The sequence below is a fragment of the Oculina patagonica genome, chromosome 14, assembly GCF_052425735.1.
Source record: "Oculina patagonica isolate OP01 chromosome 14, crgOcupat, whole genome shotgun sequence".
NCBI lineage: Eukaryota > Metazoa > Cnidaria > Anthozoa > Scleractinia > Oculinidae > Oculina > Oculina patagonica.
The window spans coordinates 13,433,366-13,577,544 of record NC_135771.1 but is presented as its reverse complement, the minus strand read 5'-3'; the positions used below and the strand labels follow the sequence as shown (position 1 = coordinate 13,577,544).

Sequence of the window (144,179 nt, the reverse complement as noted above, 5' to 3'; positions counted from 1 at the left end):
TTTATGGGGTTTGCAATTCACCAGGAAGTGGAACAAAAAATTAGTGATCGTTTTGCATAGAAGAAATAAAAAGGCTGTGAACAGTCTAGCGACTGGCCTGCGGTTATTACAAGCCAGTGTGCTCTTATTAAGTGACATGCATATAAGTGACCTGCATACTACAGCTTAGCCAGATATGAAAGGGATTCCAATAAACCCTCGTACCTTCAAAAAACAGCGACTACCTCCTCGACAACAAATCACATGTACGCCGCCATGACAGTTATTACACCGGAGCTCAGTCTCTGGAGTACGGCATCCACATTACCGCTGAATGCTGGAACGTCGGAGCGCAGGAGCACTTAACCTTTTCGATTTATAAAAGCAATGTTGAGAGAATTGCAACAGATTGCAGTACAGAAGTGAAGAAGAGTACAGGACTGAAATATTTTGTTCACGCAACAAATCAGGCCCTGGGGAGTGCTGAGATAGCTAGCAACATGACATTACCTGGGATGCTTGACGTAACATTTACCAGTTATAATAAGTGTGCAATTTCGCACCACTTAGGGTGTTTAACAGTATGTATAGCAGTTAAACTATATTTCGTGCGTTTTACAAACGTTTGATTAAACACTTTTTACAAGAAAAAACATCTACTTACTCAAATACGAAATTGATGAACAACCAAAGATTCATTTGTATCTGATGTACTAACCAGGCCAATCATGTGAAGGCTGCCGAGCTACGTCAGTAGGGAATTATTTGGGTCTAATCTCATTCATCTCACCACGTGTATTTACTCAAGATAAACAAGGATGAAATATCCATTTCATTTATTTATAAACCATATAAAAACCAAAAACATCACTTGAAAGATGTTTCTTTCTTTTATTATTACCAAATACCAAGTAAAACATCAATCCAGCATAAACAAAATCGAACAGACAAAATATAATTTAAATTACTGTGACGTGATTTCAAACGCTGTGCCGTGTAACATCAGATCAAGAGAAGTTTCATACAAAAAGCCAACTTATATAGCGGGTAACTATATTTTCCTTACGGAAAACAATCGTCGTTAATTAAAGGAATGAACGGTTTCTGCATTATTAACTTAATAGATGAAGTTAATATATGAAACACAATCAAGTTAAAGCTTATTAACCACGTTTATCTATCCTATCAAAATCGAACCAAACTACTAAATGCAACGTTTATGAATAAACTTTGACATCACTTTCTCGATTAATAAACCTCTTTCACTGTATTCAATGTCACCATATGAAATAAAAACTCAACCTTATATGTTGTTCCTAAACAATAACGTTTAAGTAACTAACAGTAGACTGATTCAACCAAACCCCAGACTACTACTTTTGACTCGTCACGCATTTCTCCTCCCAGAGAACCTTGGAGTGGAATGCTTAACGAGGCAAAAGAATGTCTACATATGAAGCTAACACAATAAAGAGCTTTAGATAGGCTTACAAGTACGACTTTTTAATCCTAGTGCTTATGCTTTCGAACTGAGCGGCAACAGGAAAAAGTGAGAGCTCTGCGAAGGCAACTGAATTAAAATTCGAACTTATTACTCGTACTTGTACTCGTTTTCCGATCTGAAGGTCTCTAATATTTTTCACCTTACCATACGTTTTTGTGTACAGTGCAAACACTGTGAACGAATTTCCTGTAATTTGTTTAAAATTTTATGCATTGTGGATTCAGTGCATATTTCTCATTTTCATGCATGCAGTGGTCGTGGAGTATATCCTGTGAATGGGTCATGTGATTTTGAGTTATGCCATACTTTAAAAATTGTTTAGTATACATTGGTATAAATTGGGATGTACAAGTCGAAATCACGACCCATTCAAATACGTGCAACGACCACACTGTGTGCAAAGTAAAAACGTGTACCGTATTCACAATGCACGAAATTTAAAAGACAGTATATTCACCGTGACGGCACTACACCACAACGAAAAGAACATCGAAAAAGAGAGTTATAACATTTATCTATAGAGCGAAAAGAGCTTTTATAAAATGTTCTCTTCAATTTAAATGGCACTAGCAGTCGCATGCAATTTATTCTAAGTTAGCCTAATATGAACTAAAGTTGTAATACCAGGAATGACCAACAACATCAGAAGTCAATCTCAGTTCGTAAAGTTTACTAACTTGTCACTGACAAGACGCCAAAAGAGGAAAAGACAAAAAACCAAAAACAAAAATAATGTGAAGAGGGTAAGTTGGCGTCCCTTAGTCTAACAACGTCTACAGTGACAGTCTAATCATTCTAAATTTGCGCATTACTATTCGAATTCGTTAGAGAAAGAAGATATAAATTAGAGATTCCAGTGAATCTAAAATAACCTTTCCTGTCAAAATCTTAACATGGGATTTAGTGGTAGCCTACATGTAATGACACGATCAATAAAAATTAAGCGTCAAAATATATAACTTCGTACCGTAAAGCAACAAGCCCTTTATCATACCAGTATTTATGGGAAAATTTTTTAAAATGAATGGCAGATATCGTTCCCCCTAAAAGTAACCTGCGATCAGGCTTTCTTTTTTTTCGCGGCGGAGGGAAGGCGAAAAAAGGAAAGCCTGATACAATTACTTGTGAAGTCGTCTGCCGCCCCCTAATTAAAGTATCTGTCAACGTCGTCTAGAATGTCGGCGATGCCATCAGATAAGCGTGATTAGCGCCTTCAAATTATATTTTTACTCTCACAAACGTGTGTTTGAATAACCCTTTTGAACGAGCTGATCGGATGGTTTTTAAAATTTGTTTTTTGCAAAGGCTGATTTTGTGTAAGGCTCAGGTTAGACATTTCAAGGTTGTAGTTTTCGTCACTGGCACGATCGTCTGGCGTCTTTGGTGGTGTGATGTAATAATCTTCGACACCATTGGTGATAGATCACGCTCTTGCCGAATTCCGTCGGAAGCACCGCCAAAACATCTTTTCTTTCACAAACTATTCGTCGAATACACTCCCATTGTTCGTCTTTAAATGTTTTGTGAACAAAACTCTTGAGAGATTTTCTAAAAGCTAGAAGAACTCGCTCTCTACCTCATTCCGCTCAACACCCGCCATGATAACAATCATCTACGCGTGATATTTTTGGACCGGAAATTAGACTTGAACTCAATTAGCCAATCAGGATAGAGTTTTAATGTTGCCTTTTGTTTTCTGACCAATCAGAAAAAAGTCCAGATTCTGGACTTTTTACAGACGACTCGACAAGTAATTGTATCAGGCGTTCATTTTTCCGTTGACCCCTCCGCAGCGAGAAAAATAACGCCTGATCGCAGGTTACCCTAAAAGGTGAGAAGAGGTGAAAAATAACTCCAGGAGGAAAACATAGAAGACATGCTCACTGGGAGCTACGTTTTGCCCCTGACTGTAAGAAAAAAAAATCCAATTTTTTACACACCGTAATACAGATATGATCAGTAAACCTAAAATCAACACCTAAAACAATCAAAAGAATAGCAAACACAACCTTTAGAGCTTTAAATTATAATAACATTTACGTCAGCAATGCTTTTATCATGTGATCATCATAATGTTGGACGATACATGCCGCACTGCTAAATTCCTCCTGACAAATCCAACAGGTGAGGCTTTCAACTTGCCTTGAATTTTCTTCAGTCAATGACAAAATCATTTTATCAGTCTGCTTGGTTTTCAAAGAGCTGTCTCTCGCGTGTCTTTCTTGATTTTTTGCAATTTGATGAGATGCTAAAGCACTTAATACAATGCTTGCATGTGAACGGCTTCACTCCTGTATGTGTTCGTTCATGTGTCTTGCAATTTGATGAGATGCTAAAGCACTTATTACAATGCTTGCATGTGAACGGCTTCACTCCTGTATGAGTTCGTTCATGTGTCTTGCAATTTGATGAGACGCTAAAGCACTTATTACAATGCTTGCATGAAAACGGCTTCTCTCCTGTATGTATTCTTTCGTGTTTCTTGCAATCTGATGACTGGCTAAAGCACTTATTACAATGCTTGCATGCATACGGCTTTACTCCTGTATGTGTTTGTTCATGTCTCTTGCAGTGTGCTGACTGGCTAAAGCACTTATTACAATGCTTGCATGCATACGGCTTCACTCCTGTATGTGTTCGTTCATGTTTCTTGCAATCTGATGACTGGATAAAGCACTCATTACAATGCTTGCATGAATACGGCTTCACTCCTGTATGTGTTCGTTCATGTTTCTTGCAATCTGATGACTGGATAAAGCACTTATTACAATGCTTGCATGCATACGGCTTCTCTCCTGTATGTGTTCGTTCATGTTCCTTGCAATTTAATGAACTGCTAAAGCACTTATTACAATGCTTGCATGCATACGGCTTCACTCTTGTATGTGTTCGTTCATGTTTCTTGCAATCTGATGACTGGATAAAGCACTTATTACAATGCTTGCATATATACGGCTTCACTCCTGTATGTGTTCGTTCATGTCTCTTGCAATCTGATGACTGGATAAAGCACTTATTACAATGCTTGCATATATACGGCTTCACTCCTGTATGTGTTCGTTCATGTCTCTTGCAATTTGATGAGATGCTAAAGCACTTATTGCAATAATTGCATGTATAAGGCTTCACTCCTGTATGTGTTCGTTCATGTTTCTTGCAATCTGATGAGTTGCTAAAGCACTTATTACAATGCTTGCATGCATAGGGCTTCATTTCACTGTGTGTTTGTTCATGTTGTTTGCAATGTGATGACTTCATAAAGCTCTTATTACAGTGCTTGCATGTATACGGCTTTACTCCTGTATGTGTTCGTTCATGTTTCTTGCAATTTGATGAATCGCTAAAGCACTTATTACAATGCTTGCATGCATAGGGCTTCATTCCACTGTGTGTTAGTTCATGTTGTTTGCAAGCTGATAAGTTGCAAAAGGACTGGCCACAATACTTGCACTCATGTACCATCTTTCCTGTCACTTCATGTCGAGTAACACTTCCTCCTTCGCTGACAGGCGCAATATACTTCACATTCGTACGAGGCATCTTGCTGCGAGCTCGGTGAACTTCGCTGTCAAGAGGGATGCTTCTGTGTATTCCTAAAGAAATAACAACGAATATTTGGCATCATGTTTGCTTTTACATGTAGGTGAATGTATCTGTTATTTTTGAAGATGGTTCTGATAGCTAGATGAAGACGAAGTGAGCTGCGAGACTTAAGAGACAGATATTTTTTCTGCAAATATTTCTTGTCTACAACAGGAATGGTTATTTATGCTTGTCATTCTGAAGGGTAAAATGCGATTTTTTTGCAGAATTACAGGTTCAAAGTACGACAAGCTGTATGATATCTACAATAACGTTTATGACAACTGTCATTCTCATTCATGTGTGACTGTTTTGGTGTTAACTTAAGTTCTTAACTAAAAGTTTGCCAGCATTAAGCTCTGAAACTGCTGAGCAATCTGTTCAAAGTTGACAAAAGATATAAATGTTCGAGGTTCTGGACATAGACCCTTTGCATAAATGGCGCCCAAATTTGAATAACAATACCATGTACATCCTTAGCCTCATGTGGGTGTTTTTAGACAAAGGATTTTTTACGTGAACGTGAGGCTTAGGACGTATCTGTATTGTTATTCAAATGCAGACGCCATTTATGCAAAGGGTCTATTGACTATGAAGTACGTTGCAACAAAAATTGCAAAAGCAGTAGGCTGTACATTATGGCTAATCCTATACCTTTGACGGCAGTTAACTTGCATTTTACTTTCGAACGTAGACTGTTGATCTCTGTGAAAATGATGCTTCATCAAATTCACATTCAATAAATGATAAAATGTTGCAGTTTCTCAAATCCCTTGTTTTCCCCAAGGAGTTTTCTAAAAGTATTCAGTAAAAATCACTGTACTTTGGGAATCCTAAATTGTAAGATTAATTACCAACATAATCCTAAATGCTTGTCATGATAATATAGTGTCACAATTCTCTCTTTGTGCTTATAAAGGTTTTCCTTACAAGCCAAAATCGTAACATTTTGAGATCCTGAGCAAGCAAGGGCAAGCTACCATCAAAATATTTGATTCATAGTTCCTTTCTGACATTATGTTTACATTTTACATTTAAGGTGGCCCGAACCTATTTATTTACGCGATGGTTGCATTTTTGAACCGCGCTTTTTTGCAGGAAAGAGTTCACCAATTTCTTCGAATTTTTGCGTCCTGAATGAAAAATGTTCGAATTTACGGAAAATGGCATTCGTTTTTCAGTCGGAATAAAATATTTTGAGATTTGAACATATTTTCAAAATCCAATTTTTACCAAAAATGTCCATAAATTTAAAACCTGACGACAGATTTCTCCTAAACTTAAGCAAATAAGCCTCAGAGCTCTCAAGTTTTGTATCAGGAAGTTTCATGACAATCCTGACCATACAACTCGCTGCACAAAATGCTGGTCAAATTTTATCTGAAAATGCTTCGCTAATTCATTCATGTCAACTGATGCACAAATAGCTTGACAGTGCAGCCGGTTTCCTGTCATTTGCAAGGATAATGATCCCCAAAACCTTATCAAAAAGAAAGTGGGCAATCAGAGAGCTACAGCAAACACAAGCATCGCAACAAGAAGTACAATTTTATGACGCTTGCAAGGTAAAATCAGATAATTTATATTCAGTTCCCCTATCTTGTATTCGTTCCTTTATTTGCGAAAAAAATCTTAGCATGGCAAAGAAGAACATCTACGAAAAGCCCTTACCAGTTTTCATCACAGTGGGTTCCTATTCTGGGAAGAAATAAAGCTGCCAAGTTCAGTACTTCTAACTATCCGCTTTTCGACTGCATCGAGAACCTTTGTGCTCAATAATATATTCATGATAGCTGACTTTGTTTTCGAATTCCTCACGGGCAGTTTGCCACTTGGGCATAGCGAGTGTTCAAATATGAAAATGGTTTTATTAAAATGATGTTTTAATGTTTCCCGAGACTTGTTATCCCCAAGTGGCAAACTGGCCGTAAGGAATGCGAAAACAAAGTCAGCTACCTTGAATATATTATCAGGCACAGGGTTTTCATTGCAGTCGAAAAGCGGATAGTGGGAAGAACTCAACTTGGCGGTTTTATTCCTCCTCAGAATGGGAACCCACTGGGACGAAAAATGGTAAGTGGTGTTCTTAGATGTTCTTTTTTGCTATGCTAAAATTTTTTCGAAAATAAATGAAGGAATACGTAATAGGTGAGATGCCGAATAGAAATTATTTAATTTTACCTTGCACGCATCTTAAAATTGTGCTTCTTGTTGCGCTGTCTGTATTTGCTGTAGACTTCTGATTACTCACTTTCTTTTTGATAAGGTTTTAGGGATCATTATCCTTGCAGGTTACCGATAGTTTGCCTTCACTGTTCCGCTATTTGTTCGTCAGTTGAAATGAACGCATTAACGAAGCATTTTAAGATAAAATTTTACCAGTATTTTGTGCAGCGAATTGCATGGTCAGGATTGTCATGAAACTTCCTGCTACAAAACTTAAGAGATCTGAGGCTTATTTGCTAAAGTTTAGAAGAAATCTGTCGTCGGGTTTTAAATTTATGGACATTTTTGCTGAAACAAGATTTTGAAAATATGTTCAAATCTCAAAAGTTTTTATTCCGACTGAAAATCAAATGCCATTTTCCGTAAATTCGAACATTTTTCATTCAGGACGCAAAAATTCAAAGAAATCGGTGAAATCTTTCCTGCCAAAAAGCGCAATTCAAAAATGCAACCATCGCGTAAATAAATAGGTTCGGGCCACCTTAACATAATGCAGCAGTCTACTCTGTGTTTGAGAACAGTACTTATCATATGACCCGTACGGACCCGCGCGCAAATTCCTTGGAAAACCATATGAAAAAAAGTCCCGTATGAGGGCCGTACGCCTCGCTCTAGCAGGGCCGGAAAAAGCCGTACGGCCCTACTAGAAAAGCGTACGGCCCCGCTACTGCTGCGAGATGCCGGAATTGCATGGAACCAGTTGATTCCACGGCTTTGAATTCAGATGAACGATAATTAAGATTTTTCTAAAAAGCAAGGAATGTCCAACATGTTTATTAAAACTTTACTATCTAGAAAGCGTTGTAGTTTGCAGGCGCAAAAATTTAAACAAAACGTGTTTAAAATTGGCAAATGATGAAGAAATACTCCTGACAACAACGATAAAATCGAAAAAAAGGCGTCAAAAAACAACATAATCGGACAAAGACGTATCCTGGTTTGAAGTCATGATAAACATTGAAGAAAAATGCAAATGCGAAGTAAAGTCAAATTCCTCTTTCTGCTGCGTAAATTTTCAAATCACAACAAACAAAATGCGAGTAATGCGAGTACATGCAATGCGAGTACATGTTTACGACTAACCTGATTATGACACAGTTTCCCGCTTGTTTTTACGAAGTATTTTAAGCACAATTGGGACATCAACTTTAATGTACAGGTCAACATCGTCGAGGAACTAAGAATTCAGGGACTAAGAAGCAACAGCAGACGTTCATGAATCCTACGATCCGTGGTAAACAAAACAACTTGAAGCCGAAGAGAAACGAAGCGAAGCAAAATCCTGAACTGCCAGTAATCCCTTTCCAAGTCTTCATGTAGTTTCATAGATTATCATCAAATGTTGTTTTTAACATCCAAAATCCTTCTTGGTGGAAAATTAATTAATCCTCTCGTTCAAACCAATTGTGAATTTCGGCTCAGAAGAAACGTCGCTAAAGTTGTTCAATCAGGATAAATTCAGTCTTCGCTGAGACGAGCACGACTAGCCGAAACGTCGTGCAAATTCTTTGTTGTAGTCCTTCATAAACGTTTCCTTTGAAATTTCTACTAACTGCAGTCATGTACGAGGAATTTAGTCGGCTTAAATCTTCTTGGAATGGAGCTAAAACTCAGAGATTTGGTTGACAATTTTAACAAAAGTTCAAAAACTTTGTACGCACATCGCAGTTCAAATGCACTTTAGTGGCTTCCCAAACAAATTACGAGCTACCATTGGCTTTTCAAAATGCGCGCGAAACGGGCCGCCGCGTCTGTATCCACGAAAGAAAAACAAAAAAAAAATCAGTGGTCATATGATAAAATGCTTATTGACTGAGTTAGGTCGGGCCGGACGGGAAAATATTTGGCTCTCGGTCAGGACGCACGGACCTCGCTGCGCTCGGTCCGTACGTCCTGACCTCGAGCCAAATATTTTCCCGTCCGGCCCTCCCACTCAGTCAATAAGTACATATTTCTCTGCACACGTTTTTAAGTTAACAATGTAACTCAACCTGACAGTCACTGGCTGGTAAAAGAGTCCCAGTGCATGAAATGTGTAAATCAAATCCAAAAGTGCCCATCCTCCTCAGCAGTGATTCACAACCAAAAAACTGCTAGATTGACAGCACTGGCCAACTTTTGAATCATTGATGGTCAGCAGTAATACCCTCATCGTGTAATAAGAAGTGAATTTCTGTTTCACTCTCCAGCATGCACAGGGGCGTAGTTAGCCTATAGACCCACGGACCTAGGCCTACAAATATCTCAGCATAATCATATTTTTAAAATGTACAATAGAAAAAATTCAAGCTGATAAACTTCATGATGAAACAGAAAGCAATTTTTCACGTATCTTAGTACTGTTTATCTCGCAACTCCCTTTCTACTGAAAGCAAGTACAATGTTTGGAGCCTTTTGGGTTAGCCAGGTGACAAGCAAACATACAACAGGATGTTCTGTTAAAGAAAGAACAAGCGAAAGTTGGCGCATTCCTTTTTATGATGTGTTAGAATTTAGGAGATCTCGAAATACACACAGAATCACCAAAACGACGGAAGGAGGAAGTATTTCTTAGAGTTTTGATCTCAAAACCTTCCCTGGTGCACCTGCCCTACCCCAACCCTCAAAAAGTGGTTGGCCAGGCCTACAACTGTTCTTGTTCAAGCTGGCTATGCCCCTGATGGAAATGGATTTCATACTGCTAAAGTTTCAGATATTACATGTACTTAACAGGAAATGGTTTTTCAATGGAATTTAATTTATATTCCACATGCCAGAACTGAGGTGAGTTTTTGACCAAGCCAAAATTTACACTTTGTCTAAATAAACCTCAGCCGGTCAAGACCTTCAAAACCCTTAATGACCAGCAAACCGACTTTGATTCTACTCAATCAAAACAACTAAGCCAGTTCAAACTATGATTCAAAAGTCCAAACAACAAATCAAAAGAACTTAGCCAGTCCAAACTATTTGCCCATTAAGAAGTGAAAAATGATATATAAGTGCTGCAGATCTCATATCCAATCCTTGATTTACACTGGGCATAAAATACAGAATCATATGCATGAGTTGTGACACTTGGACGTTCAGCGTGGAAAAGAGTACAGGGCATTAGCCATAAGTTCATGACACCACACTCCATTCAAACATTGCTGAAAGTTCTGCAATCCCGCTACTTCTGTGGTAAATTGCTTCCTCGAAAAATCATGGCATTACCCAAAACAATTTAAGCTGGCTTTGTTCACATGCTGAAAGAGGCTTTACCTGTTCTAGAATATTTCATTGGCATATAAACAAATCATACTTGACCTGTAGCGGGAATTTGCAGCATAGGACGATGCAAGATGAAAAGTTTCCAAAAGTTTGAAATGGGTCATTAGTTAACAACTGTTTAGCACCTCTACAACAACAACTTTATTAAAAAGACTTAGATAAATTGCCACATACCGGTAGATTGGATGATTTGGAAAAGTTTTTTTTTTACGCCAGTGTCACAGTGATTTTGGCATCCCCGTAATTTAGGCACCCTTGTCCCAAAATATGACTGCGGCAAGTGAAGCCAGCCACAATTTCACTCAAAAACAATTTTGCTTTATTACAAAGCTTTGTTTGTAAATTTAATTGTTCTTAGCAAACAATATTAACGTCTGCAAATATTCGCAAAGCAAAACAAACCCTTTGAGTCCGTGCAGTTCTTCTTCTTATTCTTGTAAGGGCAAGAACATTAAAGATTGTTGTTGTTTTTGTTGTTAATTGTTTGCAAGGTAGAAATGAAAGGATTTGGAGATATTCGCAACAGAGAGTACAATATCAACTATATTTGACGGGCAGACCATGCTAGCATTTATTTAGCCAGTCATCACCATCTGCGATTGGCTGGACTGTTTACACAGACTCTATTTTTTCGGATGTTTCTTTGATTGCTCGCATCACTCGCTGTTCTCTCACTTGAAGAAACACTCAGTACAAAATGCAAACTGCACAGCGGGTACAAAATGCAGACTACAATGTAGGTACAAAATACAAACTGCAGAATACAGACCAGGTACAAAATGCAGACTGAGAACAAAGACTGTTTTTTGTCTAATATGATAGCAGTATTTCATATGTTACCCACTGTTATGCAACCTCCTTTTAATGTCATCTTTTACAGAAATTTGCATTATTGGGGAATGTTCTTGGGCCATTTCATATGTTTTAAAAAAGTTTCAAGAATAATTTCGTTCTTAACATAATTTTTGTACCTCGTCTTCATTTTGTAACTGGTCTGCAGTCTGCAGTCTGCGGTCTGCATTTTGTTATGACCGGTTAAAAGTTATAGAGAGGCTGTGAACAGTCTAGCGACTGACCTGCGGTTATTTCAAGCCAGTGTGCTCTTATTCAGTGACATGCATATAGGTGACCTGCATTCTAAAGCTTAGCTAGATAAGAAAAGAGCATTCTAAAAGACTCCCTTACCTTTATAAAACAGCTTGAACGTCTTCGACAACAGATCACATGTACGCCGCCATGACAGTGATTACACTAGTGCCCAGTCTCTGAAGTACGGCATCCACATTACCGCTTAATGATGGAACGTCGGAGCGCAGGAACGCTGGAACACCTTCGAAGTGTATATCAGAAGTGCCCGACGATTCGCTTTTTTAAGGATTTTCCGGACTGTTCAGGCATCCTGTCTTTTCTGGTTTCAGTACTGACCAGTACTGGACCCGGGGTCCCGAGGTTGAGCGGGAATGCTTGTTACACTCTGTATACATGTTTAATATACAATCTTCGTTCACTGTCCAAAATCCACGCGCGCCATTGGTTAAAATCGATCACGTGATTTTCCTTTACCTGTCGTCAGCAAACTCCGACAGTGCAGTATTGACAATAATGCACAAAAATCGTGCATTATTGAAAATGTCTTCAGCTTCAAGGCTTGCAAAAGTGGAAGAAAAAGATATTCCTCAAATTATCAACGATTCAATACCAAAAAATACCCAGAAGAAAACAACCTGGAGTGTTTTCATTTTCAAAGGTAAACTAAAGCTGAATTTTTTGTGTGCGATTGACTTGCTGGCTTGCAATTGTAAAAGCGATCGGCTCACCTTGAACAAGCTTCTCGCTGACTGTATTTATGAACGACTTCAGCTAAAGAACAATTTAATGGACCATTTTGAGCTTTTTTTATTTTTCAGCTTATATTTTTGGATTTCTGTATTATTGATCTTTACAGCCTGCATGTATAATTATGTACTACTCAAATTCTTCTTTATATTATTATTCATTAAAAGTCTAGTTCAAAGTTCGGTGAATCGTGTTTTTCTTGCAGTGTACTCAGATTGTATATTAAAAGGGTTAGAGACTGTTAGTTCGTGTTTTGTTGACAAATACACGCACTTGCTGGCCGCACAAGGAACTCGAAATTTTCAATACTGCACTCGGCTACGCCTCGTGCAGTATTGAAAATTTCTCGTTCATTGTGCGGCCAGCGCGTGCGTGTATTTGTCAACAAAACACTCAAAACAGTCTCTAACCCATAAATAAAGAACGAGCATCTTTGAAACAAAACTATTGCTGTAAAAATTTCACAAAGACTTTACGTCCTATATACTAATGTACCTGCCGACCACAGCTCATAAAATCTGTCTATTGTGCTCATTTTCTACTCGATAAAATATTAATTTCTTCGATTGACTCCTTGCTTTTTCAGTCAAGCTAAACTACAGACACCAGGATGAAATCTGGCAGCTGAGTCAGTTAAGTGGCATTTCTCTTAAAGCGGTCCATCGCATTTCGGGTCGGAAAAACGTTTTCCCTCAAACTTTGCCCAGTGAACTATCTTAGGTTGTAAGTAAATGCAACGACTTCAGTTTTTGGAAATACGTTAAAATATATTTTTAGAGCTCTCAACAGTGAAGGCTTCAAAAGGCCTAATTTTGAGCTTGGCCAGTGTATCACCGCTAAATGTAATAACAACGCTAAATGTAATACCAACCGCAAATGTAATAAAAATTAACTCTAAATGTAATACTTACTGCAAATGTAATAAAAATCAACCCTAAATGTAATAAATTACCCCACCGTAAATGTAATACAATTCAACGCTAAATGTAATAAGCTGACCAACCGTAAATGTAATACAAGTTAACCTTAAATGTAATAATATCATCAGTGATATGATATCACTTCAATAGATTATCGGATTACACAATCACGGTCAATCCCCTTTACTAACTAAACCGTTAGTCGCAGATTACCCCCGGGGGTTACTACCATACAATACCTATACGGGTATTTGCCGCCCAACGGGGTCGTGATTTTGGAGCTCCTGAGTTAGAGCGGGGTATCCATTTTAGAGACGTTTCCTAAAACGGGGTACACTATTTTAAGAGGCTCCGACTGAGAATATGAAGAATCGTTGGACAGGCTGGGGAAATCGAAAATCTTGAAACTTTGCCTGAATAACACCTTTGGGGAACTATGTTCGAAAATATTATTCTCATCTTCTAGGAATTTATGGTTTTCGAGAAATTAAGAAAAAACGAAAATAACGGTTTTAGCTCATTAAATATGCAAAAAATATGCGTAAAAATGGCAAAGTTCTCGATATTCCTATAAGAGCAATTTTCATTGCTTTTAATCGAAATAAACTTAGAATAATAGCTTGACCTTTCTTCTTTCAGGCAACATAAACGTTTAATTTTTTTCGGTTATTTTGAGGTTTCCTTCGCCTTTTAAAATATTGCTTTATCAAGCACTTCGGGAAAGGGCAAAAATTGAGAAACTTTGGAGGCCGAAAAAGCACCTTGATATGTCCGATATCGAGTCAAAATAAACACTGTGCAAAAGCGCGATGTCTCTTCTGTTATAATATCAAATAAAAAATCTGGGTACTCAAGATTCACACAAATGAGAAACGAAAGTTTACGACCTCCTCGTGTCTAATTTGCATAAAGCTAATTTTTGAATTCGTCCTCCGCTAAGTAATCTGGTCCGCTAAATTAACATTTGGGAGCTATGATTTTCACAAAGAAAGCAAGTTTAAACTTTATTTGATTTTATTGACGTCTTATTCCTATCAACAGGTTATATAGACGCGAAGAAAGAAGAAAAAACAGTAAAATCATCGACTGAGGTCATTGCGTGACCTGCGTCACGTTATGAATTTTCTTGTCAACAATTGAATTAAAAAGATCGGAGGAAAGATTTGTTTGTTAGGACTCTTACATTTCAAATTTAAGATTAAGATAATAATATCATTTACTTACCTGAAATTGGGAATGATTTGTATATTTTATTTACTCGCGTAACTTACGTCAAAAATATAAATCGTGTAGTTATTATTAATTTGAAAGTTTACTTTTTACGAACATAAACGTACATAGTTATTAAAACTATGATGGACATATATTTCGCTGTTAGCTTCCGTTCAGTTCTCATTAATGGAAACTGTCATATGTCATATGTTCTTGGCATTCGTGCGCTACAAAAATCCCAAGGTATTGGATAGGTAAGCTTACATTAATTCAGTTAACTAAACATAGATGTGGTTCAAAGAAAAATATATATATTTTACCTTATCTGCACGGGCAACTGACAATTTTCCTTCGCTATCGATGCTTTCAGTATCTGTCAGACAAGATGTAACCAAATTTGAAGTGTGCTTTTGCATGGTAATTTACAAACTGGACAAATTCTGGATTTTCTGGGCTTGGACTCCAAGCCCCACCAACAAGAGAGGCACAACTGTTAAGGATCATTCTATTTTTAAATTTCAGCCGAATAATTTCGTGCTTTGTGTTAAATGTCCTGGCGCCGAGTTCTGTCGCTGTGTACGTGTTCGGTCTCTTTAAAGGGAATTATAAATTAATTTAATTTTGTGATGTGCATCTGAATGAATGAATGAATAGTTTTGCACGATCGAAACCTTTTATATAGTTGTTTTAAAACAAGATGAGAAACTTTTGGTATTTTTATTTCCATTATAAATGACAACTGAACGGAAACTAACAGCGATATATGTTCATAATATTTATGTACGTTTATGTTCATAACTGAAGTCAACTTCCAAATTAATAATACTACGCAAGTTATAGCTTTGACGTAAGTTAAAAATAAAAGATACAAATCATTCCCAATTTCAGGTAAGTGAATGATATTATTATCTCATTCTTTAATCTTAAATTTGAAATGCAAGAGTCCCAACAAACAAATCAAATTCAATTGTTGACAAGAAAATTCATAACGTGACGCAGGTCACGCAATGACCTCAGTCGATGATTTTACTGTTTTTGTTTCGTTTCCTCAGAAACGATACGGTATTATTTTGGCTTCGATGTGAACTATTTACACAGTGGGGGCTACTATCCAATCAGAAGAACGGTCGTAACCACAAAGTAAATACGTTTGACCGAAGGCAATTAATTTCGTAAAAACATGTTCTTCAAATATCGGAAAGATATTCCTCAGCATGATAAAAAAATATTGAGATTCGTTGCAAACAGAAATATCTGACGACTGCAATGGTTTTAAGTTTGATTAAAGCGATGTATTGTAAGAAAACTAGAGAAAGCTCTCGTAGCGTTTAATTGTTAAGTAAACATTCTAGCGATTTTCTGAAACGGAAGTAAATTTCCACCAATCAGTGTTTGCAAGCGTAAACAAAAACGGGATGACTTGCATTTGTCGTGTTTGCTGGCACGGTTGGCTGCTAACCAATCACAAGAACGGTCGTAACCACAAAGTAAATACGTATGACCGATGGCAATTAATTTCGTAAAAACAGTCATGTTCTTCAAATATCGGAAATATATTCCTATGCATGACCAAAAATTTTGAGATTCGTTGCAAACAGAAATATTTAACGACTGCAATGGTTTTAAGTTTGATTAAAGCGATGTATTGTAAGAAAACTAGAGAAAGCTCTCGTAGCGTTTAATATTATTCTGAAACGGAAGTAAATTTCCACCAACCAGTGTTTGCAAGCGCAAAGAAAAACGGGATGACTTGGCGTATCTCGTGTTTGCTCGCAGGGTAGAGCTTAAGTGCGCTACAAAGAGAAGTGCATATTTGCAGGTGACTTACAAAGTTAATTTCACTTCATGTAACAGAGGAATGTATAAATGTGGGAGATTGCCCTATTCTATTTGTACAGGAAAATTTCACGGCATCTTCGGCGTCACAAACAGCGCGAATACGCGGAAAATTGCGTGGGTTCTCGCGTGGATGTACCCGGAATTGCGTGATCAGTGTCACGTCGGCGTCGCAAAAACATTCGAGTCTGCACGGAAAGTTGAGAAGTTCTGTTCAAAGTTTAAATTGTGTATGGACAGTATCGTATAGCAAGGTGTGCAACTGCCGTTTCGAGCTAAATTCGTCTCCTTAGTTGATGTAACGCTCAACATTAACTACCGTTGCAACTGCTGGAGCAGATTTCTGAGATAAAATTAATGATACTGATAAACATTATTTTGGATTATTCAAAGCCATCGCGGTCTGATCGAAACTCCACAGTATCGCCAAAAATGCAAATCGTTATTATCAGTGTTACCAATGCAAGGCTGTTACACTGACAACAGAAGCAACTTGCCTGTGTCTTATTCTGTGGAGATAATTTTATATTTGCCGGGAGAGCGTGCAGCGCGGATCGAGCAAAATACAATCCTGGTATGACTATATATAACATATAACATAAAACTTTCTTTAAACTTGAATTTTGCTTAATTAAAAATCCTTGTTAAAAATCTGTGTATGGTAGCTTTTTACATTAATTTGCCCTGGTTGTTTACGTGTCTTTGTAAAGTGACAACAGGCATTTGATTTTGAAGAAATGGCTTCGAAACAGTGTGCTTATCTCTGTTCTTGTCGGCCAGGGTTTTGGTTTGTCTTGAATTTGGCATTTATTTGATTTGAGCATGTGATCAACTCAGAGAAGTATATACCTCAAGCTCTTTGTCAAAAGGTAATAATTTCATCTACGATTAAAGTGTTGTTTTGCATTTTATCAGAGATCAGTAGTCACAAAACACTTTATTTATGGAACTGATTTATTTTAGGATTGTTTGTTTCAAGAAATAAACCATTTAAATTAATTGCATTACTCTGATCTTGCATTTTACTCTTGTGATTTGATATTTCCCCACATTGATAGGAATATATTTAAATATTTTCTGTAAGTTATTTTTCCATTCATGTAACATTCAAAGTTATGCTATCAGGTGCCATTTTTAAGCAAAAAAGTGTTCTGCAGAAATAAAAAAAATCATTTTAATTTCCACTGGATGAGTAAAAACGATAAAGGCAAGCTCCCTTCACTTAACTTAATTTGGAGAGAAAGACACATGCTATTTCTATAAAGAGAAATATTTATGTTACTTGAACTCTTGAAAGCCAAACTGCAGCAGGACGTAGTTTATGTCTCCTTTACACAAAATGGACAGTAGGTGTTAAATGGGAATTTAAGTTACTACTGAATATGAAGTTCTTTTTTCATTCTTCACTCGTGCATAAATTCGGCAAATTCAACATACACTAGGACCTTCTCCGAATTAAAGTAAACCCCAAACCCACCTCTCCTTAAGTGTTACACTATTCTCACCCTTCCGCAATCTGGAAACGAAACACTATTTCTTGTTGAAATAGCTGCTTGTTGCTTCTTTCTTCGCGTCTATATAACCTGTTGATAGGAATAAGACGTCAACAAAATCAAATAAAGTTTAAACTTGCTTTCTTTGTGCAAATCATAGCTCCCAAATGTTAAGATTACTTAGCGGAGGACGAATTCAAAAATTAGCTTTATGCAAATTAGACACGAGGAGGTCGTAAACTTTCGTTTCTCATTTGTGTGAATCTTGAGTACCCAGATTTTTTATTTGATATTATAACAGAAGAGACATCGCGCTTTTGCACAGTGTTTATTTTGACTCGATATCGGACATATCAAGGTGCTTTTTCGGCCTCCAAAGTTTCTCAATTTTTGCCCTTTCCCGAAGTGCTTGATAAAGCAATATTTTAAAAGGCGAAGGAAACCTCAAAATAACCGGAAAAAAATAAAAGTTTATGTTGCCTGAAAGAAGAAAGGTCAAGCTATTATTCTAAGTTTATTTTGATTCAAAGCAATGAAAATTGCTCTTATAGGAATATCGAGAACTTTGCCATTTTTACGTATATTTTTTGCATATTTAATGAGCTAAAACCGTTATTTTCGTTTTTTCTTAATTTCTCGAAAACCATAAATTCCTAGAAGATGAGAATAATATTTTCGAACATAGTTCCCCAAAGGTGTTATTCAGGCAAAGTTTCAAGATTTTCGATTTCCCCAGCCTGTCCAACGATTCTTCATATTCTCAGTCGGAGCCTCTTAAACGCACGAAAGCAGCCATTTGAAATTATTCAATGAGAGATTGCTTTTAAAAGTACGATTAAAAACTATTGCACCCTGTGTTGCGCATCGTTAGCTTACGAACATGGTTCGGTGCGTTTTAGTTTACAACGGGGTATAAAAAGGCTGACTTAGTTACTATATCAAATTTAGGGCAAATTCTTTCTAAAACGGGTCCAAATTTAGAGCACATACATTTTTTTTTATCAGGATGCATGCGAAGGTTACCATAGCGTGCGGCAGTAGTAAGGGACGCTTACGACCGGACCTAACCAATCACAGCGCAGTATTTCTGCGCATGCGTAGAAGAGAAAATCACGTGACTAGGATGTGGATGACGTCCTAAGAGTGGGTCCCAGGGTGTCCGAGTGTGGGTTCCAGGCCCCGGCGGCCAAAAGCGTTCGCCCCAGGCCCCCAGCGGAAATTTGGGGTGGAAAAATCGGGCAAAGGGAAAAAAAGGTCACGTGACTCCGAGGCGAGGACGTCACAGCAGTCGACCCTACCCTGTGCGCGTGCGCGCGCCAGCTCAAAACCAACAACAACGACGCGGGTAGTATAACATCCTCCGGTAGTGTAACGGTTATCACTCCTACCACTAAAGTAGGCAATCGGGGTTCGACTCCTCGCTGGGGGCTTTTTTTTTCATGTTGTCTTTTTTTTATTTAAAATAGGTTTGCGTTCACTTAGAGGAAGATAAACAAGTGAGACAATGGTGAAGCCGTTTGTGTTTTTTTATTACTTGTAAACAACGAAAAGAATTAAAAGTGTGATATTTTTTAAAGTTTCAATTTTGTCTTGGCTTGCATGATGCGTTTAACAATGCGTTCAGTCTTGGTCTTTTTGCCCGGTAACTTGTCGATGGCCTTGATCATTTTGCGGTCTGCCTTCCACTTCTCTTCTAAAGAGCGAGCCTTTCCGTAGTCGATGTCGTGCTGTTTAGCCAAACGGTCCAGCCTGTTGATGCCGGGATCGCCTCGTTTCAATCGCTTTTCTAGTTTTGTTCCGGGTCCCATGTATTGATAACCAGGCCAGTGAAATTCTACTCCCGTCTTGGCCAACAGTTTTTGTATGTCGACTTTTCCTCCTGCCTGGGTCCATATTTTGCGGTTCAACCACTCCTTCCTGATCTTGGGAAGTCTCGTCTTTTTTCGCGTTGTTTTACGTTTCTTACTGGGCATGTCTGCGTCTGGTGCGTCGCCCTTCGGCCCAGTCTTCCCAACCTGGTAACGGTTTCAAGGTCTCTACTTCGGTCGGTCGCTTTCCTCTCGTAGTAGTAGTCTTATGGGTTAACATAGATCCTAAAACCTCGCTTTCATGTTGCATATATAACGAGGGATGACGTCATCCGAGTTGGACCGGAAGTGAAAAGACCGGAAGTAACCTAATTTGCATAAAATGCGCGAAAAGGGTATCGGCAGTAGCCAATCAGATTGCAGGATTATGGCAGTGAACCAATCACAGGTCCGGATATAGACCACGTGATCCCTTAGGGACCCACGTGACCAACCCCTCCTACGTCATCACTTAATGAATTCAAGATGGCGGCTTTACTTTTAATTTATTCAACATGGTGAGCCCGGATATGGGTCACGTGGTCCCTTAGGGACCCACGTGACCAAACCCTCCTACGTCATCACTTAATGTATTCAAGATGGCGGCTTTACTTTTAATTTATTCAACATGGTGAGCCCGGATATCGACCACGTGGTCCCTTAGGGACCCACGTGACCAAACCCTCCTACGTCATCACTTAATGTATTCAAGATGGCGGCTTTACTTTTAATTTATTCAACATGGTGAACCCAGATATCGACCACGTGGTCCCTTAGGGACCTACGTCATCAAAGCCCTCCGATATTCGATACTCGATACTCGATACTCGACATTCGATACTCGATACTCGATATTCGATACTCGATACTCGATATTCGATTTTCGATATTCGATATTCGATTTTCGATATTCGATATTCGCGATACACTCACACTTCATAGTGAGTTAGCAAGACCACCATCCATTATATATTGTCCACAAATTGCCATGTTTTTCAAAGAATTTGGGTCGGCGATTCTGAGAAAACGTAAAGCTATTTTTTTAAAAAAATCACGTGAGGGAGGGGGGATGGGGGTATCCCCTTTTCTCGGGTGTTCTGGGAACGAGTCGGCGATCGAATGCGATGTACACCATGTAAACGTTCAACCTGTTCTTTAATGTGTTCAAAGTTACAACATTAAAGTTTCAACATTTTCTTGGCTTGCATGATTCGTTTGACGATGCGTTCCGTCGTGGTTTTACTTCCAGGTAATTTGTTGATGGCTTTAATCATTTTCTCGTCGGCTTTCCACTTGTCCCTTAGATACCGGGTTTATATTTTGACGATCACCACCTCGGCCTGGATTTTGTATGTGAGACACGTTTAGGTTGAACGTGTCGTCCACTTGAAAAGTCTGATTACTGTTCAGCATGTCACTGATTTGTTTTAACAACTGTCTGGCAGCGACGGTGTTTTCTCTCCACTCTCCCACTGTCAGCCGTCTGGAATGAAAAGCATTTTGAATTCTGTTACTGTTGATGTTGATCAACAAGTGATCGTCATCTCCAACGGCTCCATCATCCAAGATATGTTGCTGCACGGCTCTCTGCAGGGCTCTGGCAATCTGTTGTACGAGTACGGGGCGCGGTCCTAGGGGCGCGGATTCTACTCCGGCGCCACCACCTGTCTGCACAAATCGTCCGGTAAAGTTTCTGATGTGGAGACCAAATCTCCTGACTCGCCGATCTACATGGGCTCTCAGTTGAAATTCAAAAGGAACATCCATCTTGAAACAAAGGAAACAAGGTAATGAATGTCCGTAATTTTCTGTTTTACTGTACAGCTCATTAGAATATTACACATCATATTAGCATATGAAAAACGGGTTACACGAATTCACTCTACTCTAATAACTAGTTACCTCTTCCTCGGAGTCTTCTTGACTTTGAATACCGCGCTGTTCACCACTTGTGCTTGCACCCTGCGATGACCAAAACATGTTATTAATAAAAAAACGCACGTGAATAAAAAGAGCTCGAGTTCTCGTCAACCATCTTCTTCTTCTATCTTATCCTCGAGGGCTAAGACTTCTCTCAGCACCTCTTCGTCACTTTCTAGCCTCTCATTGGCTTCCATCTTCTTCTTTGAGCGCTCAAGAGCAAACTATGTTTGCGAGTGAATAAATGAGCAAAGTAGCTCCTTTTATACAACTTTCCCATCCCAGAAGAACTGGGCTCTAGTATTCCCATTGGTCAATCGAGGTGACCTGATACAGAATGAACCAATGAGATCTCATGATCAATGTCACCCAAGGTGACGGGATTTTCCCCACAAGGGTAAAATCCCAAGCTGACGGGATTTTCCCCACAAGGGTAAAATTCCAAGCTGACGGGATTTTCCCACAAGGGTAAAATCCTGGGATTTCCCCCCAAGGGAAAAAAATCCCGACGCACGCGCGTGGAGAATCTTTCTCGAAATTCTAGGAACCCGCGTGTGTTCATTCTCGGAAAAGTACAGTAAAACGGACGAAGTTTTCTTGTCGGATTACAGCTCTTTTCAAGAAGGATATAAGCTTTAAGGTGAGCTAATGTCTCCATACTCTACTGTACAAGACGAAGAGCGTTTGATAAAATGTATTTACTGCGAAAAATAAATTTGGTTACGTTGTAAATTTTGACGAGTGGTTTGTTTTTGTTCGTGCGGCCATCATGAACCGTGCATAGTAAAGAAGAAAAAGGTTTTAGACCCGTTCATTTCGTTCAAGGTTACTTGGTCTAGTTGTGTTTATGGTCAAAAAAAAAAAAAGAAACCGAACTTTACGAATAAACAAGTCGTTTTTGGTGGACTGAATTATTCTTTTAAGCAAAATTGCTCGCGCAGTTGTCGTTGCATGTCTTTCGTAAACAACAACTTCATGCAAACGCCTTCATCTTTTCGCGGTCCCAAAATCGAAGGAACACCCCACTATGATTCAGAATAAAATTAAAAATCTAGCCACCTAGAAGTGAAGCTTTAACGTTACCTTTTTTTAAAAAACCTAAACAAATGTGTCACCGCCTCCGTTGTGATTTTACCGTTTGGAGAAAAATGTAATTTTAGCGAGCGGTTCATTTGGCCGTTGTTCAAATGCATTTGTCTCGAAGAAGAATTTTTTCGCAGCCCTTAAATCAAAAGGGACGTCCAACCATGAACGATATCAGTTCAGTGAAACTCAAAGCAAGCCATTGAGCCGAATCTTTCACATTTTTAGACTCTAACAAGTGTGTCAACGACTTTGTTGTGATTTTTCACCGGTCGCAAAAAAATATAATTTTAGCGTGCAGTTCATTTGGCCGTTGTTCAAATGCATTTTTCTCGAGGAAAAAATGTTTTTGCGGCCCTTAAATCAAAAGGGACGTCCAACCATGAACGATATCAGTTCAGTGAAACTCAAAGCAAGCCATTGAGCCGAATCTTTCACATTTTTAGACTCTAACAAGTGTGTCAACGACTTTGTTGTGATTTTTCACCGGTCGCAAAAAAATATAATTTTAGCGTGCAGTTCATTTGGCCGTTGTTCAAATGCATTTTTCTCGAGGAAAAAATGTTTTTGCGGCCCTTAAATCAAAGAGATGTCCAACCATGAATGGTATTAATTTAGTAAAACGCAAAGCAAGTCATTGAGCCGACTCTTTCGCATTTTTAGACTCTAAACAAGTGTGTCATCGAGTTTGTTGTGATTTTTCTTCGGTCGCTAAAAAATATAATTTTTCATTCGGCCGTTGTTCAAATGTTTTTTCTCGAAGAAAAATTTTTGTTTCGACCCTTATATCAAGGGGATGTCCAACCATGAAAGATATTATTTCGATGTAAGTTATTGAGCCGACTCTTTCGCAGTTTTTAGACTCTGAACACAAGTGTCATCGACTTTGTTGTGATTTTCACCGTTCGCGAAAAAATATAATTTAGCGTGCGGTATTTGTTGTTGTTGTTCAAATGCGTTTGTTTGTTTGTTTTTGCGGCCCTGAAATGAAAGGACAAAAATTAAACTAGCTTCTAAACCGAAGATGTTGACTCCCAACAATATGGCTGGTCGAAAAAAAAAACACTCAAGGGTGTAGAGGATTGTTGTTGTTGTTTAGGCGATTGAATCTATCGTTCAGTTTCGGCATGGAGCAATTCTTAAATTTATTTAACAACAAAAGTGTGATACCATAACCAGAAAGCATGACATTCGGTCATTGGACAATGTCCTTCGTATAGATGAAAACCGCAACTAGGTAAAGGTTCTATAATTGTCTCTTTCAACACGTCGTATTTCGGACATCCGTACAGTTCTAAATTCACGCTAGGAATGTTCAGTTTGTTCAACAAGTCTCTTTCTACGTGTCCTCCCTTGAAAGCCACCACGGTTCTCTCGGGGGTTTTGGTCTCCTCGTACAAATCCCACATCACCTCCTCCACCCTGTAATACTCGTAGGCCTTTTGCTTCCTTTCTGGGTTGATACGTCAGTCCGTGCACGTTGTATTTGACGTAAGACACGGTTTTTCTGTCTCTGGAAGATAAGTTGCACCACGACATTCTCATGTAGAAAGCATGGCGTCCGAACTTTTCTTGCCAAGTGTAATAACCCAACTCGCGTACTCGAAACGTCTTCTCCACAAAGTAACCTTCCAAGTCCAAGATCATGCACACCTTTTCCGGAGTCATGCCAGAGCCAACTGCACTCTGATGCTTGACGTAGAAAATATATGAAAATGTTTAACCTGTAAATCTCTTAAGCCAAATTAGGATATTGTTTCTGGGAAATGCATCTCAGATACAGTTGATTTCTCAGCATTTTCTCTTCATCCGAGTCGTACTTCACGCCAGCCAATTCCGGGGGAAGAATAATTTTCCCTTCTCCATCCACCCAAAACTTTTGCTCTTGACACTGTTTGACCAATGACTCGTCCAAGGGAAGATCACCAATCCAATCCTTGACCGGGGGTGGGTAGTGTTGTACTTTGAAGGCGGGTCTCCCATCCAGAATTCGTTGCGCCCTATCCACCACGTCTTGTCCTCTTCTGGGGTAACCGAAAGTGTCCCTGGAGTCCAGTCCACTGCTTCTCGAGTCCAGTCCACTGCTTCTCGAGTACACGGGGTCTTCGTTTCCTACATATTCCTTTCCTTCCAGCCAGGCTTTGATCTTGCCAAACGGAACACTGTCTGCCCATTGGAAGAACCGGCATTTCCCTTTTCTGCACTTGAGGTAGATCCTGTTCGGGTTGTTCTCTGATTTCGACATGCTCAGAATGAGACTCTCGTTGCAGTAACATTTCATCTTATCCATGTTCCAATAATAGTAAGCCGGTAATTGTTGATTGACCGCCACCACGTACTGGTCAATGTGGGCGCTACCGGTGCAAATGAAACAGATGGTGCCTTCGCTCGTGTGGGGGCAAAAGTAGAACTCCCATCCCCCGTCCGTCATTTTCTTGGTCAGCGGTTCTTTGTGTATGGGGCAAAGGGGATCTCCCTGCGCGTTATCAAAGGTCTGCTGCAGGAACTGGTCGGGGTCGAAAATTTCACCCTCCTCTAACACTTCCTCTTTCAACTCCATGTTCTTCTTTGTAGGATGTCTCTTTTTACGGGGGACTTTGGTTTTCTTGGGAGTCCCTCTCCTCTGTCGCTTTTTTTTGGGTTCTGCTACGTCCATGGTGCGTCAACTGAGGACTAACAGGAGACAAGACGGCGCTTTTATACTCTACTCTCGGATGACGTCAATACGCACGAACCAACCAGAGAGGTAACACGTGACCACTTCCGACCAACCGGCAATGACCCAGGTGACGTCATCCAACGTATAAAAAGACCTGCGCGTCGATTTGAAGGCTCAGTTGGAGCGATGGAAAGCACAGAGAGCGATTCCAGCCAAACTCAAACCCAACAAGTCAACGGTGTCTTTGTACAAGGAGATCCCAAGGACTGGGAACCATTGCCTTACTATAGGGATCTAAAAAGGGGCGATTATCAGTCGGACGAAGATTACCTATTGGAGCGCGCGAAACGTGGCATGGAAGCCGGCTACACGTTTATGCAGTGTCAAGAACATTGGATGTGCGATCTGGAGAGTGCATTACACAAAGGTTCGGCCGAAGCAAGCCAAGAGCAGTGACATGGGTACGAGAAAAAACTGGATGGACCTGGAACAACGACTCTTCTACACCAATTGTACAAAGCTAGAAAAAAAGATCCAGACCGACACGGGAATCACTGTGTTGTCGTTAGACTTTCCCACCACCACCATACCCGAAAACATTCCAAGGAGAGTCTATGTCTTCGAGGACATGGTGAAAGAGCGCGGGTGTGCCAAGAACCGCGTCACCGAAAGTGAATGGCTCAAAGAGAACCCTCACTGGAAGGGAGCCGTCCTAACGACCCTCAAAGACATTGGGCACGGTTATCTCTGGGATAGACATTGGAATGAATTTGTTTACGTGCCATTGCAGCGAGCCTTTTTCTTCGCGACGTCTCGCAAACCGCCGCCCATTGGCAATGGCGTCTCGTTCTGGTTGAACGCGAACGTCTGCGACTTTAACGACCGGAGTGGTTTAGACGATCTCATCGCCCCGTTGAGAGCGAGTGTAGCCCTAAGCCAGGCATTGTCTGCTTACTTGAAACAACCTATCACGGTCGACGCAAACACGTACGAAGAACTGTGCAACCAACTGGCAACTCAAGTAAAATTGCAACGCCTAGAAAGCAATCGCTGGCAAGAAATAGCGGATAGACTGTTAGACAGAGATCTCTGCAACCGTTGCGCCATGGATAAAGACGAAGCTTACCTGGGCGACGACTACCAAAAAGCCAAACTGTGGAGACCTAGAAGTTGTGAAACATGTACAAAATCTTTTGATAACATATTTATTGATGCAGGCTATTTAAATTGACGTTTTGAAATAAAAGTTCATTTGTCATGGATCTGTATGGAAAGTGGGAGTGGTTGAAAAGATTGTGCGAGAAAGCGTATGCTGAATTTGGGAGGGGTATAGATATACCGGAAGATACGAATGACTTCCCCTTGAGAGTGTTCGAAGCCACTCACATAGAACAAAACTATTTCAGATTGATACCGTTTATATTATGGTTGAGACATTTCAAGGATCCAGCCGAGCTGTTTGCTTCTATTTACAAACTTCATCCGACCACGATCGAAGAAGCAGCTCATAAATTACACGGCACTTATATGAGGGTGGTCAGAGCGTCGTCGACATGCCAAAGAAGCTGAAAAAGGACGAGAAGATACTTTCGGACTACCACGATCCCAGTCAACCGGGTAGCTTGGGTGGGATAGCAAGATTCGCCAAATCGCACAAGATATCCGTCGACACAGCCAAAAAAGTATTGGAGCGCGATTTGGGTTATACCCTTCACAAACCGCGCAGACGTCGTTTTGCCACGTTACCGGTCCTGGTGTTTAACGTCGACCAGCAGTGGGTAGCCGATTTAGTGGAAACGCAACCGTTGTCCAAATACAACAAGGGTCACAGATATCTACTCAACGTGATCGACGTCTTGTCTAAATATGCTTGGGTGGAACCCCTAAAAGACAAGACGGGAAAAACGGTGTCGGACGCCTTTGCCAAGATTTTGAAACGAGCCGATGGACGCAAACCTCAGAACCTACAGACCGACGACGGGAAAGAATTTTACAACAAGACGTTTGCCGCGTTGATGAAACGGGAAGGCATCCACCACTTTTCCACGGCCGGAGATACCAAAGCCAGCATCGTGGAACGCTTCAACCGCACTCTCAAGGAGCGCATGTACCGATACTTTACCGCCAAGAACACGCTGAGTTACCTACCTGTACTCCAGGCCTTGGTGAAAGGTTACAACGGATCCCACCATCGTAGCATCGGCACCAGCCCCGAGAAAGTGAATGCGAGCAACGAAGGAAAAGTGTGGGAACGCCTGTACGCGAAGAGGTTGTCGTCGCGTAAAAGAGAACGAAAAACCCCGCTAAAAGTAGGAGAACGCGTGAGATTGAACAAGAAATTTCGCACGTTCGAGAAAGGGTATTTACCCGGCTGGACCGAAGAAGTGTTTGTGATACGAGAGGTGCGTCGGGGACCACCCGTCACGACTTACAAGATCCAAGAGTTGGACGACACCCCCCTTCGCGGTACGTTTTACAAGGAAGATCTACAAAAAGTCGCAGTGTCCGACGACGATGTCTTCAGGGTGGACAAGATCGTCAAACGAAAAGGAAATAAAGTCTTGGTGCACTGGAAAGGCTGGCCAGACAAGTACGACAGCTGGATCGAGAAGACGGCTCTAAAAAAATCATGAGCCACGAGGAAGGATTTTACGTCACGTTACCCAGTCACAGCAGCGGAACCGAGTTTCCAGAGAATAGAGCAAACTCTTTCAAGGTGCGATTACCTCACCCGCTACGATTGGAAGGAACCGGTTGGAAAGTGGGATTGAGTAGCATTTCCGTGCCAGATGCCAGCATCGACTTAACTCGCTTTAAGTCGTTCAAGTTTCCTCTCTTGAGTGCTCAGTGGATGCTCAAGCGCAAAGACAACGAGGGTCGCGTGCAAAGCAAGTCGGTGACCACCGATCTGACGTTCCAGGACATTCTATATGACGACAACATCGTGGATGGCCTCAGTTTCATGAAAGCCCTGGTCTTCAAGTTCGATCAAGTCAAAGAATACAAGCGTATCGTGGGAGACTTGACCAAGTCGCCCGATAATGGAAAGGAGTGGGAATATACGTTCAAGTGGGAAGGTGAAGAACTAGTCCTCGACAACTCGAACTTGGACGTCTCGGAAGTGAAAACTGAAGGCGTCCCATATTACATGTCTTTCAACGAGGATTTGGCCTTTGACATGGGATGGGTAAAAAAGGACGAGAAAGAAAACGTGTTTCTCGGGCCGAACCTGAAGCCGGAATGCCACCACGCTACGATACCCGATCCCATAGACGTGGATGATTTTGGAGAGGGCAAGAAAAATTTCTGGGTTGTTGAGAATGGACAGCTTTTCTTGAGTTGCTATTGTAACTGGCGCTTTGTGAAACTCAACAGAGCCTTCCAAAAAGTGATTGGAGATGCATCGCGTACGCTTTTCGTTTACTCAGACGTGGGTGGTAGTTCCGTGGTGGGAAATCAAGTCACGGATCTGTTGCGGGAAATTCACTTCCAACGTGAAGGAAAAGGGATCAAGTACTTTGAACCTCTCCACATACAATATATTCCACTCCGCAACCAGATTGTGGACATTATTGAAACGCAAGTGAGCGAGACTACAGGTAAACTGGTGGATTTTGGCGAAGGCAACACGATCGTGACCTTACATATCAAGCGAACATGAGAGGCGGTGCCCTGACGCGTTTCACACCGGATCCTCCACCTCAAGAGGGGAACGGATTTTTGGCCGACATCGTGAGAGAGTCTCTCGGTGGAGCCGTGAGAGGATTTAAGAGTGGGCGCGGCGTCGCGGACCGCATTCGTAAAGCGGGTCAAGGAGCCAAGAGTGGTCCTAAACGAGTCGTGAAACGCAAACTGAAAAACGTCATAGAACGAAACGTCAAGAGAAAACTGAACGACATCTTTGGCGAAAAATGAATCCCGTTTACTCGCGATCGTCCAGACTGGTCCGATCCAAACGCGCCCCCGTCAGACAGCGGGGAGAAGGATTCTCACTGGCACTTTTGAACCAGGCCTTGTTGGGACAAAAGAGGCGACGACGAAAAGTACAAAAGGGCGGGTGGATAGGTCCCGAGGTCAGAAAGCCTCCTGGCTACGACTGGATACAGACCTTACGGAAGCGCAGTGGAAGAAGAAAGAGAAGACGATGACCGAAACCATCTCGAGCGCCTACCCGCAGTCGAGACGCGAGGCCAATCCTCGATTGGATCTATTCGCCGTACCACCGACAGACGTCAGCGTCTCGTCGTATCGGATGGTCCCCGTTCAGACCTACACCACAGGCATCAATCCGGTGGAGTTTCAGATCGACCCCCAAGAAGATTACATCGATCTCAGCCGTAGCTTTTTCGAGGTAGAATTGCAACTGAAGAAAGACAATGATGAGAACGTGGCAGCTGCCGACAAGCTGTGGCCCGTCAACAATCTAGCCCATTCTCTGTTCAAGCAAATCAGCGTGCGTCTCAACGGTACTCTCATCAGTCCCCAGACGGACACGTACCATTACAGAGCCTTCTTGGAAACGTTGCTGAATTACGACAGACGTGATGGAGAAACCATCTTGAAACCTCAAGGATGGTACAATCATATCGATTTCCCAGCCACGTGGACGGACAATAACACGAACACTGCAGCCAACGCTGGAGCTGGACACGCAGACTATGTAGCCCTGACCGCCAATCACAAGGAGGCTCTCAAGAACTCTAAAGCAGAACAAGCCAATTACACGGAAGGCAAGCGACACGTGTTGCGTTTCAAACCCCTCATCGAAGTGTTTCATCTGAGCAAGTTGTTGGTACCCAGAGTGCAGATAGGAATACAGATGTACTTCAATTCTCCCGACGTGTTCTTGAACGGAGTGGGTCTGGCAGGAAAGTTGACGGCCGAGGAAGTCAAAGTTCGAATGTACCTGTGTCAAGTGCGTCTCAATCCCACGACGTACAGGAGACTGATGGATGAGATGACCACCAAGAGTCAAGTGGTGAGTTACCCGACCGTGAGAAGCGAGATTCGGACCTTCAACATGCAGGGAGATCAACGACGGTACGAATGCACCAACTTGTTCCAAGGAAGAATTCCCAACCGCGTGATCGTGGGTATGGTACTGTCCACAGCCTTCACCGGGAACGTGGTCAACGATCCCTTCTGTTTTCAGAAGTTTGGAATGAGCAGCATAAAACAACTCGTGGGAGGAGAAGAGTATCCTTACGAGACGCTAGAGTTGGTCCACAACGATGGCACCAAAGATCTCAGAGGGTACCACCGTTTCTTGCAAGCCACCGGATGTCTGTGCAAGCAGCAAGGAAACATGGTGAGAGGTGACGATTGGGGACAAGGAAAGAATTGCACGTTGTTCGTGTTCGACAACGTGGCCAATGGATGCGTGGACAGTTACAGGATGAACCCCAAGCAAGCCGGAAATCTACTAATAGAGCTGAACTTTGGAGCCAACCCAGCTGTGAACTTGACCATCATCGTGTACGGAGAGTTTGAGAATCTCTTGGAGATAGACAAGAACAAAGCCGTGTTGTACGACGTGTACCAGCGTTAGTGATGGAAAAAGTGACTTTGAATAACGTGCAGTTGGATCAGTTGGCCAGACATCACCCTTGGTTGAAACCTTACTTTTACGGGACAGTGGCCTGCGATCGATTACCTCGCAAACCACTCAAGACGGAAGCCCGCGGGTACATCGTCAACACCGATCCTCACTACATGCGCGGTCGGCATTGGATCGCGCTGTGGACGAATGGAAACGTGTGCGAAGTGTTGGACAGTTACGCCTTACCCCTAGAAGTGTACCAGACGGCGCAACCGTTGCAAGATTGGTTGGACGCTCATTGGAAGTACGTGGAGCGCAACGGACAGAGTCTACAATCGTTGTACAGTCAGAGCTGCGGCGATTACGCGTTGATGTATCTCATCGATAGGGCCGAAGGACGTAGCATGAGTCAATTCGAAGCGAGATTCAAGAAACACGATTACGTGTACAATGATCATAAAGTTGGGCAAATGTTGAAGCAATTGATCTTAAAGGAAAGGTCGTGGCACAAAATTTGTAAGATGGAATACCATCAGGATTGTGAACCGTCTCTCTGCGGTGTAAGACACTTGTTGTTGTAAGATGACAAATAAAAAACGTGGAAATAAATAAGGTGTGTGTCGTCTGTCGCTCGGGAGATCGGGATTCGTTGCAGACTTTTTTTCTGCAACATGCTTATATCATTGCTCGTTTTTTGACGAATGTCATTTCGCCATGGAGCGCGGTGAAGCCTTTAGCTTTCGGATGCCCTCTAGCATTTTGATCGTGGGCCCCTCTAGCTGCGGAAAGACTTGTTTTACCGAGTCGGTACTTTTGAATCACTCAAAAGAGTTGTTTAGTACACCCCCTGAGACCATTCATTACTGTTTTGGGGCTTGGCAAGACGGTTTTGCGAACATGAAAAAGCGAGGCGTGAAATTTCACGAAGGGATTCCCGAAGAAGTAGATTTGACCAAATGGTTTCCCCGTGGAGGGGTGATGGTATTGGACGATCTGATGGAAGAAGGAGGAAACGACAAGAGAGTATTGGATCTGTTTACCAAACTTTCCCACCACAGGAACATCACCGTCCTGTACTTGTGTCAAGACATGTTTCCGCCGGGAAAATACGCCAAGAGCATTTCTCGAAATGCGCATTACATCGTGGCTTTCAAGAACCCTCGCGATCAATTGGGCATGAGGAATTTACTGTTACAAGCGTTTCCCTCCCGATGGCAAGATGTGATGGACGTCTACACCAAGACGACGGAAAGACCCTTTGGTTACATGGTATTGGATCTACACCCTGCCAGTGGCGACGACAGACGGATTTTTAGCCACCTCTTAAAAGGCGAGGGATACATGAGATGTTACAGATTCGTTCGAGATGTTCGTACGTAACGATCACGTGTGGCTCGCGTTCTTGGACCTGTGCGGTCGTCATTTCGAGCGTATGAGAGAAGAGGACATGGACTACGAGGCCATGCAAACCGTGCTACATTTGGCCGAAAAGCGACAGATGTGGAAATTCGTGAGAGAATATAACGAGACTTACTTCAGCGAATTGATCCAGACATTAGAAGAAAGAGCTAGAAAAACATGTCAAGACATTCGCCAGCAGGAGTAGGAACCAGTCCTAGTGCCATTCCGATCGTCAACGTCAACCGAGGTGGATTGGAACAGACATTGGATCGAATCGACCCCATAGTCCTAAGACGGTACTTGGATCAATTACCGTCTCCTGCAGTAGGTACGGGGACTTTGAGACCTTCTTCCTCGAGGTCCAACGTACCTGCAGGTCAAGGAACGCTAACGGGTGGTCCACACCGATTGAATCAAGACGACATGCAACGTCAATTGCAAATGCTGTTCAACGATCAACGTCAAGTGGCGGCTGGACGTCGCATCGCAGGCATCACCACGACAAACACCATCACTACGACCTATAAAGACGGGGGACGACCAACCGTTCGTCGTACCTCGACGAGAGTGAGCCATTAAAGATGACCTCCCTACTAAACGGGTCGAAGACGAACTTGGATCCAGACCTGTTACACAGATTGGACGGATTGTATTCCTTTTACCACAAAAAGTGGTGGTGTCATCGTCAAATGTTTTACCATTTTAAGTGGTGTCATGCTTCATTGAATGCTTTGGCTTTATTCATCGTGGCAGCGGGTGTCATTGCGGGTTCCCTTACAGAAAATAGTGTTATTGTGGCATGCCTAACTTCAGCTGGGACTGTCGTCAAGGGCTGGAACGATTTCAAGAAATATTCGTTCAAAGTGGACGTATGTCGTTTTGCCTACACCAGCTACGACAAGACGTTGATCGAATTGAGAACGTACGCGCGCGGTCTTCCGATGGACGAACTAGAAGGATTCTTGATCAAGATGCAAACTCTAGATGACACGATCACCGATTTCACGCCGCCCGTGGCCGACAAGTACGTGCAAGCGTACGAACGACAACACGATAAATCCGAAGGTACCCCCGTCTGAAGTGACAGTTATGGTAGGATGGGAAGAACGAAACGTAAGGCCAGAAGAAAGAGGCAGCGAGGTGGGGCTCTCGCGAGACGTAAACATCGTTTGGTGGACAAGATAGCCGAGGGGGCCAGCATGTTTCTCTCGGGTCCTTCACCCACATTCTTCACGTTGGGTGGTAAATTGGCCAGTCAAGGATTTAAAGGGATAATGGATAATGTAAATCATTATAGACGTAGACCGCGACGACGATAGGACCATGAGGAGAAAGAAACGTGTGACGCAAAGGCGGAGACGTGCTGGCAGGAGAAGAATAGGACAGAAGGGTGGTATTTTACCCTTAGCAGCCTTGATACCAGCTTTGATCGCGGGTGGAAAAGCAATCGCTTTGGGTGCTGCATCGGGTGCTGCAGGTTGGGGTGCAAAGAAAGCCTTGGATGCAGCCACTCGAAAGAAAAAGAGATAAAAACACTATAAGAGGATGGGGGCATTGGGCGTCACCGGTAGTTACAACAGACTGCATTCTGTGACAAGATGGTGCGAGGAAGAAAGATAGTAAGGAGAAGACGAAAACAACCTAAAAGAGGACCCGTGTGGAGAGGAGAGGGTTTATTGGACATACTCAAGTTTGCCGGCAAGTTGGGTTATAAATTGGGAAAGGACAAACGCTATAAGAGGATGGGGGCAAAGGGCGTCACCGGTAGTTACAACCGACGTCCAGCCCCGTGGGAAGTATGAATCGATTACGTCGACAGCGTCCGTTCTTGGAGAGCATTCTGAGAGAAGCCAATCGGTTCAAGCGAGAAGAGATGTTACAGCACGCCAACGCCGATCAGATCAACGCCGTGAGTGAGATGGTATTGAATTTGCTCAAGAACCGCATTCCGCTCAGTCCACCGATCACCGCCAAGCTGCGACGATATAAGAAGGTCTTGCGCGAACTGGGTAAGCGCAGAAACTCGTTGAAGAGAAGGCGAGAAGGTCTCCTGTCACAGAAGGGTAGCGGGTTTTGGAAAGGACTGCAACAGATCTACCAAGCATGTCTCTGCAAAACACCCTCCAGACAATGATGAAAATGTTACGCGAATCGGCGGACAGAGAAGCAGAGTGGGAAAAAAGAGCAGACCATTGGCACAAAGCCTACGCCCGCGTCAATCATGACTATTTGGCTTTAAAATACGACGCAGAGTGCGAAGATTGCATTCGAGAGAGGCAAGAGACTCCGGAAGGAAAGACCCTAGTACTGTGCAAGGAGTGTAGCGACAAGTGTACATCGAGAAGCGACTTGAAAAGGTGCATAGACAAGTTAGAAGAGGAAGTTCGTTACTGGCAAGGGTGTTACGAAAGCTTGTTAGAAGAATACTTCAAAGATGACCGAGGAAGTCGTGATGGTTCCCGCTAAAGACTTGAATCGTTTGGTGCAATATTACAAAGGCGAAATCACGGACAATGCATTGTTGAACAAAGCGGCTCGCATAGCAGCCGAAAGTCACTTGCTGTTAAAAGATAAATCCGTTCCCGACGGTATCGCCGTGGCACGAGTGAAACCTCTCGCTCGCGAACGGGCTCGTTTGACCAAACGGATACGTCAATTTCCCATGGGAGGAGTAACAGCCAGACGGCCGGGCGAAGAAGCGGAGGAGGAGGAGGAGGAGTTGGAGAATGTAGGTTTGGTGACGGGACCCGTGGAGACCATGTTGAAACAACTCATAAAAGGGAGTGCCAAGAAATCACCTCCCACAGTCACCCCGAAGGCGACAAAGAAAGCAAAAACGGCACCTGCGGGCAAACCGACATTGGCAGAAAGATTCAAGAGTTTAGAAGAGAAACTAAAGACGAGGAAAAAGCCAGCTGTGCGGAAAACGGAAGCCGAGAAACTGAAACCATTACCCGGTTGGGAAGATTGGGCCAAAGGCAAAAAGTTGAGACGAAAATTGGAGTATGACGAAGACCAAGAAGAAGAGGACTGAAAAAAAGACGACACGGCGACGACAACGCGGACGTGGGATCGACATTCAGAAGTGGCTCGGCAAGACTGGAATCGAATTTCACTGGCCCGGTTATCAGTACATGGGTCCCGGAACCAAATTGGCAAAGCGATTGAAACGCGGGGACCCGGGCATCAATCGATTGGACAAGATCGCCAAACAGCACGACATCGATTACAGTCACGCCAAGAATCTAAGGGACAAGTGGAAAGCCGACGAGAAAATGATTAAAGCCATCAACAAATTACCTGGAAGTAAAACCACGACGGAACGCATCGTCAAACGAATCATGCAAGCCAAGAAAATGTTGAAACTTTAATGTTGTAACTTTGAACACATTAAAGAACAGGTTGAACGTTTACATGGTGTACATCGCATTCGATCGCCGACTCGTTCCCAGAACACCCGAGAAAAGGGGATACCCCCATCCCCCCTCCCTCACGTGATTTTTTTAAAAAAATAGCTTTACGTTTTCTCAGAATCGCCGACCCAAATTCTTTGAAAAACATGGCAATTTGTGGACAATATATAATGGATGGTGGTCTTGCTAACTCACTATGAAGTGTGAGTGTATCGCGAATATCGAATATCGAAAATCGAATATCGAATATCGAAAATCGAATATCGAGTATCGAGTATCGAGTATCGAATATCGAGTATCGAGTATCGAATGTCGAGTATCGAGTATCGAGTATCGAATATCGGAGGGCTTTGATGACGTAGGTCCCTAAGGGACCACGTGGTCGATATCTGGGTTCACCATGTTGAATAAATTAAAAGTAAAGCCGCCATCTTGAATACATTAAGTGATGACGTAGGAGGGTTTGGTCACGTGGGTCCCTAAGGGACCACGTGGTCGATATCCGGGCTCACCATGTTGAATAAATTAAAAGTAAAGCCGCCATCTTGAATACATTAAGTGATGACGTAGGAGGGTTTGGTCACGTGGGTCCCTAAGGGACCACGTGACCCATATCCGGGCTCACCATGTTGAATAAATTAAAAGTAAAGCCGCCATCTTGAATTCATTAAGTGATGACGTAGGAGGGGTTGGTCACGTGGGTCCCTAAGGGATCACGTGGTCTATATCCGGACCTGTGATTGGTTCACTGCCATAATCCTGCAATCTGATTGGCTACTGCCGATACCCTTTTCGCGCATTTTATGCAAATTAGGTTACTTCCGGTCTTTTCACTTCCGGTCCAACTCGGATGACGTCATCCCTCGTTATATATGCAACATGAAAGCGAGGTTTTAGGATCTATGTTAACCCATAAGACTACTACTACGAGAGGAAAGCGACCGACCGAAGTAGAGACCTTGAAACCGTTACCAGGTTGGGAAGACTGGGCCGAAGGGCGACGCACCAGACGCAGACATGCCCAGTAAGAAACGTAAAACAACGCGAAAAAAGACGAGACTTCCCAAGATCAGGAAGGAGTGGTTGAACCGCAAAATATGGACCCAGGCAGGAGGAAAAGTCGACATACAAAAACTGTTGGCCAAGACGGGAGTAGAATTTCACTGGCCTGGTTATCAATACATGGGACCCGGAACAAAACTAGAAAAGCGATTGAAACGAGGCGATCCCGGCATCAACAGGCTGGACCGTTTGGCTAAACAGCACGACATCGACTACGGAAAGGCTCGCTCTTTAGAAGAGAAGTGGAAGGCAGACCGCAAAATGATCAAGGCCATCGACAAGTTACCGGGCAAAAAGACCAAGACTGAACGCATTGTTAAACGCATCATGCAAGCCAAGACAAAATTGAAACTTTAAAAAATATCACACTTTTAATTCTTTTCGTTGTTTACAAGTAATAAAAAAACACAAACGGCTTCACCATTGTCTCACTTGTTTATCTTCCTCTAAGTGAACGCAAACCTATTTTAAATAAAAAAAAGACAACATGAAAAAAAAAGCCCCCAGCGAGGAGTCGAACCCCGATTGCCTACTTTAGTGGTAGGAGTGATAACCGTTACACTACCGGAGGATGTTATACTACCCGCGTCGTTGTTGTTGGTTTTGAGCTGGCGCGCGCACGCGCACAGGGTAGGGTCGACTGCTGTGACGTCCTCGCCTCGGAGTCACGTGACCTTTTTTTCCCTTTGCCCGATTTTTCCACCCCAAATTTCCGCTGGGGGCCTGGGGCGAACGCTTTTGGCCGCCGGGGCCTGGAACCCACACTCGGACACCCTGGGACCCACTCTTATGACGTCATCCACATCCTAGTCACGTGATTTTCTCTTCTACGCATGCGCAGAAATACTGCGCTGTGATTGGTTAGGTCCGGTCGTAAGCGTCCCTTACTACTTGCGGCAGATTTAAAAAACACGTGGGAAAGCGAGTTGCCTCGTTTTTTTCAAGACCATAATTGACCTCCCTCAGTGGATAAATGCGTGGGTGAGACTTCTTTGTACTGGGATCGGCGGATGGTTCTACATTCGGAATATCATCTGAAAAAATGAATGGAGAAAATAAAGAGGACCTGAACTGTCATGAACGTTTATGTTACGGTTTGTTTTAAAAACTCTTGATAGACTGTTATTGTTGAAGGTTAAAGTTTTGAAAATTGCAGGTTTCTTACTGTTTTCTACGGACAAACAAGTTGAGTAATCGCACTAAATAGCAAGAATACGTTTTTCTATACGTTTATGTAATACGAATATATGATTATATATAATGATAATGATAATGTATTTATATAGCGCATTTTTCATATGTATATGTTCAAATGCGCTTTCACGTACTGTAATTTTACTACACAATTGTAAAGGCCAGACCACAACACCGGGAGCTTCGTGTCCTACTCTTTGCGAATAGTGTGTGGGTTCTTTAACGTCCCCTGTTAGAAGGCTGAAGATACAGGAGACGGAACCTACGGTTTATCGTCCTTTTCCGAGAAGACTAGAATGTCTAACCATTTGAATGAGTATCTCATATATAAATGAGTATCGTTGCTATTAAAGTTGTTTTATATAATCTGTACCATCTATATATTTTTATCTGTTTTATCATACTACCCTCTCACCAAAATCTTTTGAATGCATCCAGAAGGACTTCTAATAATAGCACACTGTGTAAACTTGGGGATCAATTATGGGATCGTTTGGGGGAGCTCGCGCGTTTATTTTCAACCTTGTGCGCCCCCAAACGATCCCACAACTGAGCGCACGCCTTCTCCCGCCCAGGCTTCCACTATTTTCGAAAGTGGGCTATGTAATGGCGCGATCCGCTGCAAAAAATGTCGGAAATGATGTTTGCAAATGCTTGACATCAGAAGGGCTATTTTCTTCGGAAATCTTAAGAAGTTCCCAGTTAAGCTTTGACCGAAACTACACAGAACCTCGGCAATGTTCACAAAAAATCACCGAGAATCAAGTGATGCCCAGTAACCGTAAGGGAGCTTTTAACACTATGTTATTACATTTAAGGTTAACTTGTATTACATTTACGGTTGGTCAGCTTATTACATTTAGCGTTGAATTGTATTACATTTACGGTGGGGTAAGTTATTACATTTAGGGTTGATTTTTATTACATTTGCGGTAAGTATTACATTTAGAGTTAATTTTTATTACATTTGCGGTTGGTATTACATTTAGTGTTGTTATTGCATTTAGCGGTGATACAGGCCAGAACGAGAAATTTCATAAGTTGACGAGCTCGCCGCTCAAAAACAACAAAACGCACCAAAATTTTTATTATTATTCCTACGTTAAGTGGTCCTTTAAAGGTTGGAAACGCATGTTAATTTTGATATATTTTGATTTACGGGTCCGTAAAAATTTAAACATCAGCAACCGCTAGATTGCTTTTTGTAAACATGCAAAAGTATGGAAGCATAGAAATATGAAAATACCTTGCACTTTTTATCCTCTTTTGCCACAGCGACTTCGAACATTTCGTGCTTATGCGAGTATTTCATACACATTATGCAAATGAGCTTACTTACTCGCATAAGCACGAAATATATGTTTGAAGTCGCTGTGGCAAAGGAAGATAAAAAGTGCAAGGTATTTTTATATTTCTATGCTTCCTAACATTTGTTTAGTAGGATTCAGTTGAAATTTAGAATAGTCTGGTCTGGACTCGTGAAATAAAGGCCAGCAAAGACACCATACTTTTGCATGTTTGCAAAAAGCGATCTAAGGGTTGCTGATATTTAAATTTTCACGGAATCGTAAATCAAAATATATCAAAATTAACATGCGTTTCCAACCTTTGAAGGACCAGTTAACGTAGGAATAATAATAATAATTTGGTGTGTTTGGTTGTTTTTGAGCGGCGAACTCGTCAACTTATGAAATTTCTCGTTCTGGCCAAGCTCAAAATTAGGCCTTTTGAAGTCTTCACTGTTGAGAGCTCTAAAAAATATATTTTAACGTATTTCCAAAAACTAAAGTCGTTGCATTTACTTACAACCTAAGATAGTTCACTGGGCAAAGTTTGAGGGAAAACTTTTTTCCGACCCGAAAACTAGCTCGACCGGAGAGCCTGTTCACAGGCTACTTACCAACTCAATACTCCTGTTTTAAACCTTTTCGATTTATAATAGCAATGTTGAAATGCAACAGATTGTAGCGCATAAAATGCAATTAAGTTATCTTTTGTAAACAATACTACTGGGCTTGTTTCATCGCTCTCTAGACTTTAATTGTGAAGTGAAGAAGAGTAAATTACTGAAATATTTTGTTTTCGCAACAAATCAGGCCCTGTGGAGTGCTGGGATATCTACAAACATGACATCGCCTGGGATGCTTGACGTAACATTTACCAGTTATAATAAGCAATTATTGGATGAGGCTGAGTATGATATTAAGAATTATGCAAATCGAGGAGGGATAACACCCTCCGAGATCTGCATAATTCTTCATATCATACGAAAGCCGAATTCAATAATTGTTTTATAAATCATTTAAAATGTTTCCAGAGCACCAAATGCAGAAAATGAATTTAATATGGTTTTCACAGAGCCGCAAAGTACACAAATACACAACAACGCTCGAAACTTCACAACTCGGTTACCTAGATTAAAATTCCCTGTCATTTATAATGTCGATATTTAGCAGTTGCTTGAAGTGTCAAGTGAAACCAATTCTGATGACACAAAGCGACTTTTCGAGTACTTCATCGTTCTTGCTAACTTCGACGTAGACGTAGAATTTTCGTAAAACTGCGCCAAGTCCTCCACTGTGGCTGGTTCAGCCACAAAATGGCTTGCAAAATCATATTAACAACGTATTTCTAAATTTAAACAGTTGAAGAATTTAAAGTAATGTTTGTTCCGCTTTTTTGTGAAGTTTGACGGCAATTGAAGTTTTTTTTAGACTTTGCCGGGACTTCGTTCTCGCAACTTATTTTGGGCATTCGATTGAAAGGAAAACCGCACTTTGACCCCGTTTTCCAATTTTCGTAATTTTATGAAAAATAAAAAAATCGCTGGAACTTTTAAATATGATTTTTACAAATGTCTTACCAAAGGGTATCTTTGGGCCAAATATGAGCGATTAGCCAAATGGGTCGCTGACGGAAAGATCTCGCTCCTTACAGTCGGCCGTTCTTAAGCTCTATATTCTAACCATTTTGCTTTATCAGAAAGCTTTGTCTTCATAAATTTAATCGTTCTTAGCAAACAGTATTGACGACTTCGCAAATATTCGAAAAGCTAAACAAACCGTTTGATTTAAGTCCGCGCAATTATTCTTAAAACCGAACCACGCGCCGAAATCCCTTATATTAACACGCACATGGTGCTTATCGCTAAACCTTTAATATTTCAAACATAAAAAGCGCATTGTAAGAACTTCCAATTTGCTCGGTGGATGAACATTTCAAATGCGAACATGATCAAGAAGGACTGTCACGCAATATAGCAACTCGATATGAATGCGATCGCCAGGCGTGAAAACTGACCTCTCGAGTCTGTGAACTTATCTCTTTTCTTTGTATTGTTATGAGAAAAAGGTTTTATTGCAGGTTAGGGTTAGTAAATACTGGGTTAACTAAATGACTTTTACCTTGTGATTTCGGTTTAGTCTATATAGGTATTCGAGCATAGACCCAAGGTTAGAACATTTACAAACAGCTACTAAAGGCACGAAGATGAAAAAAAAACTTTAAAACGTTGAAAACGTGGACAGGACAAGACATATAAGGAGAGTGATTTATTGGGGATACCGAAATCCCTACTGATATGGGTATCCCTTCCTACTATATTGTCTCCGATGAGTATAATGAGAATAAAACATAAAAAGCAGGTTACGTAGACGAAAGGCTTTCAAACGGGTAAAAAAGTGAGGACGAGGAATTTTGGGGGATACCGAAATCCCTAGTGATATCCGTATCCCATCCTAATATTTGTCTGTGGCGAGAATAGAAAAGTAACCAACACTAAAAATAAAAGGTGTGTTACCTAGACGAAAAGCGTTCTAACCGGTAGAAAAGGTCTGTACCTCAGAATACTCAAGGAGGGAATACCTATATCACAAAAGGGTATCGATAACTGACGTATTGGAAGGGGATACCCATATCACTAGGGATATAGATATCCCCCCCAAATTCTCTCTCCTTACCTTTTAATTTTTTAGCCCGTTTGAACGCTTTTCGTCTATTTAACCTACTTTTCATTTCTAGTATTGGTAAATTCTCTCTTCATCATACCCATCAGAGACATTATAGTAGGACGGGATACCCATATCACTTTCGGTATCCCCTGTTTCCCAATATATCTCTCTCTCCTGACGTTTTAATATGTCTTGTCCTTACCACGTTTTCAACGTTCGAGATTTTTTTCTTCATCTTTGTGCCTAAGCTGTTCGTTGTACTCTTGGGACGATGATCAAATACCTATAAATCACTAGGTGCAGGAGTAAAGGTCATTACGTTATCTCAATAAACTAACGTCTTGTTTGTTTGCACATACCTGTTTTATTTGTTACTTGTTAATAACGATACAAACAAAAGGGATTAGTTCACATGGAATAAATGAGCATTTAATAAAAAAAAAAACTTTGGTCTAAGGTTTTTAAAATCTTTGACAGCCTGGTGACCGCATACATATCGAGTTTCTATTGCGTGACAGTCCTTTGTCAGTTTCTTGATCAAGCATGTTCGCATGTGAAATTTTCATCTACCGAGCAAATTGGACTGCTCTTACAATCGCTTTTTTATGTTTGAAATATTAACCTGCCTTGAAAAGTTTATCGATAAGCATCATGTGCGTGTTAGTATAAGGGATTCCGGCGCGTGATTCGCCCGGGTGATTCGGCGTGAATCAAACCGAAAAACGGTTTGTTTTCCTTGGGGAATATTTGCAAAGACGCTAATATTGTTTGCTAAGAACGATTAAATTTATGAACAAAGCTTTGTGATAAAGCAAAATGGTTTTTGAGTGGAATTGGGGTTTGCTTCACTTGCCCCAGTCTGCTGTTAGTGATCTTGGCATCCCCTCAGGGGATGCCAAATTCACTAGACACACATGTAAATTAGGAGTTGTGGCACAAATTGTGACAACTCGCTCGGCTCGCCCGGGCTCGCCTCGCTCCTTGTCACAATTTGTGTCCACAACTCCTAATTTACATGTGTGTGCGGAACGCAAGACGCCTTTCTTACCCCTCTCGCGAAACGAGTTGCAAAAAAGGCGTTGGCGGCACCTCTAACGGCCCGCAGCAACAGAGAGCGCCACCTGTGTGCTAGATTTATTTTTCAATTGAACAAATATTTTTCTTAAGTATATGCAACAGATGGCTGCCGCAAGATATTCGTCAGAAGTTTTGCAAGCTATGATGGAAAAAAACCTCCGTGAATTTCAAAGAAACCCCCAAAGAAATTTGTCTTTTTCACTCGCCCACACCGATTTTAACGAATGGCTTAGAGTATGGAAAATGAACATACCCGAAACTGACACTAACAACAAAGATCTTTTAATTTTTGCAAAAAAACACAAAAAAAAGTTTTATGATCTTTTGGAAAGCGAAATTGATGACTTACGAAGCTTAAAAGCAAGCTTTGGACTTGAAGTTAAATTTTCGATACAAAGAGACGGAGTTACGCAACACATGAACCACTATTTCAGTGAAAGAGAACCGCACGTGTTTTCAAAAAACACCAAAGAAGAAATCGAAAAAGAGTTTGTCAGATTTATCGAAAAAGCAAAGGGAGAAATTGAGGCTTGGTCAGAGAAGGGCTCGGGGTGGAAAATTGAAAGAATAGAAATGGCGTATATCAATGTCGCGCGTTATCAGCCATTGAGAGGGGGGAGTTATCTGCCTTTACCACCAAAATTGGCAAACAAAAAAGCAGTTATTAACGTGCAAAACAGGGATAACGAATGTTTGAAATGGGCTTTGAGAGCTGCATTATTTCCGCCAAGAGATGGGAAAAATCCGCAAAGAACAAGCAGATACCCAGTTGACGACGGAATAAACTACAATGGAATCGATTTTCCAACGCCTCTAAAGCAGATTGACAGGCTTGAGGCGCAAAACAACAATCTTGCAATAAATGTGTTTGGATGGGAAGACGACTGTGTGATACCTCTCAGAACAAGCAAAAAAGAAAATAGCATTTCCCGTATAAACCTTATGTTAATTGAGTCAGGATTAATTCAGCACTACTGTTTTGTAAAAAGAGTATGCGCTCTGCTTTACGATCAGACTAAATCACACAACAAAAAACACTTTTGCATGATGTGCTTGACCGGTTTTACAAGAGCAGACTTGCTCGAAAAGCACGAAAAATATTGCAATGGAGTTAACGGCAGGCCAACAAGAATCGAAATGCCGGAAGAGGGGAAAAACACTATTTCTTTTAAAAACTACCACAAACAAATGAAAGCGCCTTTTGTAATTTACGCCGACTTTGAGGCATTGTTAAGAAAGATGCAAGGATGTAAACGCGAAACGGCCGAGGAGCGCCAGAAAAGAAAAGACCTTGGTGAAGAAGTGAAAGACATGAAGCCGAGTTACACAGACAAAACAGAACAGCACGAGGCATGCGGATTTGCTTACACAGTTGTAAGGAGTGATGGTGAACACGAAAAAACATTTGTGTACAGAGGACAAAACGCCGTTGAAGTATTTTTGAACTGTCTTTTAAGTGAAGAAAGAAAAATAAGATATGAATTGTCAAAGCCAAAACCTCTTGTGATGACGGCAAAAGACTGGGTAAACTTCAAAAATGCAACCAATTGCCACATTTGCGAAGAAACGCTAATGAAACAAAACTTTTTGGACTCTTTGCCAGTTTGGATTGGAAACAAAAAGGAGCTTAATTACTTTGGGCAGATGCACAAAAAATGTTATTACAGAAAGGAAAAAGAGGAAAAAAACCTGGATACCGAAACCCACTATAAGCTAAAAAAGCTTGAAAAAGAAACACACAAATTAGCAGCGAAAAACCAAAAAAACTGCTTAGCGTGCCACAAGCCGCTTATCCAGCCGAACTACAAGGATGTGGTAAAAGACCATTGCCACATAACAGGCAAGTTTCGAGGAGCCGCACACAACATTTGTAACTTTATGATGCGAATAGATCCGAAAAAGGTTCAAATACCAGTTGCATTTCACAACCTGAGGGGTTATGATGAACACCATTTAATGCAGGCAATGTCAAAGATTTCAAAAGAGGCACAGAAAGAGGTAAAATGTGTCGCAAACAACATGGAAAAATACATCACATTTTCACTGGGGGGTTTAAGGTTTATTGACAGCTTGAACTTTTTACCTGGGAAGCTTGAAAAACTTGTAGAAGAGATACCAAAGGAGTCATTAAATATAACAAAGGATAACTTAGAATTTGAAGAAAGCGAAGAATGTTTTGAACTTCTTTGCAAAAAGGGAATCTATCCTTACGAATACATGGACTCATGGGGAAGATTTAAAGAAACAAGTTTGCCAGAAAAAGAAAAGTTTTACAGCAAACTTAACGACGAGCACATAACAGATAAAGAGTATGAACATGCGCAAAAAGTGTGGAAAACCTTTGGCTGCCAGACCCTGGGCGACTACCACGATTTGTACGTTAAGACAGACGTGACCCTGTTAGCCGACGTCTTTGAAAGCTTCCGAAAACTCGGTCTTGAGAAGTACGGGTTGGATCCCGCGAATTATTACACGACGCCAGGCCTTTCTTGGGACGCACTCTTGAAAAAGACATGGGTGGAGCTTGAGTTACTTACAGACTATGAAATGCATCTTTTTGTCGAAAGGGGAATAAGAGGCGGAATTTCGATGGTAAGCAAGAGATATGCAAAGGCGAACAACCCTTATGTTGAGGGATTTGACCCGAGCCAGCCAAAAATATACATAACGTACCTCGATGCGAATAACCTTTACGGGTGGGCAATGAGCAAGCCGCTCCCAAAAAGTGGTTTCAGATGGAAAAAGGTTATGCCAACAGAAAAAGAAATAACGACAAAAAAAGAGTATGCAAAAGCTGGATGGATTTTAGAGGTGGACTTGGAATACCCGAAAGAGCTGCATGACGCCCACAACAGCTATCCATTAGCACCAGAGAAAAAGAAAATAAACAAAGAAATGTTTTCGCCTTACCAAAACAAAACAATAAAAAATCTTGATTTGCACCCGCCAGACACCGAAAAGCTTGTTTTAACTCTTGAAGACAAAACCAATTACGTCGTGCATTACCGAAACTTGCAGTTTTATCTAAAACAGGGAATGAAACTCAAAAAAGTGCACAGGGCCTTAGAGTTTGAACAAGAGGCGTGGATGGAGCCGTACATCCGGATGAACACAGAATTCCGAAAAGAAGCGAAAAGCGACTTTGAAAAGAACTTTTACAAGCTGATGAATAACTCAGTTTTTGGAAAAACAATGGAAAACCTGAGAAACCGTGTAGACATAAGAATAGTGCGCAGCGACGAAACAAAGAAAATAAGAAAATTAGTTGCAAGTCCATTGTATTCAAGACATGTAATGTTTTCAAACGATCTGGTTGGAATAGACATGCGAAAAAGTAAGCTTTTTCTTAATAAACCGGTCTACACAGGCATGACCATCCTTGACGTAAGCAAGTTATGTATGTACGATTTTTATTACAACCACCTGAAAAAAGAGTACGGGGAGCGTTGCGAGCTTTTGTATACAGACACAGACAGCCTTTTGCTTGAGATAGAAACAGAAGACGTTTACGCGGACATGGCAGAAAACATTGACAAGTACGACACAAGCGACTACCCGAAAGATCATTCGCTGTTTTCAACAAAAAACAAAAAGGTGTTGGGAAAAATGAAAGACGAATGCGCAGGAAAACTAATTTCAGAGTGTGTTTGTTTGAGGCCAAAAATGTATTCAATAATGACAGAAGACAAAAAAAATATAAAAAAAGCAAAGGGGGTAAAAGAGTGTGTGACAAAGAATAAGATAGATCATGAAAACTTCAAAGATACACTTTTTCAAAACAAGGAAAGCTTTCACGAAATGCACATGCTAAGAAGCTATGCCCACGAGATGTATTCAATAGTGGTAAACAAAAAATCGCTGTCGCCTTTTGACTCAAAGCGATGGATAGCGGATGATGGGATACATACAAATGCTTACGGGTATAAGTTTTGCGAAACAAAGCCTACATAAACATAACTTTTAGAGCTTTTCTGAGCCAAAGGGGCTCAAGCACTAAGTGCTTGGTGGTAACTGTGTATTTGGAGGAATAACAAGCAATTCTTCACGCACGAAGCCGCGCTTTGGACCATCGTGCAAGTAATAAAGCACTGGCTGATCAGGTTTAGTAACAGACCTTTCAATGCTGTAGACTTTTAATGACCAAATCGGATCTGTAGCCCTTTTTACGCCGCCTTCCAGCTCGCCAGGTTGGTAGAGGAAGCGCACATTAACGAGAGAGGGGAGTTTTTTTTCTTTCTTGCCAACAGGTCTTGTATATTTTGAGGACGGTTTTGACGAAACAGCCTTTTCTTTGATTGCAGCAGCAGGTTTCTTACCAGTAAGACTGGTTACTTCGTTGTTCAGAGCGGCAACAACTTCGGGTAGCCTTTTTACCCACGCTGTCGACCGCTGGCCAGATGGCAGGTTCATCTCGACACCGTACTGATAACCAAACAGGCGCCCTGCCAGTGTTTGATTAAAACGTTCAACAATAGCTTGATCTCTGTGAATGTTAACACGCCCGCGTCTAATATAGGTTTTGTGATTTTCCATTTCTTTGGTAACAGCTCCCATGAATTCGCGACCAGGGTCAACTTGCAGCATCTGTGGCCATTTTAGTGCACTTCGCCTGTAAATTGTCTGAAAACCTTTTGCAACCTCAGTTGAATCTTTGGAGGTCAAAGGCTCGGCCTCTTTGAATCGGCTGGCAACGTCAACAACAGTCAGAGCGTATTTGTAAACTTTTCGCCCTCGCGGCAGTTTGTCGTGTGGCAGAAAAAGAAGGTCCGCCTGGTGGACCGCGTTAGGAGAAGAAACATCGAATTTTGGGCGAGGAACGTATCGTGGTGCCGGAAGGTAGATCTGCCAAAGGGCCGAGATATGTCCAGAAATGCACGCAATGACGAAAATGACGAATTTGGCGAAATTTCGCCAAAGTCTAAGATTTGAGCGAACGAGCTCAAGAGGAGGGGTACCACGAAGGCGGCGAATTCGACGAAAACGACGAATTCGACGAAAATGACGAATTTGGCGAAATTTCGCCAAAGTCTAAGTTATAAGCGAACGAGCTCAAGAGGAGGGGTACCACGAAGGCGGCGAATTCGACGAAAACGACGAATTCGACGAAAATGACGAATTTGGCGAAATTTCGCCAAAGTCTAAGATTTGAGCGAACGAGTCTAAGATTTGAGCGAACGAGCTCAAGAGGAGGGGTACCACGAAGGCGGCGAATTCGACGAAAATGACGAATTTGGCGAAATTTCGCCAAAGTCTAAGATTTGAGCGAACGAGCTCAAGAGGAGGGGTACCACGAAGGCGGCGAATTCGACGAATTCGACGAAAATGACGAATTTGGCGAAATTCCGCCAAAGTCTAAGTTATGAGCGAACGAGCTCAAGAGGAGGGGTACCACGAAGGCGGCGAATTCGACGAAAACGACGAATTCGACGAAAATGACGAATTTGGCGAAATTTCGCCAAAGTCTAAGATTTGAGCGAATGAGCTCAAGAGGAGGGGTACCACGAAGGCGGCGAATTCGACGAAAATGACGAATTTGGCGAAATTTCGCCAAAGTCTAAGATTTGAGCGAACGAGCTCAAGAGGAGGGGTACCACGAAGGCGGCGAATTTGACGAAAACGACGAATTCGACGAAAATGACGAATTTGGCGAAATTTCGCCAAAGTCTAAGATTTGAGCGAACGAGCTCAAGAGGAGGGGTACCACGAAGGCGGCGAATTCGACGAAAACGACGAATTCGACGAAAATGACGAATTTGGCGAAATTTCGCCAAAGTCTAAGATTTGAGCGAACGAGCTCAAGAGGAGGGGTACCACGAAGGCGGCGAATTCGACGAAAATGACGAATTTGGCGAAATTTCGCCAAAGTCTAAGATTTGAGCGAACGAGCTCAAGAGGAGGGGTACCACGAAGGCGGCGAATTCGACGAAAACGACGAATTCGACGAAAATGACGAATTTGGCGAAATTTCGCCAAAGTCTAAGATTTGAGCGAACGAGCTCAAGAGGAGGGGTACCACGAAGGCGGCGAATTCGACGAAAACGACGAATTCGACGAAAATGACGAATTTGGCGAAATTTCGCCAAAGTCTAAGATATGAGAGAACGAGCTCGGGAGGAGGGGTACCACGAAAGCGGCAAATTCGACGAAAACGACGAATTCGACGAAAATGACGAATTTGACGAAATTTCGCCAAAGTCTAAGATATGAGCGAACGAGCTCGAGAGGAGGGGTACCACGAAAGCGGCGAATTCGACGAAAACGACGAATTCGACAAAAATGACGAATTTGGCGAAATTTCGCCAAAGTCTAAGATTTGAGCGAACGAGCTCAAGAGGAGGGGTACCACGAAGGCGGCGAATTCGACGAAAACGACGAAAATGACGAATTTGGCGAAATTTCGCCAAAGTCGAGAATTGAGTTTTGTATAAACAATGACATGATTATTAGCCAACAAGTTTATAGCATGAGTTGGCATGCAGTAAAACAATATAATAACGAAAAGGAAACTTACATGCCTAAGTGTTCTCATGGCTTTTGTCATTTCCATCTGCAGGTAACATAGTGTCTTGTAATGCTCTTGTTATTAATAATCTTATAATTGGAGGAGTAGAATCATTAAAGCCATCACTGCGGTCAATCCACTGACTGATGTCTAAAATATTTGCCATAGGTTGCTGATGTGAAATTATTAAAAGTGAGTCCATCACACATAGGTTTTATCACACTCCTGACTGTTGTGAATTGAGTACATGTACTCAATCTATATACAGGTTGCTCTTCAAGCTTTCTTTGTCCAACTGCGAAGAAATTTGCTGGCATATTAATACAGAATTTAGTCTTTTTTTAAGATGAAGAAATTCTGAATTCGCAACAGAGAAAGCAGTGAAAGCTCGAGTTTCCTCTAATGAGATGTAGTGCTACTTCCAGTTGCATTTCACGTTAATAGTTGTTTGAACTGCATGAAGCTCACATCAATTGTGTTACTGGGAAGAACGGGTATATGTGTTTCAATCTGTGTGAAAACCAAAAAGCTTGGAATGTGCCACACCAAGTCTTCACTTACTTGAGAAAACACGACAATGTTTTTAATCAACGCCGCCATCTTGGAGGCGAATACCTTACATGACATACCTACCCATGGCGTGGGGGAAACCGCTGTGTGAAACACATTGTAGTCTCAGATTGCTCAGACTACGATCTTTATAAACAGCGGATTTTTTCTATAACACAACATGCGTCATGTAAGCTTTCTAATTCCAAGATGGCGGCAAACCATCGCTTTCTTGGCGATTTCTGGTAGTGAAATGGCCCTGGACTTTACTGGATTCCTTCGTTCTACACGCCTTATTTTGGAAAGGTTAAAGGCAGTAAAACAAAAGGAAAAGGGTGATTCCTTCGTACAGTCAACTGCAGCCTTGTTACAATTCCATCACAAACACAATCTGGAATTCCATAGAGCTACATTATATCAATGATACTCAGCTCAGGACAGCAGGAAACGCTGCATGGATACGAAAGATACCTTGTACTTTCTTCTCCATGTTTACCTGATCATATTTGAAGAACGAGGCATACATACATGTACTCTTTTTAGCTGTTTACTTGTCCAATGTGTCAACATGGCAAGCCTGTGCAACTGGCATTCCTGATTTCGATAGAACTTCAGTATATCAATGTCTACTGAACTCAGTACAGCAGGAAATTATGCATGGATAGGAAAGATGCCTAAACCAAATGGGGTTAATTGTTTTCATTGGGACATAGATCTCATGAAGTTGGTAAGATTGCATAATTGAGTTGATTCTCATAAGTTTGCTGTTTGCAAATAGTATAACAGACCACAACAAAATTGTTGTTGCAATATTTTAACCTCTGTCATGTCTAAAGAACGAGGCATTCATGTATGTATGTACTTTTACAGTTGTTGATTTAAATAACATAACTTTGCTGGCTTGACGATATTATCGTCAAATTTGTCACTTTCGTCAATTTCGTTAAATGCGTCAGCACTGCATGAGTTGAGTTAAATGACATAACTTTGTTGGCTTGATGATAATTTCGTCAAATTTGTCACTTTCGCCAATGTCGTCAAATTTGTCAGCACTGCATGGGTTGAGTTAAATGACATAACTTTGCTGGCTTGACAAATTTGACGAAATTTCGTCATTTTTGTCAATTTCGTTATTTTCGTCAAATTCGTCAGCACTGCATGGGTTGAGTCAGAAGCTGGTTGAGTTAAATGACATAACTTTGCTGGCTTGACGAATTTGACGAAATTTCGTCAAATTCATCATATTCGCCAATTTCGTCAAACTCGTCAGCACTGCATGGGTTGAGTTAAATGACATAACTTTGCTGGCTTGACAAATTTGACGAAATTTCGTCAAATTCGTCATTTTCGCCAATTTCGTCAAATTCGTCAGCACTGCATGGGTTGAGTTAAATGACATAACTTTGTTGTCTTGACAAATTTGACGAAATTTCGTCAAATTCGTCATTTTTGTCAATTTCATCATTTTCGTCAAATTCGTCAGCACTGCATGGGTTGAGTTAAATGACATAACTTTGTTGTCTTGACAAATTTGACGAAATTTCGTCAAATTCGTCATTTTTGTCATTTTCGTCATTTTCGTCAAATTCGTCAGCACTGCATGGGTTGAGTCAGAAGCTGGTTGAGTTAAATGACATAACTTTGCTGGCTTGACGAATTTGACGAAATTTCGTCAAATTCGTCATTTTCGCCAATTTCGTCATTTTCGTCAAATTCGTCAGCACTGCATGAGTTGAGTTAAATGACATAACTTTGCTGGCTTGACGAATTTGACGAAATTTCGTCAAATTCGTCATTTTCGCCAATTTCGTCAATTTCGTCAGCACTGCATGGGTTGAGTTAAATGACATAACTTTGCTGTCTTGACGAATTTGACGAAATTTCGTCAAATTCGTCATTTTTGTCAATTTCGTCATTTTCGTCAACTTCGTCAGCACTGCATGGGTTGAGTTAAATGACAGAACTTTGCTGTCTTGATGAATTTGACGAAATTTCGTCAAATGGCGAATTTGGCAAAATTTCGCCAAATTCGTCATTTTCGTCATTGCGTGCATTTCTGGACATGAGTGAAAGGGCCTGCTTAACTAGCCACTTTTTTGCGGCATCTTCGGAAACCTTGGCAGCCTCGGCTAATTTTTTTATCGCTGCAATTCCCTTCCAGTAGCCCTGGGGGCTATAGTAGACTTTCGAGATCTTTGCATCCATGCGTATACAAGAAAAAAAAGAAACGTTTAAAGAAACCGAAAGGCAGCGTACCCAAGAGCAAGAGCGCCTGCGCCAACGAACATCAGTTCACCTTGTTTCTGCTGCTCGCTTGGCTGATAAAAATCAGAGAACTTGGGTTCTTTCGGAGGAATCATTTGTTTGTCAGGATGTGCCTGGTTGTAGAGTTTGAAAGCGTAGTCTGTGTTCGTAAAGTTCTGTTTCGCTTGCTGTTTGATCTCATTGTTGGTTTCGATCCAGTCGAGAAGCTTCGTGCGGTCGCGAGAGTACTTCGCGTAAGCTGCCTGGTAAGCCTCGAGAGCTTTGTCGTGTCTTTCTTTTTCTTTCAAAGCGGCGTCATCTCCGCCACCCAAAGCTCGAGCAAGATAGTTGCCGCCAATGAAAGCAGCAGCGTTCAAGATAGCTCCGCCAGCCATAATCGCTACGCTTGCCATTGTGTGTTTTTGTTCTTATATTATGATATTTTTTTTTAATTGGTGGGGAGAATTTTCTGGTCCTCGAGATACTGTTTAAGTGCAACGCTGCCAGCCATGACGGCTGTGAACTTTACATAGTTCATAAAACTGCTGCTTGGGTCGGATGTGAAGTTTTCTTTTACAACTTTTTTGGCAGCCCAGCCGATTCCGGCGGCAAGGCCAGTGAGAGTCGCGGCATCCATGAGTGTTTTTACGAGTTTGTTGTCAGACATGGTGTTTGTTATAAAATAAAAATAAATATTTAAATTGAAAAATAATTTTTTGAATTCTTTTAATTTCATCAAAGAGTTCTAATAAAAAAAAAGTTAATTGCTGAAGTCAGAAAGTAAAACAGAAATCACTTTCTTTAAAACTTTAGTTGGTCAAACACATCATGCAACATGGAATAAAAGATTTTTTTCATTTCAGCACACATCAAACTTCTTGCTTCTTCAATCTTCTCTTTTCTTTTTTCTTCATTTTCTATTTTTTCATACTCTTTTTCAAGTTTTATTAAATCCTCAAACTGCCTGTTTAAACTTTCCACAGTTTTTTCATCAATAGCAATAAAATTTTTTAATTCTTCTGGTTTCAGCTGGTTAAAAAAGGCTTTTGTCCCTTCCAAAGCAGCTGTTGCTCGTGCCTCATCTTTTTCGAAGAATTTCCCAAAGAACTCGCCACAGAGACCCAACAAAATAAAGTTTCCAAAATCCATTGGGTCAGGCATAGTGCATGTCTTCGTGTCGGTCATCGTGTTTGGTATACTTTAAAAAATCGAATGTTTAAATGAAAATTATTTAATAATTTTTTTAATCCATCGGACGGATTCCTCTTTTTGAGCCATTTTGGTTTGTTGGTTGCGGAATTCTAGAGCCCGTTTGGCGCGTGTCTGAAGAACGCGTTGCAACCCTTCCAATACTTTCTGCTGTAACTGGTGTGTCATCAGTTATAAGAGTTGGCGGAGCTTTAAATGTTGGACTTCTTTTTTCGTTTATAAAGGCTTTTATGTCTTCGCGTTTCACATAAGTTGTAACGATTGCAACGCCGATACCAAGCAAAGATATCCATTGATTTGTGGTGAGACCGCTTGATTGCGGCTGAGGCTCGGTCGGAGCTGGTTCCACGGGCGTGCCCGAAGGGCTCGAAGTTACACTTCGCTTAGCAGATGCAGATTTCTTTTCCTTTTCTTTTGCAATTATTGCAGCAGCCTCGACAGCAGCTTTTTTCTGTGCTTCACGAGCCTGTTTTGTTTTTTCAGCCGCGAGCTTGCCAGCAGCCACTCTCTTTGGATTTTTGGCAGGCTTTGTTGCTGGAGTTGTTGAAGTAACTTGTTTCTGTTCTTCTTGAGCGATCGGAGTTTGTGATTCACGTTGTTCGATCTCGGCCATTATTTAATGAGAAAAAAATAATATTTAAATGAAAAATGCTCAGCAAACTTTTTTGGTCAGCAATTTCTAAGCATTGTTCAGTAATTACTTAGCATTTTCTTAGCATTTCTCAGAAAAATCTTCAGTAGTTAGTGTTTCAGCGCCATGGCGCTGGGACTCAAGAGTCCCTTTGGCTTGCAACTTTGTCAATTCGTTTAAATCAATGTGCTTTGTTGTGATGAGCGCAGCATTTGCAACGGCAAGAAATCGGCCGCATTTCAAAGCCAGACCGCCTGCCAAAGTGGACAGCTCTTTACTGATAATGTAGTCGTTTTTGAGTTCCTTCTGATAATCATTGACGTCCTTGATATTTACGGCCATACCAACGACTTTACTAACAAGAAAAATAAAGCTGTCAATCAAGCTGTCGGTTGTTTTGGATCCAACGTATGCCTCATATCTCTTTAAGTACTTTTCAACTTCTTTATCTGTCAAGCGCTTCACCTGCTCGTGTGTCAGCTGCACACCGATTGCTTCTTTGGACTTGCCTGTTGAAACAAGGATTGCAAGCTGTTCACGCAAAGCAGGAATGTCAGGGCCTTGAATGAGTGCCATAGCGCTTTCTGTACTTTCTGGTTCAGCTCCTAGCAGTTCCATTACGGAAGCTAATTCTTGTTCACTTGCAGCGCCCTTGACGCTCTCGGGAGGAGAAGTTGCGAACGGGTCAGCCATTTATTACTCTAAAAAATATGTTCAATAAAAAAATTTTGTGCCGTAAGGGTGGCGATGAGAAATGACAAGATGCGAAAACTTATTTTTTTTCAGCTTTAAAATGATTTCTTTGTAATCCTCATGGGCAAGTTCGCCAGCGTAATCCTCAAAGATTGCCTTCGTGGTCTTGGCAGAGGGGGTGTAAAAGAAAACGATTGCCGCAACATTTTCGCGGAATGAGGATGTTATGCTTGTCAATTTTTGAGTTAACACCCATATGCTCAAGCCTGCGTGGCGAGCAGAGAAAGCAAGATTCACCAACTCCCCTGTTCTTCCTTTTACATCTTTCGAAGCAGCACAGTCGTCGAGGATGATAAGCGTGTTCGTACCCTCAAAAAGAAATCTTGAAAGCCTTAACCAAGATTCCACCTCGTGCTGCTCACAAATTAAAACAAAAAATCGAAGATCTTCCTCAGCAAAGCGATAATAAGTCTTGTTGTGCGCGAACGTCGGGCAGATGAGCACGATGTAGTCAAACTTGCCTCGGAAAGGGCCACAAAGCTGATTGACCACGTATCTTGTTTTTCCTGAGTTCGTTGGTCCCACAATGAGGGCGTTGAAGGGTATATTGGCAGGATCCATCTTCGTTCGTATATGTACCTAAGGTACACTTTTTCAAAGAAAAAATTTCCCCTTGCGGGGAAGTGTGTGCGATTTACGCACACATTATAAAAGCACAGATTCTAACTGCCTGCCAATTATATTCATTTGGGCGTCGCTGATTACGTAAATGTGGCAGTTCAAATTACCTGAGCCGCTTGCTTTCCTCTCTAGCTCAAGCTGGACACCGTCCTTTGTGTTCACAAGGCGCGTGCCGCTTCCGTGCATCGAGTGGTCAGCCATGGAACGCAGATCAATAAGAAGGCCAAACTTGTCTTCTGTGTAAAACTTTTGCATAGTCATGTGCTGCGTTTTATTTTTTTCTTTCATGTAGAATCTTTTAACTTCTCCCCAAATGTCCATTCCTTCGATGCCGTTGTTGTACAGCATGTTTGGCGAGCCGTTGACAGTGATGCTTACTTTTGTAAGGTCCGGGTTAATGTACTTTTCCGAGCTCCTTGCACCTTTGTTATATTGCTCAATAAATAGGAGCAAGATACCTTTCATGGACCTCCTCTGCGGGTTGACCCTTAGATTCAGACGAGTGTCGGAGCCTTTTGCAAAAGTCGTCACTTTATCACGCTGGATGTGGTCGTAAGCGAACTCTTTGCCGCCCGAATAAGCGCTGAACGCTTCATCTGCAATTTCCTCGCTTCTTATCATCTCGTACTCCAGCTGGATGTTTGTCAACTTGTATTTTAGTTTTGTTGTATCTGAGCCTCTGACCACATGTTCGGCTGCCGCGAGCTTCAGTTCGAACACAAGATCGTTGTATAGTGCCTGAGGATAAAATGCCCCATGGTCAGTTAAAATCTGGTGATCCAGGCGGATGCGGTATTTATTTCCATATATCTCATTCAGCTTTTTTTCTGCGTCCACACCTGAAGCTTTCTTATCGCCAGCATTTGAGCGAATTTTGTTAAGGTCCTCGCTCTGAATGCCCTCTGGCACCCTGTCGTCGCGCTCCTCCTGCGAAAGGAAAAAATCCTCAAATATTTTGTAGATGTCATAGCCAACCGTGTCCTGCACGACGGTGCCTTCGTACTTTACAACAAACTTGTCGACCAGAGCTCGGCTGACGTTGTCAACCAGAAAGTTGTTGGCATGGCCTCCGCTCAAGTCGATGTTGAAGCGCAGCGCCAGCGAGCCAGGCACAATGACCTCGTTTTCGTTCAGCTTGGGCACTGAAACATACAACGTTTCCTCTGGATTGGCTTCTGTGCGGTCAAAAGTGATTCGTTTTACCGCGCGCTCGGCTTTCAGTGCGCCGAGTATTTTCTCTGTGCGCCCCGGTCGAAGGTTTTCTTGAACAGCAGCCATCTCTCGATTGGTTTTATTGTTAAATTGAAAAGTTTAATTTGAAAATATATATATATAAATTAAGCGATGGCAACAGGTGGTGATGATTTTGGATTCGAGGACCCTGATTTGGACAAAGATCTTGACCACAACAGTGATAACGATGATGAAGAGGGACAAGAGGTCGACACAACCCGACCATTTCAGCCCGGGGAGGCATCCACACCCTACCATGGGGGTGAACAACATGAAATGCAAACGATGCAGCACGAACAGAGCGGGCTGCCAGATACATCCTACGACGAAACACCTTTTCTTGAAAGAACCCCTTCGATAAGTGATCTTCAAAAAGAAAGTTTTTTGCGGCAAAAACTTAAAAAAGCTGTAGACACGATAAAAGGCAAATTCCCCAAAGCAAATTTTGAAAAAATTAGAATTAGAAGAGGCACTGGGAAAAATGAGGGGAAAATTGTTGCTATAGGAACTAAAAAAGGCGAGTACAAGATTCTAAAAGATAATGAGTCAGGCTTCATGAAAAACTTTTTAGACAGCTTCAAAGATGAACTTGGGCCGTCAGCTGAAGATCTTATTGCTCAAGACAATGAGAGCATAAGATATGAACGCCAAAGATTAAGAGAAGCTGAAAGTCAACTACAACAGGCAGAAACAATTGCCATGCAGAAAGAAAAAGCCACCCAAGAAGTAGAAGATCTCAGAATAAGAATCGAGCGAACAAATGCCAAGATGGATCAACTTGGGTCAAATGTTGAAAATGAATCAGAATTGCGCAGACTTAATCAACTAAAAAAAAATCTTGAAAAGGATTTTGAAAACGCAAAAAAAGAAGTTTCTGCTCTTGAAAAACAAGCAAAGCAGAAGGCAAAAGAACAAACACGAGTCGGCCAACTAAGGGCAAGCCTCGCTGCCAAAGAGAGCGAAAGAAACACTTTGCAAGAAAGGCTCAACGACACAAGAGCTTTGGATGATCTTAAAGAGCAAGAAGATGAGCTCAAGCGCCAAAACGAGGAAGACAAAAAAATTATTGAGGATGAGAATGCCTCCCCCACTGACAAACAAGCCGCGGAAGAAAGAGTTGCGGAAAGAACCGAGGAACTTGGACGCTTGCAAACGCAGATTGCCGAAAGAGAAAGAGCGCTTCCACTTCGTGAGAGGATCAAAGAGATCTTCAAAAAACATGGCGTGACATTAACAGCAATACTTCTGGCTGCTGGTGTCACGATTGGTTCTGTTATTGGAGCCATTACAAACGCGTTGAAGGCCACCGGCAAAGCGTTGGGAAAAGGCCTAAGTGATATTGGCTCAAAGGTAGCATCAGCTCTGCCTGGTCTCATTGGCTCGATTGCGAAATTTCTTTTCAAAACCGCTGGTCAAGTAATTGGATTTCTTGCAGAGCACACCTGGCTGCTTATCCTTGCTGTGGTTGCTTTTCTTGTTGAAAAATACATCAAAAAGAGACGTTAACGCATAAGGGTGTAGATCAAAGCTGCTGCTCCAACCGCGCCAACAGCGACAGTTGCTTTGTTTATTTCGTGTGAATCATTGGCTACGGCCTTCGTAGCTTTAGCGCTTTGCGCGTTGCTAGCTGGTGTTTCAGCAGCGCTTGCGGCGGGTGCCTGATTTTTTTTTGCTGTGGCGCTCTTGTGTATAGGATTTGAAGGGTGGCTGTTTGGTGGGTTGATTTTTGATTTTCCTCCGGCCATCAGTTTAAGAGCTGCTTTTTTTGTAGCTTTATTAACCTCATCATTCACTCCTAATTTCATCCCAACAACAGCCTGCTTAAGCTGGTTATTGTAACCAACAACGCTTTCTGTGTTTATCACCATACGAGCGGGCATCAGCCAGGCACCTGGGCAGACTGCAAGGTTAAGCCGAACCTTAGCTTCGTCGATGGCTAGTTGGTATCTTTGGACCGACTTTGCCAGATCAGGTTGCCTTATAGCGTCTTCAACCAACACGAGGAACTCACTTTGCGCTTCCTTTGCACGGCCGCCTGTTCCAAGTATGCTACTTCGAACGTTCACCTGCGAACCGAGAATACAGTAGACAAAAGCCTCTATCGACTGGTTTACTCTCGACAAACCTGCCTGAGTAAGCCCTTCAGTGCCGTTAGGACAAAACCAGTCTGCCTGTGCATATGCAGCGTCGTCTGGCTCGATGTATTGAATCAAGTTACCTTTGCTTGCAGTTCCACCTTCATCCGAAAATTTATCGTAATCGGGGTATTTTGCTCCAGTTTTGTTTGGTCCAATGTTAGTAATCCAGATATAAACGTTACCAAGTCCGTGGTTTGCGCCTGTTGTGAAACGGAAATCGCTTGACGGGTCGACACCGAACTCAGCGCATATTCTTTTGTAAGAAGCCACGTCGTACTTGTTGTCGAACTGGCTAAAAGTGGGGTCGCCTGGCAAGGCGCTTACGCTCTGAATTCCCCCCATCTGAAACAATATTCGCCTTATCGTGAAATAAACGTGAAAAAGATAAAAATTACGCACAATCGGTGGCAAGCTAAGAGCTGAGTGCTCTTCATCGAAAATATCTCGACTTATACCGCAGCCTGTTGTCGCGCACCATACCGCAAAGTTAAGTTGCTGTGGCCAATAGCCCATATTTTGGCTAGCAAGCCACCTTTTTGACTCTTTTCCTGATGTATGCTTCAGTTTTGTTTTTTGAAAAATCTCTCTTAATTTCGTTATGAAATATTGGTCTGGTGTGACGTAGATGTTGATTTTGCTGTTAAATATTTTTTTCAAACTCGGTGCGGCTTCGTGAAATCCAACCGCGGGAATTGGCAAAGATGAGCCTTTTGCGCCGCTTGGTGACAGCTGTTGTGGAAAACCGCCTGAAATTTGATTCACCCCCAGTGCTTTTTTCATCTCTGGGCTCCAATATTTGCTGTCAGAGCCAAAAACATTTATCAAATGGCCTTGCCCTGCCTTGTAATAAATGTCTGCCGTTGCTGTGTGGTTGTACGCGAACTCAACCTGTGCAACAAATTTTGTTCGGTCAGCGTTTGGATATTTTGCAAGAAAAGGTTTCCATGCATTGTCTTTTGCCGCTTTAGAAATTGTAGTTGCTTCTGGGGTTTTCATCCACTTCATAAAACCTCTTGTTTTTGCATCCATGGTCCTCTTTTATATTAAACATTTTTTTTTTTTATTTAATATAAAAATGGTTGTGCTGACTGTCACCACAAAAGAAAATCCGAACACTGTTTATTTTGACAAGCCTATTCCAAAACCGAGCTATATCCGGCTTTTAAGTTGTTCTCTTTACAACAGCTGGAATAGTTTGGAAAAGGATGGAATAGTTTTTTATAAACAAGTGAACAAGGAAGAGAAGGCGCGTTATATACGGCAAGGAAACTTCTCACTCGATGACATTGGGAGTATTTTTGAAAAAGGATTTCCAGAGAAAAACATGTTTTCTGTAACAAAAGGCATTGCAGGCCGTTCATTGATAATAAAAGCAAAAGAGCCCAATTTAAAAACTTTTGGACTGAATGAAAGTCTTATTAAGTTCTTTAATTTGCCTGGGTTTGAGAATTACGCAAGTATTGAAAAGGAATTTTTTGAAACAATTGAGGTAAATAATGTTTCAAATCCTAAAAATTACTTCATCAACTGTGACCTTATCGACAAGCAACAAAGCTTGCTAAATGGTAAGCCATCAAGCCTTTTAGCGTTTTTTGACATACGTGGAAAACCGTATGAAAAAGTTTATTACCAAAATACACATTTTAACGTCTTGCGCGACGTTTCTTCTGAAGAAAATGTATCATCTCTGACTCTTTCGATTAGAGATGAGAATGGAAAGCCTTTCGATTTTAACGGCTCAAATCTTACATATGAGTTGGAATTGAATTAAATTAAATACAAAATTAACTTTTATGTATACGAGACCATGTCATCTGCTAATGTTCTCCCGAGTGCCCCTGCTTATGGTGACCGCGAAGAAACACAACTTTATCCAAGCCTCCCAACAAATGCCGAGAATTTTCGGCTGACTGAAATAAGTAAAATTGAAAAAGAAATATCCGCTGAAGCTGAGCATTACAGGCTTGTGTTAAAAAAATATAAAAAAGTCCGGAAAGTTATTCACTATTCCGTGGTCTGTCTTGGCGCCGTGACGGCAGCTCTGTCTTCTGGAGCTGTTGCGACTTCACTTACTGGTGTTGGAATTGTTATCGGCGTGCCTGTTGCCGCAGTAGCAGGTATATCTGGCGCAGCTTCCACTGGCCTGTCAGTTATCAACAAAAAGCTTGAACGTAAAGTTAATAAGCACTCAAGAATCCTCGCTCTGGCTGTTGCAAAACATGACTCGATAAACAGCTCTGTCTCACAAGCTCTGAATGATAATCTTGTTTCTGACAAAGAGTTTCAACTGATCTTACGAGAAATGCAGAAATATCGTCAACTTAAAGAGACTTTACGTTCAAGCTTTGCACACAAACAAACAAATTCACAGCCAGACATCGAAAAAATACGACAAGAGATCATGAAAGCAGAAAGACAAAAAATGAAAAAAAAACTTCTCGAAAGCACCACCGACATTTCGAAATAAAATTTCAGTCCAATAGAACATTTTTTCATTTAATGAAAGAATGATTGTCTGCGCTCATCTTGTTGTTTACTTTGTGATTGAATATTTCACGCCAGAGTGGCAAAAAAATATTCGAGTCATCACTAAAGAGGTTGTTGATTGTCTGAACAACATTTGAGGCTGTCGTTCCTTTTTCCACGATCCACGACCCACGATCCTTCTTTTCCAAAAGACCCAAGCCCCCTCGACCTGCACGTCACGCTCTGACTGCGACAAAATAATTTAGCGACCGCCAGCAAAAGATGGGCCGCACGTATTTATTTGTTTTGACCAAAAAATAGGTGTGAAGCAGGGGGTTATTTCACTTTTATTTATTTTTTTTTCTTGGGAGCCGTGAAACAATATTGTATCTATTAATATAAGCAATCAATAAACATTACAAGTGTGTTAAGTAAAAATAATTTTATTCAGTTGCTAAGTTAAATGTTTCTTGACAACGGCGGACATTCATGGCCACGGTAACTAAGGTAAATTGTTCGTTGACAACGGCGGACATCTCATGGCCGCGGTAACTAAGGTAAATTGTTCCTTGACAACGTCAGAATATTTTAAGCTTGTAAACTTGCAAGTTTTTGTCAATTCGGGTTACGCCGTAACTCATTGGCATTCCAATGTGATGACGTTTTTAAGGCCTGTGACTAAGATAATTTTGTCAATTCGGGTTACGCCGTAACCCATTTGGTATTCTAATGTGTTGACGTTTTAAGTGTCAATTCGGGTTACGCCGTAACCCATTTGGCGTGTGATGTTGCCTGTGACTAAGATAATTTTGGTCAAGTTTAGCAAACGCTAAAGTTGTATCATCCCATCGTTAGACATCTACAAATGATTTATGTCGATAAACTGAGTTAAAACTTCTTAATTTTTGATCTAGAAAGGTTTGATAAACGTCTTCAAGCATCCGATATACTTAACCTTGTGATCAAACTTCACGACCAAGCATCTGATTTTTGTCCGTAATTATTGCTTCGGCACGAATAGCTGATATGAAATATTAAAATCGTATCCTCGTTTGACGTTTCCAAATGATTTATGTCCGTAAGCTGTGTCTTTGCTTCTTTTTCAATGAAGGTTTGATAAACGTCTTTATACATCGGCCATACTTGCTTGTGTAATACAAAAAAGCTTATGTGAATAATATATAGTTATAATTTTAACGGTGATTGGTCACAAAAGACGTCATTACATCGGGAAATAACCTATTAACTAAAAATAGTAATGACGCCTGGTGAATAAACTTACCGTGATCTTATATTGTTCTTTTATGTTCTAGAAAGTTCTTAGCTCAATATTTCACGGTATATTTACATGTTAGTCAAATTAAATATTGTTGTTGAATAAATCATAGCTCTTAAAACACACATACAAAGAGTTTGATTTGTTTTCCGGCTAAAAATATTCAAAATGAAAAAAAAAAGAATTAGATTACGTCAAGGGGGTTTTCCACGCAATTGGCACAGGGTAAACAATGACTTCCTGTGTTACTCGATAATTTATGCACTCACCGGAGCGTGCAAGTTTTGTTTAGCTTGTTAAAACGTTTGCGACAACACTGCTGTCTAATTTTTTTAATTTTTCAATCAGCTCGTCTGTTAAAAAGATTGTTATTTGTTTTTCATTTTCTTTAGTTTTTTTGTATGTTGTAAACGCTTTTCCACAAGATCTTTTCAAGTTTTTCTTTACACTCAAGTTAATTTCTCCAGTTCTCCCTCTTCCCATCTTCTTTTACTCAATAAGAGCATTTGTTCAATAGGAATTATTTCTGGCACAGCAATTAAAGGTTGGTTGTAATTTAATACAATGGCGCCATACAACGATTGGTACACTGTCGGGTCCGGCGAATCTGCTTCAGGAAGTTAGGAATGTGAAAGCCACTCACATTTTCCTCCTTTTTTTTACCATTTCCACGCCTGCTTTCCCGATTTTTTTGTTAGTTTTAACCATGCTTTGCATAACGATTGCAGCTTTCTTTTTTCTTAAGTTTTCTGGGATTAAACGTCTTTTTTGCAACTCGTTTCGCGAGGGGGGTAAGAAAGGCGTCTTGCGTTCCGCGCACACATGTAAATTAGGAGTTGTGGACACAAATTGTGACAAGGAGCGAGGCGAGCCCGGGCGAGCCGAGCGAGTTGTCACAATTTGTGCCACAACTCCTAATTTACATGTGTGTACTAGGGATCTTGGTACGGGGGTGCCTAAATTTGGGGGATGCCAAGATCACTGCGACACCGCCATGACAGTGATACATTGGAGCCCAGTCTCCACAGTCCGGCAACTACAGTATCAGTAGAACGCCGAACGCCGGAAAGCCGGAGCACCAAAAAAATTAACATTTAGCTTATTTAACCCTTAATATGCTGAAATTATTCCCAAAAACGCATTTTTTTTAACCATTAATCGATTTTCTTGGCTCTACGGTCCAAAATTGCTCTAAATTTGCTAAAAATGCACGTTCTGACAATGCAGGAAGATTTTAATGAAATTTTTCATGTAAAAATGTACAATATTTTACTATGGCGCATTTTTTGCTGAACCGTTCCGATTTTTTTCCTTGCTCCTTTCCTTTTCGTTTTTTTTTCTGCTTTCTTATTCTCTCTATCTTTAACTCTGTGCACCCCTTGTACTGGCCTGGAAAGTTTTGATCTGAATCAATGGAAAACCCTGGAAAGGAGATCATGATGAAGTACGGGTATTTTGGCCTGTTTTAGCACCAATTTTACACCAAAAACTGATCACGTTTTTTTCGATTAGCTCTGTTGGAATGCAGTCAATATTAAAGATGGACAGTCCTGTGCAAAGATCTATCCAAGCTCTATAAGATGCAAATCACAAAAATCTGCTGACGTGTAAATTGGTGACGTCATAAGTGGCAGAATGGCCATTCCTCCAAATCCCGGAATAATGCGCGCTTAGCATGTTAAGGGTTAAGCCGTTCCTGAATGTTCAGAGGCTACGTGTGGATACAAAGCTTACTAATACTGGTTCGAACGTGCGTCAGAGTAGCAAAAAATTATTTTCGAAACATTACAGAAACATTCCCTTGCTTCCGATAAACACGATTTGCATTTACAACATGCTTCAACAGGGAGCCCATACAAGCGGCATGACTGTTTGAAATATAAAGAAATGTATGAGAATATCGAAAAGGTATTGTTCTCGTTAACTTATTTCGAGTGATCTATTTTTAAGCTCAAAATAAATGTAAACATACATCAGCCTGACGGCTCGTGATTTACAAGCTTTTCGAGTGTTCTCCCATCATCCCAAGTGGTTTTATTACGCCAGTAAAACCCAAGAAAGTGCGGTTTATTGCTTTAATGTATGAGAATATCAAAAGGGTCTTATTATCATGCTTTCTTGAAATTACTATAGAAAACGTTCGTCAAAAAAATAGAAAACTATTTTATCTTTCGTGATCAAATGTCTTATTCTCAACAAGTTCATCGGTTGACGAGGTAAACCAATCACAGCGGCTGAAAGAATAAAACACAGGTTCTGCTCCACAAGAAATTCACGGATCGACGCGACAAAAACGTATAAAAGTTCTCTTAAAGCTATAAAAGTCATAAAAAAAGGAAAGGAAAAAGGCAAACTGACACGGTACAAAATGTATTCAACGATTTAAAGTTCTTTGACGTGAAAATCAAGCAAATTGTGGCTGGAGTCATTCATCGTGAAAGTAAAAGACTGCACGAAAACTTTGCAAGTTCAGAAACTTCATAGACTGACAAAGGTATTGAGAGTAAAGGTAAGTTCTACAAACTCTGCTTTAGAATTTTGTTATTAATTAGAAATATAGAAACATTTACACAGTAACACGCCGCAAGTTGTTACTAAGTGCAGCTTGCAAAGCGGGAAAATCGAAACAATTTCGCTTAGTTCTTTAATTAAACCTTTTAATCCTTTTTAGCTTTCAATACCCTGTTGAATACCGTTATATTGTTGGGCGCATTTTTAAAGCGAAATTGTTTCGATTTTCCCGCTTTTGCAAGCTGCTCTGAGTAACAACTTGTGGCGTGTGACTGTGTAAATTTTTGCTCATAGAAAACTCGGTCTCATAGTCTAATTGTTAAATATCACGCGATAGAAAATACGCTTACTAAGTTTCATCGAGAATAAAATCGAAGCGCACGATGGAAAGGTGGAGTTGAATACCGACGAATAAACAACGGCTTTTCTGAATTTTGATTGGCTGTATTTTATATGGCATGGTGTAAAACACAATTGACGTAATTTTAAACACTGTGCAGCGTCACATCAGTTCAATGCTATTTTTACATTAAAAGGCAACTTATACAAACGGTCACGTACCAATTACTCAATTACATATAACCACTATATACAACAGTTGACTTTTGAAAAATCATCTTTTTTCATTACGGGAATGAACAAAACTGTTATGAAGAAATTAAAACAAAATAAGAAAAAAACTACCAATTATTATAAACACTTTAACTGTATAAAAGTATTGCATAGAAATAAAAATAATTCCTCGATATTCTTCACTCGCAATATGTATCCCCTCAATAATAACGTTTATTTACAAAACTAATACCGTACCTGTCCAATTTGCCTGATTCGCATAAGATCTTTACCCAATTCAATACCGATAACATAAGCTAATAACAAAGTATTTTCTACATTTGAAATTATCAGCGTACCGAATATGATTTCTACAAACTCAGCCAAGTGTAAACTACTGCGTGTACTGTTTATCTTATTTTTATTAACCAATCACTGACAAGTCGATAAGTACCGTGAAAAGAGACAAAAAACAAAAATATCGAAACAATGGACAAAGGCAAGTAACCACTTTTTCACGTTCGTCACTTTGAAAACGTCTACAGTTATTTCATTGTCTATAATATACGCATTCCTGTTCGTTTATAAGAGAAGATATACCTTATTATTAGAAATTAACGATACATGTTCAAAAATTCGCGTTAATTTTATTAATGTCAACTTGTTTACTGTAAGGATTTAACAAGAACTTTTCTTAACGCGTAAATTTTGTTCGCGTTGTTTAATTACTTCGTTATATTTCTATAATAAGGTTAATAATACCACTAAAGGAAGATGAGAGTCTGGAAAATTTGAAATAACCTATGCTCCCAAAATATCCACTGATGCCGGTTTCAGGAAGAAGCCTAGATATCTGTACAATTTGCTAAATACGGCGACGTCATGCTTAAACCGAGACAAAAAAAATCGTGTCGTAGAAAATAACATAATGACCAAGAAAAGTTTTGGCCGAAAATGTGTATATCTGTCCGTACGCAGAAGCATAGCAATATCAATCAATCAATCAATCAATAACAGGAAAGATATAAGACACCTTTGTTCTCCGCCAGGCACGTTCTGCACCTGATGTTAGCTATAAGAAGAGACTGTTTACTTCTGCCCCTTTAAAAATACACTTTTCTAACATTGCTAAGTGCGAACTATACTGTACATGTAGCTAACCTTACATGTAATAAGCACTTAAAACAATCAGATCATAAAAACGCTGGGTTTTTAGGCCAAAATAATTCCATTTACATAAGCATTGCTTTTCTCATGTGATCATCGTAGTGCTGGACAATACATGCCTGACTGCTAAATTCCTCCTGACAAATCCAACAGGTGAGGCTTTCAACTTGGCTTGAATTTTCTTGAGTGAAAGAAGACAACATTGGTGCTGTTTTTCCACAGTCGGTCGATGTTGGTTCCAGGTGTCTTTCTTGTTTAAGGCACTCACCATACTGCTCCCGTGGTGAAGACTTTTCAACTCGCGTGATTGCGTTGATTGATTAAAATACTTACCGCAATGCTTACATGTATATGGCTTTTCCCCTGTATGTGTTCGTTCATGTGCCCTGCGATTAGATGACTGGCTAAACCACTTATTACAATACTTGCACATGTACGGCTTCACTCCTGTATGTGTTCGTTCATGAGTCTTGCAAGTCGATGAATGGTAAAAACACTTGCTACAATGCTTGCATGTATACGGCTTTACTCCTGTATGTGTTCGTTCGTGTTCCAAACAATACGATGATCTGCTAAAGCACTTTTTACAATGCCTGCATGTATATGGCTTCACTCCTGAATGTGTTCGTTCATGTTTGTTGCAAGATGACAGTTGGGTAAAGCACTTATTGCAATGCGTGCATGTATATGGCTTCACCCCTGTATGTATTCGTTCGTGTGTCCTGCAGTTGGATAACTGACTAAAGCAGTTGTTACAATACTTGCATATATACGGCTTCACTCCTGTATGTGTTCGTTCATGTGTCCTGCAAGTTGATGATTGGTAAAAGCACTTATTGCAATGCTTGCATGTAAACGGCTTTTCTCCTAAATGTATTCTTTCATGTATCTTGTAACTCCATGAATGGCTAAAGCACTTATTACAATGCTTGCATATATACGGCTTTATTCCACTGTGTGTTCGTTCATGTCTCTTGCAGTGTGCTGACTGGCTAAAGCACTTATAACAATTCTTGCATGTGAACGGCTTCTCTCCTGAGTGTATTCTTTCATGCGTCTTGCAACTTGATGATGAGCTAAAGCACTTGTTACAATGTTTGCATGCATACCGCTTCATTCCACTGTGTGTTTGTTCATCGTGCTTGTTAACTGCCATCTGTTCTGTCACTTCATGTCGAGTAACTTTTCTTTCGTCGCTAACAGGCTCGTTACAGTTGACTCCTTTTCGAGGCATCTTGTTGCTACTGCATTGACGTCAGCTGTCAAGAGAGATGCTTCTGCGTATTCTAAGAAAACAACAATAGTAATTCGGTTTTGCCTTGTTCTTAGTACTGCGTCAACAATTTTACGTCAAATGTCAGGGCTCTAACTCCCGACTCCCCTTAGGAGTTTTGTTAGAAATCATTGGCTTAGTGAGAACTTTGTCGTGACGTCAATGAGTTAGCCAGCTGCAAGTGGTGAGTTTCTCGCCGTTTCGGGAGAAATCTCCCCAAGGACCCTGGTGCGGTTAACTTTGCATAGAACAAATTGACCTGTGCTTCCCTACGGTCGAGGGCTACTTTGGAGCGGTCCCTAAGCCAATGATTTCAAGTCCTGTGGACAAGATCACTCGTAACGGATTGCGACACACCAGAAATAAAAAGCTTGCGCTCGCAAAGGAGTGTTTTTCAGGCGGATAAGATAAACATTGCAATCCGAGGAGAACCAAATGGAAAGAAGAATTGTGAGGCAATTTTGGCGAACTTTAATCATTTTTGTGGAATTTATGGAGCTTCAAGCGTGAATGGTTGGCCGAGCAGGTCGCCAGCCTTTCGTTTCTCTTTAGTAGTATGCAGACATGGGAAAGTTTAAGGGCCCATTAAAGTATCTCGTTGCCAAGCTACGCGGTTGCCACGCAAGTGCAATTTTATTTCCGGTTTTCTCGCATTCGTGTCCGTGATTCAGCTTAATTTAGCGGCAAAATTTTACGCGAGTTTAGTTCACTTTCGGGTAGAATCATATTCCAATCACGGAAATTTGTCCTGCAGTAAAAGCAAACTGGGTAAATTGAAATAAAAAAAAGTTTGTCATACTAAATGATTGCAAAACATATACGAAGTCTGAAGCAAGTATCCGAAACCGCCGAAATATTTTTAAAAGTGGCCGCCGATGCATTTGAAAACATGCGAATGTGCGGCGCTACCGTATTTTCATCAGTTTCCCCTTCAACTCACTGAAGAAATCTGTGAAAGCTACTGGCAAAAATTGTCACTGTCACTAAAACTAAACGAAGCTCAGAAAAAAACAGCGATTCATTTCGTTCGCGAAACGAAGGTAAGATAATTTTTACGCAGTTACCGCAGAAATATAGGAATGAACTCGATTTATCTGCCCTAAATTGCTTGCAGAAACTGCCGATTATGATCCGTACAGCAGTCTAACCACATGAAAAATTCAGTAAGGTACAAAACTGCGAAAACTAAACTATATAAAGCACCTGTATAAAAACATTTCAGCTTACAAACGTTAACTATTTATTCAACCGAACTATTAATTGTAGCCTCCTTGACAAAACATGATTACGCCGTTTACGCTAATTCGCAAATTACAAGCCGAAAATAAAGAAACTCATACTAAACTCTTTTTAATACTTACGACCGCCTTTGTTTACATTTGTCATAGCCTCTACATGTTAGTTGAGCGACAGTAAACGTTCTTAAAGCTGTTCGAATACAAGCAAGAAGTAAAGTTTGCGGTGCCGAAAAATTATAGTTTTTGAAGCGTACGTGAGCGGGGGGAAAGCCAACTTAGTGCAGCAGTGTCAATTACCGTGATTTCAACCAATCATTCACCGTATAATTTTACTTCCGGTACGGACGAAAATGCGAGTTTTTCTAGGAAGGAAAAAAACGTACCTTCTGTCTTTTGCAGTAAATTGAAAGAAAATACTTTTTTCTTTAAACGTAAGCATGCGTTTTCGGAAAAACAAAACAATATTAAAGTTGTGTTCAAAAACGTGGTCAAAAGAACATATTTTCTTTACTTATTTTTCAAGTTTTTGTGCTAAAGGAAAATGCATGCTTACATTTTTTAAGATAAACGTACTGATGACATAATACTACAAACTATGAATGAGACCGTAAGTTTCTTGCGTAAAACTCAGTTTTTTGTTCTGGGTCACGTGACATAAGACGTGCACCGATGACGTCATCAACTGACTTGCAGTCGCACTCTAAAACTCCTGTCTAAATTTGGTTAAATAAAAGCAACGATAGATCAAGTTACAGCCAATTGAAATCTCCCTAGCAACGGCCCCAAAAGATACTGTAATGGGCCCTTAAATCGACTAAATGGCTTTAAAACGATTCAGAAAACTCAGAGACATCAAAATAAGTGCAGGGTAAGGTAAGCTGCTTTTATTTAAATCCTTTACTACAGGTTGAATTAGAGCAATTTTTGAACCATTTATAAACATTCTCTAAAATGGGTCAAAACGGAATGCAATATTATCACGGATCACAAACAAGATCTGGGCAGCCTGTGGTTTTATGTAGGAAAAAGAAATGAAGAAGTGAATCAAGGTGGGAGAACGAAACAGTTGAAGCAATGTTATGCTGGATTAGTTGGAGCTTTAAAGAAATTTCAAGAAGAGATTGAGTTTTAATTTGCTGAAGAAATAGGATTTGCAGGCGGGAGGTTTGGCTACAAAGCTTGCTGCTTACGATGAGACGTGGAAAATATTTGTAAAAAAATTGTAACAGAGTCGAAGCCCGAGGAGTTCAAATAATGTATGATGAGGAATTAGCAAAGAAAATGGAATTGGCTGGCGCCATTAAAAGACTTCGCGGCATGTCGGGGCGAGAGTCCATATTGGCGGGAGCCGAAGGACTGTGAAGCCACCTGAAACTGGAATGAAGGGTGACGGGACCCTGAGAACTACATTCAAATCTAGTAACACCATTGAGGCTCGAAGACACCAAATGGCTTTAAAGAACATTGAAAAGAAAACAGAAACTTAAGGAAAACTTAGCTGAACTAAACCATGCACAAGAGTTAATGGAAGCCGAAATGGAGATCCACCCAATGATATACGGGCTTTGGGGCTGGAAGGTGATGAAGGGAAGAAAGTAGAGCAGATGTAAAATTGCAAATGAAAGAATCTCCAACAAGATACAAGGCCAGTGCCAACTAGCCAGTTCCAGCTGTTCGGCTAGTTGGCAAACAAGCTGAACCAAATGTGCGAGACCCCATTGTAAGACATGCGATTACACCAACGCGAATTACACCAACGCGAATCCTGTTATCAACACACCTGGTGGATCGATCCATGTTCGCCAAAGATACACCTGCACCACAACGCATGCGGTATATATGATACAATGCCGCGCGTGCGCCAAGTGTTACATCGGGGAAACAGGCCGACGCCTGGCTGATAGATTCAGAGAGCATTTACGATCTATCGCTATACAAAGCGTGCTCCAGTGGCTGAACATTTTAATCTGCCAGGACATACCACAAACGACATGCTTGTGTCAGTGCTCCGTGCCGGACTTACTGAAACCATGGAAAGGAAGCGTTTTGAGGCAAAGCTGATTTTCCGGCACCAGACCCTGCGACCTCGTGGACTGAATGTGGACTTTAGCTTTATTTGATCTTCTCTAATGTTCACTCTAACAAGCGCGCGCGCTTGTGGCGTACGTTTTGATTTGTAAACTTTCAAATACTTTGATCAAGCGCACGTGCTGATTTCCGTTAGATGGCATTTCACATTTTCCACTGAAGAAGGGGCAGTAGCCCCGAAACGTATGGAAACATTATACTACCATCAAGCGCATTTTTCATTTTAATTATCGTTTTCAATTCACTAGTTATATGCGCTACACAGTCACACGAAATTTCTTTAGAGATTTCTATGTTACTAGTTGGCAAACAGCAGCACAAAGAACAGCAAGTAGAAAACATGGCGAGGGGCTTGGGGCGAGAGAGCGTATTTTTCCCGTGGCCGAGTGGTCCACTCACTCATGTCCAGAAATGCACGCAATGACGAAAATGACGAATTTGGCGAAATTTTGCCAAATTCGCCATTTGACGAAATTTCGTCAAATTCATCAAGACAGCAAAGTTCTGTCATTTAACTCAACCCATGCAGTGCTGACGAAGTTGACGAAAATGACGAAATTGGCAAAAATGACGAATTTGACGAAATTTCGTCAAATTCGTCAAGACAGCAAAGTTATGTCATTTAACTCAACCCATGCAGTGCTGACGAAATTGACGAAATTGGCGAAAATGACGAATTTGACGAAATTTCGTCAAATTCGTCAAGCCAGCAAAGTTATGTCATTTAACTCAACTCATGCAGTGCTGACGAATTTGACGAAAATGACGAAATTGGCGAAAATGACGAATTTGACGAAATTTCGTCAAATTCGTCAAGCCAGCAAAGTTATGTCATTTAACTCAACCAGCTTCTGACTCAACCCATGCAGTGCTGACGAATTTGACGAAAATGACGAAAATGACAAAAATGACGAATTTGACGAAATTTCGTCAAATTTGTCAAGACAACAAAGTTATGTCATTTAACTCAACCAGCTTCTGACTCAACCCATGCAGTGCTGACGAACTTGACGAAAATGATGAAAATGACAAAAATGACGAATTTGACGAAATTTCGTCAAATTTGTCAAGACAACAAAGTTATGTCATTTAACTCAACCCATGCAGTGCTGACGAATTTGACGAAAATGATGAAATTGACAAAAATGACGAATTTGACGAAATTTCGTCAAATTTGTCAAGCCAGCAAAGTTATGTCATTTAACTCAACCCATGCAGTGCTGACGAGTTTGACGAAATTGGCGAATATGATGAATTTGACGAAATTTCGTCAAATTCGTCAAGCCAGCAAAGTTATGTCATTTAACTCAACCAGCTTCTGACTCAACCCATGCAGTGCTGACGAATTTGACGAAAATAACGAAATTGACAAAAATGACGAAATTTCGTCAAATTTGTCAAGCCAGCAAAGTTATGTCATTTAACTCAACCCATGCAGTGCTGACAAATTTGACGACATTGGCGAAAGTGACAAATTTGACGAAATTATCATCAAGCCAACAAAGTTATGTCATTTAACTCAACTCATGCAGTGCTGACGCATTTAACGAAATTGACGAAAGTGACAAATTTGACGATAATATCGTCAAGCCAGCAAAGTTATGTTATTTAAATCAACAACTGTAAAAGTACATACATACATGAATGCCTCGTTCTTTAGACATGACAGAGGTTAAAATATTGCAACAACAATTTTGTTGTGGTCTGTTATACTATTTGCAAACAGCAAACTTATGAGAATCAACTCAATTATGCAATCTTACCAACTTCATGAGATCTATGTCCCAATGAAAACAATTAACCCCATTTGGTTTAGGCATCTTTCCTATCCATGCATAATTTCCTGCTGTACTGAGTTCAGTAGACATTGATATACTGAAGTTCTATCGAAATCAGGAATGCCAGTTGCACAGGCTTGCCATGTTGACACATTGGACAAGTAAACAGCTAAAAAGAGTACATGTATGTATGCCTCGTTCTTCAAATATGATCAGGTAAACATGGAGAAGAAAGTACAAGGTATCTTTCGTATCCATGCAGCGTTTCCTGCTGTCCTGAGCTGAGTATCATTGATATAATGTAGCTCTATGGAATTCCAGATTGTGTTTGTGATGGAATTGTAACAAGGCTGCAGTTGACTGTACGAAGGAATCACCCTTTTCCTTTTGTTTTACTGCCTTTAACCTTTCCAAAATAAGGCGTGTAGAACGAAGGAATCCAGTAAAGTCCAGGGCCATTTCACTACCAGAAATCGCCAAGAAAGCGATGGTTTGCCGCCATCTTGGAATTAGAAAGCTTACATGACGCATGTTGTGTTATAGAAAAAATCCGCTGTTTATAAAGATCGTAGTCTGAGCAATCTGAGACTACAATGTGTTTCACACAGCGGTTTCCCCCACGCCATGGGTAGGTATGTCATGTAAGGTATTCGCCTCCAAGATGGCGGCGTTGATTAAAAACATTGTCGTGTTTTCTCAAGTAAGTGAAGACTTGGTGTGGCACATTCCAAGCTTTTTGGTTTTCACACAGATTGAAACACATATACCCGTTCTTCCCAGTAACACAATTGATGTGAGCTTCATGCAGTTCAAACAACTATTAACGTGAAATGCAACTGGAAGTAGCACTACATCTCATTAGAGGAAACTCGAGCTTTCACTGCTTTCTCTGTTGCGAATTCAGAATTTCTTCATCTTAAAAAAAGACTAAATTCTGTATTAATATGCCAGCAAATTTCTTCGCAGTTGGACAAAGAAAGCTTGAAGAGCAACCTGTATATAGATTGAGTACATGTACTCAATTCACAACAGTCAGGAGTGTGATAAAACCTATGTGTGATGGACTCACTTTTAATAGTTTCACATCAACAACCTATGGCAAATATTTTAGACATCAGTCAGTGGATTGACCGCAGTGATGGCTTTAATGATTCTACTCCTCCAATTATAAGATTATTAATAACAAGAGCATTACAAGACACTATGTTACCTGCAGATGGAAATGACAAAAGCCATGAGAACACTTAGGCATGTAAGTTTCCTTTTCGTTATTATATTGTTTTACTGCATGCCAACTCATGCTATAAACTTGTTGGCTAATAATCATGTCATTGTTTATACAAAACTCAATTCTCGACTTTGGCGAAATTTCGCCAAATTCGTCATTTTCGTCGTTTTCGTCGAATTCGCCGCCTTCGTGGTACCCCTCCTCTTGAGCTCGTTCGCTCAAATCTTAGACTTTGGCGAAATTTCGCCAAATTCGTCATTTTCGTCGAATTCGTCGTTTTCGTCGAATTCGCCGCCTTCGTGGTACCCCTCCTCTTGAGCTCGTTCGCTCAAATCTTAGACTTTGGCGAAATTTCGCCAAATTCGTCATTTTCGTCGAATTCGTCGTTTTCGTCAAATTCGCCGCCTTCGTGGTACCCCTCCTCTTGAGCTCGTTCGCTCAAATCTTAGACTTTGGCGAAATTTCGCCAAATTCGTCATTTTCGTCGAATTCGCCGCCTTCGTGGTACCCCTCCTCTTGAGCTCATTCGCTCAAATCTTAGACTTTGGCGAAATTTCGCCAAATTCGTCATTTTCGTCGAATTCGTCGTTTTCGTCGAATTCGCCGCCTTCGTGGTACCCCTCCTCTTGAGCTCGTTCGCTCATAACTTAGACTTTGGCGGAATTTCGCCAAATTCGTCATTTTCGTCGAATTCGTCGAATTCGCCGCCTTCGTGGTACCCCTCCTCTTGAGCTCGTTCGCTCAAATCTTAGACTTTGGCGAAATTTCGCCAAATTCGTCATTTTCGTCGAATTCGCCGCCTTCGTGGTACCCCCTCCTCTTGAGCTCGTTCGCTCAAATCTTAGACTCGTTCGCTCAAATCTTAGACTTTGGCGAAATTTCGCCAAATTCGTCATTTTCGTCGAATTCGTCGTTTTCGTCGAATTCGCCGCCTTCGTGGTACCCCTCCTCTTGAGCTCGTTCGCTTATAACTTAGACTTTGGCGAAATTTCGCCAAATTCGTCATTTTCGTCGAATTCGTCGTTTTCGTCGAATTCGCCGCCTTCGTGGTACCCCTCCTCTTGAGCTCGTTCGCTCAAATCTTAGACTTTGGCGAAATTTCGCCAAATTCGTCATTTTCGTCATTGCGTGCATTTCTGGACATATCTCGTTTAGGGCGCTGATATTGTAATCCGGAGGTCCCCGGTTCAAGACCTGCCCTTGCCACTAGCTGGATTTGTTTCTCGGTTTTCCCGAGTTCAAATCCTCGACCACGCTTTGTATATAGCCAACTGGTCTGCCTCCTGCCAGTTGGGATTTTTAACCGTGTTATGTTCATTTAAAATGATTTGTTTCCTCTGTTCCAGTGGCATGCCTGTAAACTAGCTATCTCGTTGAGATATGAGGCTAAGTGCATGACCACTATAAACATATATTATCCTATTATCCTATCCTTATCCCCCACACCCATTCCCTTATTTTTCACTCACTGTTTATCGTGCTGCATCCCAACCAACCAAACGCCTGGAACACGCTAAGTGCCAGCCACCCGAGAATCTATGTTGAAATTACCATTTGCGAAGGGGAATGAGCAACCAGAAAAATCTCCACAATTGAACATGGGGTCAAATTTATCTTTAACAAGTTATGAACACCCCCAAATAGAATACATGCACTTTGATGGAAACCCGATTAACTATGTGTCGTTCATGCGCAATTTCGAAACTTGTTTAGATGCTACCGACAATTCTAGAAACCTACAGTTTCTAATTCAACATTTACGTGTCGTGATATCAGTAGATGGCAAAGTGAGCGGATACCAGTGTCAGTCAGTTGCATTCCGGGGTCCCATCAGAGACTTTGATTATTCCAAATGTTCTTAAAATCATACAGAAAGCAAAAAGATTGACTTCAAAAGCTTTCTTGCCGGTTAATTTTAACGTAAAATTTCATATCTTGTCGCTTGTGTGACTTTTCGCCGTGATACGTCACACATGCAGATGTCATTGAGAAAAGAGATAGGATTTATTTTTCTTTCAGAAAATACATTTATGCAAGTTCCCTAGTTTTCTTTCAACACCTTTCACTTGCAATAATGATAATTAGATTACCTTAAGGTTACTCTTTTTAGCGACTACTAATTTTAGCGATTTTTCAAAGCAACATTTAGCGACTATTTAATTAAGCGATTTTCCGAAAAATTTAAAAAGTTAGTGATATCGTGTAAACCAGTTTGTAATGAACGTATAGCTAAGATGGAAATAAATGTTCAGTTATAGAACAAACTCACTTGAAATTGCACGAGTATATGCATAGCCAGAAAGAACAAAGTTACCGGCATCTATTTTTAAAGTTGACTATGCTTAATTTTATTTCCCTTTAGGGTGGGAGGGGGGTATTTTAATTTGACGAGCATTAAATTTGACCAAGACAAATTTTAGCAAGTAGTAAATTTAGCGATTTTTGTCCAACTCGCTAAAATCAGTAGCCGCTAACAATAGTAACCTTAAGGTCTAAAAGTATGTTAATCTTTACCATTAGGGCAAAATAGTCTTCACATGTAACATCATTGTTGGTCCAACATAGGTTAATTATTCACCTAAATAGAGTTGTGCTGTTTTTAGAAGATTTTACAGTCTTAGAGCAGTTTTCAATTGAGTGTCGTAAAACCAAAACCAAAGTAATTACTCTGGCCAATCCCAAAAGACACAGACAATCCAGTGAACCAATCAAAACTCGTAGCAAATACATGTAGCTGGCACAAAGCGCGGGAAAACGTGCGCGAGCGAGTTACGATTGGTTTTGGTTTTACTCCTCATTGGCCGAGAAAGTGGCGCGATTTTTTAAACCAATCACTAAGCGTAGTGAACGCAAAACCAAAGCAAACGCAAATTACTTTCGACACTCAAGTGAAAACCGCTCTACTTTGCAATAATTTTGATCATGAATTTTCATTTTTAATTATTTAATTTTAAATTTTACCAACATACAGGTATTCCTTTCCCGTTCGTTCCCTCCCATCCCCTGAGTGTGGTTCTGGTTGCAAATTGACACATGACAAAATGTTTATAAATATAGTGATCATGGATGTACAATGGCATTTCTTACTTTATTTGAGACAATTCCTGGCTAATAGTAGGCTTCCGATCAGCTCTTGTGCTGGTGTTTCTTAAGTTTATTTTCTTCAAGCTCCCTATAAAAGCATAATATTAGAACTACAGAGCTGTTTAAAACTTTTACAGCTGTAGGTAAAATTATCAAGAAGGACATTTAAATTTTTAAAATTTTACGTGAATATCTACATAATTATTCTCTATTGCTGACAAATCTGGCTTATGGCTTCAGTAAACTGCAGTAGAATCCATTGTTTGTAAGATTGAGAAACATTTTAAATCAATTTTAAATTCATCATTAGATTTAGTTTCTTTTTTGGTAAAATGATAAGATAGGATTGTGCTTCTCTATATAAATATGAAAATTTTAAAACATCGGTTCTGGAGAGGCTATTAATCTATGGATAGTCAAATATATCTAGGATACCAGAGACGGGAGCTTTTATTTCCTTTGGGATGCCTGTTTAGACTATTTTGGTGCATCCAAAACAATTCATAGTCATCCAAAACAGTCATAAGCGAATCAGCTGCAGTGCTTATGGAGCACATTCACAACCAGGGAAGAAAATTGAAGTAACCAGCAAAGCAACCTTTGAAGCAATGATACCAAACAACCAAAGCTCTTGGTTGTTATTCATATTAGAGTCGCAGTTATTACAACTTTATAGTATATTTAATAAAGGCGGCTTTAGATGAATTATATGATCGTTTACAGTGATAATGAGGTCCAGATTTGCTGTGAAGGGTCAAAGTTGTTGAATGCAAGAGTTTGGAAAGTTTATCTGATCACTTATCTTACAATTCAAAGATGAGTAGGTCCATATTTGCGATAGTATGATGAAGTTTTACTTTTTTGAAGCAGCAAACAAATAATTTCTAAATTCAGCCAAGATTGAAATAAGTTGATTGATAAGAGCTCCCAATCAGCTTAATCCTGATCCAAGTGGCAACAACTGGATCAAAAGATATAAAACAATGACAGCTCAGATGGGACTCGGAGTTGCCAACACATGCCCATTCCTTCAATACCGAAGATAAATCATGCAGAAACCTGCCTTTGTGTAAAAAATGTTTCACTCATTCAAATCGAAATCGGTAGGTAGGTTGACCAACCAAATTTACTTTTATGGAACTAAGAGATACAAGAAACCTACCTGCGCTAGAGGTTGCCTATTTACTGAGCTGCATTTTCAGATTGGACTTGAGTTGCATATTTTTTTGTGTGGTATCTGAGTAGGATCTTTGAGTTCGATTTTTGGTTTGAATTTCGAGTAGTATATTCAAGTTAAATTTGTACTCACCAAGGATAAGTTAACCAAATTTTTAATGTGGGTAGACCATGGCCTGAAGACAAAAAAGGCTAAAACAGACTATTTTAAGCTTGTCACCCATCCAATTACTTCCCTTCCGAACAGGCCTTAACTAAGTCAGGGTTTCATTACACTCATAAAAGTCTTATGTTTTCAATAAAAACATAACTTCAAAAATAAGGGTTTTTATTCCCTTATAATATCCAATCTCTATAATAAAATAGAATTTACATAAATGCCTTTTCAAAAAAAAAACAATCCGAAAATGGGGTATTCTTTTTACTTACATGTACAATAATTGAATCTTTACAGTAAACACACAAAAAAATTAAATTCTACTTAAACAATTGAAGCAATGCCGAAATTAGATTCTCAATACACTTGTAAAAATCTTATCTTAAGGGCCTGTTTATATACATGGAGGTGCGGTACCACTGCAGGTGAGGTAACTCTCCTAGATAGGGTAACCCACCTGTCCATGTAATCTCTCATTTTAATCTTGATCATGTTAACATGGTAGGTAGGCTAACCCTCCCAGCCGGGTCCCGTTTTGCCATGTAAACGTTTCAAGGTGGGGTAACCCGCATACCTGGGGTCAATCTGAAAGTTTGCCAAATTCGAACCACACAAGATATGGCTGTCTTATGGCTACATACCCAGCGAGCTTTTTCTACAGCTTCAATATAGCTTCATCTACTTAGTGGATTGGAACGGCACTGCAAAAGATGCTCAAAGAATTAAAAGTGAAAGTGAAGCATCAAGCGTAGGTTTGAGCTAGTCTCGTGCTTCGACTATAAACAACAATGATTTCAACTACTTTGCCAAATCATCCAATCAGAAGAAAGCACAAGAGGGAAGTACTTCCCCATCAAATGTGTAAAAGATTACAAAACAAAATGTGACATGCGACTTCAATGGAATTTATCTCGAGGCCGACCTTGAACATATGTCATTGTATGGTCATCGATTGTCTCAACAACAAATTTGGCTCCTAAATTCAGTGACTGAGTACTGAAAGGAATAAGAGAAAAAAATATACGAAGCCATTTTGTTGTTTATGTGCTAGTCTCGTAAAAAGGTTACCCGGGATGGCGGGGTGGGTAAGATTGCATGTAAATGCAAGCTATTTTTCGACCACGGCTGGGCGGGTTACCCCACCTACCCAGGGTACCCACCTCCATGTAAACAGGCCCTTAGAAAAGAATCAAATCTAACACTTGGTTAACACTAAAATATAGAGCTCAGTTAGGCATGGCGCAAACTGCCAAGCCGATTGTAAGTCATGAGTAAGTTCATGACACCCTGCTCCATTTAAATATTGCTGAATACCATATTTATTGGATTTAGTGCCCTGGCGCTTATTAAATTTTTGGACCTTGAGAGTGGGCATTCATTACATTTACACCATTTTTTAGCAAGTAGTTAGTTTAACTTACAACAAAGCAATGAATAATGATAAAAGTTGAAGATATACCATTGCAAAACTCCAACTGTCCATTGAAAGTTTTTGTAAAACACTCGGTCTTCGTGGAAGTCTCTTAGCAGTACTTAATCGATTTTAATTGCAGTTTCACTAATAATCAACACTCCACATATGTATTCCATGAGTTTTTTCTATGAGGCCCCTAGGGGTGGGCGCTTATTCGAGGCTGGGCGCTTATTAACTTTTCCCACTTACAACGTGGGCGTTTATTCGAATTGGGCACTTATTCGAAGTTGAGCATTTAATCGAATAAATACGGTAATTTGTAATCCTGCTACTATACATCTTTGGTAAACTGTTTTACCTTGAAATTCAAAAGGCATTCCATTATTTTCAAGTTAGTTTTATTGTAAGCTTTTTTCAGAAGTAGGAAAGCTTCAAGCTGTTATAGGATATTTCTTTTTTGAAAAGCCTTGACACACTTGGTGATTTTATTCTCCGATCGCTGGCGATCAAATTCGCCGCGATCAGCGAATAAAATCGCCTAGTGTGTCGCCGGCTTAACAATAATTCTGGAATAATTATGGCTTGTGGCCAGTTGTCTACACGGGGAAATCTCAGCACATGACGATGTATGGAGGTGAAGAATTTCCGAACATTTCGAGGCTGGTCATTGGTTTAAAACTGCTTAGTGTTTCTAAGTCGAAAGGCCACAGTTTAGATTGGCTAAGTTCTTTTGATGCCGGTCATTTTGCCGCAGCGTAAAATTAATTTGGCCGGTCATCGACTCATCGTGTCAAGTGACTGAACTGCGGTTATTTCAAGCCATGCATTCTTTGTCGGTATGACGTAAATCAGTTTCCCTGTGTTTCAAATTTTAGCTAAATATGAAAAGAGCATTCTAATAGACTCCCTTACCTTTATAAAACAGCGATGACAAATCACATGTAGGCCGCCATGACAGTGATTACAATGGAGCCCAGTCTCCACAGTCCGGCAACGAAAGCTAAGGGGGATCGCCGGAATGCTGGAACACTCCAAAAAGGTATAAGGGAGTGGACTTCTCCTTTAACAACAACTGACCGACCGACCATTTTGAAAACTCCGCTCCATCGTTTATTCTTCACTCTATTCACTGAACCTCTCCTCAGGTGTTTTTCTCGTAATTATAAAGATAGTCAATTAAAACTTTAGGGTTAAGGTTTTTTAAGATGCTAGACAAACTGTAAAACTCAATCTCCATCGATTAAGACTAACTGTAAATAATTTAATTTGACGTGAATCAAAGAAATATATTTTTCTTGTAATCTCATTTAATCTACTCGTCAGCCTTGCAGTCCAAGCCTTGTAATTAATTTCTTCATCTGCATGCTCGTAGTTAGTCATACCGAACAGTTCCGATCCCTATTCCGACCATTTCCGATGAGCATTCGTTGTGGGTTCGTACTTGATTGTACTCCTGTGATATTTCATTGATTTCGCCTTGAATTGGCACCAATCCCACGCCTTTTAGTTTGTGTCAGGACACTGCATGTAAACGACGATTCTCGGCCCTTGCGTTAAAATATATACCACCACGTAGATCCAGCAAAAGCAGCAAGTTTGAGACTTGAAACGTACAGTTTGGGTCTTTTTTCGAAAACTGCCCAAATGTGGATTGATCTTAATTTTCTTTCCAGGTCCAAAATAATCGAATAAGAATTTGAAAGTGCTACATGAGCCACTGAAAACGACGATTTTTGGCCCTTGTGTTAAAATACCAACACGTATATTAAGATTATTTTCACCGCAGATCCAGCAAATCGGCCGGTTTGACACTAGAAATGTACAGTTTAGGTGTCATTAAAGATGTGAATATTGTTCATCGTGGTGTAAGATAGGTAATGAACGTTTATTCGTTTGTCTCACGATAGAATCGCTTTGAGATGTTGATCGCGACGTTTCGACTGCAATACTGCTAGTCTTCATCAGGCGATGAGGTCGATTGTTTACGCGTCGCTATTTATGCACGTTGGTTCGCTGTGATTGGTGCATTTCGATCCTCATTATTATTCCGACTAACAGTTGGTGTTCCCTCATAGGTCCGCTTTGTAGTTGAACGGCTGTTATGCTTTCTGATCGTAGGTATCCATGCTTCAGGAATTTCAATTCCGCTATCTCTATTGATGTTATTAGAATTAAGTCTTATTTGGATAGCCTCTTTGACCCTGCGTGTGTATCGGTGAGGGTCACGATCGATAAACTTGACTTGATTCCATAAAGGAATATGCCCCGTTTCGTTTGCGTGCTCCGAAACTGCGGAGTTTTGTGTATGAGCAAGCCTTATGTCTCTGTCGTGTTCTTTTATCCTGTCTTGCATCGCTCTCCCTGTTTCCCCTGTATATACTTTGCCGCATTCACATGGAATTTTGTATACAACACCTTTTTGTTTGCCTGGTTCTAGGGCGTCCTTCGGTCGTACTAAGTAAGACCGAAGAGTTGTGTCAGATTTAAAGACGGTGCGAACGCCTTGTTCTTGTAGGCAGCGGCGAAGAACCTCTGATACACCTTTAATATAGGGTAAAACCGCAGTAGATTTAAATTCCTGCGTGGGTTCGTTGTTGGCTGTTGGTCTTGTGGTCTTAGTAAGTTTTCGTATGAACGAAGACGGATAACCGTTTGAAACAAGTACCGACGATAAATGTTTCTTTTCCTTAGAGATAACTGATGGTTTTGTTATGAGGTGTTTGGCTCGGTCATATAGACACTTAACAATACCACGCTTCACTGACTGAGGATGGTGTGAGTCATAGGCTAAGTACTGATCAGTGTGTGTGGGCTTTCTATATACACTGGTAGTAAGAAGGCCGTTTGAGTCCCTTATAACTGACGTGTCGAGAAAGGGAATGCTGTTATCTTTCTCGGTTTCCATGGTAAAACGAATAGTGGGCTGTTGGCTATTAGGATGTTGTAAAAAGCCGTCGACTTTATATATATAGTTTATAGTTTTAGCGCTATATAAATTATAGTTTATAGTTTTAGCGCTATATAAATGTATAAATTATTATTATTATTTTTTATTATTAATTATTATTATTATGACTTGGTCTTGATCTAATATAGTAAAGGTGTCGTCTACATATCGTTTCCATATCTTAGGTTTGTAGATCGCACTTGCTATCGCACGCTCCTCAAAATCTTCCATGAAGATGTTGGCTATAACCGCGGAGACAGGGCTCCCCATAGCGGCTCCGTCCTTTTGTTCATAAATTGATCCATTGTATTGGAAATACGTGGATCGTAAAACTAAGTTTAAAAGGTCGGCAATTTGTGTAGGTGTTAGGTTTGTGCGGTCAGCAAGACCGGGATCGTTTTCTAGTTTGCGAAGTGCGGCCTTCACGGCGTCTTCGATTGGCACGTTCGTAAATAAAGATTCTACGTCAAATGATACCATGATTTCCTTTTCTTGTATTTTTACATGGTTGATGGTATTCACGAAATGAGTAGAGTTGGTAACTGCATACTCTGATTTGCCTGTCAGTGAGGACAGGATGTCAGCTAAATGAGCCGACAAATCATAAGCAAAGGTGTATATACACGATACAATAGGTCTCAATGGTATATTGAAACGAGAAACTGAATCCACAGCCGAGGGAATAACAGCCACCCTTACGGCAAACGAAGCCAGTGAGATACTTGAAAAGATCAGAGTTAATACCCAAAGAGTATTTAATGCCACCACCTAGATTAAAACTTATTTTCACTCCAGATCCAGCAAAGCTATAAGTTTGAGACTTGAAAAAGTACAGTTTGGGTAAATCCGCCATCACGTGGATTCATCCCCGAAGAAGAAAGAGCCACATTAGCCACTGAAAAGAGTCTCTTTTCTTACTGCGTAACGATCTTGTGGCGCCCACGGTCATTGAGCCTACGGATACGCCAAGCGCAACAGGATTCCTGCTAGTGCCTTGCTGGCATTCAGACGTTAAAATCTAATACAGGCTGGCTGTACAACGCATCTTTAATTTACTGGCTGGGTATTCTATCATCCTGGCTGTGAAGATTTTTAAAATGAAGTCCATCTGGCTGGCAGTGAAGAGCGGATTTTTTCCCCAGGAAAGTTAATTATTAACTGTAATTGACGTCGAAACACGTAATCAGTGATCGTGAAGTCAAATGTTAAATTTAATTTAATAATAATAATTTATACATTTATATAGCGCTAAAACTATAAATATTCTAAAGCACTGTTTACAATATGTAAACAGTATCGTAAAAGTATCGTTGGGTACTAATGATTTAGAAAAGGAATCACAAACAGTAAGCTATATCTTGAACACTGCCGTTGCGAGTCTCCTGAAGTCATAATCAATGAAATATTAATTTCCTACCCCTTACGCTGCTGTGAAACTTTGTTTCTTCTGTAATAAAATCACAAATCTTATACCTAGTACTATTACATTTGCGACAGGCCATGTTTTATATCTTATTTCTTGCAAACCTGCTTTGTAACTTGCAATATGTTGGATCAACGGTAAGCATGTTTACAACTGGGGAATGAACCACGTGAACAACGCAATGTCACAGGTCTTCAATGCTAGCCGTGATAGGAGATAGAGCTAGAATTCATTGTTTATTATTTTTTTAATTTCTTAGGCGAAGTTTAAAAATTTTTGTTTGAACATTTTAGCAAAGTTAAATTGATAAGTTCGATTCGAAGCTGTTCTAGGAGCTGCTACCACGTGTTTTTTCTATGTTATATTAGAGTGAAAGTCGCATTATTTTGTATAGAGATAATCTCTGTTGGCCAAATAGTTGTGCTTAAAGAATATCACATAGAAAAGTCTTTTTGATGATGTCTATATTGCCTAGAAAAAATCGTCAAACATCTTGAGAAAATTTAGCCAAACCTAAAAGTTATGATTTTAATTTGCATATTTGCATGAATTATGTATGTTTATTGGTTACCACGGAGATGGATATAAATTATTTGTTAATGTTTTGCATAAAAAAAATGTTCCGAATTTTATAAGCTCTCTAACCATATATAACATGTGTATTTTTCTATAAAGCATACTCCTTGAGAAAACTGAGCTTTTTGTTCTGTAGCCCTGTAGGTTGAAATATTCAGTCTGAAAAGGGTTAATAGCCATAAGTCAAAACTAAATCGCAATATAAACCTCTCAATTGAAGAACGTTCAAAGGATACCAGCATTTCTATAAGTAGGAGCAAACTACGGCTTATCCTTTTCCCTTTGACATCGACTATTTAGCATGTTAATTTTGAAAGTGAAGTGTAGATCTTTGCAAAAGTGACGTCTTGATTCATAAATTTCAGTTTCTTAAATCACTCGTTTACCCTTAGCAATACAGAAAAAGTTTTCAGAAACTCTTTTTTGCTTTTTAAGGTTTTCCTTGAAAGCCAAAATTATGAAATTATTGTGATTCTGAGCAAGGCAGGGAAAGCTATCAAAATGTTTTATTCATACTTTATTTTTGACATTATGTTTACATTTCACATTTCAAATGATGCAGCAATCCACTGTACTGTCGTGAATTGTAATAAACGTCGTAAATTGTAATACCTGTCGTAAATTGTAATAACAGTTGTCGTGATTTGTAATAGCTGTCGTAAATTGTAATAACAGTTGTCGTAAATTGTAATAATGCACCTATCGCAAATTGTAATAACATCTGTCGTAATTTATAATACGCCGAGCTGTCGTAAATTGTAATAGCGCATTGCCGTGATTTGTAATAACCAGTATTATCATATTTTATTTTGCCATTTAACTCTGGAAATCTGTTAATCTATTAACTGCAAGCATTTCACAGCGAAGGGAGTCAGTAAGAGGTTCCGGCATCTTTTTAAATAAAAATGTGCATTAGAGTGATTTCATTTAACCCGTGAAACACTATCTACCAGCAGTCAGTGCACAATAGTCAAAAATAAATGGAATAAGTACCTAATAGTATCAAAAAGTGTACAACTATTTCACTGGTTTAGTGAAATCACTCTATTTTGATCAAAGGGACTATGCCATAAATCTTAGCCAGAATTAGGTATCGGAAATGACCATCAAATTCGGTGAAATATAATAATAGCCCCTAAAACAGTAAAGGAACATTTCAATAACGCAGCAAATACAAAAGAAGGTACGGATGGCCATAAGTGATAAAGATTGAATCTGATTGCAATATGGGTTTTTGAAATATCATTGGGCTGAACAGTTTTCAAAGTTATTCTCGTTTGCTTGTAACTTTAAATTATAACGCCTGGGAGACAAATTTGGTTGCAATGCAAAGAAGCTATGGTTTTGTCATTTGGATGCATAGGAGTAATTGCTTTGCAAACATAAAAGTTTCATAGTAAGTATTTGGCAAAACTTAAAAAATAAACTTAACTCAGCTGCGACACAGTCCCTTTAAAGAAGGAAACAAACCAAAGGAAAATAGAAAAGGCAGTGACTTTACACTAGACAATCATTCAAAAAAGAAGATAATATTTGAAATAAGACCCATTATCCACCTTAAAAAATAAAGACCAATGACTTGTTAAGGACCGACTAGAGAAATCACAATGAAAACTCACTTTTCCCTTTATGTGCTTTGCTGCAAATTTGTTCCGGTGAGAAGATTAATAATGCTGGATAGCCCTCATGACGATATCAAGCAGTAAAATAAATTTATGCCACGCGCTCGTTAACTGTTATTCCTTATAGATAACGAAAATGAGATTTCTCAATGATTGATTTCCTAATTCTCATTTCAGGGCTGTAACTAGCAAGAGGCAAGACGAGGCACTTGCCTCGTCTAAATTTACCCAAAATTAGAAACAAAATATTTTTATCAAGAAATAACTCATGAAAAATGTCTCTGAAAGAGATTCATAGCTTCTAGATTTCAAATTTTTCTGTAGGGTATGCCCCACAAACCCACTTGCAAGATCTTGCCTCGTCTATGACAAAGGTCTGCTTACGGACCTGCATTTTATAGAATTATTACAAAACACGGCAATGTGCTATTACAATTTACGACAGCTCGGCGTATTACAAATTACGACAGCATGTTATTACAATTTGCGATAGGTGCATTATTACAATTTACGACAACTGTTCAGTATTACAATTTACGACAGCTATTACAAATCACGACAACTGTTATTACAATTCACGACAGTACAATCCACCCTGTGTTCGACAAAGCTGTGCACTGATAATAGATATCTACAGGCCCTTTTTTGATGAAGTCCGAACAAAGGAAAATCTACGGCATTCTTGCTATGAATTTCGTGGTATTTTATTTGTTAAAATCGGGTTTTTCGTTGTATAATTCGCCGCAAAGCATACTTTTCGCATGTCCGCATCTTTGTACTCATGAGGTTGTTGTTGTTTTGTAAATGACGTCAGGTTTTCCCAACATTCCTTTCACGTGCGACAAAAATGCTGATTTCGCAATCTTTATTTCGAGAACTTACTCGTTTTTGCCAAAAAAAAATGAAAATAAAATCATTTTTGCCTAGTCACAATGTGTCAGAATGAATCTGTTTTGGGTCATTCTTACAAAGCATTGACCAACGGTTTAATTTTAGTAACTTTCGATCGTTCTAGCATGAAATCGTCGGCTATAAAAGGAGGTCTATAGTTCGGATCAACAGTTCATAAAGTTTTATCAGAAGTTACAAGCAAGAAAAGAGAAGTGGAAAATATCAAGAGAAGAATTTCAAGACAGCATGTCGCTCGTTTTCAGATTTCCAACCTATCATCCAAGCAGGTAATTCTTTTATTTCTTGTGTAAATTAGAATTGCTGTTGTGGCATGTTCAGATCTGAAAAATTCTTTAAAATTTTAAATTTACTGAACGAAAAGTATTATGTACAGTTCTGTGTATTGTTTGTAAAAAAGATTTTAATGCCTAATCTTTTACTACACTGACCGAAAACTTTGCTTCACTGATTTTTTCTGGCATATTCAAGTCACTGTGAAATATTTATTAATTGTTTTTTCCTTCTCCTCCCATCGCAGTTACAACAACCAAGCACCCAGAGGCTATGACTTTTTTCAAGATCTATGGAGAGAGGTCGCTCTCACTAATGCTTACGAACAGCAAGTAGGAAACGATTACTGCCCACAAACTCATCAGGGATCAGTAAAGCTCGCCTCTTTGCTGCTGGGTCACTACAAACCAAAAGAAATCTCGGTCGAAGTTGATAGCGAAAACGTGACCTTACATGGCCTGCATCGAATTGACAGAGAAGATGGATTTGAAAAAAGCGAGTTCAAGAGGTTCATCAAACTCCCCCAATGTGTCGTTCCGACAAGTGTGACGTCACGCATTACCCAAGATGGCGGCGCTCTTGTAATCGAGGGAACGAAACGCGTGGAGGAGCAACCGAACAAAAGCAAATTCGAGGCCAAGTTAAATTTCAGAGGTTTCAACCAGAAGAGATCAAGCTTCAAATGCGCGGAAATGAGCTGACCATCACTGGAAGACACGTGACAGAAGGTCTGCGATCACGTGACTACAGTCGTCGTATTCTGCTGCCGAAAGACGCAGATCTCAGCTCAGTGACGTCACGCTTGTCAAAAGAAGGCCTGCTGACGATAGAAGCGTCACGTGATCCAGCTTTGTGGCAGCACAAGAGATCCGTTGAGGTCACCATGGAAACAGATGAAGCAGGCGAGGAACCAAAACAGACGAAAAGCGCTGATGCAGAAGAAACTGGAAACTAGTTACTGTTACAAAAGAAAATTAGATAATATTTGTACTTTTAATTAATTTTTTACCAGTTGTGTTGCTTTTGTCAAAATTAGTTTACTACGTCCAATGCAAAGTTGGTTTATAATACTTATAAGATGCGGTCACTCGGTTCTTTCCCATTGACAATGGAACGAACGAAGTTTATTATATAATTATTTTATCACATACCTTGAATTGTTATTTCAAGGTATATACTTATAAGATCTTATAAACATTATCATGGGATTTCCACATCAACTCCATCTGTGCCAAAGCAAGGCGTGTAATGGGATTGATTCGAAGAGCATTTGGATTTAAGTCTCCAGCGGCGGTTGAAGTGGCTTTTAAAACCCTAGTTAGACCATTACTGGAATACTGCTGTCCTGTGTGGAATCCTTACCTGGTCAGTCATGTCAAATCAATTGAAGCAATCCAACGAAGAGCGACAAAATTAATATGCGGATCAGAATTATCATATGAACAAAGACTTGATAAACTTAAGTGGCCTACACTGGAACTAAGAAGAAAGTTTCTTTCTTTGGTGCACGTGCAAGTGTATAAGATATAATATTCGGACCTTGTGACATCGACGCTGCTAAGTACTTTGACATAGTAGGCGAATCTCGTACTAGATCCAATCACAAGCTTAAATTAAGACCAAACTATGCTCGCACTAATTACTTTAAGTTTTCTTTTTTTAATAGATACATAAACGACTGGAACTCGTTGCCAAATGATGTCCTCGAGGCGCAATCATTAAGCTCATTTAAGAAAAAGCTGTTAAGCCATTTAATGTTTTAGCAATATGAACATATAACTTATCTTAGTATAATAAATTGTTATTAGCATTTTTAATTTTATTCATTAGTAAATTTACTTGTAAATTTTTAGCTTTATCTAGGATAACAGCTTTTACATGGGAATTCAGTTTTCCCCTGCTGTTATCCTCCCACTATTTTTTTATAGTATTATTATTATATATTTTATCTTTTTTTGTTGTAAATATTTTTTGTAATGTTGGGAAATCTTTAAAATAAAATAAAATAAAATAAAATAAAATAAGGTGTAGCAAATTTAAGGTTGAAATTATTGATCTTTGTAGCATTTTATCTTTTTTAGATGTTTAATGTCTTTTGATTGTAATAAATTACAAATAAGGTGAAAATGAATGTTTGATATTATAACTGTGTAATTTTCTTGTCTCTTTTGGTGCGGCTTTTAGCGATGACGATATTTTAATTTGTGACTTGTAATGTAGTAGAAACGGTACAATTGAGCACGAACGATGTCCAAACACAAGATTTTGTCCAAACACAATCTTTGTTTTAATATTAATGTTTCTAACATGAAAATTTAAAAATGGAAAGAAATTTATCCGCAAATAGGCAATTTGCTTCATGATGTCATTTGAGAACAACCCTAGAATCCTTCACTTTCTCGTACCTCATGCTAATTAGGACAATTATTTAAACCGCAGTGTAGTGTTAACATTAAAATAATAAAGGAAGAATGAAATGATCCTCTGGTTGTTCTAAAGCAAATGACGACATCGCCGTGCAAATGTTCTATTCAGTGAATTTGAATTGAGCGCTCATTAATTTAATTAGAGCAAGCGAAATATGTGTATGATATTATAACTGTGTTTTTATGGTCATTTTGGGCACGTCTTTTGAACATATTTTGGCAAGAAAAATTTTTTAGTTTGCTACTCACAATGTAAAAAAGACAGGACAATTAAAGGCGAACTATATGTTTAAACACAAGGTTTTGTTCCGAAAAATATTTGTACAAACAGGATTGTTTGTTATAAGAAAACTCATAACGAAAAAAGAAATAATAAGCCGTAAATACGGTGAATCGGAATGCAGCACTTTCAAAATTATTTAAAGAAAGTGAAATACATATGGCTGTCGAGATTTCTTTTCTTGAGTTCAAATGATTACACCGGTGTTACACCTGCTATCAAATTCATAAGAAAATATCGAAATACTGTACGACATTTAATACTGTCAGCGAAAGCCTGCCGGTATAAAACGTAAAAAAGCAAATCAAAACTCCCTGCTTATTGTTATCGAAGGCAATTATAAAACTGATACTTAATTACCAAAATGAAATGGAAGGATATATGAAATTAAAATAGCTGAGTCTAAACAATGTTCTAAATATAACAAAATAATACAAATACTAATAATTGCATTTCTCTGTTCAGTTTTAAATCGCACATAATTTGTTTCAAAGTACTGAAGTGCTGAAATCACCTGATCAAGTTTCCTTTCCTTTAATTTTACATAATATTTCCCTGTCGGTTTTGGTTTTGGTGCCTTGCGTGGTTTATTGCTGTTGCATTAGTTGCTGCAAATGTTCTAGTTATCTATCTACTTGATACACAACCATCATGACCACATACACCGTCATTTCATGATTTTCTTGGTTTTCAACACTCCTTGTCACATATGCAGGAAATAGCTCTCGTTTGTGCTCAGGGCGCCCAGACAAACTGTTTGGACCGTTTGGATAACTTTTCGATCAAATGATACGAGAAGATTTGCCAAGGCCTTCCTCTTTTCTGGTGTTTAGTTTGAAAGCTGTGCGATGGGATTATCAGTTTTGGTAACGAAAGTTTCCTTTCAACTGGACAAGTATCTCGCAGGTTATCCGATCTGTTAGCTTCAGTTGATCTGAAAATGAAAAATCAAACCAAAAACAACGAGTGTCCTGTGATGTAACGCAATGTAAGTAACTGAGTAGTGCCGTGTCATGTGCTGTATTAATAATAATAATAATAATAATAATAATAATAATAATAATTATAATAATAATAATAATAATAATAATAATAATAATAATAATTATAATAATAATAATAATAATAATAATAATAATAATAAAAGGGTACTTAAAAACGCATTTTACAGCCTGACGGAGTCTCAATGCTTTTTACAATTAATCAAATATTATCAAATATAAACGCTGTTAAAAAGAAAAGTTTTAAGTCTCGATTTAAAAGAGTCAACTGTGGAGCACTGTTTGACTAGAGTGGGCAAGTCATTCCATAGCTTTGGTGCAATCACTGAGAACGATCTGTCACCATAGGTAACCGTTTTAGTCTTAGGAATAGACAGTAAGTTTAAGCTACTTGATCGTAGTGAAGGTTCACTTGCCTGGATGGCAAAGGAAGCATGTCTTAATAGCCAAACTGTGAGATGCTATATTCATCACCTAGCACTATTTTCAAATTAATACCTGTAATTCTAAACTTGACTCATTGAATTATATTCATTTGATTCACAAAAACCTTACTCTCACATGCAGCAAAGGGAAAACAAACGCTGTTTCTGGTAAATCTTGTTGAAGTACGTTTTGGTTAAGGTTCACAATACGAATAGTCTCTTTCTTTTCTTAGTTTATTTTATGACGCGAGAAGAAAATGAAATGTGAGAAAAGTCGAGAGGCGAAGCCACAAGTAGGAAGAATCGCAGACGAACTAAACCCCGGTATAGCCCGAAGTGAGAGAACGGTTTTACCGTGATTTGCATAATTGAGAAATTTACGATCATGCCATAATATAGGGTCTAAGGAAAAGCAGTATCTTAACTACTTCTTAGATCTATCAAGTATTTGAATGGCATAGTACCGAATAGCATCAGTTAAAGTACTAATGGCTGTAACAGCTCGGCCATTTGCCCAAATGGTTTTTCTACATTTAAGGTTGATTGAAGCAGCTACTCAATCCGCGATCAGGCGGTCGACGTCACCATGAAAATACGGTATGGACAGAAAATACACCTCGAAATCCCAGCGCTTTTATCATAACCGATGCTTCTTTGTTGGATCGATGAGTTTTCTTACCTTAGATGTTCCCTGAACTGCGTCCAAAAGTTCCGAAAAAGATTCCCGGTGAAAGATCTTCGCTCGGTCATGGGTCATGATTTTTTGCGGTCCTTTTCAAGTAAAGCCGGGAAAACCAATAAGCAGCCAAGTTATTTTCAATTTTAGACACTCATTAGTATTATCTATAAATGGAGGTTACGATTCAGCGTTGCCGACAGGAGACTGGCATCTCTTTTTCCACAATAGCTGACTTTTATGTTCATAAAAACGCTCCTGCAGTAATGCGGACAAGGGAAATGATTGAGGTCCGTTAAAAAAGCTAATTTCGTATCTTGAACGTTACGTTTTAGTTTGCATTTCCTCAAACACGTTCCGCTAAAAAAGAGTAAACAGTTATTGTCGAGCAGGCGTCATGGTTCGCAGTTCCTCAAAGGAAGCAGCAGTCCTTCATGGAAAGAAAACAATCCAGATTAGGCGAGGGGCTGCAACACGGTGAGTAACGAATACATTTTCATTGGACATCAAGTGATATTTAAATCCTATTGAGGGTATATTTTCTACCTTTCAATTTGTTCGTGGTTAACTATTGTTGACATGAGACGAACAAAAAAAAATGAAATCTATGAGCATGTATGTAATTTCCAGAGCGTTATCCTCATAGATTTCAATATTGTTTTGTTCGTCTCATGTCAACAATAACTAACCATGAACACATAGGGTTTAAAAACTCAATTTATTAATGCGCTTACATTACTGTTTAAAAAAATAGGTTAGTTGAGTAATAGTTTTCTAAACACTAATAAATAAAATTACCGCATTACCGCAATTCAAGCATCCTCGGATACCCAGGGGCAGTTAGTGGGGGCGACGTGCAGCTTATCGGGACAACGGGATTTTCGGGCGAAAGTTTACAACATAGAGCGTAACAGCCCCTGGGCACTTTGTCTTACCGAACCAGTTCCAGAAGCGTTTGAACTCCTTCCTCCTGATTGGCCACAAAAATATTTTTGTGGCCAATCAGCGAGGTTGACCAGAAGAGCGACTCTGATGTCTTCTTACACGAAGTTGTTTTCCTCATAGACTCGTCGTTGTTGTTAAGCCCGTCCATCGGATGATACTACGTGGCCCGGGGGGGGGGGGCACTTCCTATAAATGGGCTAATGGGGATGTGCCGCTGGATGGGGTCGCATTTTCATGACTGGACTGACTATAATGGGGTCGCCTTTTCAAGCATTTTTTATAGGGTGACTAGAATGGGGTCACACTTTTCCGGGATTTTGAGAGTACGAAAATTCTGGCAAGTTGTTATTTATAAACGGAAAGATTTGCCGAAAAAAATGTTACCGTAATTGACAAACGGCTCCCAGAAAGTGACTAAGTTGGGGTCGTGAAAATTACATTTACCCAAAAGTGACTACGATGGGGTATATAATTGGCCATAGAATATGACTATAATGGGGTAGGGATTCTGAGAGGCCAGCGGCACATACCCAACAAAAATTGACCCAAGTACCCCCCCCGGGCTACGTGGGTCTCAGATAAAAAAGCAAAACAAAAACAAAACAACGAGGCCTGGGAATATGTTAAATGTAGCATAGCGCAAGGAAACCAAAAGTTTTTAAAGCTATACGCGAGCTCCTCTTGTTTATAAGTTTTGTTTTTGTTATTTAAATATCCAACAAATTAAACAAAAACCCTTTGTTTTAACTGTCAAGCTGGCAACAAAATAACAATAGGTGACGACAGCGATATCTTCGCTAACGCGTGGCCCGTGCAGCCGAAGTACCCATACCGTGGCAAATTCCAGAAGTCGGGCAACGACCGAGAAAAATAATAAGAATTGTTGTTTACTTAAATAACTATTAAAAAGCGCGCAACTAACAGTGTAGAACTGGCAGTCGTCTAAGGCTTATTTTTTTCTGAGACTCTCCATGTAATAGCATCCGATTGATGGGCAGAGCATCCACGACGAGTCTATGAGGAAAACAACTTCGTGTAAGAAGACATCAGAGTCTCCTGGCCGGTCCTCGTCTCTGATTGGCCACAAAAATATTTTTGTGGCCAATCAGGAGGAAGGAGTTCAAACGCTTCTGGAACTGGTTCGGTAAGACAAAGTGCCCAGGGGCTGTTACGCTCTATGTTGTAAACTTTCGCCCGAAAATCCCGTTGTCCCGATAAGCTGCCCGTCGCCCCCACTAACTGCCCTGGGTCTCCGAGGATGCAATTCAAGATAAAAATTACCGAAATACCGCACAATAAATTGGTCAACAACCCCCCCCCCCCCCCCCTCAAATTTAATTCAAAATGATCGAATTTCAAAGTTCGCGCCGCTTGTATGGACCCCCTTAGTGCATCATGGGAAAGCTACATGAGCTCTTATTCCCCGGGTGTTGTCAGCCATCTTAGATTCTTCAGACTTCGAGATAAACATTGAGCGATTTCTCTTTAATCGGTGGTTGAAACACGCGGAAGAAGGATCTTTATGTTTGTTAGTCATTACTGAAAAGTGTGCTGTACCATTGGTTTGGTTTTCGGGGCAAAATGCCGAAAACTGTTTGTGCGTGTGCCAAGCACAATGAATGGCATCACTCCGAGCCAAGCGATACGCGAGTAGCGTCCTATTACGAGTTGAAATTCTGCACTCCTGACCCCAAACATAAAAAACGGAATAGAAGGATTTGTATTGCTTGCCGAAGTCGCATAACTGTGGAGGAAAAATGCCCAAAATTAACAGCAGAGGTAGGCAAATTCTGAAAATTTAGGTCACACAAATGCAGCTATCAATGTTAAGGCCGAGGGGTGGTCGGGGGGGGGGGGGGGTCGGGCTAACCACGGGAATTTGATCATGAGGTCGGTCCCGAGGGTAGGGATTTTGATCGTACGTGATGGCCCCGGGGTAGGGATTTTGGTCCTATATGATGATCCCCTGCAACAAGGTTTGAAGGACATCTGACAACCTTTCATTACTCTCGGGTGGGGATTTTGAGCAATTATTTTGTCCTGGGGGTGGGGAATTTGACTTTTTTATGGAAAATGTCAAAATCCCCACCCCTTGCCCGACCCCCCCCCCCCTCCTCGGGCTTAACATTGATAGGTGCATAAGTAGGTGCAAAGATTTGAAGCAGTTCTACAATTCTGTGTTTTTTTTTTCGATCTATGGACAGCTTCTAGTTAGAAACAAGATATCTCTGTAAACTGAATTTGTTTTTCGTTTTACTTCACTTTAGAAAGAATCAGATGGACAAGGGGATTGTAATTTGGATAGTGAGCTTGCATCTTCACATGTTGAATTTGAAATCGGGTGTGACACAGAACCACAAATTTCAATGGTAAGCTGTTTATTTCCTTGATTAAGGTCACTCATGTCCCTTGTTGTTGGGTTGTAGTTCACATTAAAAGAGTAAATAGAGATTACTTCATGGAAAATGCCCGGGTACGATTTTTATTCACGAGTTGAGTAGTGTCACAAAACGAACGAGTGAGCGTAGCGAACGAGTGAGTTTTCTGATACGTATCAACGAGTGAAAAAAAATCGTACAAAGCATTTTCCATGCTGTAATATGTTTATTTCATAGGTACTGAGATTTTCTTTTCCGTGCTACTGAGTGGGAGACAAATTTATTTGCACAAATAAATGACACTGTAAAGCCATTCAAGTGCTCAACAACTGAGTAAATCAAAGATCTGCAGCATTCAACATTAATTTTTTTAGTTAAGTCAAATGTCTGTTAATAAAGGAAGCCATGCCAATAACAAAGTTAAGTCAAGAAGATAAATCACAATTTATTTCAGTTAATTTATTTTCCGTCGGTCGCAGACATTTTCGGCGGTACGGTTCTGACATCGCTGCAGTCTGATCCCGTTCTAGTGTTTGTTTGTCTTTCATTGAACTCCAAGTACTCGACTCCGCTTGCCGTTTTCAGTAGCTTACTCCTCAGCACATATCACGATGTTCTTGGCACCCACGGAGTCCGAAGTGAAGAGTTTTGTTTAGCCAGAGCGTGTTTAGAAGTGCCTCGGGACTACACATACCGAGCAAACCCTTCTCGCACAATATTTTCAACTCTTCGCTTGTCAAAGCTACCGACGCTTTCGGTATATTTCCTTTTTTCCTTGCTTTTTAGCTGCTTTTGTTTAGACTGTAGAACTTTCCTGGTTTTCTCAAACACCAAGTCGTTGATTATACGATTATACTTACAGAATAGCTCTTTTTCTTCAGGTGTCTTTCGAAGCTAGCCACTAAACTTCGAAGAGAAGTCGGCTCGTATTTATTTCCATCTTTGGTGCGGACGGCAATGAAGAATTGGCTGATGTATTCATTCAGCTCAACAGCCGAAATATCTTCTATTTTTCTGTCTTCGTTCTTCGTTATCAAAAATCTTTCAAGCAATTTTACATCTCGTTCAGTTTTTTGAGCGGTGTTTTTGTTTTCCTGTTCTAAAATGAATTCTTTAACTGAAGAAACAGAAGCAAACCTTCCCTCGGCCATTTTTCAAAGCGCGGGTTTTCTTGTCAGCAACGGCTGTGGGATGACGTTTCCTTCAATACGTTCATTCATCACCAGTGAAAATTCGTCGTTCGCATTGCTAATTGGACGAACGATTTTTTTTCACAATGAAATTTTGTTGTTCGTGCTCCTGATTGGCTAAGCTCTGAATCAGTATGATTTTTACTCCCTACGATTTTCATGAGTAAATCTCAGTACCTATGTAATAAATCTGTGTTACTGAATTTCTTTATCGTTTTACTTCACTTCAGGGAATATCAGATAGACAAGAGGAGTGTAATTTAGATATAAACGAGCATGCATCTTCACCTGCTGAAGTCGGCCCCGGGTGTGACACAGATACGCAAATTCAAATGGTAAGCTTTTTATTTCACTACTTAAGGTCGCTCATGTCCTTTCTTATTGGGTTGAAGATCACATAATTAAAGAGTAATTCTTTTCCATTTTATTTTGGAGGAAAAAGTAACCGTGTATCATCAAAGGTAAAATTTTCATAGCTGTTGAACTTTATCAACATGAAGCTTTTGAACATGAATTTTTATGTTTGCTTATGTATTTCCTGGTCCCCAAACTAACAGAAAATTCTGTGCAAAAGTCACATTTATTCATGTTAACAACTGTTTATAGAGTCAGTTCATGAAGTTCCATTATAAAAATTTATAATCTGGTATAAAATTAAATTAAAAAATAAATTAAAAATTAATCAAGCAGCGTTTACTGAAGGTAGGTTTCTTCTGTAAATTGAACAGATCAATATTCATAGGGTAAACTAAAGGCTTACATATCATATTTTGGTTTTCTTGAGCGATCTATTAATCAAGCTAAGTGGTAATATACTGTAAAATCTGCGAGGATGGAAGTTGATGCGATTTGGTTTACGAATTTGCGATCGCTCGGGAAGATGAAGATCACCTGTCATAAAAATACCTTCAGAGTTAACCATTCGAAGAAATTGTAGGTTTAAAATACGAAAACATACGCTTGATCGGCAAATATGTGTCCACTCGCGTAATGATTTTGTTTTTGAGTGAGCGATTTATCCTGATATCATAACTCGCTGTCGCTGATTGCGATCGCTCAGGCCCGATGAAAAAGAAAGTTACATGTAGAAGTTAACCGATCGCAAATGTAATATAGATTGATATCATGGAGTAATTTAAGCGATGGTATTTGAAATTAAGCATTAAATCTCAGTTTTTGTAATCACTGTATTAAATAAACAAAGGACTATTTAACGGAAGGTTGCGTGACCTTACAGTGCGTGACTCTAGAGCAGTCTCCGACAAAAGAAAGCAGGTAAAAGGTCTAACTCAAATATGCCTTTTGATATGATATTATTTTCTTAAATTTTATTATCTAGCATTTCTTGTTACTGCAGGCATCAACTGTCTTGCAGTCTAGGATTTATATTTAACAATTATTACTAAGCTGAAGGCGAAGTGATTATTCAATAATAATCACTGAGCCTGAGGCCAATATAGTATAATTTTCAGAGGTGAATACCAAGAAGTGCAAAATAAAAATAGAAAACGCAAAAAAAAAAAAAAAAAAACACAAAAAAACACAAGTGCCATCTTGGATTTGAGCCTTCACCGTCAGCAGTTGCTCCCAACCCACGTGCTTCAAAATGGCGTCTCGAAGCGTAGCAAAAGAGTTTCCCACTCCACTGAATGGTCTTAATATTTGTGGATCCGCTTTGACAAGGAAACAAAGAGCGAATGAAGAAGTTCATCATTGTTAAGGCATCTGAAGATTGATGTAGAACCCACATTTTAGCAATTTTCTTTTGTAAATGAATGCAAACACATGCCTGATCGATTGATACTTGTCTTGTATCCTGCTTCTGCTACGCGGTCGCCAGTTCGTGCTTTATTTGCGACTTGGTAGTCCACAAAATAAGCATTTTCAAAGAACACACTTTTGTTTTCTCCTCTGGAAATCCAAGACCTGGAACTCCCCAATGCCTTTGGAATTTCCAATCCTAAATATCCCCCTATGCCTTCGGAATTCCAGTTCAACGAACCCCCCTCGGATTTCCAAAAAGCCATCCGTGGTATGGTGCGGATATTTTCTGAAATGGCCCAATAAGTATTCATTAACTTTTGATACAGATCTCTACTGATTTGCATTACAATACTTTGCATTTAATTTATTGTTTTCATTTCACAAGTAGAATAAAATATTCGCGTCCGATCTGTATGGGCGTTTAAAATGGCTTGCCTATCGGCTCGCCATTGTAACTGCCCATACAGATCTCCCGCTCATATTTTATCTACTACTTATAATCCCCGGGAGACACATTTGGCTGCAATGAAGCTTTGGTTTTGTCATTTAGAATCGAGTCTATTTAATTTCTTTGCAAACATTAAGATGCATAGCAAGTATTTGGCCAAACTAAATAAAATAAACTTAACTCAGCTTTGACACAGTCCCTTTAATTCTTTAATTGAACTTGTAATTTACACTTAAGTTTAAGCAATACATGTAAAAGGGAACAAAAAAAATACTACGAAAAAGGAAGTTATCTGGTACCTTTGTTTAATCCTTGGTGACTTCTGAGGAATTGTGTGAAACCTCTTGAAATGACTCTAGAGCTCTGGTGGTGAAAACAAAAAATTATAATGTTTTGTAAGTCGATTTGGCTGAGTTTCTCATGGCCGCCTGCGATCTTCAAAACCACCATATTTACGATCAGTGACAATCAATTCTTACTAATGCCCTGAAAACCATCTCTTGAAAATATTTTCAGTACAAAAGCCTTTGTTGTAAATTTGCAGAATTCCCAATGTTTTAAATATCCAGGGAAAATTTCATTCAGCAAATGCCGCCATGTAGGTTCACTTGCCTGGATGGCAAAGGAAGCATGTCTTAGTAGCCAAACTTTGAGATGCTATATTCATCACCTAGCATGGTGAATATAGCGTCATAAACCAAGCTTCTTGACCAATCAGAATGTCCCATTCTTAAATTCACCTCTAAAAATTATACTCATGTTGAAATATTTGCTCTGTTTTTTTTTTTTACGGTTTATTATGCTCATTATTTTTTTGCAAGGGTGGCAAAATGTCCGTTGAATACCTTAATAAAGACATGGAGGAATTGAATGTAAGTATTTTCAAAATGAAAAAAGTGTCTTAATTAGCAAGGATGTCCAGAATGAATGTAAATATTTTATGCTTTATGCCAACTCTTTTATTAGTGAAAAACACGCCCAGAACATTTCTTTTTCAGACTGAGCTTATATTCTACCCCCCCCCCCCCCAATAGCGAAGCTGTAGCGGGTAAAATATAGTCAAAATGTGACTAGAACTTCCATAAACAACCACAACGTGCTTTTACTTTATTCGATCTGACACGTGATACCCGGGCGTTCCAAATATGGGCAGCACTAAAATTACGTCAACAGAAAACGGCTACATTCCCTCCTTACTAACAGGAACGAGGTGTACATGACAAAATTAACTCAAAGGCTAAGAACCTTACAACTAGAGTACAACAAGTCCAATGTTATGATCGCAGGCGAGATCTAAGCGAATTATAACTTCAAGTCAACAAATAAATGAACGACTGCTTCATCCATGTCTCTGACAGATAACAGTTCCTCGAGTGAATCTCGCACTGTAACGATTTGCTTGAACTCGATGCGTTCAAAGTCCGGGCTATAGTCAATTAAACGCTTATTTTTGTCCATAGGAACAGATTTCTTAGACAAGTCATGGTTGTATACTGGTTTCCACACGCGAGATTTAGCTAGTCTTGTGCGGCGCCCCGTTGGAGCATAGGTGTGCACGACAACCGAGTCTCGCACTTCATCAGTTTCCGCTATCTCTCCAACAAGGAGTCCTTGTCGAGCATTAAATCGTTCATAGGCGGCCTTGTCAAGGACCAGATTGTAGGCTCCTCCAGATGGGTCACCTTCAAGGGAGAGATATGGACAATGTGCTGTGAGACCACGCATTCTCCCGAGTTTAACTAGAAGTTGTCTCGATGCTGGGAAAACAGAGTACAAGTGCTTGCAGGCTTCGCTAACTGGAGCCTTGCCTATGGGTTCTAGATACCGAGCTAGTTCGAGTGAGATTCCTTCGTCTGCTTGTTCATTGCTCTTGGACAGGTACATGAGAAACTGGCCAGGTTTGTATTGTCTCTCTTTATCTTGATTTTGAGCCGGACGAGGAACACTCTCGGTAGATGATTCCCTCAGGTCATTTGGTTCTGCTTCAGGGATTGGTATCAGTTTCTCAACATTAGTAGGGGGCAGTTCTTCATTTGTTACGCTGTGCCTCAGACGATACAAGTCACTATTCTTGAGGCGTTTGGTGATAATGTACGGCCCAGCATATCTCCTGATGAGCTTTGTGGCTGATCCTTTCTCAACATTTGAAGGTGGTGGTTTCCTGACTAGGACTTCTTGTCCAACGGTAAATTCTCTTGGATTAGCAGATAGATCATAGTAGTCTCTTTGTCGTCTCCTCAAGTCTTTCTTGATGCTACAGAATAATTTATGAGCCTCTGTGATCCTCTGAACTAGGTACTTTGCATAGTCATTCTTGTCGATTGGCTGATTGGGGAGCTGAAGAGCGACTGTCTCTGGAGAGGTTGCATTGCGTCCGAACATGAGAAAGAATGGAGTTACGCCATCAGTGCCATCAATAGTGGAGGTGTTGTGTGAGTACACAGCAGGTTGTAAGTAGTTTTTCCACTGTTTCTGCCATTTGGAAGCAAATATGGCTAGGGCGGAGTTCAAGAAGCGATGAACACGTTCAGTTGAGCCATTAGCTCGGGGTCTGTAACTGGATGTAAACACTTGCTTAATGGAGAGCAGGTTTGAAACTTCCCGCAGGACAGCATTTAAGAATTCTCCTCCACGATCACTGAGAAGGGTGGATGGAAAGTCTAACTTAAGAAATACATTGTCAAATAGTGCCCTTGCAGCTGTAGTAGCACTTCGGTCTGGGGTTGGTATTGCTACCAGGAAATGAGAGAATGGACAAACGGCAGTGAGGATGTAACGGTTTCCATTGGTGGACTTAGGGAACGGTCCAACAAAGTCAATTCCAAGTACATTCATTGGCTTGTCGTAGAAACGTGGGTGCATAAGACCATGTTGCTGGTTAGCAGATTTGTGCTTTAGGCATTCTAGACACCTTGCAACCCAGCGTTTTGTTGCCTTTCCCATCCCTCTCCAATAAAAATCTTGAGCGAGGGCATGGTAGGTTGCGTCTCGACCTCTGTGCATTCCAATAGGAGAGTCATGGTATGCGCGCAGTAGTTTGGTTTTCAGATCTTTATTATTGGGGACAAAGATACGAAAGTGGCCTGGGTCATCAAGGAATTCATCTGAATACATAACTAGGCCGTCCAGGATGACACAATGGCGTGCCAGGTTGAGGATGCGAGTTTGGTCACGGGCCGACAGGTGGCGGAGAGCTGACTTGTTGCTGTCAGCTGACAGGTACTTATGAATGTCCTTTAAAGTTGGGTCTTGAAGTTGCAGATTGCCAAGCTCTTGTCTGTTGGATCGTAGGTGAACAAATGGTTCATCAGATTGACTGGTTGTGGAGGTATCAGCCATTGTAGTGGGGGAAGTGTTGTTTGTGTCTGCTGTTGCCAGGGTGAGGGCTAACTTCAAATTCGCTAGGATAGTCGGAGACAAAGTCACGTGTTGATATGGTGCTAGTCCTAATGCGCTTGCCAAGTAAACGGAGACAGCCAAGGGTGGCAATGTGTCAATGAAAGCAGTAGATACACAATCATCTTCTTGTTGGGGTTGCTGTGAAACTGGGTTACGCGACAAGGCATCGGGGACGACGTTGGTGTGACCAGGGCGATGGCACAATTCAAAGTCATATTCTGCCAGTAGAGATGCCCATCGAGCCAGCTTTGCCTTGTGTGGGGCAATAGAGCACAACCATTTCAAATTAGCATGGTCAGTTTCAATGACAAATTTGCGTCCCAAAAGGTATGGTCGCCATTGTTCAACTGCCCATTTGACAGCGTAAAGTTCTTGTTCACGAGTGTCCCATCTTTGTTGGGTGGGTGAGAAGGCTTGGCTTGCATACTGAAGTGGGCGCAAATGGTTTTGGTCATCTTCCTGCATGAGTACAGCACCAACACCTAGTTTGCTTGCATCGGTGTGTACGTGGAATGGCTTGGACCAATCTGGATAGTGTAACAAGACGTCAGGGCCAGTGATTGCCGCAATAAGGTCTTTGAATTCAGCTTCAACTTGGGCGGTTAGATGAAATTTTTTGTTCTTTTGAAGAAGTTGACGCAAATGGTAAGTCCGTTGAGCAAAGCGTGGGATGTGATGCCTGTAGAAGCCGACCATTCCAAGGAACTTCTGCACAGCGGACTGGGAATTAACCATGGGGAAATTAGTGATCGCTTGGATTTTCTTGGGGTCCGGAATACGACCATCAAGGGTGACAACATGACCGAGTACTTCAAGGTGAGTTGAGAAGAAAGTACATTTAGATGGTTTAAACTGCATGCCAACTTTGGTAGCGCGCTCGAATATGCGTCTGTAATGTTCGAGAGCGTCAACATGAGACATGCTTCGGACGATCAGATCATCAACATAAGGCATACAGAATCCATGTTGCTTGTCACTACTGCCTGTTACGTTTCCCATTAGGAAATCAGAAAATGTGGCTTGCATGAGCCTTTGGAAGGTAGCTCCGGCTGTCTTGAGACCAAAGGGCATGGAGATGAACTCGAATAATCCACAGTGAGTGACTACAGCTGTTTTTTCTCTATCTTCTTCTCGAACAGGTACTTGCCAATAACCATTAGCAAGGTCTAATTTGGCGAATGCTTTGCCTCCACCAAGCCAGTCCAGGATATCGATGACTTGAGGAAGGGGGAAACCATCACTCTTAGTGACTGAATTAAGCGCACGATAATCAACAACAAATCTGGGGGGTTGTGGTTTACCATGTAAGTCCTTTCGACGTACAAGTATCGCTGGAGCACCCCAAGGGGACTTTGAAGGGCGAATGATGTCTTGTCTTAGCATGTCATTGATTTGGTGACGCACTGCCTGGAGTTCAGGGGGTGACATCCTTTATGGTGGCTTGTAGCAAGGGGGGGCATTGCCAGTGTTAATGTGGTGTTCAGTTCCATGGATACGCCTTAGTGGTGCGCCAGGTAAGAGAAATGCATGTGGGTATGTTCGCAGCAAGGTGTCGAACTGATCAAGGACTGCGGGGTCAACATGACTGTACTCGTCAGAGTCTAGGCGCAGTTCGTGGCGCAGTTTATCATGATATTCCTCCGAAAATGGATCAAGTGTGAAGGTAGACTGAGGAGGTAGGTCTCGATCATCAGACTCGTCTGGCTGACTGAAAGGGTGAAGTAAACGAGAACTTTGGGTAAGACCAGCTTTAAACATTTCTTGACTGGCTTGCTTGGGACAATGCGGTTGCATTGGAACTCTCAGACTATTAGGCGTAGAAGTTTCCACAAGGGGAGGTGGGGTGTCATCAGAGTGACAGAAGAGTGAGTCAAAGGTGTCCAGTGATGAACAAAGGGCATCAGCTGTGTGTGTCAGGGCATTGTCAAAGTCGGTTTTGCTTTGAGCAGAACATGGTGACAGGTAACCAAAGCTTGATTGACCAATAGATGCTTTCTTCTTGGTACAATGCACAAGAACGTTCATGGCCCGAGAGGCCTGGAAGTCAGGAAGATCACGATCCAGGGTGTCAGTGGCAGAAGGGAAATCGAGGATGGACTGTGCTTCGGATGCGCTAAAGAGACCATCGAGAACTTTCACACCAGGTTCAAGTTCGTGACCTGATAGCCACAAGTCATTTCCTAACAATCCCATGGATGCAACACTTAAGGTAAGATACACTGTTACTAGGTTTAACCCACGATACACAGTGGTTCTGGTTGGTGCAGGATGGGCACTTGGTTTCCCAGTGAGAAGGCAGGTAACTGCAGCCTGAGGATTAGTTGATGTGGTTGCATTATCACATGAGACAGTAAAATTCATAGCTGGATGACGGAAAGTGACTGTTTTGTTACTGTGATCTGACAGGGCTTGAGTCGCAGCGAGGTGATTTTCACCGAATAGAAGTGGCCAAGACATATTTGGAACATGGATTGTTTCCTTGTTGGGAAGCCACGTAATAGGGACCTCTTGGACTGCTACGGCTGTTAGAGATGCACTTGTGTCAGCCATTTGTACTGGAATGGGCTTCTCAAGTTTCTTGTAGTTCAACTCAGGTCTTGCTGAATGAATGTGTTGTGCATGATCGAGGCTACACAGTGTGACTGAGCAACAAGAGTCGAGTGGGAGTTGTAGTTGTGTGCCAGCTGAAGTGACTTGACAAGACAAAATAGTGCGATTCAGGTTGACGGACAATTCGCTGGAAGAAGTTGGAAGAGTAGGCATCATGAACAGAGGTGGGGTTGGCCGGGAATGAGCAGCAGGAGTAGGCGGTGTGGTTGAGATGCTGGGTTCAGGGTGGGGTCCCTGTGGTGCTTGAAGATCACATGCATTAGCAACAGGTGGTGGTACATTATTGTGAACGAGTGCCTTGCAGCCTAGTTTGGAGCAAACGGTGCATTTATGTGCACGACCATATTTGCATGACTGATTCTGTAAGGTGCACGGTGACTGCTGATGTTTGTTCCACAAGCGACACACTTCATTACCACGCTGAGAATTGCCAGGAGGGGGTGTTTTCACTGTTTTGTCAGGGCAGCTGCTTTTGAAATGACCTGGAGAACGGCAGTTGTAGCAAAAAGGTTTTCTTCGGCGTTCATTGGGGACAGGAGGAGTTGGAGTGGTATTGAGGGCGCTGAGTGGGTCTTGCGGTGGTTTGTTGGTACCACTGTGACTTCCTCCAGGGCTAAAGGAACGCTCGATTCGCTTTGCAGCTTCGATGATTTCTGACAGATCTTTGTATTCCTCAGCTTTAAGCACTAAATGTTTCTGAATGTCGGTTTTCGTCTTCGAAATAAACTGTGACATGATGAACTGTGGCGAATTTGTTTCAACGGCTTCTCCGAGCTTGGATAATCGGTGTAAATTGTTCTTGAATCGATAAGCGAAGCAATCGATCGATTCTGTGGCTCGCTGCTTCATTGTGGAAAATTCTGACGCCAACCGACGGCGTTGAACTTCTGGCGGTTCCGCAAAGGATGTTTTTAAGGCTTGTTTCAAGCTATCGAGCTTCTGCTGAGCTGTGGTTTCTTCATGGAATTTTGACTTCTCCATGGATAAGACTGAATTTGGCCATTCGCCAATGCACGACTGTTGAAGAAGAGCGAGTTTTGTTTCCACTGGTAAATGGGCCGTTTGAACGTCAAATGTTTCCACAAATTCGTTTATGTCATCGTGACTGCTGTGGTCGTACCGAAATTGAGGTAGCTGTAGGGCAGGCATTCGGAGAGAAGTGTTCGAAGTTGAAGTCGCTGGACCAGCCGCAGGGGGTCCGCCGCCATGTGCGATTAATGCTTCGGTGAGCTGAGCGATCTGAGCATTGGTGGCTTTTTGTGCCTCGGCCTGTTGCTTTACGACCGCCGTAAGACCTGATACGATGCCTTGAAGCTCTTCTATTGTAGGCATTTCGGTTTTTGGATTCTCCACCAGATATGTAGCGGGTAAAATATAGTCAAAATGTGACTAGAACTTCCATAAACAACCACAACGTGCTTTTACTTTATTCGATCTGACACGTGATACCCGGGCGTTCCAAATATGGGCAGCACTAAAATTACGTCAACAGAAAACGGCTACAAAGCGCACTATTACTAAAAATAGATTTCGCCGCATGAGACCCCCCACGAGTCAGACAACAATTTGAGTTTGGGCAAAGGCTTTGTATGGAGGGGACGCATTCTTGACAAGAAAAAAAGGTGAGAAAGGTGCAATTTGAGGCTGAGATTCCCGAAAAGCTCGAAAAATGATAGATTCCAACATTTGTGCTTTCGGGTGCGTTTCTTTGGGAAAATCCAAAATTGGATCATTGATCTCAGATCACACGGATACTTTGCTCCAAAAGAAATGAAGAATCCGAAAAAGGAATTTTTGCCATGACAACCCCGTAAACACATTTAACACAGAACATAAAATATCAGCACAAATTTATTTTTCGTCGAATGTATCCTAGCTAAAATAATTTAAGCATACAAAATCTTTTACAAAAACCACACGTCGAAGTAGATCTTCTTTAGCGTTAAGCACAATGTGGCGAGAAAGCATCTGAGAGCGAAGAATGATTGCGAAATGATCAGTGCAAATTTCACTCGTGACAATTTCCGTAGGCACACAGAAGCTGTTCTAGAAAACCTGTATCCCGTTTAAAATGATACTACATACCTATCTGAAGCTACCGTTTCCTTTTATCGTGAAATATTTTTGTATTTTGATCGAAATAACCGCCTAAAACTTTCCGTATGGCAGTGTTTACAAAGAGCGAACCTGTATTTTCACAGCAAAGACCGCTGGGCCAAGGTACTTTTTTCGAATCCTTTCCCAAAGAAACGCACGGATCATGAATCCTAAAAATCTGGATTCAGATATGATCTGATGTATCCACACGAAGTGTGGATTCTTCAGATCATTGATCCAAGATTAATCCATTTTCGGATATAGGTAAAGAAACGCAAAATCCGTTTTTGGATCAAGAATCCGGATTTGGATTTTTCCCAAAGAAACGCACCCTTAGTTTGTGAAAAACAGATTCAAGGTATCCAAAAATGGCCCAAAATTGAATTTTTTAGTCGAAGATCCGGCAATGTCACCTTGATTCCCACTACAAACTTATTCAGGATGCCACTAAATTTAAGCGGCGGATAGCGAATTACTTTTGAAGTATAGAATTGCGAAGGATTCCACTTGTACGTTTGCTTCATTTAGGCCCCGGAAAGAACGTTGATTGTGAGAAATTCAGAGTTCTTCCCGAATTTGACGGCACTGATTGCCGGCCATCCGATCTGTTTCGACACAAGATATATAGAGGGTGAAAAGATTATGCTATTCAAACTCCTTTCTAATGGAATTGAAGGCGGCTTTGATTTTAATAAAGCTGTTATTTATCCCCATTACTATTACAAACTGCAGCTATAGCTTCCGAACTCGATCAGTCTATAGCATTTCTCATACAAATGAATGTTTTCTTTCAGCAAATCGGGCCTTTATAATCCATTCAATAACTGAGAGTAAAACATTACATTTATTGAATAATCGCTCTGTTTGACAAACCTTTTGTTTCAAACCGAGGTTTGAGCTTTCTATGTTGCACAGGTAAGGCTTTCTCTTGAATTCCGAGCCAATCTGGCCATAGTTTTGTGAAAGAATCGCTAAATATGCCTCCGAAGTGCCCGCCAGCCATACATTGCTCTTACAGAGAGCGGTTTGTTTGTCTGAATTTTGTCTGACTCACACTGGGGGTCAAATTCTGTGACGTCATTAGTGCGCTTCGCTATTGACCTGTCACTAATTAAGAGTTTCTTTTATCACTTTAGGCTGGTGAAGACAGACGCATGGATCTGCGCTCACGTGCTAAGGATGAAAAGAGTGAAGTTTCTGTAAGTTTTTTTAATGAACTTCATTTCAAACACATAACACTACATTACAACATTATTTACACTACTTTACACAACTTATGTTGTACATAAAGTTGTTGTCTGGTAAAAAAGTAAATTTGGGATACATGGTTTGCTTTGTCTGTTTAACAAGGCACCTTGTAATTGGCCTGTCACTAATTAAAAGTTATGTTTTCCCTTTAGGCTGGTGAACGCAGACGGATGAGTCTGCGCTCACATGCTAGTGAACTTGCAGAACAATATATTGAGGATGAAGAGAGTGTAAGTTAGCTTCAAATAAAACATGTTACTGCATTAACAGTGATTCTTTGTTCTTCAGTTTGATGAAAATGTTAATTTACATATTTTTTGTAGGGTCGCAGCAGCGAGGAAGAGTATGAGCCATCCGAATCTGAATCCGAATCAGACTCTTCAAGTATGGTCAGTATCGATTATAAATTTATGTTAAACTGTCTATTTGTGATAAATGGTACCCGGTTCTAACAAACAGTATGCGCCAGATAGATACCTACATTTTTTTGAATTTCTCAAAAGTATTTTCAGACAAGGTTGTGAGGCACAACCTGTCAGTGTTTGATGTCTGCAGTTTGACAGTAATTTAGTGCTATTTAAAGGTGCAATGAAATTGTTGGTATTCATTCTAGATCCACTTAGAGAGGCCTGGCCTTGCTATAGCGTACAGTATGGTGAAATATTTAAAAGTTGTTAAAAAATTGAAATGTGTAGTTCCATAGATTATCCATACCTCCCCCAACGAAGGGATTTTTTCCTGAGACCCCCCACCCCCTCTGGAAATTCCAATTAAGCTTCATAGATTTCCTAAACCTTTGACACCCCTCCCATGCCACCCCCAGGAATTTCCAATCCCTTCTGTGAGAGGGAGTATGGACATTTTCTGGAACTACACAATAGAAGTTTTCATGTTTGACTTGCTACTTAATGTTGATGAGATGAATCTTATTTGGATACCCTCTTTGACCATGCAGGTGTACCTGCGTGGTATCGTCTGAAAAGACATTCATGTTTTCTCTATTTACCCATCTTCTGTATTTATCCCCACCTCATTCCCCAGCCTAGTTTTATGGCTATATTAGAGTTCTCGCATCCCAAATTTTTGTAATGGTAGCCACAACCTTTTTTCACCGCATATTGACTAATAATTAACATATAGACATATAGTAGTCTAAAATAAGACGGGCTAATCATGATGATAAAGAAGTTTATGAAAATGGAGAAAGTGTTACTGTATGGCCAAAAAATTACACTACAGCTTATAAGCCCTCTCCTTTTTGGTTACTTAAATTACAAACCCCACTCAGAGACTAAAATAAGAAACTGTGTTGGTTTTCATATCAACATCTAGTCAGTACAAATTATCTAACACCAAATTTGCGACTAAAATAGGCTAGATTGGTAACCAAAGGAAATTCTGATTAAATGACATAAAAGGCCTCAATTAGTAACCCTACACAAATATAATCATAAAAACTCACCAATTTCATTTCACGCATTTGTATTTAAATTCATGTGCAGACATTAAAAGAATGCCAAAACATAAAAGGGACGAAATATAACTTGAATATGTGAAAATTTAATTCGTTTTGTATGAAAGAGCGACTTGTGTGACACTTAGGTTAGAGATACATGTAAGTGTTTATAAAAGAGAAAGGTACATTATTTACCAAGAAGAAACCATTAAAACTATTGCCAAACTAAATAGAAATAATTACAGCATAAAATAAATTTACTAAAATGCGCAATAAAGATTACTCAGAATAGAAATAAACTAAACGAGCTGAGTAGTTCCAAAAAAAATTAAATTGCTTAGGTTGTACATGACTAAAAAAGAAGATGACAGTAAACTAAGGCAGGTCATAAGTAATTAAGTACAATTAGCTTTCACTCAAATTTGAAATGTTATTTAAAGTATATCCTCAGGTTGAGGATTAGTAATTACTTAACATTTGAAAAGTCCAATTGAAATTTGTTTTTTGTTTGTTAGCTTTGCATTGGTCTTCAATGGTTGGGCCGTCTTCCTTGCTATAAAAGTTTTAAAAATAGAAAACTTAAGTCTTGAAAATTAATGAGTTGTTCAGCATAGGGTGCAGTGTCTTCTTTATATGATTTCTATATGGAATGCTTCTTTCCACATCCCCCTAAAACTTACTATTACACTGAGTAAACAGAAGACGTTTAAAAAGTAGGAATGTGTCACTCAAAGGCAAACTGACTCTTTTAAAAATAATAGTTATCTTACAAGAGGTAGCCAGTTATCTTACAAAAGGTAGCCAGCTCCTTTTTTCTTGAATAGTTAGTACCTCGTAAAACTTTGCAGGGAAAAAGGTTTACAAGGACATGGAAAATAAAAACTAACTGTATTATTAAATACTTCGCATTCTTATTATAGTTATTGCTTTCCTTTTGGAATGGTGCATACAAAACTATTTTTGTTGTAGTACAATGTATCTCAGTATACTTGATTCTTAATATTGCAAGAACAGTGCACTAGACATTTTTGTGACTTAATTAAATAACACTAACCTAAGTCAAGCAAAGGGCTGTTCATCTTTTACCACCCTCACTTGCCTGTATTCTCCATACAAACAAATTTCACAAGTTTCCAGTGTATTTAGACTAGAAAGTACAGTACCCCAAACTCCCAAAGTTACGGACATCAGCCAAGCATTTGTCATGAAATTAGAAACACCAACTAAGGACTTACATGTGTCTAATGAATGTTCCTGTTGTCGTTTCTTTAGGACAAATGCATAAGCAACAAAGTTCACCGTGCTACTCGACGTAAGGTGAAAAAAGATAAAGTGCATGACTGCAAGCATTGTGACCGGGTCTTCAGATACTTATTCCTTCTCAAGCGGCATGAACAAACACATACTGGAATAAAGCAGTACGCTTGCAAGTACTGCGATAAGCGCTTTAGCCTATCATCATATTGCAAAACGCATGAGCGACGACACACAGGAGAAAAGCCGTATGCATGCAAGCATTGTCAAAAGTGCTTTTTCGATTCAGGGACCTGTAAGCGACACGAACAAAGTCACAGTGGAATAAAACAGTACGGATGCAAGCACTGCAGTAAGCGCTTTACTCGATTAGCTTGTTGCAAGAAGCATGAACGAAAACATGCAGAAGTGAAGCCTTATCAATGCAAGCATTGTAATAAGTGCTTTATTCGTTCATCAAACTGCATGAAACACGAACGAACACATACAGTAGTGAAGTCTTATCAATGCAAGCATTGTAATAAGTGCTTTACTCATTCATCAAAGTGCATGAAACATGAACGAACACACACAAAGCCGTATCAATGCAAGTATTGTAATAAGTCCTTTAGTGAATTAGGAAATTGCAAATCACACGAACGAACACATACAGGAGAAAAGCCGTATAAATGCAGGCATTGCAATAAGTGCTTTAGCCTGCAACACTCATGCAAGGCACATGAACGAACACATACTGGAGAGAAGCCGTATACTTGCAACCATTGTAAAAAGCCCTTTGCGGATGCATCAGCTTGCAAGATACATGAACGAACACATACAGGAGAGAAGCCGTATACGTGTAGTCATTGCAAAAAGCGCTTTATCACCTCATCAGGTTGCAAGAATCACGAACGAAGACATACCGGAGAGAAGCCTTATGCATGCAAGCATTGTGGCAAGTGCTTTACCGCTTCTGGAGAGCGCAAGAAGCATGAGCGAATACATACAGGAGAGAGGCCGTATGCATGCAAGCTTTGTAATAGACGTTTTGTCCAATCACATCACTGCAAGGCCCATGAAAAGCGACACGCGCGAGAAAAGTCTTTTAAACGAAAGAAAAATGGTAAACGAGAAAGACACCTTAAGGAACCAACATCATCTGGCAACACGTCTCGTATCAGTGTTGTCTTTGTTTACTGAAGAAATTCAAGCCAAGTTGAAAGCCTCGCCTGTTGGATTTGTCAGGAGGAATTTAACACTGAGGCATGTATTGTCCAACATTACGATGGTCATACGAGAAAAGCACTGCTTGTGTTATTACGAAATATTTTCGTTATGTAGTTTTAGTTTTTTTCTCTGATATTTCGTGCATGATAACATGGTCATACGAGAAAAGCACTGCTTGTGTTATTACGAAATATTTTCGTTATGTAGTTTTAGTTTTTTTCTCTGATATTTCGTGCATGATAACATAGGTCATAGTGTTGTCCCTCTTGCTCGTGAATTGTTGTTGTTTTTTTATACTTGTTCAATTAATGATAAACTTGTAACCGCCTTGTAAAGTGATATGTTTGGTTAGTTTATGGTTTACAAATAAATCAAATGGGATTTTATCCTGAGTTAATTTTTTTAACGTGCTTAATCTCCCAACTCAGGAGTTGAATAAGATTGACCCGAATAATTCCTCACTGACGTAGCTCTAACACCTGAAGACGATTGACCTGGTTAGTATACAGCTATTATTTTAGGCTGCGTAGCAGTAGCCTGCGTTGCAGACAGTGCAGGCTTTACTAGCGTAGCAGACACCTGTGTACTTTTTGAGCAAGCGTTTGCTTTTCGTCACTCAAAGGATCGGAAATACAGACGCGTCAACACTTCCCGGGACACCTGCGGTTTGATGTCGAGTGTTTGTAACAAAAGCTGTCAACACTGAGCAGATCCTGTACAACATAACAACGTGACTAGCACATAGCAAAAATTACGTGACAAAAAAGAGAACGTGACAAGCCAGGAATATCAATACTAATATCCCTTTAAAGAGACAATATATCGATTACAGCGATCCAGTGTTTGACATCGGCAAACAAAAATACAAACGCTCTAGGCGACACGAACGAAACGACATGAAAACGTAAATACACAAACGGAAGAGAAAGAGCTGACAGAGACATGAGACACAAAGGGAAACGAAAACGTTAACAGTCTTTTCGCCTGCCTTTCGGAAAATGTTTCCTATGCGCATCATTTTTGGTGAAACCACGGCTAGCTATATACCGTAAAATTCGGGTTATAAGCCCCCCCCCCGGTTATAAGCCCATCTTCCTTGGAAACAAAAAAATACATCCGATTATAAGCCCCCCCCCCCCGGATATAAGCACCCCTCTGCCGGATGACAGGACTGAACAGAGCTCAATTTAAACATTCAAAATGGCCGATAAAACGCAAAAACGCGACGATATCAAGTGAGAATGACTTTTTATTTATCCGCACAGCTCGTGAGCGCTTCCTGTGAGAACACACAGCACAGGCTCAATGTTCAAGAGTGATTTTATTACCGATTTTCGAACAGCAGATAATAATTTACAATGCTAAAAGACGGCTTTTTCATGAAAAATCCTCCAAACACTTAACAGTATTTTCTTTGGAAACAGTAAACATTAAAAAATTCACCAATTGAACAGCAAACACTAAAAAGTATGGGCAAATGACGCTAAACCAACCCCATTCACACCCTCTGATGAAGGCAGCATTGCCGGTAAACTTGTACAGAATTCCCTAGCGTCATAAACAATTTTATTATGCTATTTCATGGCCTGTATCAAGCCCGATCGCGTTATGGAAGGCCAGGGCACTCGAACATTTCTGATTTATATTCTGTTCTTTTGTTTGTTGTTATGTAATTTGTGCATGTACTTTTCGTTTTCCCGCGTTGTTTGTCAATTGTATTTTTATGTTACTTCGGATCGGTCGGATATGGGAGTTTTAAGGAATAAAGACGTTGAATGTATCTCGAGTCATCTGTCGAGTTTTGTGTTCGATAGAATACCTGGGCCCGTACAGCCTTTATCAAAACAAAGGAATACCCGATATATACAACTGGCCCCGGTATTCCGAAGTGAGTCTTCAAAACAGAAAAAAAAAAATGGAACGTCTGATCATCCCATAAAATCCTTGAAAAATCCGATCGTTCTTTTTTGCGGTGTTCCGGCCTTCCAGCACTCCAACGTTCTGTGTTTTTGCGTTCTGCGGTTGGCGGACTCGGAAGACTGGGCTCCAGTGTAATCTGTTATTGCGGTCTGCATGTGGTTTGTTGCCGAAAGGTAAGGGAGTCTATAAGAATGCTATTTTTATATCAAGCTAAGCTTTAAGGGTCACCTTAGTGAATAAGGATACAAGGCTTGAAATAACCACCCGTCGGTCGCCACTTTTAATAGGCTGATAAGCGGCCAAACATTTTTAAGTGATTCTAAATGGAAAAAAAAATCGTGTGCTACGTGGCCCTTGTTAAAGTTACAAAGATTAAAGCAAAGTTTTTCATTAAATGAGTAGTAAGTGCCATTAAATACGTACAAAGTTCTGACATTTGCAGAATGCAGACTAAGAGAATATATTGTGTTACCTTTACCATTACTGAAAGCTAACCGTAAACAGGCTAACCGGTTAATTATTTTTATGCGTGAGTATCTCAAGAGATATGACACAACAATCGAGAATGTGAGTGGTTCAGCCCATGAAGGCAACGTTTAAGTTTTTCACAGTCTAAAGCGTTGTACTGGTACAAGCGTCTCACACACTGAAGGGGCGCTAATATTTAACCTAAAATGATTAAGAACGGAATAGTTAACCAAAGGGAACTCATTTCGTGACCATTGATTATTTCTGCTGAGTTGCACAATTTAGAATTGCAACATCATTAAATGTGTTAAGTGATATTTACAAGTGTTTTTGTAGCCTGTTGTGAAATTACTTCCGGTGGAGCAGTAAACGCTTAACGGTTTTGCTTCTGTTCAGAAAACAATGCATCGCCATTAGAAAAATAAACAGCAACTGTTTTACTGGAAATGTAGTCATTAGAAATGGCATGTGTAGCCGTAAGGTAAAGAATAACGAGACGAGAAGCGGCTTTTGGTAATATCCAAACGAAACTGTACTTCTCAATGTGAGATTAAGATTGCGTGACGAGACAAAAGGAAACTCTGTCGTGCGTAACCTTTAATAATTATAATAATAATAATAATTTATTTCTAGTGCATTACATTAAAAATCTCAATGCCCTTACAAGTAAAAATATTTAAAATGACAAGATAAAAATACTAAATTCTTAAAATCTAAAGTTCATTAAAAATACTAAAATTCATATAAAATACTAAAATTCATTAAAAAAGAAAGAAAAAAATACTAAAGATCATTGAATAAAAACGTTTTAAGCTTAGTTTTAAAAGTGTCAACCGATGGAGCACTTCTCACATCAAGCGGGAGACTGTTCCACAATGATGAAAAAGCGCGCCCACCATAGTTCTTGGTCTTAGGGCCTGTTTATATGGAGGAGAGTTGTCCCTGGTAGGAGGGTTACCCTCCATACCGAGCCACCCCGGGTGAGAGAGCTTTTTATACGTTTCTTTATAAATAGCTGCGAACCGTTTATATGAGAAATTGCAAAGTTGACTCGGGGGGCAGGGTGACCCTGGGTGGAGGGTCACTCGCTTTGAAGGGAGGGTGACCCTGGAGAGCGAGCCAACTTTTTTCCATATAAACAGTTTGGTTATTTTTGCCTCGCCTACCAGGGACAGGTTGACACATACGGAGCATGCGCAAACGCTAAAATCAGCAAAAACAAAAGTGCAGATAAATTGAAATCGAAGTCGGCGGTAAATTAGTCCAAAAAATGGTCTTGGTCGACGATTCAGCGTTCCTGATTTTAGAAAAAGCAGCCAAAATAAATGTTTCAAAACAACTCTCGCCAGTCGTTTGAACCGAGAGGGCCAAGTTTTGGCTCGGTCAACAGGGACAACTTTCTCATCTAAACGCTCGGCAAAAGATGGCTCGGGGGAGAGGGTAACCCTCCTACCAGGGACAACTCTCCTCCATATAAACAGGCCCTCAAAGACTGGTCTCTGCAGTCGCAGGTGATCATTGTTTGAACGAAGAGACCTAATCGGTCGATGGATATTAATAAGTTCCGCCAAGTAACTGGGTGCTAAATCATTTAAAACTTTAAAAGTTAAAAGTAAAATCTTAAAAATTATACGCTTGCGCACGGGCAGCCAGTGAAGCTCACGGAGGATTGGGGTGATGCGATCTGCTCTCCTTGTTCTTGTTATCAGTCGGGCGGCCGAGTTCTGAACACGTTGAATTTTCGAGATTTCTTTATCAGGGAGACCATACAAGAGACTGTTACAGTAGTCCAGTTTAGAGGACACAAAGGCGTGAACCAGTTTTTCTGTGCTCGGTTGGTCAAGATACTGACGAATATTCCCAATACGCTTTAGAGCAAATGAAGCAGATTTGCAAAGATTGCTTACATGCGTAGACATCGTTAAGCACTGGTCAAGAGTGACCTCAAGATCTCGGGCATTCACGCTTGTCTTGATCTCAGAGCCAGCAATATTCACTGCGGCTATAGGTTGACGCTGAAGATAGCGAAATGAAAAATGCAAAATTTCAGTCTTTGATGAGTTGCATAATAATTTGTTATCAGCCATCCAAGATATGATGTTCTCTTTATCGAGAACCCTGCATTAAGCCAAGTAGAAATCTTTCTTACTCGTAAGGAAACAATTATTTCGATTAAAGGCAAACGTCAAAGTTTACCATTTTTAACCAAGCCAAAGTATATGAGTCGCAAAGCACCCAGCCGTCGCGACTGACAAATACAGCATTTCCTCCGCGAAAATAAAAAAAATGCTTGAACTGAAAGACGTTTGAATTCTTCCATGATATGTTCGAACAACAATGCTCAGGATAAACCTTCTACTCATACTAACTTCATGCAAAAAAGTCGATATCTCGAAGAGATCTTTGATTTTTATTTCAATTTTCCTTTCTCGTAATAGTTTTGTAACTGTAAATAGTGTTGTTATTGTTGCTACTGTTGTCAGTGTGATGAAAAAGACAGAAACAATTGACAATACACAAAAACAAATCGTTTTCCAAGACGATTTTACACTTTGACACGTCAAAAGCAAATTACACGAAAGTCCTTGTCCATTGAACTAGCACACTTCAGACATTTGACTCCGGAATATTTTCATCCCAGACTACAGGATCGATTTGGATTCGAGTCTCTGGGCAAGTACTGAAAATGAATAGAGAACAGAAAATAAGTTTCAAGATTTGCCCTAGCCATGTGATAACAACTAAGGGTGAAGCTATTTAAAAATATGTAAAAAAGTAGCCTAGACAATGTAAAACTGGCATGGAAATAGTCTGAATATTCAACCGTCCTTCTCGTCACAACCCAGAAGACGGCTGACATTTCAGACTAGCATGGAAAGAACATCAGCTACTAACTGAACACTAGGAATATCTATCCAGAACCGGGTTCTTTTAAAGCCGATTAAAACTAATCCAGAATTAAAAGTTGATGGAAGATTCAATTTCTCTTGTATCCTTTTTAAGTTGCTTATGTTTTGTGGCGTTTCAGACTAGTCGACGTCAAAAAGGAGGGCAAATAATAAAAAATAGAAAACTTCACTTAAAAGTAAAAAGAAACTGAAATCATTAACGTTAATCCTGGATTAGCTTAATCGTGATTTGAGCAACCCGGCCCAGGAGTATAAATGGGTATTGACGATTTGTCAAATCCAACAAATCCTAGGGATACCCTGCGGTGGGCTAACTAATCCTCCCTCCAGGGTGGAGTAGCAATCCTTTTAGTTCCTGCACTAGAAACTAGACTTGAATGAAGGTCTTAATAACCAAGCAAGCTACTTCAAATCCCTGAATCAGAACACAATTGTTATTGTCTGCGCCTTCTCCTTCCCCATCCCCTTGCTATGTTTCTTTCAGCTTTTCGTTCAACTTTAAGTTTATGTTTATCTATAACTTACAAACGGCAGTACCTTACCTTTTGGGCCCAAGATTGTGTTGTTCGGCAACCATTTAACAAATAAAGAAGCCTCGACTGTGCTCTGTTCTGTTGTAAAGCACGCAGGAAGAGGCTAGAGCACGAAAGAAGTGTAGGGTGAAACGCGAGCCGTAGGCGAGTGTTTCTCCTACTCGATGCTCTGTCCTTCCTAAGTGCTTTATAATTACAACAGAACGGACGTCGAGCTCTTTATTTGTTTTATAATTAAGAAATTATTAATTCCCCACGATTCGCGCAAATTTTCAAAACAAACTTTTTTCAAGCGAATGAAGTGGCGTCAGCGTACATCTGTACTCTGATAAGTACGCAACAATTAGCCAATCACAAAACTTGTTAGATGGTTGATTGATTGGTTGAATAAGACATCAGCTGTCAACAGCTGTCAAACCATCAAGTTGAAACCATCAAATTCTGTCCACAAGCGAAAACGTCAAGTGAAATCCGAATTTTAACACGAGTCCTTGAAGTTCTTAGGACTTTAGTAACACGGATAGAAAAGTAGACTGTTCGTGAACCGGCTGATTCTGGCCCGTGAAACTTGCACATTGTTAACTTGACAACTAGAAAACAAACTGCTCAAAGCTTGTGGCTGGTACTTCACAAAATGCGGCCGTGCGGCGTGTTTCCGAATCATTTACAACCATCGGATTCAAGGGAAAAATTAGAGTCGGCTGCTGTGGTTGCTGTGGCCTTCCATTCATTCACTGTTAAGGACATAGGAACAGGATTGTCTTCCTGAATTGCATTGGAGGTTTATAATTTCTGGACGTCTGCTTCTGGAATGACAGGTAAACTTGTGTTCCATGTTTTCTTTGTTTTCGCGCTTGTTCAATTTTTTCTAACTTTGCAGCAGCTTGTTTGAAGCTTGAAATTCAACCCCTTTTGCAATAAAATTCCTAGGTTTAGGGGTGATTGTTTAGGTGTCTCTCGATAGCGTTGCGATCCAAGAAACGATGACCTCGAGTAAGTTCACGTCTTTTGTTCGAGCTTCGGCGTGAATTTACTGAGGTTGTTGTCTAGCTTCTTTGTTGGTCATTTTGTGGGCTTTTGGCAATTTTTCTTTCACGGCACCAAGCTGTTTTGAAAACGCCAGAAAAATATTCAGTATGTGATGTCTGAGTTGTGTGTGTATTCCTAGCTAATTTAGTTTTCTATTTTTTTAATCTTTTGTTTGTTTTGTTTTTACACAAAATGTAGCTGTGCGTGTTTTATCTAAAATTCCGTACTTAAATAATGTGAAACTCATATCAAAACTCAGATGCCATTGTACTATCTTTCGTGTTTTTCGTTTCTGCTTTCGTTATAATGTCTTCAATTTCGGCCTTGACTTGTTTACAAATCTTTGGTTGGTTGTTTTGTTGTTACTACTTCCGGCTCGGTGTTTTTTCCTACTTGTCCGAATTTCAATCCCGTGCAATTTGTGCTGTTAGGAAAGGACGTTTTAAATAACTGACGCTAAAGCTCGTTTTCATTCTCGTTTTTCAGGTCAAAGAAGATGTCAGGGTCAAGACAAAACCCGAGAAAGACGTTCGGGAATAGTGGTCGGCCATATTGGGTCGATGGCGTGACATTTCCTCCGTACATCTGGACTCTGATAAAGAACACTGTTTCAGCCAATCAGAGCGCGCGTTATATGAAAACTTAATTATAAATTTAAATATGAGATGTCTGGACGCACGGCTCTTCTTAATCGCTAGGAAAATTAGAAAAGAAGAAATTACTTTTCCTTTCAGGCCTCGTGAAGATATCAATAAATATACTGTGAGAACTGTTCTCTTACCAGACATACTTAATAAGAAATAATAGAAAACTGCTTTCATGACTATACCACGTTTTAAGAAAGCAATTCCGCTAAACTAATTTATGATGGCCGATCTTAGCGGTTCATACTACAAAAAATATCCGGACCACTCAGGAACCAATCAGAACTCTCGTTTTTATGCTGGATCAGTTTCAGTGCAGATTAAAAAATGCATTTTATGGTGCTTCAGGTCCTTGAAGATTATAAGTTATTTGCTATACCTCTCTAAAGGATCCCTTTGGATGGAATATTGCAAAGATCGCTCCAATCGGAATCGCCAGAAATGACAAAAGAGCCAATAGCCACGCAACAGCTTGTGCCCAGTCGGGGTAAACGTTTCCGTCGAAGCTTATCTTCTCCCATTGTGAAAGGCTACCAAAGAAGATAAACTGTTCAAGAAAACGAAAGAAAAAAATTCTTTAAAACGCGTGTGCTGACTGACTTAAGAGAGTTTTCCTCTTTCAACAACAATTCTGACAATTTCTAATTTAACTGCGACATATGGTTACGAGACGACAGTTTGTTAGTCATAAACTCATTGTTAGTTTGCTACATAAGTGCTACCCGATGGGAAAGAATTTACAATGATGAACATCATCGAACCTCGATTCTTTTCCACTGAGTTACTAACATTTCCCAGGAAACGGATTTAGTTCACATTCTTAGGAAGTTTAACGTTATCCATTTAAAAATCAGAAATTTTTAATCATGATATTAATATAACACGTTTGCTGACTGGCTTGAAAACGTGCCTCATGAGGCGATTTATCTATCAACTTTCAAGCAACTGTAATTTCTCCTGCAGTGGGAAAATTTCGTAGAGATCGGAGGTTGTGACTCGATTTTAATTTTTTGTGCAGAAGTACAGCAGTTCGCCACGATCATCGAAGTCTTCGCCGTTGTAGCCAAAACACATGTACTCGTCCCAGAGGGGTAATGCGTCCTTTTTCTACTTTTACGACAGACCGAATCTAAACCAAACATTTATTTGTTGGTTTAGGCTTTATCGCTACGAACAACATCAAATTGATTGGCTAAGACGAAAACTGACCACGTGCACGGTGAATATATATTATCACATGTACTTTCCGGGCACTTTAAAATAAACTTATATGCCCTTTGTGTACGATTTATGGTCTTACCATTCCAACTATAGGTGTTATGTACTTCCAACAGATTATAAAATACATGTTAGGTTTCTTGCCTATCATCGATTTGATGTTTTCGCAAAACTTATCCACACCTGTAAAGTAAAAATATAAAACTGTTTTGTTGATTTTTTTTCAAAAAACCAAAGCAAGGAATTCCTAAAGGGTGACTGGAACAAGGCAAGACTTGGTATGGAAAATAGAACTCTTAAATCAGAACTACGATTTTAATAGTAAATTCACTGTACTTCAAAAGCACTTTTAATAGTACATTCATCAATATTTCTCGAACGATTGAGCTCAAGAAAAAAAATCGTAGCATTCAGGAGGACATGCGTTATTAAACCTAATCATTATACCATCGTAAAAAGTTTTCTCCCAATGTTCTTGCCAAATTTTACTACCTACCATATCCCCAACTGACAGCTACAGCCTCAAAAATAACCACAGACATCAAACAGAAGCCTCCACTTTGGCTGTCAAATATGCTTAAAACGTATATTCCACCCTGTTGAGGATAAAAATATAAATGAAATCAAAATAAAAGATTTCTTACATTACAACTACGAAGCCACCTATTAAGAGGTTCATTAAGATTGAAGGAATAGAATTTATAAAATCTGCTTTAAGAACTAAATATGGTATTTTACCAGTATTCTTTTGTATGGTAAACATTCATTTTTTTTCGTAAGAAATACCGCATTATTTACAATAGGTATGTTTACCTCCACCCGACAACATATGGCGCTTTCCATATCTGTGCTTTAATAATGACTTTTGAAGCACAAATATGGAAAGCGCCATGTGTTGCAAAGTCCTTCGGCATCTCCAATAAAGGACATCAGAACACCCTAACTTCTGATCCCATTTTTGGCGTTCCTCGCTCGTGTTCGAGGTCTCGTGCACCGTTATAGTAACTGGATTAACTTTGTTTTTTCTTTAGAAAACATTCGTTTAATAATGACGGGTCTGATAAATAGTCCGCTTATTTTTTCCTCTGAGAGAAGAAAAGAGTGAGTAAATGTCACTATCTACCAATTTATCTTTTTATTAAACGTACTTTATCAAAGTTTTAAATCGTGTAGAAAAACATGCTAGGTAAAGTATATATACTTGAACCTAACATACGATCAGGCGGGGTTTTTTCCTTGAAAAGATGAGAGAGAGGAAAAAATAGTAGTTGGAAAGGAGACAGGGCATGATTTCAGGTTAACTTGAACCTGAGGATCATGTTAATACGAGCAGGTATTCCCCGAGGGGTCTACATACCTGGGTGACGCAAGAAAGTCCGACAAGGTATTGAAAAGTACATAGGAGAAGCAGACAGGGTCCCTTATAAGATCGCAACTTTTTAAAGCTGTCCATGAGCGCGGCCATGATTGTTTCCGTAAACACGAACTAAAAGATAAAAATGGGCAGTAAATATCAAACAGCGCAGAATAACAGCAAGGTTAAATTGTTAACCAATCAATCAGCCAAGCAATCGATAATTCATTCATTCAATCAATCAGTCAGCCAATCAACTAATCAATCGATCAATCAATCAAACAGTCAGCCAATCAATCCATTCATCAATCAATCAATTAGTGAGTCAATCAGTTAGTCAGTAAGTCAATCAATCAAACAATTGATGATGAATTAAATAACCATCGTTTTTGTGTCGTCACCTCTTTAATTTTCACGTCATAGCAAACTAAGACGGCAACGTTTAGTTAGCGAGCAAGTTGGCTCATGGTGAACAAGTAAGTACGTGATTGCATAAAGACTTGCCACTAACCTGGCTGCCCATTCCGATAGTAAACAGCATAAAGAAGAAAACGACAGCCCAAACTGAAGCAGCAGGCATTTGAGCAATGCCTTCAGGATACGCTACGAATCCAAGTCCAGGTCCTACAAGTTAACAAAGGAAAGCGTTTGAAAAAAGAAATACAAAACCTTCTCTAGTAGAAGCATTTTTTATAAAGAAGCAACGCCCTTTGATGACTTTCCTTCAAATTGCAACCCGGCACAGAGGAAAAGGACTTCAGAGGAAAAGGACCTTTTTCATGCGAAACACACAAAGATTGCTCAGTTACATTACTTACCGGAAGAAACCACTTCTGACACCTCCTTATTAAGTGAATGAGCCATAAACCCAATCACACTGAAGATAACAAATCCTCCGAAGAAGCTGGTCAAACAGTTTATTGTCCCTACAACAACAGCGTCCCTGAGAAAATAAGTAAGATACACCGTGAAATATTCCAGTATTGGCCTGCTTAACAGGTATGTGTAACAGGTTGGACCAGTGAAATTCTATAGTGATGGCTTAGCTTCACAGAGATCCGTGTATTCTCTCTGTTTGGTTGTTACTTGCGCGTGAGAATTCAAAACCAAACTGCACGGACCTTTGAAGGGCTACGTCATCATTATGGAATTTTTCAGCACGAATCACCCAGACCTCTCTCGAGATCATGTCAAGACCTTCTCGTGAGCGAGCGACAAAAAAGGAATGAACATGGCACCTACCTTTCACAGTTGTTGTGAAATTGATTGTAGCTGGCAAAAGTGACAAGGGCTTTTTCGTATTCAGTTAGAAAATAACACAAAAGAAAAATACTTACAATATTACAGCACTATTAACAAGATACTACTTAAGCCTGGTTCACTAGCGACGCAAGCACAAGCGCAAGCACAAGCGCGATCACGCAAAAAGGACAAATTTTGATCCTTGTGCTTGTGCTTGCCGCAAGCAAAAGCACAAGCATCGAAATGCAATGGGCTTGTGCTTTTGCTTGAGTCGAAGTCATTTTCACGGAGAAATAAGAGCTGTTATTCTTGCGCTTTTGCTTGCACTTGTGCTTGCGTCGCTAGTGAAAATCAGGCTTTACAATACACCTGTCCAGCCAAATGTGGCCAGACAGGAACGCAAGAAAACAAAATGGAAGGAGATCTGTTGCGCATGCGTTTATCTTGCCAGAAGACTTGATTCCTTTATAAAGACAACAGAACACAGCCGTCAAAGCAGTATTCTGTTGTCTCTATAAGGGAATCAAGCATCAATTCAAACCTAAGTGGGACATTAGAAATTGTCCAAAGTAAGCTACTTTTCTTATTAAATTGGTAAATGGTTTTTAAAGATCTTTACACAATTCATCCTACCTGTGGCTCTAAAAGTTTGTTGAAGTCAGGTTTAAGGTAGAATATGATTCCGTTGACTGCGCCAGGCAAAGTGGCCCCCCGGACAAGCAGAGCAAGAAGTACAATATACGGAAATATGGCAGTGAAATACGCAACCTATGAACAGTAGGGGAGAAGGCGATAAGCTTTTTATAGCATGAAAATCCAGCCCCAGTCACTTTTAAAATCAAAAGGTCCAAGCGCAAAAGGGCTATATATTTTTATGACAAATCCAATGCCTAGAAAAAAACGTGCTATTTGGCAAAATGAAGTTTCACGGATGTTGATTTGCTGGGAAACATACAATATTTCTGGTATAACAATCCCGTTTCGTGGATTGTTCACGTTGCATTAGTGCATTGGTTCATCTACAAGTGGAGCAAAAAAAAATCCATCGCATAATGTGGCCAAACAGGAACGCAAGAAAACATAATTGCAGGAGATCTGTTGCGTATGCGTTTACCTTGCCAGAAGACTTGATTCCTTTGTAAAGACACAAGAACACAGCCGTCCAAGCGAACAGCAGACAAATGGCCAGTGGCCACCGGATCTGACCTGGTTCATCAATGCCATTTGACATGGCGAGAATGTAACGTCTGGCAACAAGAATATTAATATAAACGGGTTAGTGGAAAACAAAATGTAATGATGTCACTGCTCTGGTTTTTAATTTTCATCCGATGAGTTGCTGCTCCAAATACAATTGAGCAAAACAGTTAAAAAGTATAGTATGCACTCACGTACAATCTAAACCCAATGCAATAAGAATTTTGTTAGCAAAAATTGTTTTTTGCCGATGCCTTACGGCAGTGAGAGAAATTTCTCTGTTGCTTATTGCATTTGGCGTTGATTTCCGTTCGCAATGAATAGTCAGTTCTAAAATTTGGTTTAGAGTAGTGTTAACTGTTGAGAAAACACAAACAAACAAAAATCAAACAACTTATAACATCAAGCGATACTCACTCCCAAAATTCTTCACTAGGTGAAGTCAGCTTCACCGTTGAGCGGCAGTTAAGCGGCTGATCAATGGAAGTGGTGCAGTTGGATGTGAAATTCCCCCACGCCTCACTAAGAATAGAATACGAAATTAAAAGAGGTTTGGTTTTGAGCACTACAACTTGAGTGAATACAATTTACTATCTTAGGATCACACCGTGATCACAATTCCAAAAGGGGCACAAAGAACAACCCTACAAAGAACTGAGGACCTCAAAAACCATATCGTATCCCGCGGCACATACGTAAAGCACATGTATAAAGTCCCCTCGGGTTTTCAAGAACTATTGGGCCGAATGGAGTTAGAGGTATTAGCACATTTGCATGCAAAATACAGATAATGATAAAGATGGGGAAATTCAGAAGAAACTCACGGAAGAAGAAGGCAAAAATATTTAAAATATCTGAAAGGGAAAGGCAATAAGAAAAAAAGTAATGGAAAGAACGAACCAAGTCTCAGCATCAAAGCCTGCACTCTAAATAATTTTTACACCTTGGAGTATTTAGGTTAATTTTGCCAATCTAGAATTTCCTTTGTTACAAGGTTTAAAAAAATATCTATTAGATTCGATTTTATTCCATATCGAAAAGTTTATCCAGCACGATAAAATTGTTCATGCAGGAGTCTTAGTATCCTTATTTCAATTTATGCAACTAAGTGTTATTTTACCTGCAAGTTGCAGTATTCCACTCGTTCTCACAAGACTTCCACGGTACATCTGGAGCAAACGAGTTATACAAGTAGTAGATACTCCAGGAAATTACCACGTTATAATATATCGGAATTAACAATGATGTTATTACCATGGCAACTCCGAGTCCTGCAAAAGATGATAGCCGTTAGCACGATTCTGTTAAAGGAGATAAGTCATTGGCGGCTCGTAACGGCTCGTAATTTTTTCTTTAATTTCTTTTATGAGCAATTGATTGCTAAAGGTAGGTAAGACTCTGAACTATTACAACGTAATCATATCATGGAGTCTCAGGCGAACTTAAGACTCTAGGATATGATCACGTTGTAATAATAGACATCACAAGTTATCACGACGGTGTCACTTCAAGACCTGTAAAAGATCGACGGTTTCTTATTTTGACTCTGGTAGCACATCCTTGTTTATTTTCGGTTTGTTAGTACTTTTGTGGCATTTTTCTACCTTACAAATTAAGTTTCCATCAATTATACCGCAGGATTTCCAAGGTAGTTCAAGACCATACGATTGATAAAGGCAATTAAGACTCCACGCTATGATCAGGTTGTATTAAAAAGAAATCAAAAGTGACGTAATCAAAAAAATGGCAATGGTAATTACATCGCTTTTGATTTCTTTTCAGCCGAGACTTGTAAAAGATCGACGGTTTTCAAGTTTTGACTGTGGAGCATATCTTTCTTAGCATTAATTTCATAACTTTATTAGTTTTTATGATCTTTTCCTTCAGCAAGTAACTATTGCATTAAAGTGGTGTTTTACAGGAGTTACCGCAGGATTTCCAAGGCACTTCTCTTCAAGCAAATTTTGACGTAACCTGGAAATCATAAGGTAAAGACTGCTAAAGGTAGTTAGGGCTTTACGTTATGATCACGTTGTAATAAAGTAATCACCACGGCCATTCCGTGACTTGTAGAAGATGACGGTTTTCGTATTTTATCTTCACTTGCAAAGTCTTCCTTGTTTATTTTTGGTTACAATTGGTTTTAATGATGTTTTCCTTGCTTATTGATTATTATTTTGAAAAGTTTTGAATAATTCATATAGTACTGCTGGTCCTAAACCAACATTACAAACACACTTGCCAAGTTCGCGCTACTGTACATGACATACCTTTGAGCACGGGGCAAACCACTGCCCAAGCTTCGACGGGACCGTGGCTCAGGTATTGTCCAAGAGCCAATTCGAGATAAAAAAGTGGAATCCCACAAGTTATGAGGGTCAGGAAATATGGGATTAAAAACGAAGCTGTGGAGAAAAGATAGAACATATTAGGAAAAGTGAAAAAGACGGGCCGGTTTTAAAATCACTGTTTTAAGCGATCGCTTTATTTGTAACAGACGCGTGAATTGATAGGGAAATATTTTAACGATTCAAAGCTCTACACTTTGCTTGAACGAGTAAAAGAAGGCAATATCTCGCACAAAAAGCAATACGGTCAACAATTCGAAGAGATTCACGATTTCGTTCTTTACAAAAATCGCGCAGTTCAAATTCTTATTTTTTTACTAATTTACGCAATTTTGCACGTGCATTTAGACAATTGTTTTCGCAATAGCGCAATTCCCATAAAAGTAACGAAAGCCATCATATCTAAGATATCAAAGTGTCAAGGCGGAATAAAAAAACCAATCAGCCAAAAACTCTACAACACTGTCATCTCAACTGCATCCCTCAACGAATTATGCCAACAAATGTCACAAATTGGTCAAAAATTGTTTCGAGGTGGAAAGGTACAGCTCTATTCAAATATATCCTTTGTTCTTGTCACTTCAATCCATATGGGTCGTATTTGACACGACTGAGGCTAAGGTATTATTGTCCGAGAGCCAGTTCAGAAAAGTGTCTTTTCTCCTGAGCCTCATTTTTTCTTTAATTTCTTTATTTCAATAGAAAAAAAAAAGAGAAAAAAAAATACACACAAAAATCGTATAAATACACAAATACAATTATTGGAGAAAAAAAAATACAGATAGTACAATGTAGTACAATGGAAAATAAAACGAACAACGGAAAAATCGATAACAAAGATAATATGGTCATTAGCACACTAAATCATTCATTCTTAATCCCCTATTAACAAATTTAAAATATGGAATAAGGAAAGAAGCTGTGGATAAAATTAAAGATATAAAATATCAGAAACGAGAGAATGACGGGCATGTTTTAAAATCATTGCTTGGTGTTTATTGTTCTATAAGGACACGTGAATTGATTCCAGCAGCAAAGCTCTTCACGTTGCATGGCGCGCCGTGCCCTTGTTATGTGACCAAGTCTTTAATTAAATTTTGGCATCTTAGTCTCTTACAAAAAAAAAGGTCATTGTCAATATTAAATTTTCTTATTTCTCGATACTACAAAAACAAAACGGATTATTTGGGCCTTATTTGATCTTGCTACAGTTTGGATTTCTTCGGGCTGTCTCTGGTTGCATTTTTCCGACGCTTGCTCTGTTTGAATGTTTATCCGTGCATACCGCAGACTTACATGTTTTCCAACGCTTGCCTACGATTGGAAGTTTTTTCTGCGTTTGATGCCGCTTGGATTTTTTTCAGTTGCTGCAGTTTGTATGCTTTACACCTTTGAATTTACCTTAATGTCAGCCTTATATTGTTACAAGTACGGAGCTGGACATATATGAAGATTCCGTTGAACAGCAAAGCGTGTAACCTTCTAAATTGTATAAAAATCATACTAGAGCTAATTTACAGTAGCTAATGTTACCTGCACGACGGCATAGCTGATATGCGACATGATAATTTATCACAAGATAAACTCTGCCTTTTTGGCCCACTTTTTGTGCTACTTGCTTTGCGTCGAGGAGTTCCGCTCCATTCTATAGCACTGGGGAATAACCTTGTTCAACATCTTGGATATTTTAACCCTTAATTGACTAGGACATCATGGAATAATTTAATTTGACCTCTATTGTTTTGTACAAAAATGCTAAGCTAACTTCATATGGCGTAATTCATAAATCGTTATTTGAGCAAATTTAACTACGCGACCACGCGCGCCACTAAAAACAATTTTTTAAATGCAACTTGTTGAGTAATGTTGAATTATGCATCAAAGATAATTTCATTACCACGTTTTAAAACTCAGGACCCCAGGAACAGCCCGTAAAACACGTCAAAAAACTATCAATGATCACAAATCCATCCAACTACTTACCGCAAAAAACTAAATGCTAACTACCGATCGCGTAATTTACGCGTGAAAAATTCGTTATTTGAGCGAGCAATATATTAACCCTACTAGCGCGCGCGTCCATTTTCTTTCTTCTCTGCATTGCGCGCTTGGATTTGCTTTCTCGCTAGCCAATTGGCTGTCTCCGCCTTTGCCAACGCTTGGCTTTATTTTTCTTACCTACCGTCAATTGGGTGTTTTTCTGTACTTGCAGAAATTGATGTTTTCCAGTGTAAGCTAGCAAGGCTAGTGTATGCTGCCGATTAAATCTTTTACCGCGCTTGCAAATGCTTGGATGTTTTCCCGCGCTTAGCGCGAAATTCAGTATTAAACATATATTTTTATCTCCGAACATTTCTTTGGATTACTTGATTTCCTGTGCTTGTATCAGAATGGATAATTTCCGTTTTTTCGGCAGTTTTGTTATTGTGCTTGCCAGAGCTTGGATGTTTTAGCGCACTTACCGTTGGTTGCATATTTCGGAGCGATTCGCAAAACTGCGCAAGTCAAGTTCAAAAAAGCGAAAACTCTATATTTACCAAATTAATTTTAAGCTACTTTTCTTTAACATCAGAGAATAGGACTTCTAGAAAAATTAACAAACGGCGTATTATTTACAATAGGCAAAGTTACCTCCACCATTTTTAAAGCAAAGATAGGGGAATCGCCATATGTTGCCGAGTCCCACAGCATACCCAATGCATGACATAAGAAACTCAAGTTTCTTTCTCCATTTTTGGCGTTCCTCGCTCGTGTTCGCAGTCTCATCTCACCGTTATAGTCACTGGACTAATTTTGTTTTTCCTCATCTTGAAGACAAGTTTAGCATTTGTTCTCTGGTCGAACGACTCGACTTCCATCTTTGAATCAAGACGGCAAATGCAAATGACGTCACAAAGCCTAATGACATAAATAGCTTTTGACGTCATAACGAGCTGCCTTTAATATTAGGACAATTAAAACTGTGTAACGCCGCTGACAATGAGTTCAGTTTCAACATTTGTTTTTTCAGATGCTGAGAATAATATTACAAAAGTGCAGACGTTTCGGGACTGCTTTCCCTTCATCAGTGGAACGAAATCCGTTGAATGGAGCGCACGTGATCTGTGACATCGAAGCGCGCGCTGAAAGAGTATTTTTTTTTCTTTTGAAAGAAACAAAATAAATTTAATGTTTATGTCGTTAATACGTTTTCAGCAAAATTGTATCCTTTTGAAATCGCGTCAGTGCATTTTAAGACGTATGGAAAAGTGTTCTTTTCAAAAGCCTCAATAAATGGCTGGATTGTGTAAGAGTATGTAATGGATAGCAGGTCATGTTAAATGAGCAACCGAAGGAAAACAATATCTCCCATCACCGTTAGCATTGATACGTGACTGACTTCATGAAAACACCCGCGGAAACCGCCGTAAGAGTTAATGGACATATAGCTGACGGAAATAAAATTTCAGTAAAAGAACAAACTCACAGAAATTGAACGAACATTTACATTGCTAGAAAGAACAAAGTTAACGGATGTTAAGTCGGCTATGTTTAATTTCCTTTTCTTTTGAAATGGGAGGGGAGGTGACCTTAAATTTAACAAGTATAAAATTGCCCAACTCGCAAAATTCGTTAAAATTGGAGTAGCCGCTTTTCCTAAAGGATTCTAGAGAAGTAACTTTCAGATTTTCAGGGATTGTTATGTGAGAGCATATCGTAAGAAAATAAACGGGTCTCACTTGAAAAGTCTCAATCTCGAGCCCAGAGTGTCTCCCGGCTCCGCGGTCCGTCAGCGGTTGGTCAGCGGTAGGGTCGCCGGTACACACTCTGGGAAACTGAAATGTATTTCTCTTTCTCTATTGGCCCTCACAGAACAATAGAAATCAACACGGAAGTCTGAAAATCTTCCCGGAAGTAAACCAAACCGGAAACCCTGGAAAAACATTTTTTTTGTTTTCCATGGTCAAATGTTCAGAAGTATCAGCTTAATTTTGTAAAAACACCTAAGAAATCGTGATATGGCTCTAAATAAATGAAGTATTTTCTAATCCTTCCCTTCTCTTTGAACGTAAAAGATACCATGAATAAAAAAGGACTTCCTTTAAACGTCGATTTTGAACGGAGTTTTTAAACAACAAACGACGGCGTCACCAAGGACAAGGTCGACTGAAAACTCGATTTATAGTTGACTTACAAATCTCGCTAGAACTACTGTTTTCATTCAAATCTCCGTTCCGGTTGAAAAACTGAATATGGCAGACAGTGCACGATTCAAAATAATTACTAATGACGCAGAATTTGAACAAAACGCGTTGTTGTTTTGCTGAAGAAAATGAATTGTACAAAAATTATAACACACGTGTGCACGTGCTAAGTCGCCAAAATGCTAATTACGCCCTTCAACGTCTTTATTAATATCACCGCCATTCAACGAGGAAAAAATTGTTTGCTCGAAAACATGCAACCTATCCTGAAAAGATGCGCTGTCAGCGAGAAGCCTTTCCAATATACAAAAGTCGCCAAACAAAAGTATGCGAAAGTCGCCAAACAAACTTTTTTTATGAACAGAACAATAGCTTGTCTGTGCGCTGTGTATTATGTAAATTTCTTAGCTGTCCTCGGCAAAACAACAACGGACACACGCACGCAGTCTTCACGGACGGAATCGTGGAAGGCTAACAACACCTTTGATTTAAAACAAACATAGCAGAATGCTCAAGAAAGAGACTAAAGGAAATCAAAACACCAGACGCATTTTTGTTAACTCTCTCTTTTGTTAACTGCAGGACGTTATTGTTACTTTTGTTGAATCAATAAACGCCAGTAATACTGTAGTTCAACTTTCTCGATTTACTTCCGTTCTGGGAAATTTACTTCCGCTTGGAACTACGAGCATGCGCAATAAAAAACGGAAGACCAAGGTTCTTCCTGAAATCGACCTGAAATTGATCTGATCGATTCCAGTTTCCCAGAGTCCATCCCCTACCGCTGACCGACTAGATGGACTCTGGGCTCGAGATTGGAAAAGTCTGGGGACGAGCTATCGTAAAGAATAAGCAGTGAATTTGACCAGCGGTTTCATTTCAGGTTCAAAATGGCGGCTCGACGCCCCAGGTCTTACTAAGGTCTTCGAGTAAGAGAACTAAAAAAGGATTTTTCTTTGTAAACTTTCTACTACATTTGTCACTATATCCATTTTTTCTATTTAGGTGATTTCTAGGCTATCAAGAGGGATTCATACGTCTTGCAGGAGGCAATTTTTGATTCCTATGGTGATCGAACAAACGGTAGGGTAACAGTCTGAATTGTCCTTTATAATAATTTTTTCGTATTTTGCTGTCATTTGTGCTGTTTCTTAAGTACCAAACGATTCGCCGTGAAATCTAAGGGTTTTTTTATGGAAATAATGTCAAATTTCTACCGTATATATATTTTTGTAGCCTGTTTATAACCTAATACGCTGGGTCATTTTTTATATGCACCCCTCTCCCTCTAAGTAAGTTATTGCCCGTAAGACACGTTGTGAGAAATTTAACCCCAACTAATCCTTTCCCTGGAAATTTAAGGGTCTTTTCTCGGAAACCCCTCATATATCTCTCTGAACTCAGTCCAATCTTTCCCATCACTTTGGTCTTTTCCAGATATTGGATCCTAAAAAGTCGTCCATGCTGATTATGTAACTTTACAGAGGTCCATCTAGTGTCACTGATGGGCTCAGTTTTGAATTTCCATGCACAAGCAACAACCAAGCAGAGACCTTATTTTTAAAAAGTTACGACATCAGTACAGAAGTGTTCAGGTCAGTGGCGGATCCAGACCTTCAGATAAGGGGGGGGGGGGGGAATCATCCAGACCCTAGAATAAGGGGGGCACACATGAAAACAAATTTTCTCGGCCCTTTGGGTGGGCCTCCCGGGCCCTTCCCCTAGATCTGCCACTGCAGGTTGAGTCTCAGACACCTTTGAAGTTTGGAAAGACCTGAGTGTAAGAGCTGCATGTTAAACCCTCTTATCCTTTCAGCCATGAATCTTTCCCCAGTAGCATGGGGTAGGGCGTGTTTAAAACACGAAATGGCGAAATGATAAGATAAATACACGTAAACTAGTAGTAATCAGAGATTAGTGGAGTGCATTCGACATATAGGTAAAATAGTCCCAAGGTAGGCAGGCATTGGCCGAAAACGATATGGTCGGCCTACTAGTAGTATGCCTTGACGAGATTTAAACTTCCACAAACTTGTGGAAATAGTTTCACTTCGATTTAAAATTCCACAAAGTACTTAAAAAATACAGACATACAGCTGTAATTCACACAATAATCCACTACACACGCACGTAACATTCAATGTACAACGATTTCCCCGTCAAAACGTCGTGTTTCTAGGAACAACAATGAAGAAATGATTTAGAAATGTATTAGTTTATTAGTATTTAGTATAATACACGACCCCACAAGCATTATGCTTTAAACCTTATCGTGTGTAAATAAAGGTGATGATGATGATGAAGCAATTTTGATCCGCATTATACCCACTCTTGGTGCATGTAATTCTAACAATTCAATTGTAGTTTTGTGCACATATAATTGCAGGAAAACACGCTGGTTTAGCTACGAACGAACTCCGTACCAAACTCCGCATCAACTTACTCGATTTCCACTCTTTTAACGACGTTCAGTGGCTGAAGACAACTCTGCTACCTTGGATGATAACCCTCTAATGTTCTCCATGACATTTTTGGCAAAATTACAATTTTGGCCACACGTTTTTAGCCCTTTTTCTCAAGCAAAATAATGTTTTTGAGCTCAGTTTGGGATGCCATCTTGTTTTGCATGAAATCGAGGCCATCTGTGGCTACCAGTTTCCCGGCCGAGATTTGCCTCCTGCAAATATTAAGCTGGGGCGGCCAATCTGGTGTCCATACATCTGCGCGTGCAATGCAGCTCGATTCATTCCACATAACAGTACACAGGCATACCAACTCAAAAGACACAGGACACAAAATCAAAATTAGGCTTGCGCTCTCCTTTGTTTAACGCAATAATATAGTTTGGTTTCCCTTTGAACTTTAAGGCAGTTCTGTCGTTTACATGTCTAGACTGAATTATTTCAAGGGAACATTTCAATGTTCTGGCCCAGGAATATAATGAATACTTGTCACTTATCACCGCAACGCCAAATTGAACGTACAGTATTACTGAAATGTCTCAGCAAACCAGGATATCTTTTTTTTAATTTAGTACTTGCCAAGTTGCCTATCTGGATTCAGTATCTGCACTGCACTACAAAGCTTGCCTTGTATTTAAGAACTGATATAGACATCAAACGTCACTCCGTTTCTGTGCAAAGGACGTCTACCACTTGTATATACCTGCCAACTCTTACGCCTTGGGCGTGAGTCTCACGCCTGCGACTTGAAAACTTCACGCCAACTTCTTCACGCCAACTTCTCACGCCAACTCACGCTTACGAACCAATTTCTCACGCCTGGTCGAAAAATGTAAGTTTTTAAAACCAAAACAGAGACAAGTTCCCAAAAAATGTAAACTCAAACCAATGTGAGAAACAAAAACTCCATGTAAAATGAGTAAATGACAATTATACTTTCTCCAAAACCTCAGAGTTTTAATGAGAAAAGCATTTTGAACAAGGCCACGCACTAGGAGCGGATATGTTCGGAACCTCTTCGGAATACCTCGGACGTCTTCGGGAGGCTTCGGACATTGTCATATCTCTTCGGAAATCCTAACACTCTCAGGATAAAAATCTCACGCCTTTGACCCAGAAAAAGTTGGCAGGTACCTGGTATATGTTTACTGTTGTTTTAATCTGGTTTAAAACATTGAATTCGAGCTTGCAAGTCTTAAACAAGGCCTCAATCAGGCTTTCTATAAAAACTTGTTTCTGTCAAAGTTGTAAGAGGGTTGTTTTTTTTTAAAAAAAAGGGGTTTAAAAAATGGGAAGGGGGGGGGAAAAAAAAAAAAAAAAAAAAAAAAATTTGGCGGTAAAATTTTTTTATTTAAGAAAGATTGCAAATTTTAAAAAAAACCCAACAAAGGGCCCATTTCATTTACGCTTTATTCTTTTCGGATCACACAGGCCGCTGCCTTTTTTCAGTTGTCCTCGCTGTTGTCTGCGTCCCCTCCGGGCTGTCTTCTCGCTCGCCGCGGGGGCGTGGTGCGGGTGTCGTGCGTCGTCGCTCGCTGTTCGGCTCTCTCTCTTCTGGTGCGCGTGGGGCATTCGTGGCCACGCGTTCTGTCCTGCTCACTCGCGCCGCGGGGTGGATGTCTGGCATGTGTCTCTCTGGCCTTGGCGGCCATCTGGTGTGTCGCCCTGTCTTGTCTCTTCCCCACGGGGTGTGACCTCAACCAATAAACCACTGTAAAAACTGACGTCTCATTTCGTGTGTTAGTTCATTGAAGTTTTGATTTTGAAAGACAAACAGATGTTTTAGTTATTTTAGTTTATGACAGATGAATGGGTTTCCTAAACACACACGTAACTGATAAAACGTCAAGTGATTTTGCTTTTCAAAACCTCAGTATCTATAAAATAAACAAATTACACCACGGAAAACGCTTTGTACGATTCACTTGTTGAGTTGTATCAGAAAATGGACTCGTTCGCTACGCTCAATTGTTCATTTTCTGATACTACTCAACTCGTGAATAAAAATCGTATGCACGCATTTTCCATGGAGTAATCTCTATATCTACAAACTACAGTACAAAATTCTACCTGAATGCCCTAAAGTAGCATTTCTGTGCTCTGAAAGTCTAGATTTACAGTGATACTTTGGGGAGTCTCAGGGGGGGTACTCCGGCTTGTAAGTGACGGGGATGATCGAAGGATTTTTTTGGGTTTGAAATTTTTGATTCGGGGATTTTTTTGGGTTGGAGAATTTGGCAAGTATTTTTTTGGTAACTTGATTAAAATAGGGGATTTTTTGGGGTATTAAAAACGAACTAAAGTGCCTTGACGGGGCCTTGGCATATTTATGGTATGATGAATAAACACACAACAGCGTTCAATTTTTTATGATTTTCTTTGTGTTGTATTATTGCCCCTCCTGGCAATTTAGGGGTAATTTGACAAGGGATTTTTTGGGGGGTTATTTTTGGTCCAGGGATTTTTTTGGGTAATGTCGGAAGACTAAGGGATTTTTTTGGGCCTGAGGTTTGCCTCCATTCGATCATCCCTGTCATTTACAGGCCGGAGTACCCCCCTGGGTGGGGGGTATCTTCCTGGCCCCTGTGGTTTGTTATTTGCTAACCATTATAGACTCGAAAACACCTACTCTTTAGTTGCAAATAAAGTCAACCACTGCCAATCACGCTAACAAACAGTCACATCGATAGAAAGTCTGCATTCACTGCAATTATGCGAGTGCTACTTGATATGTTATTTCTATTATTATCACTTTAAACTGCAATTTTGCCCATATATATATTTTAATTTGGGAAGGGGAGGTGGGGGTCAGTGTGGTCTTAAAAGAATAGGATTATGACCTGGGCAGGGTAAAAAAATGAAAGAGGACCTGGGTGGTCCTTATATAGTACAGAAACTGTCTGTCATATCCCATCAGCCTCCTCTACCTCATAAAAAATGAACAGCCCCTGAAACATGCCTACATTTCTTATTTCGCACGTTAAAAAATCATTACAAATACTTAAAATACTAATTTTGTTCTGGATCATCTTCTTAATAGCGTAATGTACATGTATGCATGAAACTTTAGTAGTTAGAAAAGAGGAATTCAGAAACTCAAAGTAATCTCATAATATTACAGGAGGCAGTGCTACTAGCTATTAGGATTCAAGTGTTGGGCAGAGCTTTAGTTAGAACCAGTATCTGCTCAAGCTCTGTTGTGAATAGTGAGCCAAAATTAATGCTGCTTCCTAAAAAATTGGCACTTGTTTTCTTTGAAGACATAGCATATTTACTTTGTTTTTCCCAGAAAGTTGTTTTATATTCAAGCATGCACATGTGTACAATGCAAACGGACAAAGCAAATTATTTGCACCTGATGTTTAATGCTGCCAAGATATTTTTGCAATTTCAGCCAAATTTCTCAACTGATGTGTCAAGTTACTGAGAACTATCTTGGTAATGTGAAATATCAAGGCCGGTGATCATTTGTAAAAACTCACTTCTGCCAGACCACTAGCCATTATCACTGCTTTTCCCTTTCCCTTTAGCATGGTTAATAGAGAAAAATGGTTATTATACCCTACAAACAATTATGGAGCAAACAAGATGCAAATATGTATTTTGGAATGTCTATGATTGTGCACAATCTGTTTGTGCATAGTCAAGGCTTAAAAATGTGAACTAGACAAAGAACTTAATGAAAGCTTTATTGCCATTCTGCCTTATTCACTGTGTTCTTTGTAACCATTGATGATTGCTACAGTACTCACTCTGTTGCCCGGCACCAATATGTCATACTTCCAAGTCCTCTCACAAAGGCAGCTTCTCCCTTCCCTGCCACACAAGGGCAGCTACCTACAATGTACAATACACATCTTGTAATTTTACAGATGGCAATTTTGACTTTTTCAGGGTAGTTGTGAAGAGCCCTCAACAAACAGCTTTTTTTAAGTCCATAAAATCGCTGTTGTTTAGTGTGATATAGTGTGATATAATTGCTACCCTTAGGAGGAAAGAAAAGGAAAAAAATTCTTGTGTTTGAAACCAGCAAAACTAATAAACATGCCAGAGTGTGCAAACATGATACAACAATTTACACAACTCCACTGAGGCTAAAATCATATCTAATCTATGCGACTCATAAATAAAAATGTATGAATAAATAAATAAAAAAGCAATTGAATAAATAAATAAATTGTCCTGACTAACTTATACAGCGGAAACCTGGTAACTTGAACGCTGAAGGGAAACAAAAAACAACTTGAGTTAGCTGGGGTTCAAACAAATTATATTTTACTGATTTTTCAGCCCTTCAGTATACAGTACAGTGCAAATTAATTTTTCTCATCAGAAACTGTAACATGGTTATGCATTCTTATGATAAGATCTGGAAATGACATGTTCATTGCACTCGTTAAAATCAAATTATTGTTGTGTTAATTTTAGTGTTCAAATTTGATTACAGAACAAGAATAGCTAATGGGATATTTCATTGGGCATCCATGGCTAGTTGCAGGAACAGAATTAGAGTAAAATGGGTAATTTTTGATCAATAGAAACAAAATTTAGTTTGAGTTTGTAGGCAATTTGAGTTAACCAAGTTTGAGTTAACCGAGTAAAAATGACTGAACAGTGGGGTCAAATCCAAAGGAAATGAGACTATTAGAGTTAGCGGGGAGTTCAAGTTGTCCGAGTTCAAGTCACCAGGGATTTTCTGTACTTTTAAAAAAGCTTGTAGATAAATAAAAAATAATTAAATATTATCAATTAGTAAAAAGAGCCCTGATGACTTTTCCATCAAGGAAAGGCATTTTAAAGCATGCTGCTTGGTTGCTGTTGGGGCATTAAAGTTGCTTCAAAGTGAAAAGTTGAATTTTGCTTTATTTATACATGTATATTTACCCCCGGTATTTGCTTTTTCTTTGTTCGTTTGTTCGTTATTTTTTTGGTAATTAAATTCATTTTTATCTATTTATAAAAAAGATAATTTGTTAAAAAACAAATATAGGTAGCAGTGTGTCTCTAGGTTGTAGGGGTTTAAAACTAACCTTTGCTGAGATTGAACATTGGTGAGAATTGTTCGCATAATACATATTGTTGTTATCTCGCATTACTTTAGATGTTGTGTAACAGATGTGTCAATTATTGGTTTAAATACTGTTGGGATCAGAACTTTGTTAAACATGGTGCGGACTTGGTTATATGCTCCATATTTCATTGTCTTTCACATTGCTACCAGTACTGTGCACATGGCCCAAGTTTATAACAAAAAAATGTTGCTAAAAGGAAGTACCAACCGACATTAATTTTTGTTTGCTGTATTAACAGGGTTGCAATCAGTTCTTAGGGTACCCACCATAAAAGTTGCTTGAACATGTGACTTGTTTCTCCTTTGTCAAATGCTACAAACAGTGAATGAATCTAGGCTGCTCCTTCGTATTCAAAGTTTCCATATGGACATTTTAGTTTCTGGCTGAAGAACTTCGATGATTTCAAAACCTTTATGCACTCATCTGATAGGGTAATCAACTATTTCGATTTTGGTTTTAATAGCTTTATCTTTATAGTTTATCAACTGTACGTACAAGTGCAAAAACTGATTGATTGACCCCAAAAGAACATTTCCTTAGTAGTTGTCTTGTTTGCTGAATTCTTTTTTGCCATTACTATCTTCATTGATTATGGCTTACAAAAAAAGGTCTCCAGCAAGAAAAAAAGAAAATGAAAATTATGTATATTGCTTAGGAAAAACAACTTATCAGAAAAAAATTCAACGTTTTACTGTTGCATTGTATGCAAAATTTATGACGCAACGCGAACGTTAACACCTTTAAAGGTAAAATGCAAATTAGGTTTAGGATTAGCCAGAATTTACAATCTGGTGGTTTTGCAATTTTTTTTGTCACTTACTATTTACAGTACAGTATGGGGCCCAGTTCTCGTAAACTTGTATTTCTTACCTCAGAAGAACCGCAGGAACTTGAAATTTCGCCCAGAGCTAACTATATTATTCAGCTTTTTGTTGCAAAGCTATCGATCGGTCAATAGTTAATTTGCACGAGCAATACGTAATGCATGTTCAATTCCTGAAGACTGAAGACGATAACAAAAATCTTGGGTCAAACGGTCTACTGGGAAGAGCAGTATCCTGGGGGGGGGGGGGGGATAAGGGGAAAAATTAAAATTTGAAATGAACTACAGCAGTGTTGATCGACGCTATTTATTTTAATATTTAGCATAAAATCGAAACTATAACAATACGAATGCATCCGAAAAGCAACAAGTTTATTTTTTTCACAATCTTCCCTTTTTTGTTCTGTAGGAGAGAAAAGGGAAACTATAGGGACTTAAATGGGGTGGGGGGACTTACACTCGGATTTCTAGCGGTAGATGGGCCCATAACCGGGGGAGCTTAAAAGGAGGTTTTTACGCAAAACTAAAAACAAACCTGATGCTAAATCTCCATTGCTCTTTTCTTAGGAATACACAGTAGTCAAGCATCACTCTTGACAGCAAAGTTCACTAAATAACAACAAGATGCATTGCAAAGATGTGGAGTGAAACGTGCCAGTTAATATGAAAGGAAATGTTCTTCGACATGAGGTGGCAAGACAGATTGCACATGAGTGCAAGCATTGTGGCCGGTTCTTTAGCTACTTATCGGCTTGCAAACGACATGAACAAAAACACACTGGAATGAAGCCATATAGTTGTAAGCATTGTAACAAGTGCTTTGGCCAACCATCAGACTGCAAGATACATGAGCGAACACATACAGGAGTGAAGCCGTATATGTGCAAGTATTGTGACAAGTGCTTTAGCCAATCATCAAATTGCAAGGTACATGAGCGAACACATACAGGAGTAAAGCCATACAAATGCAAGCATTGTGACAAGTGCTTTACCAACTTAGGCGATTGCAAGAAACATGAACGAACCCATACCGGCGTTAGACCATTTAAATGCAAGCACTGTAAGAACTTCTTCAGCACTTCATCAAGTTGTAGGAGACATGAACAAGCACATATTGGAGTAAAGCCATATGCATGCAAACATTGCAACAAGAGCTTTAGCGACTTAGCAGATTGTAAGGAACATGAACGAATACATACAGGTGTGAGACCTTATGCCTGTAAGCATTGTAATAAGTGCTTTAGCCAATCGTCAAATTGCAGAAGGCATGAACGAACACACACAGGAGTGAAGCCATATACATGCAAGCATTGTAATAAGTGCTTTGGCCAATCAGCACATTGCAAAATACACGAACGAACGCACACGGGGGTGAAGCCATATGCATGCAAGCATTGCAAAAAGTGCTTCAGCGACTTATCAAATTGCAAAATACATGAACGAATACATACAGGAGTGAAGCCGTATACATGCAAGCATTGTGGTAAATCATTTACCCAATCGTCGGACTGCAAGGCTCATGAAAAGAAACGCGTGTGCGAAAAGTCTTTAAAACGAAAGCTGTATGGTAAGAGCCATAAACAAGAAAGACGTCTTCGACAAGCAACTCACTGTGGCAAAAGTTCCCGTTTGTTGTCTTTGTTGACTAAAGAAAATTCAAGCCAAGTTGAAAGCCTCACCTGTTGGATTTGTCAGGAGGAATTTAGCAGTAAGGCAGATATCGTGCAACATTACGATGAACATATGAGAGAAGCAATGCTCACGTAACTGATATTTTTAGCTACTGTACAAAGCCGGTTAATGATCTTTTTTACTTTAAGTAAGTGTCGTTTGTTAGATAGGGAGAAAAGTAAACAGGCATAATGATATTGGTGGACAAAAATATGTTTACTTTCTTTTTTCTACCTTCAGGGGCAGAACTTAACTACAAGAGAACATAAGTCTCAGATATTTTCGTTTTTTGCAATTGCCATAACCGCTGACGTGATTAACCGCCTTTTGACTTGAAAATTATATATTCTCGTGTTAAATAATTCTTGATCATTATGTTATATTCTGGGGCTCGTTTTGTCTGTTTTTTTTTTTTTGCCAATGTGTACTGCGGTCACATCTAGGCTACTAACTATACCTAAGACAGCGATAACTATAGTTAGCTATTTCGGTAATGTGACCGCTTCTCTGTTGACCCTAGTTGAACTATAATTAGAAAATTTACGCCTCGCTGATCCAAAACAATACAAACTAACTATAGTTACATCCAAGCAGGGTTCATGGGCTAGTCTTAAGTTTACAAACGAAAAACCAATCAGAATGTGACAAATTCTTTTCGCACGTGTGAGATGAACATAAATATGCAAAAGAAAGCGTAAAGGGAAGGAGAAAAAGAAAAACAACATGCTAGGAAATTATACATATCACCAACGTTAGCAAAAATAAAGCTTGAATTCTACGGCGTCTAACATCCTTCCTTCATTTTATTTTCTTCAACGCCGGTTGCCGTGGAAAAATAGAAAAAAATGAAGGAACAACTAGACACAGATATACAACAAGGGCTGTCATGAACTTATTAAAATTTGAAATTATTCAAAAGCTAATCAGAACTAACTGTAGGTAACGAAGAAACCATTTCTTGTAAATCACCCAGGTCTAAACTACGCGCATGACAAGATTAAAAGTCAGTCTGAGTTTTTAAACGCTCACTGACAAGTCTGTTATTACGAGGAACAGAAGAAAGACTTAAACATCTCAATATAATGGGGCAAGGGTAAGTAACAGCTCTTCGTCCGCCAGTCAATACACGCAGAACCCCAAAGGAAATAATTAATCTTATTTGAAATAGCCTTTGCTAACATAATGGCTGCGGTCACATCTACTAACTTTAGTTAGTCTCAAGTTACGTGACGTCATACCTAACTATAGTTAGGTAGTGCTTTCGGTCGTCTTTGCCGTCACACCAATGCAGTTTAACGGTGGTAATTTTTCATTAATGAAAAGTACCGTTAAAAGTTTCTTTTTGTATTTACGTGTTTATGATAGGTCAAATTGTCCTCAAAATTTCACAGTTGCCCTCGAAGCTTCACTTCTCGGCCAACTGTTCATTTTTCGGACAATCTTTCAGCCTCGGGCATTATCCTCCAATATACCAGCCCCCTGAAGGGGTTATTTACTAAACAGTGGGCAGATTGCTCCTTTTTAGAAATAACCTCATTGTATTCGAATATCACCTTTTTGTAATTTTAACTCAGTTATTCCGGTAACGAACAAAGAAGTAGTTTTTAAAAAATGTATATTTAATCCAAGAATTGTCAGGCGACCGTTTGTATAAAAACATCTTACTTAGTGGTCACGTGCACGGTGTTGCGCGCAATCACCGTTCGCTTCTTGTCGCATGTCTATAACTCTACAGGTGGATAGGGGGATAGGGAGCACATTCAGTGACGCTTTCCGATGCGCGTTCAACTTCCACGTGTTTACATGTGCTCACATCTTTCGCGGAATATTCCCCGATTTCGCGCTCATCAGATGCCATTTCCAGCTTTTGAGCATAGTCCCATTGGTAACCTACAGAAAAGTAAAACGTATAACTAAGAGCGAGTATTTTACGATTCATAAAAAGTTAAAACTTTATCTAAATTTCCCGGCAAACGGACAGATAAGCAATTTTCCCACCTTTCTCCTGCCTCGTTCCCACAGGGGTGGCATTGGTCGATTACCCCGAAACCAGGATCGTTGGGCCGAATTATGGGAATGCACAGGGCCTAAGTTCGTCTGCAAACAATGAATCTAGGTGAAGTTGGCCTCTCTTGTTCGGGAAGATTTGTAAACATACGAGAAAAATCATCTCTTCGAAAACGAAGGGAGCATATCTTAGATTTTTGGTGAGTTTCCAATCTGGTAGCCTTCGAAGCACAAAGTCAACTCACTTCTTCTTTCTCCTTACACATTCCGGA

General features: G+C 40.0%; 8 protein-coding genes and 2 pseudogenes across 13 annotated transcripts in view; 6 read left to right on the top strand and 4 right to left on the bottom strand.

The window, feature by feature from the left end:
• LOC144637556 (uncharacterized) overlaps positions 1-11,998 on the bottom strand; it is a 25,908-nt gene extending 13,910 nt beyond the window's left edge. Inside the window, exons 1-2 of the mRNA XM_078496628.1 lie at positions 11,729-11,998; positions 3,849-5,076 (exon numbers count right to left, since the gene is read on the bottom strand). Coding sequence (XP_078352754.1) covers positions 3,849-5,023 — 1,175 coding nt within the window. The 5' untranslated portion in view covers positions 5,024-5,076; positions 11,729-11,998. The remainder of the gene's footprint in view (positions 1-3,848; positions 5,077-11,728) is intronic.
• An 8,634-nt stretch (positions 11,999-20,632) lies between these two features.
• On the bottom strand, positions 20,633-22,264 carry LOC144638039 (uncharacterized). The gene is made up of 2 exons (XM_078497145.1): positions 21,590-22,264; positions 20,633-21,454 (listed from the first exon to the last, which is right to left on the bottom strand). The coding sequence occupies exons 1-2, from the start codon at positions 21,665-21,667 to the stop codon at positions 20,954-20,956; spliced, it is 579 nt and encodes a 192-aa protein (XP_078353271.1). The 5' UTR covers positions 21,668-22,264; the 3' UTR covers positions 20,633-20,953.
• Positions 22,265-29,470: 7,206 nt separating this feature from the next.
• LOC144638000 (uncharacterized protein F54H12.2-like) lies at positions 29,471-31,366 on the top strand. The gene has a single exon (XM_078497096.1). The coding sequence runs from the start codon at positions 29,494-29,496 to the stop codon at positions 30,895-30,897; it is 1,404 nt and encodes a 467-aa protein (XP_078353222.1). The 5' UTR covers positions 29,471-29,493; the 3' UTR covers positions 30,898-31,366.
• A 126-nt stretch (positions 31,367-31,492) lies between these two features.
• Positions 31,493-32,268, top strand: LOC144637555 (uncharacterized). The gene has a single exon (XM_078496627.1). It carries the CDS (start codon positions 31,603-31,605, stop codon positions 32,266-32,268), a length of 666 nt encoding a protein of 221 aa, XP_078352753.1. The 5' UTR covers positions 31,493-31,602.
• A 24,573-nt stretch (positions 32,269-56,841) lies between these two features.
• On the top strand, positions 56,842-58,233 carry LOC144638013 (uncharacterized). The gene has a single exon (XM_078497112.1). It carries the CDS (start codon positions 57,004-57,006, stop codon positions 58,231-58,233), a length of 1,230 nt encoding a protein of 409 aa, XP_078353238.1. The 5' UTR covers positions 56,842-57,003.
• An 8,133-nt stretch (positions 58,234-66,366) lies between these two features.
• LOC144638017 (uncharacterized) lies at positions 66,367-81,236 on the bottom strand (annotated as a pseudogene). Its single transcript, XR_013567844.1, has 3 exons — positions 81,186-81,236; positions 77,530-77,614; positions 66,367-68,123 (listed from the first exon to the last, which is right to left on the bottom strand). The product of XR_013567844.1 is annotated as an uncharacterized LOC144638017 (transcript).
• Positions 81,237-87,917: 6,681 nt separating this feature from the next.
• On the top strand, positions 87,918-90,507 carry LOC144637830 (uncharacterized; annotated as a pseudogene). Its single transcript, XR_013567807.1, has 3 exons — positions 87,918-88,019; positions 88,271-89,193; positions 90,049-90,507. The product of XR_013567807.1 is annotated as an uncharacterized LOC144637830 (transcript).
• Positions 90,508-95,197: 4,690 nt separating this feature from the next.
• On the top strand, positions 95,198-113,212 carry LOC144637988 (uncharacterized). 2 transcript variants are annotated; one of them, XR_013567841.1, is made up of 9 exons: positions 95,198-95,555; positions 96,044-96,145; positions 97,575-97,679; positions 100,378-100,428; positions 108,799-108,861; positions 109,063-109,140; positions 109,234-109,299; positions 111,639-112,945; positions 113,040-113,212. XR_013567841.1 is itself a non-coding variant. In XM_078497082.1 (8 exons), the coding sequence occupies exons 1-8, from the start codon at positions 95,358-95,360 to the stop codon at positions 112,797-112,799; spliced, it is 1,824 nt and encodes a 607-aa protein (XP_078353208.1). In that variant the 5' UTR covers positions 95,198-95,357; the 3' UTR covers positions 112,800-113,212. The 2 variants fall into 2 exon arrangements, 1 of the variants encoding a protein (XP_078353208.1); XM_078497082.1 differs by having other exon boundaries at positions 111,639-113,212.
• A 4,393-nt stretch (positions 113,213-117,605) lies between these two features.
• Positions 117,606-130,547, bottom strand: LOC144637554 (sodium- and chloride-dependent GABA transporter 1-like). Its single transcript, XM_078496626.1, has 17 exons — positions 130,320-130,547; positions 127,611-127,745; positions 126,461-126,611; positions 125,758-125,862; positions 125,258-125,390; positions 124,777-124,911; positions 124,513-124,655; positions 124,144-124,233; positions 123,720-123,844; positions 123,413-123,525; positions 122,905-123,033; positions 122,044-122,143; positions 121,630-121,730; positions 120,709-120,876; positions 120,338-120,379; positions 118,666-118,700; positions 117,606-117,894 (listed from the first exon to the last, which is right to left on the bottom strand). Exons 1-17 carry the CDS (start codon positions 130,393-130,395, stop codon positions 117,822-117,824), a joined length of 1,854 nt encoding a protein of 617 aa, XP_078352752.1. The 5' UTR covers positions 130,396-130,547; the 3' UTR covers positions 117,606-117,821.
• A 2,180-nt stretch (positions 130,548-132,727) lies between these two features.
• LOC144638022 (uncharacterized) lies at positions 132,728-142,928 on the top strand. 3 transcript variants are annotated; one of them, XM_078497123.1, is made up of 4 exons: positions 132,728-132,801; positions 132,878-132,955; positions 133,310-133,467; positions 140,797-142,928. In XM_078497123.1, exon 4 carries the CDS (start codon positions 140,893-140,895, stop codon positions 141,994-141,996), a length of 1,104 nt encoding a protein of 367 aa, XP_078353249.1. In that variant the 5' UTR covers positions 132,728-132,801; positions 132,878-132,955; positions 133,310-133,467; positions 140,797-140,892; the 3' UTR covers positions 141,997-142,928. The 3 variants fall into 3 exon arrangements, with proteins under 3 accessions (XP_078353249.1, XP_078353250.1, XP_078353252.1); XM_078497124.1 differs by lacking the exon at positions 133,310-133,467 and having other exon boundaries at positions 132,733-132,801; XM_078497126.1 differs by lacking the exons at positions 132,728-132,801; positions 132,878-132,955; positions 133,310-133,467 and adding an exon at positions 139,325-139,837.
• The last annotated feature ends 1,251 nt before the right edge of the window (positions 142,929-144,179 follow it).

Coding starts and splice junctions, on each gene's coding strand:
- LOC144638022 (XM_078497123.1), top strand. CDS start 140,893: ATGAAAGGAAATGTTCTTCGACATGAGGTGGCAAGACAGATTGCACAT.
- LOC144638039 (XM_078497145.1), bottom strand. CDS start 21,667: ATGTTTTGGTCATCGCAGGGTGCAAGCACAAGTGGTGAACAGCGCGGT. Junction 21,455..21,589: donor AAGAAGACTCCGAGGAAGAG/GTAACTAGTTAT, acceptor CTTTGTTTCAAG/ATGGATGTTCCTTTTGAATT.
- LOC144637555 (XM_078496627.1), top strand. CDS start 31,603: ATGGAGCGCGGTGAAGCCTTTAGCTTTCGGATGCCCTCTAGCATTTTG.
- LOC144637554 (XM_078496626.1), bottom strand. CDS start 130,395: ATGTCATGCATTGGGTATGCTGTGGGACTCGGCAACATATGGCGATTC. Junction 125,391..125,757: donor CCTAGTGAAGAATTTTGGGA/GTGAGTATCGCT, acceptor TCTTGTTGCCAG/ACGTTACATTCTCGCCATGT. Junction 124,234..124,512: donor GGCCACATTTGGCTGGACAG/GTGTATTGTAAA, acceptor TAATATTGTAAG/TATTTTTCTTTTGTGTTATT.
- LOC144637988 (XM_078497082.1), top strand. CDS start 95,358: ATGCCGAAAACTGTTTGTGCGTGTGCCAAGCACAATGAATGGCATCAC. Junction 96,146..97,574: donor CAGAACCACAAATTTCAATG/GTAAGCTGTTTA, acceptor ACTTCACTTCAG/GGAATATCAGATAGACAAGA. Junction 109,141..109,233: donor ATATTGAGGATGAAGAGAGT/GTAAGTTAGCTT, acceptor TATTTTTTGTAG/GGTCGCAGCAGCGAGGAAGA.
- LOC144638000 (XM_078497096.1), top strand. CDS start 29,494: ATGACCGAAACCATCTCGAGCGCCTACCCGCAGTCGAGACGCGAGGCC.
- LOC144638013 (XM_078497112.1), top strand. CDS start 57,004: ATGCAAACGATGCAGCACGAACAGAGCGGGCTGCCAGATACATCCTAC.